Source organism: Oryctolagus cuniculus, chromosome 4 (genome assembly GCF_964237555.1).
Source record: "Oryctolagus cuniculus chromosome 4, mOryCun1.1, whole genome shotgun sequence".
NCBI lineage: Eukaryota > Metazoa > Chordata > Mammalia > Lagomorpha > Leporidae > Oryctolagus > Oryctolagus cuniculus.
In genome coordinates, this window is record NC_091435.1 from 158,516,546 (window position 1) to 158,660,724 (window position 144,179).

At 39.8% G+C, this 144,179-nt stretch overlaps 1 long non-coding RNA gene across 2 annotated transcripts; it reads right to left on the minus strand.

Annotated features, from left to right (window-relative positions):
- Positions 1–5,352: 5,352 nt before the first annotated feature.
- On the minus strand, positions 5,353–92,531 carry LOC103350359 (uncharacterized). 2 transcript variants are annotated; one of them, XR_011388398.1, is made up of 3 exons: positions 92,082–92,531; positions 12,961–13,067; positions 5,353–5,707 (listed from the first exon to the last, which is right to left on the minus strand). It is a non-coding gene; the product is annotated as an uncharacterized lncRNA (long non-coding RNA). The 2 variants fall into 2 exon arrangements; XR_518356.4 differs by lacking the exon at positions 92,082–92,531 and adding an exon at positions 34,175–34,274.
- Positions 92,532–144,179: the final 51,648 nt, after the last annotated feature.

Sequence of the window (144,179 nt, forward strand, 5' to 3'; positions counted from 1 at the left end):
TAACTATACCTCTCAAATAAATAAATAAATAAAATCATTAAATAAAAGTTAAAAAAATAAATAAAATAAATAAAATATTTGATAAAAAATACAACTGAAAGCTTTAAAAGCAGGACAGACCAAACAGAAGAAGAATCTCTTGAGAAAAAGAATTTTGAAATTACCCATACAAAAATAAACAGAAAAGAATTAAAAATTATGAAGCAAGTTTACTCAAAATAAGGGGCACGGTTAAATGACCAAATATTGTATTACAGGTTTTCCTGAAATGGAACCAAAGGAAAAAAGCCACTGAGAACCTGCTAAATGAAATAGTTGAAAGTTTCCTACCTCTTGAAAGAGATATGGATATCCAGATACAAGAAGCTCAAAGAACCCCAAGCAGTCTCAACAAACAAGGTCTTCTCCAAGGCATACTGTCATCAAATTGCCAAAAGTTAGAGACAAGGAGAGAATCCTAAAGACAGCAAGAGAAAAGTATCGAGTTACATATAAAGGAAAACCAATTAGATTAATATGAGACTTCTCAGCAAAAACCCTGTAAGCTAGAAGATAGAGTGATGGTATACACGAGGTCTTAAAAGGAAAAAAAAAAAAAAAAAAAAAAACTTCCATTCCTGAATATTATAACTAGCAAAGTTCCCTTTAAAAATGAAGGAGAAATAAAGCCGGCGCCGTGGCTCAATAGGCTAATCCTCCACCTTGCGGCGCCGGCACACCGGGTTCTAGTCCCGGTCGGGGCACCGGATTCTGTCCCGGTAGCCCCTCTTCCAGGCCAGCTCTCTGCTATGGCCAGGGAGTGCAGTGGAGGATGGCCCAGGTGCTTGGGCCCTGCACCCCATGGGAGACCAGGAAAAGCACCTGGCTCCTGGCTCCTGCCAGGATCAGCGCGGTGCGCCGGCTGCAGCGGCGGCCATTGGAGGGTGAACCAACGGCAAAGGAAGACCTTTCTCTCTCTGTCTCTCTCTCACTGTCCACTCTGCCTGTCAAAAAAAAAAAAAAAAAAAAAAAAAAAAAAAAAAAAAAAAAAAAAATGAAGGAGAAATAAGGTATTTTCCAGGTAAGCAAAAACTGACAGGCACAGTGGGTTAATGCCCTGGCCTGAAGCGCCCGCATCCCATATGGGTACTGGTTCAAGACCAGGCTGCTCCACTTCTGATCCAGCACAGTAGGTTAATCCTCTGCCTGCGGTGCTGGCATCCCATATGGGCACTGGTTCTAGTCCCAGCTGCTCCTCTTCCCATCCAGCTCTCTGCTATGGCCTGAGAAAGCAGCAGAAAATGGCCCAAGTCCTCTGGCCCCTGCACCCATGTGGGAGACCCGGAAGAAGCTCCTGGCTCCTGGCTACAGATTGGCTCAGCTCCAGCCGTTGTGGCCAGTTGGGGCGTGAACCAGCAGATGAAAGACCTTTCTCTCTGTCTCTCTCTCTCACTGTCTGTAACTCTACCTCTCAAATAAATAAATAAAGCCATTGTAATCCATAAACTGTACTTTGGAAATTTATATTTACTAAATAAAAGTTAAAAAAAAGTGTCTTATGCCTTTGTCAAACCCATGATTCAGAATGTTATATTACTATAGTTTTAATGTTCTGTGATTACTTTAAAATTTATTACATGTGGGTGAAATGGTCGTTTTTCTGTTTAATTATTATTTATAGCCATTTTCTATATTCCCACTAAACCTTTTTTTTTTTTTTTACTCTATACTTTTTAAACTTCTTATTCTGAGAAGGACTAAGCCTTTTTCCTGTAATGTAAATTTAAGATATGTTATCTCAAAAACTAAAACAAGATGGAAAGAAAGGGAGAAGGAAGGAGGATGGTAGGGAGATGGGGAGAGAAGGTGGGAGAGAGGAAGGGAATATTATGTTCTTAGGCTTGTACCTACAAGCCACATTGAATCTGTTAAAACTTAATTAAAAATTAAAATAATTTTTAAAATAACCTGGAAAATTTTTAAAAAATAAAATTCACTACATGAATGAATTGGACATACTCTAGCTACCAGCCCACAGTTTGGTCTTCAGACTACTCCAGGGTTTGCTGTTTGGTTTTGTTGTTACTTTGCTTTGATTCTTATGTATAGAAAATCCTTGAAAGATTTTTTTTTCTATCCTCTTCTATATTATTTCTTTTAGATTTAATCCTCAAATAGCATTACCAAGGCAAATGGTCATCTTTATGATTCTTACCCTACATTACTAAATTGCTGTCTACAACCACTGAAGCCAGGTATAACATCTCTAGCAACCCCTGAGTACACCTCTTTTCCTTCTTGGCAGTCAAAGGATATTTTCACTTTATTAATTCAATACACACACTGAGGTTATAGTTAACAAGCTTGGAAACATAATTTCTAAGCAGGTAGATTATTTTCCTTGCAACTGGTCTGGAACAATCAGCACATTTTCTTGGTACATTTAGTTGCCTTGTAGCCATTTGACACTTACCTTCCTTTAATTGCTAATAAAACAAGGCATTTATCAAGGATCCACAAATGTTCTCATAATGCATGTGGATATTGGGTTAGAAAGATGCACACTAAATGCTGAAGTGAGAGCATGAGGTACAAGTAGGCATTTCTGTCATGCGACTACTGTCGAAAATTACCACCAACTAGATGGCTTCCAGCCACAGAACTCATTCTCTCACAATTCTGGATGCCAAAACTCTGAAAGTAAGGTATCAGCAGAGTTACACATCTCCAAAGGCTCTAAGCAACAGTATTCTCTCTCTTTTTCCAGCCTCTGGTGGCTGAAACTTGGTTACTTGCCACTGAGTTTTGCACGTTCCTAGGTTCACCATATTCTCATGCAGGTCCATGCAGAATCTCTGTTTCATTCCATTTCTCTCCTTCAAGACCCACTTCTGTAGTAGCAGATTGAATGGAGGTCCCACATATATATATATACATACCTAGTCCTCATCTTGAGAATCTGTGTACACGTTTGGAAAAGAGTCTTAGTAGCTGTAAGTAAGAATCTCAAGACAATATCATCCTGGAGTTTTCAAGAGAGTTTCAATTCAATGACAAGTGTCTTTACAAGATAAGAAACATATAGAGAAGAGACACACATAAGAAGCTGAAAGAGTGACATAAAAATAAAAGTAGATGTTAAAGTTTGTAGCTACAAGCTAAGGAGAGAGACAGACAGCCCATCTGTTGGTTCACTTTTGAAATGCCTACAACAGCCAGGCTGAAGCCACAAGCTGGAAAGTCCATCTGGGTTTCCTACATGGGTGGCAGGGAGCCAAGTAATTGTGTCTCTATTGCTGTCTCAGAAGGCGCACACCAATAGGAACACAGCTGAATATTGAACTAGGCCCTCTGATGGACTCTGGCATCCCAAGCAGTGTCTTAACCACTGCACCAAATGCCCACTCTGTAAACTTTTAACTATATATTCAACAAATATTTTGAAATACTCTCCTAAAATCCACATAATAGGAAACAAAAAGACTCTAACTGGAAAATCTGAGAGCATACTAGAAGACTTAATGAAATGCTGCTTTCTCTCCCCTGGAAATAAAAATAAAATATTCGAGGCATTCTTCTGTATCACTCTAGTTATTTTCTTTCTTCTACTTCAAAATAGTCTTCAAAATTCTGTGTTTTTCAAAATACTAACATAACATGATTAATCACTATTAACTATTCAATAGATTGTGCTCTGATCTTTACCTGTGTTTTTTCAGTTGATGTATAAACCTTTTATTTTAATGCAAAAGCTCTATTTCTTATCTTACTCTTCATCTTTTTTTTTCTTACTAGATGAGAGAGCAGTTCTGTTAAGTGTCCACAGATACATTTGGGGAACTGAACCTGTGTGTCTCCACGCTGTAGTCAGATGCTTCCACAAATATCTAAATGGACACCTCAATCGATCTCTGTGTTGAAACCAGTGCCTTGGTATAAGCCCAGTGCTCATACAGCTTTCTCGCAGAGACTTGGACTCTTGCTGGAAGATAGATTAAGCTGGTGTCAATGATTTCCGTTTTTAACTTGGGCACATGTCAGAAATTCTCAGCGATTTAGGTTAATGCCAAGAGCTTATCACAGAAATAATTTTCACTCGCTTACTTAACAGGGACTAGAATAACTTCAAATTAATGACAGAATGAAACTAAAGAGAGGTAGGACTTCCAGAATGACAAAATAAGGAACTACATGGAGATTGCTCTGAGCAAACATTTAACTGATAAAAATTGTGTTTTAAAAGTACCTGAAGTCTCTGGAAGTTTTTCTAAGGGAATACATCAAACAGAGAAACATTCATTCATGAACATCTGCTAAACGTTGGTTTGATAAGAACTAAAGCATTTAAACCATGATGCACTCCTTTATACACCTTCCTCACCAAGTTCTGTTACAGACCCTGCCCTCAGGTACTCTTCCCTGGACAAGTGCAATCAAGAAGCAAGTTCATAAATTCAGCCAAGGCACTCAACAAATAAATAAAAAGAAAAGAAAACAGCAAATCCTTCAGGAATCAATATCCAAGGTTGGTACAATATACAAGTACTATCTAAATGTTCAGTTTTCAACCCAAAATTGTGAGGCACACAAAAGAAATACAAAAGTGTAATCCATATCTAAAAAAATAGCAAGCAATAAAAACTGCCTTTGGAGAGATCCAGATAATATATTTAGCAGACTAAGAATATAAAGAAGCTGTTATAAGGATGTTCAAAACTTAATGAAACACTGCTTGAAGCAGTAAAGAAAGGTATCATGACAACATCCTATCAAATAGAGAACATTAATACAAGGACAAAACCTACCTAAAACAACAGAATAAAAATGATGAAAAAGCACAAAATAGTCATAAAAACACAAGAGGGGGCTCCATATCACACACGAATTGGCAAAAGAAAGAAAGAGAGAGAGAGAGAGAGAAGGAGGGAGGGAGGGAGGGAGGAAGGGTGGGTAGAAGGAAGGGAGGAAGGGAGGGAGGAAGGAAGGAAGGAAGCAAGAAAACTTGAAGACAAATCAAAAGAGATTATGTGACCTGAAGAACAAAGAGAAAAAAGTATTAAGAAAAATAACACAGTCTAAAACAAATATGGGATGCCATATATACAAGCCAATGTATGTAGAATGAGTGGGACAGGAGAGATAAAGGAAAAATTTTTTGAAAATAATATCTGAAATTTTCTAAGACATATTAAAAACACTAATCTACATATCTAAGAATCCTAATAAACCCATGATACAAAAAATACAAAAAGAGTCAAAATCTTAAGTACAATGCACCTGAGTGTGAAAGTCAAAGATACAATATTGAAAGAAAAGGAAGCAATAAAGGAGGAACAAAAATATATGAAATGTATTATAGAAACAAAAGCAAAATGACAGATGTAAATCCTTTATTTATTTATTTGTTTATTTGAAAGGCAGAGTAACAGAGAGAGGAGGAGAGAGATAAGATCTTCCAGATCTTCCATCTGCTGGTTTACTCTCCAAATTCTTGCAAAATCCAGGTCTGGCCAGGCAGAATCCAGGAGCTGGGAACTCCATCCTGGTGTGATCTTCCACATGGATAGAAGGTGCCCAAGGACTTGGGCCATATTCTGCTGCTTTCCCCAACACATTAATGGGGAACTCTTTGGAAAGCAGAGTATCCAGGACCGTGATTGGCACTCCAGTCTGAGATGTAGCCTTGAAGCAGTAGCTTAATCCACTGTGTCACAGCGCCCACTCCCAGCTGTAAATTCGAAAACATGAGTAACAGCTTTAAATATGAAATAACCAGTGGAATCAATAGCAATAGATATTTGGTTTGAGTAAGAAAGTGAGATCTTACCACATGCTAATACAGGAGATACAATTTAGATTCAAAGATACAAACAAAAGCAAAGCAGCTATACCATGCAAATTATAATCTTGAAGACTGAAGTATCTGCCTGAAAACTTGATGAAAGAGTCAAAAGCAAAACATAAAAAATAGAGATAAGGAGATATTTCATAATGATGAGAAACCCAATCCACCTGAAATACATAATTATAAACATATAAGATCCTATAGAACAGATCCTCTTCCCCAGTAACAAGAAATAGAAGCAAAACAGAGAATTGAAGTCAGAAATGGATAACTGAACAATAACAGTTGGAGATGTCACTGCCCTATTTTCAATAAATACAGAGAACCATCAAGCAGAGTATCAACCCAAAGAACCGAAGAAGACTGTAAAGCAATTACACTCAGCAGATGTCTATAAAGAAAATACCCAACAACAGAATACACATCCTTCTCAAGCCCACACCAACAGGCAAGGCAAAGATTAGAGGAGATTTTTATCCATAAAATCCCACCCTGAAAAGGAGAAGTCCATAAACCACTAAACTAATCTACCTTACAAAGTCACTGGGATCACTAAATCCTAAGAAAAGAAATGGAAAAAAAATAATTAATTAAAGAGAGAACTGAAAACCAGAAAAATCAATGAAACCAGAATTTGATGCTTTTAAAATATCAATGAGATTGACAAACTTTTAGAGCTAGATTTACAAAGAGAAAGAGAGATGGGAGGTGGGGGAGAAGAGTACACAAATAACAAAATCGGAAATGAAAGAAAAGATATTAATTACTACCAAATTTAGTAAAGTAATAACTGTTATATACCATGAAAACTTTCTTTCCAGCAAATTAACCCATACCGAAAAGACAAATTGCTAGAAATACATGAATTATCAAAATTTACTCATGAATATATAGAATTTGATAAATCTGTACTAAGCACAGGATTGAATTAGTAAACACATCCCACAGATAACATGTCATCCCAGCTGTTATCACTGATGAATTCCACCAGATGTTTGAAAATGGTTGGTGGGGAGGTAGTTGCCTAGTGGTCAAGATGTTGCTTGGAATGCCTGCATCCCATATGGGAGTGCCTGTGTTTGAGTTCTAGCTTCGTTCCCACTTCCATCTCCCTGGTAATGTGCACCCTGGCTGGTAGCAGGTGATAGCTCAAGTGATTGTATCTGCCCATGCATGTGTATTGAGTTTCCTACTCCTGGCTTTGTTTGTTGCAGGCATTTGAGGAGTGAACCGGTAGATGGAAGTGTGCTTGCTCTCTCTCTTTCTCTCTCTCATATCTCTGTCTCATAAATAAATAAATAAGTAATTATCCCCCAAAAAATGTTGGAATGAATTCTCAACTATCTCTTCCAAATGTTAAAGCGAAGGAACACTCTCAACTCATTCTTTGAGCCCAGAATTACTCCAATACCAAACACCATTCTGATGTAGAAATATCACAATAAGAGTAAACAATAGATCATATCCTCTATGAATACAGATGCAAAATTCTATTGAAACAAACCCAGAGACATATCATGATGACCATATACCATAAGCAAGTGGGACTTATCTTAGGATTGCAAGGTTAGTGTACAGTACCAATTAATATAATACATTTAATTAATAGAATATAAGATGAGAGTCATAAGATCATCTCAACTCTGTAGAAAAAAACATGCTATTAAATTCAAAAATCTTTCATAACAATGACTGACAATCTAGAAATAGAAAGGAACAAATTCAAGTTAATAAGCAAAATTCACAAAAACCTCACAGCAAACATCACACTAAATAGCAAAAAATGCAATGCTTTGCCCCGAAAACCAGCAGCAGGACAAAATGTCTATTACCACTACTTTTATTTAACATTGTAATACTGTCCTGGAAGTTCTAGCCAAAACAGTTAAGGAAGAAAAAAAATGCAGGAGATTGGAAGGAAAAAGTAAAATTACCTCTATTTTCAGGTAGCATGATTTTGTACACAGGAAATCATAATCATATAGATATATAAAATCATTCATGAGAAAAACTAAAATAGTAAATGGGTTCAGCAAGATTTTCAGATACAAGAATATACAAAACTCAATTATTTACCTGTCCAATAGAAATTAAATGTTCACATTAAATTAGGAAAATAGTGATACAATAGCTTCAACAAGAATAAAATACTTAAGTATGCCACATGGACCAAAAGAACCATGACATTTGTATACTGAAAATTATAAAGAATTTTTTAAAAAGAATTATGTAAATGGAAAGATAATGTTCAACTATAAGAGTATTCAAGATTGTTAAGGTGGCAAATCTCTCCAAACTGATCTATAGATTCACCACATGCCTATCAAAATGCAAGCTGGACTTCTCTTTTGTGCAAGTTTATGAATTGATACTGAAATTTACATAAAAATACCTGAGACCCAGAGTCACCACAAATGTAGAAACAAAAAAGAAAAAAGGAATTTCTGGTTCCAAAACATACTAAAAAGTTACAGTAATTGAAATTATATTGTACTGGCATAAAGACAGACAAAAATAGATAAATGGAATAGTATTGAGAGCCCCAGATGTATGACCAATTGTTTTCTGATAAGGGTGCCAGGACAATTAAATGGGGAAAGAAGCTTTCTCAACAAATGTACTTGGACACTCAATATGCATATCAAAAAACGTATAAATTGGGACTTCCAATTTTACATTACCCATAAAAATTAACTCACAGTGAATTATAGTCCTAAATATGAGACAAATTTATAAAAGTTTTAGATAAAAGCATAAGCATAAATTTTCATGATCTTGGGTTAAATATTGTTTTATCAGATATAATACCATAACATAAGCAATAAAGTAAAAATAGACAAAATAGGTTTCATCAAAATTAGAAACTTTTGTCCCTCAGAGAATACTATCAAGAAAATGAAAAGGCAAAAACAATGCAAAAGACTGACTGAAAACTTGATGTCAAATCCTTGATCCCCAAGGTAATGGTATTTGGAGGTGGTACTTTGGGAAGGCAATTTTAGGCCATAAGAGTAGAGCTCTCGGGAATGGATTAGTGCCCTTATAGAAAGTGACATGAGAGAGATGGTATCTCTCCCTCCATCACATGAGGATATAGCAAGATAGCATCTGTCTGCATGCCAGGAAGATGGTGCTTACCAAGAAAGAAAACATCCAGCCCTCGACTTTGGACTTCTTAACCACCAGAACCGTAAGAAATTAATGATTGCTGTTTCAGTCACCCAATCTACAATATTTGTTAAAGTAGCCTCAATCAGCTAAGATACGTAGACTAGGATAAAATCATGTCTCACAATAAAGTTGCATCCAGAATAAAGAACTCTTGCAACTGGGAAGAGGATGTAAACAAATTTTTAAATGGGCCCATAATATGAATAGTCATGTCTCCAAAGAAGATATACAAATGGCCAACAGGCACATGGAAAGATGCTCAATATCATTAGCCATCAGTTAAGTGAAAATCAAAACCACAGCGAGATACCACTTCATACTCAGTAGAATGGATATAATCCAAAGGAAAACAACAAATGTTGGTATATACGTGGAAAAATTGGATCCCTCATATACTGCCTGTGAGAATGTAAAATACTGTTGACAATTTGGAAAATTGATCGGCAATTCACCAAATGTAAAAGAGATGTGACCAAGTAATCCACACCTAGGCTTCCCAAGAGCAATAAAAACAAACATCACAGGGCCAGCGCTGTGGCATAATGGGTAAAACTGACACCTGCAGTGCCAGCATCACATATGGGTGCCAGTTTAAGTCCTGGCTGCTCCACTTCTAATCCAGCTCTCTGTTATAGCCTGCGAAAGCAGTGGAAGATGGTTCAAGTAAGTGCTTGGGCCTGCACTCACATGGGAGACCTGGAAGAAGCCCTGGATCCTGGCTTCACGTTCAGCTCTGGACATTGCAGCCACTTGGAGAATGAACCAGCAGATGGAAGCCTCCTCTCTCTCTCTTTTTCTGTCTCTCTCTCTCTCTCTCTCTCCCTTCCTCCACCTCTCTGTAACTCTGCCTTTCAAATAAATAAATAAATCTTTTTAAAAAATCACACAAAAAATGGAGAAATAATTATGGTTTATCCACACAATAAAATTTTTAATGATGCCAACATAGCAGGCAGCAGCTTTACCCATCTTTTTCCAAATAAAATATTATTAAGAATTTTTAAAAGAATGGAATAGTGATATCTCTACAACAAGAATAGACCTTGAAAATATTATACTAGGGGCATGACTCCAGTCTGTCCCAGCACCAGCCATTACAGCCATTTAGGGGAGTGAGCCAGCAGATGGAAAAATCTCTTTCTCCCTCCCTCCTTCCCCTCCCCCTGTAACTCTTTCAAATAAATAAATAAAGCTCTGGAAAAAAAAGAGTTTGAAGAACAATGAGAAAAACATGCTGAAAACTACAGCAAAAGAGAATTTTTTCTATTTAAAAGAAATTATGCTACACAAAAGAAGACGGTTATAAAACATCACATACTGCATAAGTCTAGTTGCATTGAATGTCCAGAATAAGAAACACTATACAGTAACAGAATGTAGACAACATTTAGGGTGATACTGAGATAAATGAGGAACGACTGCTAATGGGCAAGGTGTTTCTTTCTGTGAGGACAAAACTGCTCTAAAACTACAATGTGATGGTACTTCTCTGTGAATATAGAAAATACTTTTCAACTCTGTGCTTTAAATTGATGATGTATGTGAATGATTTCTTCAGTATATGTTATAAAACAGAAGAACATATAACTGGAACTAATTTTAGCCTAGGTGAGCTTAATATGGTTCTTTAATTGTTAAGGAAACTAAGGTGACAGAAAACAAGTAACATCTTAAAGCAACTCAGTAACTAATAAACATGGTGACTAGATTTATTGAGATGCTTTTAGATGTCTGAGCTATCTAGGCCTCCACAGGGATGACTCCATATTACTGAAGACCTGCCACACTGTCCCTGTCTCTGGGACTAGCTCCAAGATCTGCAGTCCTGACCCAATCTCACTAAGCCAGGTTGCTAGTTCTTTGCGTTAAGCCAGTTACTGCCCCTCTGCCCAGTCCCTTTGGGTTCCATGTTACCCATAATCTTCCTGGTCTCATCATTACCTGGCATCTCACAAGAACTGGTTTTCTCAGTTGTTCTACTTTTCACAGTCTCCTTGCCCTGCAGTGGGTTCCAGTGCCGCCTCTGCAAAGCCGGCCTTGATCAGAGGTGACAAGACAGTAAACCAACACTGTGTTGCCTTTAATTTTCAGGGGAAGGGGGGACATTTAAAAGGTGGTTCCTGCCCAAGATGGAGATAAGAAAACTGAAGTTTAGAAAGACTACAATGCCGCAGGTCACTTTGCCAGTGGGTGGTAGAACAGGGAAATGACTTGATTCCTTTCTACCATACAGACCACCTCCAGGGCTTACCAGCTAAACTCCTTTATTATTTCTATCATATTCATGGCTTAGACAGCTCAGTAAGTTTCTGTTGCTACTATAACAAATTGTGCACAAGCTTACTGGTTTAACATGGCATAAATGCATTACTTTCCCATTGCCGTAGCTCAGAAGTCTGAAGCGGGTCCCATTGAGGTAAAGCAAGGTGTCAGAAGGTCTACATTCCTTCTCGAGGCTCTGTGGGAGAACCTGTTTCTTTGTCTTTCTGCCTTCTAGAGGTTGCAGGTGCTCCCTGGTTCACAGCCCCCTTTAACCTTCAAAGCCAGCAATGGCTGGTAGAGTCATTCTCTTATTTCATCCTTCAGATGAAATTCCTCCTCCACTCCTGAAGAGCCATTTGATTATATCAACCCAGGTTCCTCTTCTTAAATTAAGATAAGCCTGTTAGCAACCTGAACTTCCACCTGCCACCAAATTCCTCCTTGCTGTGTAAGGTAGTAACATACTCACAGGTTCAAGGGATTAGAATGTGGATATCTTTAGGGACCATTTTACTGCCTACCAAGAGGCAAGTATGACTATGCGCTGTAATAGTGTAACAATCCCACTACTTCCCTTTGGCCCTCCTTATTTTACCACTACATACTCTACCAACTCCCACACCTTGTTTCTCGACTAAGATCTGCCCTTCAACACATTTTATAGGTTTGGGGTGGCTCAATGAATAGGCTAAGTTGAATTAAAATGCTTATCACGGATAATAATGCAATGTATTACTCCTACTACAAAATGTGAATATTTTAATAATGTTCTCACCCCATGCCTTAATGCCAAAGAAAAAATAAAAGTGAATCTGATTATAGGCCCTTTCAGGAATTCTCTCTTTTGAACAAGAATTCACAAGTTTTAAACTTACAAATTCATGTTTTGTTTATGTCTTCCAGACTGGCCAGCAACTGAATCAGTTAAGGTTTTTTTGTTGTTGCAATTAAAGAAATAAGCTTGTTAGTCACTGTTTGCTGTGGCCAAGTAAAATTAAAATGTATAAAAACAGTACAATATCTAGGGTTGGAAATAGAATAAAAACAAGAGAAAAAGCAGCTATTAAATGATTTTACTGGGACACTTTTATTAGAATGAAAAAATATAAGGTTTTATTGTTTGTCTGGTTTAATCTTTATGTTTTCCCCCTTGAGTGATAGGCAGTCAGAGTCACCAGCTGGCTAAGCTGTTTTGTGTTTATTTTTGGCTCTAATATGGCAATGAAAGAGAAAATATGGTGATGAGGAAACTAAAGGCTAGTGGGGCATCCATTTCATTTCACTGTGAGAAAGCAGGGTGAAAAGATCTACCAGTCAACGTTCAGCCAGAGATGCAACCAATAAGAGACATGCATGACGAGCTGTATTGCAAGAAAGTGGCTTACACAAGCAAGGGGGCTGGCTGGCGGGCTGGGCACATCCAGACTCTAAGCGACGAGTTACCCCTGCTGCCTGCAAGCAGAATTTTCACTTCCCGGGCAACCTCGGTTCAGCTCCTTAGGTTCCACAGCTAATTGAATCGGTCTCACCCAGCTTATCAGGGATAATCTCTGTAAAGTGGACTCAATAGGGAGCTTAGTTATGTCTACAAAACACCTGGGTTAGTACTTGACTGATTAACTGGAAAATGTACCCAGCCACACTGACACATCAAAGACCATCACAGAAGAGGAACAAAGGAGGGCTTCTCGGTGTAGACTCACCAAAGGCACCCACAGCATGGCACAGATGATTCACCACGCAAAAATGATGAGATGTTGGGAAGAAGCAATGCATTCTGGGAAGGCACAAACAGATGCCCATCCAGCAGCTGGGAAGAGAGTGAATGGACAGAGTGAATAGTTTATAGTAGCAAGAGGATTATCCTGCCAGCCTGGCTCTTTCCACCAAACAGCCCTCTGCGACCAAACAAGACAACCTTATCTGTGCAGTACCTCAGACTTCCTTAATTCCTGAAATGAAGAGTAACTTTCATGTGGGAAGTAATTTAGGATTATCAGGTACAGGGTAAGTTTCGCTGTAAAAATATTTTTGAAGGCATAAATGCCTGTGAGAACCCTCAAATCACAACACATTGGGAAACACTATGCCAGTCCACAGTCAAGGGTGACCTTGGTTGGAGAATCAGAGAGATGTTTCAGTCTTTCTACTAATATCATGACCATATGGACTGAGAGGAGTTTACCACACTCGATGATGACTACTCAGTGTTATCAGCACAAAACAAGTGTGTGATGGAAAGCAAGATAAACATAAAGTCAAAACTTCAAGAGTTCTGTCAAGTAATAAATCCAGTTGATGTCTAAATTCCTCAGGATTTCTGAAAATGCAGAGGGTAAGGCTGAGCTGGAGCCTGTTCTAGCACTTGAACTGCTTGCTTTTTCCTCCCCTACCATTCATTTTGCAAATTTGGATAAGCTGTCCCTTTCTTGGTTACCTATCATCTTTCCCACTTTCATTCCCTCTATAAACACCATTTCTGCTGCATCTTCAAAAGCTTATCTCCTCTTCACAGCTGTCTGTTCAAAGTTGAGAGCCTGACACTGAATTGCTTGAATTGCTCTGAAATAAATTCCTCAGGGCAGAGACCAATTTCCTATGCATTGTCAATAGCTGAATATAGTGTTGGCGCTTCATAAACACAGAGTGAATATAAATAACAGAAAGTCCAAAAATCGGATCGTGAATTCTGTTTATGGCATCGTTAATATCTAATGCCATGCACTGAATTCTAAGTGCCCCCCCCCCAAAAAATTATCAAAAAGTTCATGGTCTCTTCTGTATGGAAGACAAAACTATAAATGAAAAAATGATGGTTTTCTCAGGAATGCCCAAGAAAACTGAATTCTTGTTCCACTTTGCCTATATACTCTGTGGTAGAAAATACTAGTTAGTCACAATTACTCTTTCCCTCATCATCTCTCTATGGGAAGAATAGACTTCCCAGGTATACTGACTTTGGACCTATGTGATTTGATTTTGCAAATGGAATATAAGTGGCTGTCACTTGATCAGAGGTCTTAAAGGTGTTAGCATGTTCAACATGGCGTTGACTCTTAGAGCTCCTGAATTTCAACATGAATTCAGGATGTAACTCTGTCCAGTTCTAGACATAAAATACATGGAACAGACCTGTACTCCTTCACAGCCTGAAGCATAAACCAACTGATCCCAACTAAGTTTACCTAGGACAAATAGAGTTGTGGCTGACCTATAGACATGGGTGCACAAAATATTTATTGTCTTAAGCCACTGATCTTAAGGGGTAGCTTTTTACATATTTGAGTATAACCAGAGCAATGATGAGTGGCAGATTCCAAAATTGAATTAGTTCCAAAATTGAACTCAAATTAGTTCAATTGAAAGACAAAATACCAGGAAATATTGAATCTAAAGAGGAATCTGATTCCTTGTTACACTTTCCTGGGATCACCCACAACAATTTCATTCCAGAAATAAGAACTAAGAAAATTTCAAACCACTCCATGTGATGAGTCTATAGCCTTGTTTAGAAGTATTTTTGCAATAAGACACTCTGAACATATGCTCAACCAGTACTTGACCACAAGACTGCACACAATTATAAATGAATACCCCTGAGGAAAAAACAATTACTCATTATGTTAGCTTGCTTCCAAGATCTCACTTCAATGAGTCATGATCCCGAGTGCCCATGCACTTCTATAGTCCCTTTTCACGTGAAATATAAACTCAACACTGTGAAACCAAAAGAATGCCACAAATATGGAACCTTGCGAAACCTGAAATTGTTATAAGATACTTTGTGGCTATTCCAGGAACCATGATCTGCTATACCAGTAGTGTGACTAACTTGCTGGACAGACCATGTGGTGAACACCTGGGACTACATGGAGATGGTGAGAGACCAACTTGAGATCAGTCTTCCAGCTGTCCCTTCCAAGCCACCACATTAATGGGATCCCAGACAAAGGTAGCTTTCTTGGACTATGCAAACTATACCAGCTTCCAAGCTGTACATGACAGAGACATCAGTCATACCACACCCAGGCCTGCACAAATTCTCTGTGTATCATGGCATAATAGAATGGTTTTTGTTTTAAGCCACTAGATTTGGGGTAATTTGTTAACCACAGCAATAAATAGCCAGAATATTTATTCACACGATTTACTAAAAGGACATATCTGATTACAATAGGCAATATTTGCTACATATTATTACGTATATGCTATACACCATGTATCATTTTATTTCTCCCTCACATTAAAAAATACTACCTCTGGGGGCCAGCGCTGTGGTGTAGCAGGTAAAGCCACTGTCTGCAGCACCAGCATCCGATATGCACACCAGTTCAAGTCCCAGCTGCTCCACTTCTGATCCAGCTCCCTGCTAATGCACCCAGGAAAGCAGCTGAAGATGGCCAAAGTACTTGGGCCCCTGCACCCATGTGGGAGACCTGTAAGAAGTTCCTGGCTCCTGGCTTTGGATCAGCCCAGCTCCAGCTGTTGCAACCATTTGGAGAGTGAACCAGCAGATGGACAGTCTCTCTCTCTCTCTCTCTGTCTCTCTAACTGTGCCTCTCAAATGAGTAAATTTTTAAAAATAAATAAATAAAAAGTAAAAAATAAAAACATTACCTAGGAATATATAACATCATCATTGTTGATGGATAACTAAGAACATTTAGACACAGAAACTACTTAAATTGCCCAAAGTCACACCAGTGGTAAAGTAGAAGAACCAAGGTCTAATCTAAGAAAAATTACTCCAAGCCCTGTTCTCCTGCTTCACTAAATCAAAGTTAGGAAAAATTAAGGTTCTGGCTTCCTAGGGCAGCAGCCTCATTTCCCCTCAGCCAGTCCGGTTTACAGGCCTTTTCATAAATGTTATAACATTGGCATTTATACAAAGAAACAAGCAGGAAATTAAATGACACCTATTAAAGTAAAGGCTAGTTTCAACCAGCTGAAAATCTAGCCCAAGGAGTTTTTGAGGTGTCAGAAGAGAGACAGAAGGCCAAAAAAATTTATGCAGAATAAAACACAGTTGCCAGCTGGCCAGAGAACATTAGCATTCACAACAAAGACAAGGACTACCTGCCAACTCAGGAAAAGTTGGTAGAACTAAATAGAATTATAAAGCAAACCACTTTTCCTCTCTAAGTGGACTTATCAATAAGGCCTGTTTTAGCTGGGTTTGAAATTTGATTATGCAGTTGACTAAGGTTTTCACAAGGGTATCCATCAGGTACAGTTACCTCTATGCCAATAAGTAGTCAAAAGCTTTTTCACAGTCATTTATAAACAATGTGAATCAAAGAGCATAAGGAAAGGCGTCCAGGTAATATGGAAATGGTAGATTTTCTTCTGCTGGTTACGGCTGATATTAGGAGTACTTCTGAATATTATTGGCAAATGGCTTTGAAAGAAAACCCTTGAACCAGGGGTCCCTCCTATTGTAGCCACAAGCAGCCAAAAATCAGTGGTAAAAACTTCTGTTTGAAGGTAACTATCAAATACAGAAAACAATACACTCATCAAAAGCATGGATAGGAACGTTTTCAGTTACACACACAAAAGTGAGGGACAGTCTAAAAAAAATCTAGCCAAGGTGATAAAAGTCAAAGAATGACTAAGTATCTATTCCAGATCAAAGACATGTCATACGAATGCAAGGTTACACTCTGAAATGAATCTTGGTCCACAAAATAAAAAAGTATTTTTTTCTCTTTTACTTAAAAGACACTAATGAAACAATTGATGAGATTTCAATTATCTAATGCAATCAACAATGTAACAACATTGTATTGATTCTAATTTCCTGATTTTGATTTTATTATGATTATTCCTGGAAAATATACACAGAAGTGCTCAGGGTAAAAGGATACTGTGTCTGCAACTTTCACATGATTCAGAAATAATCAATCCATCTGGAATGTATTTTTATAAATAATATTAGATCTAACATTATTTTCTTCCATATACATAGGAACGGCCAGCAGTTTATTAGATAGTTTAACCTTTTGCATTACATTGTAATATTATCTTTGTAATATACCAGGGTCTTTCCAAAAGTTCATGAAAATGTGTATTATGAAAAACTATATGTGGATTTCAAAAATTTTGTGATAAAATGAACCTTTCTTATTTCCATTTTCTATAACATTTTTGACATACCTTCATTTTATATGCCCATATAAAGCTAAAATCTAGGGCAACAGTTTGAGTCCTGGCTACTCCACATCTGATCCAGCTCCCTGCTGAGGATCCTGGAAAGACATCAGAAGATGGCCCAAGTGGTTGCACCCCTATACCCTTGTGGGAGACCTGAATGAACCTCTTGGCTTCTACCTGGCCCAGCCCCAGTCATGGCCATTTGGGGAGTGAACCAGCAGGCAGAGTATCTATCTCTATCTCTCTCCTTCTCTCCGTAACTTTGCCTTTCAAAGGAAAAAAAAAGGAAACTTGTAAAAAAAAAAAAAAAACCTAAAATCTAGTTTTGTAATCTTTATTTTGATACATGCATTTACTTCCCATTCTTGTGTCAATCAATGATGTGGTTGACTTTGTTGTGTGTTTCAATATCTTGGATGGCAGGATCCAGCAAAATTTTGTATTTGTGCATCTTCATTTATATAATACCAATGCATGCACAAAAATGTATATTTAAACATATATCACATATATATGAATGTTTTGTGTGGGTATTTATGTATTTTTGTGTATTGTGTGCATATTTATGAATTAAGTGTGTGGACATTCATGTGTATATATTATACATTAGTTATTATTCATTATACATATATTTTATTATGTATTATACATATAATACAAAATTAAGGCTGGCGCCACGACTCACTAGGCTAATCCTCCGCCTTGCAGCGCCAGCACACCGGGTTCTAGTCCCGGTCGGGGCACCGGATTCTGTCCCGGTTGCCCCTCTTCCAGGCCAGCTCTCTGCTGTGGCCAGGGAGTGCAGTGGAGGATGGCCCAAGTGCTTGGGCCCTGCACCCCATGGAAGACCAGGATAAGTACCTTGCTCCTGCCATCAGATCAGCACGGTGCGCTGGCCGCAGCGTGCCGGCCACGGCGGCCATTGGAGGGTGAACCAACGGCAAAAGGAAGACCTTTCTCTCTGTCTCTCTCTCTCACTGTCCACTCTGCCTGTCAAAAAAAATACAAAATTGAATATACATGTATATATTATACATTATATTATATAAACATGTATATACACATATTGCTTATGTATGTAATGAAAGTATATATGCATTGTATTGGTTTATTTGGGCATTTCCCCACCAAAAAAAAGACAAAAGCCTGTTGTGATTCTAATTTCAGTTGCATTTATTTATATATATTTTAGAGAAATAAAAATTGTATCTTCTATTTTTATCATCAAAAATTATAAATTTAGCCATTTAGCTCAGTTGATGTCCTTATAGTTTATAATTTTCTCATGTAAGTTTTGCATCTTCCCCATTAAATTCATTCCTCATATGCTATCACTCTATCAGTACCATAAGTAAAATAGGCCAAGTCCAGCTCTAAACGTTCATTTCTGTAATTCAGAAAATGTGTTTATTGCCACATTACCAAATTCACTTGTTCATTCTAGTAGTTTTTTACTTTTCCATTTTCTAGATATGCAATCAAACCTTCGCAGAAGACGGGAGCAGAAGTTCAGCTTACGAATTAAGACGAGAGGGTACCTGTGTCCACCTCTGAGGACCTGTGTTCAATCCCCAGCTCTGCTCAGCTCTCCAGTGTCCTGATAATGCAGACCCTGACAGGCAGTGAGGATGAATCACGAATTGGGTTCGTGCCGCTCACATGACAGCTCTGGGTTGTACTCCCCCAGCCCTAATCATCAGAGACGTTTGGAAGGTGGTCAAATGGGTGGGTGGGAGAGAGAATCAGCTTCCAAATGCTCACACTTGCAGGTGCCAGAGCCAGGAGGTGGGAACACAATCCAGGTCTCCTCCCAGGAGTAGCAGGAGCCCAGCGACGTGAGCCATCACCACTGCCTCTCAGGGTCTGCATTGTCAGGAAACTGTAGTCATGAGCAGAGCTAGGACTAAACCCAGGTCCTCTGACATGGGATGTGGTGTATTAACTGGTGTCTTATCCACTACAGTGGATGGCCACTCTGATGCCTTAAACATTTGATTAATCTTTTTACTTGACAGGTAGAGTTATAGACAGTGAGAGAGAGAGAAAGAAAGGTCTTCCTTCTGTTGGTTCACCCCCCAAATGGCTGCCACTGCCAGAGCTGCGCCGATCCGAAGCCAGGAGCCAGGTGCCCACTCCTGGTCTCCCATGTGGGTGCAGGGGCCCAACCACCTGGGCCATCCTCCACTGCCCTCTGGGGCCACAGCAGAGAGCTGGCCTGGAAGAGGAGCAACCTGGACTAGAACCCGGTGCCCATATGGGATGCTGGCGCTGCAGGCAGAGGATTAACCAAGTGAGCCACAGTGCCGGCCCCACATTTGATTAATTAATGGATTCTATACTGATGTTTTATTCAGAAATTTTGTCATTCTGTTTATGCATATGATATAAATTCTGTTATGCATATCATCTTAGTTTCCTTATTAACCTGATGTTACCTTGATAGATAAAATGGCGTCATTTCCTTTACATACTATATATTGGGTTAGCTTAAATAACATGAGAATGATTTATTTTTAAAGATACAATTTATCTTTGAAATGCAGTGACTGATACCCTTTTCAATGATAAATGTAGCCATTTCTATCACCTTTAACTATCTTTAATCATCTACTCAGTTCTCCACTTTTTCTTGGGATAATTTGGTAACTCATAAATTTTTCAAGAAAGTATCATTTTTATCTATTTCTTTGAAATTGCTATTAAAATCTTTTCTGTAGTCAGAGCACATGATTTTTCCAGCTGTCCTGTGCATGATTTTTCCTATTACATATTTTTGTCATTTTGCTGTCCCACATTTTTCCAGATTCCTGTTTTATCTAGCCTTATAAAATCAGTAATTTGACTTTTTTATCCTTTCAGATAGTTTGCTTTAACCCCCACTACTTTCATTTTTACCTTTATTAATTTCCTATTCCTGACCTCTGACTTATTTGATTGTTCAATATTTTAAATAGGTAATAAATCAAAATCCTTTAATTTTACTCTTTATTCCTTAATGTTAAAGACAGTCGGCCACACTGTGCTCTGAATGCACATTTGGCTGTGTCCATTGTTTCCAGTTTGCACTGTTTTCTACACAGTTTGCAGTGTTCCATGGATTCCAAGTTTCATTCAGTGGTTATCTACAAAGGCAGTCTGAGCTGCTACACACTTAGTATCTGGGAATTACCTTCATGCCATTTATTCTCAATTTCTAATTATTATTTCATTCACCTTCTAATATTCATTATAATATGATCAGAAAAGGCAGCCAGTAAAATCTATTAATTTTTATAGATATAGATAAAGGAAAATTTCTCTATGGTCAAATACACGCTCAATTTTTATAAATATTTTATGTGTACATATAGGAAAGTACATTTTTTGAAAATGTAGAAATGTCTATTAATTACATTATGTATATGTTATTACTTATTTTGTATACAGTGTACATATAATTCAAAGAGGTATATTGAAACAACCTATTACATTTGCATTTTTAACAGATTCCTCTCATAATTTTACAGTTTTGACTTACCTCTACTAACAGCTGTTGGGTTGTTCAATGCGTAGCATTTCCTGACTGGTACATGTCTTTCATACACCATGCCTTTTTCAATACTAACCCTCCAAGACGGGCTGACTGCTTTTAACCTTAAATTCTGTGTTGTCCAGTGTTCCCTTTGCCTCTCATGCTTTCTTTATCCTTTGTATTTTCTTCATATTGCTCTTTATTTTTTAAAATTATCTTAAGTGCTTTTCTTGTAAGCAGAAGTTAACTGTATTTTTAAAGTCGATTTTTAAATGTGTATTTATTTATTTGAAGGGCATAGAGAGCACAACAGAGACAGACAGAGATCACCTCTCCACTGGTTCACTTCCCAAATGCCTGCAACAGCCAGGGGTTGGAGACTCAATCTTCATCTTATTCTCCCACAGTCGCCATTAGAGGAAGCTGGAGTTAGGACCAGAGCTGGAACTCAAACCCAGACACAATGATATGGGATGGAGACACCCCGAGGGGCTTCTCAACTGCTATGCCAACCCGTCCCCCAATCTGACACTTGCATCCATAAATTCTGCTTTCATGTTTACGCAATCACTGATACTTCTTCGTTTTGTTTCTTCCTCTTTATATTCATCATTCATTTGACATCGCTGCTTTGTCTTTTTGTAGGTCTTATTTTTCTAGTTTGATTATTCTGGCTATTTGCTCTTTGCCATGTTTATTTGGAAAATCAAGTAGTTTTTCTTCTAGTTCTTTAATGATTGCTTTTTCTTTTCTTTGTTGACAACCTCAAATTTATCTCTCTACAATTGCTTGAAATAAAAACCATTTCTCCCAGTGAAACTATCTGTTTCTCTTTTTTCCATTTCTTCATAAGATTACATGTTTTAGGCTAAATACACTTCTCTCAATCCTCTCCTCAGAAGCTGAGGAAGAATGTAAAAGATTTTACTTCCTTTATCTTTTTCTCCAATATAAATCCCAGGACTTACTAAGGTCATTTAGTAATTCTAGCTCTAAACTCTTATCTGAAATTTCCATTGCAGTGTGTTTCTTCACTTTATTTAGCATTTTGATTGTATTTAGTAAATTTATTTAGCTTTTTTTAAGAATATTCATTTATTTATTTGAAAATCAGATTTACACAAAGAGAGGAGAGTCAGAGAGAGAAAGGTCTTCCATCTTATGGTTCACTCCCCAGTTGGCCACAACAGCCGGAGTTGCATCGATCTGAAGCCAGGAGCCAGGAGCCAGGAGCTTCTTCCAGGTCTCCCACACGGGTGCAGGGTCCCAAGGACTTGGGCCATCTTCTACTGCTTTCCCAGGCCACAGCAGAGAGCTGGATTGGAAGTGGAGCAGCCAGGTCTCAAACCAGCCACCCATATGGGATGCTGACACTTCAGGCCAGGACATTAACCCACTGCACCACAGCGCTGGCCCCTTTATGTAGCTTTTGTATCACATACTCTCTAACAGTCAATATCATGATCCATTTGTGTCTAAGTAAACACACAAACAAGCATGGATTTTCTGAATCATTGTTCACAATTCTCACTTGATGTCTCATTTCTCCTTAATTTATTCATTTGGAATTGCTTCTTTGTACTACTAGGTGTCCCTAAGATTTAGTAATTTTAAGATTTATCAATTTTTAACATTTTGCCATATGCACCTTATATTAGATATTATATACATCGACAGATATAGTATGTTTTCAACACAGGGGTATTAATATCACATAATGTGGGATTCAAGACAATGATCAGAAAGTAAGGAAAGAAGGGCATATTGCCATGTAGACGGTATAATTCAGCACCAAAGATTATGACACCCACACAATTTTTATACTCTGTATATCAACTTACACATAAGAAAGAAAAACTTTGGTATTTGTCTTTCTGTGTATCTGACTTTAATTTCACTTAGCATAATAATCTCCAGTTTCATTCATTTTGTTGTAAATGCACTTTCCAAATTCTTATAAAATCATAATTGAACTGTTTGGCTTTCCAGATGAGTTACAGTTTTTCTGCATAAGAAACTTCCAGATTAATCTCTAACAACTATACCACAGTTTTCTAGATTCCAGGATTGCAGATTAGAAATAGAAAAACAGTCTGAACCTTTTCCTTTATGTGGAACTTATTATTTCTAAGAGAAAGGTTGTAAGTTTCTTATTATGCTAAAAGTTCAGGAATTATTCAAGTATATTACACATATGTCTTTGCTCATCAATATTCCTGGCTTCACTATGCCCTTTCACGTTGTAAGGCCTTTCGTCCTGGAGAAACACCCTTTTTAAATTACATGTGCCTTTCATATCTACAGTCTGTATCTTCTTCATCACAATATCTCTACATTTTTGTTCCACGCTTTAAGACATTTATCCCAGTAGATTTCCTGTCCCAAAAATTCAGTCTCATCTGTGACCATCCTCTCCTTCAATTAAACAAAGACATCTTGGACAGAAATTTTTTCCAGGGCCAGAAGATTTAGTCTTGTATTGCCTTGAATGCTCCTTGTTTTTCAGGTTGTCATTTGGCCCCTCTGCTCTGACCTTGTATCCCTAGCTTCTGATCACCTTTCAGTTTATTTTTCTATGTTTGATTTTCCTAAGGTCTGATTGCTGAAGAGCCCTGTAAACAGTGGAGAGCTAAGTATTCCGTAACCCCTGAGTCTCTCAAAGGCACCAGAAGGAGTCTCTTGCCTGATGGCGGCTTGCTTTTACTCTCTCAATCTCAGAAGCACAGAGGACCCCACCCACCCATTTGTTGCCTTTCTGACCTACGGAGCACCATGAAAATCAGCCAGAAATCATCACCAGTGCAGACGTTCTATCGGGAATCCACACATACGTGGGGGTCCATTGATTTTCCATAGATGTTTCATTGCTGCGGCTCCCTCTGGTACCTGGTTCTTAGGTTCTCATCTACCTTTGAAGGCAGAAAGGCCTCTTTCTCCCTTGACATTATGAGGTAGAGGTTCAAATCCAAAATGACAGGCTCAAAGTTACTTCCACTTTTTCTGAAACTGTAGTAAACAGGGAGAAAAACTACACTGAACCTGGCTGATGCACGGCGACATTCTACCATAAACATGCCCAAGTTCTGAGGCCTGCAGTCATTATACTTTGCAATTTCTGAGAACAGAATCTCCAAAGCTAGAACAAGTTGAGATCTGGATAAACACAGGATGAATGGCTCTCATAGTCGGGTTCTGTGCATTTCATACCATTAATGTCTGCTCTCCTAGCAGGATCTTACCAATGCATGAGCACAGTTGGCTTTTCTGGGCTTCTCGCTAACATCCCGCACAGCTGGAAGCACAGATGCAGGCAGCACATGGGCCTCTCTGGTTAGAAGAGGCTCAAAGGCAGGTACCAAGAAAAGCTCAGTCCCCTGGATCTTAAAAGGAAATGCACATCCTTTTCCCAAACAGCAAACAGCATCCAACAACCTTCAGTCAACAAACTATACTGAAAAGCATCTCTTCGTTTTTCTATTCACTTACGCATCGGTCAGAACCTCCAGTCTATGATAAAATTCCAACATAAAAGTGACTTTTGTGTACTCTCCACTGAAAAACAATTAGCAGAAACTGCTTCCTCTTCCTCTGACACAATAACACATCAGACACGGTGTATCACGCTCCCGCAGTTAAACGAGTTTGGGAACTATGCTAGACGTCCCTTTCCTTTTGAGATACACCTCTCATGGGTGACGTGATTGGTGTAACGATTCTTAGTGGGCTTGCACGTTTCTTCTAGCCTTCTCTTTGCCTTCGCTCCTCCCTGCTCAGAGTTCTCATACTGGAAAATTGCTATTGCACGCCCATGATTAAAACCTGGATGCTGCTGACAGCTCAAAAGGGAGTATCTCTTAGCAATTTATATTCCAAAAGTCCTGCACTTTGTTCTCGCAGGAAGCCTCCTTAACTTGCATCTGGATCTGAACAAACCTGCAAAAAAGACAGCATCTTTCAGGTGTCCTGGCAGAATGCCGCCAGCTGCCACCATCACTCTATGTAGCTAGCTCTGATCACTTTGATCGCCTACTGTCTCATCAGAAAGCAAAACTTAAGATAAACCGCAACCTCAAATAGTCTTACAGCAAACCCAGTGTGCAAAACTGCTCCCTCTCTTCACAGGGAACTCCACTCAGCCTGAACACAGGCAATCAGCCATCCATCTTTTCTGACTTTGTTCTTTCCATTTCTTCTCTTGAGTAATTGATACAGTCACAGGCTTGGAAACAAGGAGACCCAAATCTTCCTGTTCTATGGAATATCTTTAAACTATAGTTTCTTACAGTTATATCTGCCCCGTGGGTGATCAGATATGCAAAGCCTCACCTGTCTGACACACAGTAGATATTCAATAAAAATTGGATTTGGGAAGTAAATGGCTGATTCCAATTTCTACCTGGAGTAAAGTAAGCATGTAGCTTTAAAGCAAGGAAGGAAATACAGGACAGAAGGAAGGAGGAAAGGGAAGAAATCTGGATTGGTTTAAATGAAGTCAGAAGGGGATGGCTCATTAGCCTAGCAGTTAAGATGCCTCTTAGACACCAAGGTCCCATACAGAGTGCTTGTGTTCAATGCCCAGCTCCTCATTCCAGCCTCTGTTAACACAAACCCTGAAACCAGCAGAGATGTCCCAAATTACTGGGCTCCAGCCCCCCACAAGGAAGACCGAGACTGAATTCCTGGCCCACCCCTGGGCAGGTGTGGGTATTTGGTGAACCAGCAGCTAGAAGTACTCTCTCTCTCTGCCTCTCACTCTGCAAAAATAATAATAATAATAATAATAATAATAAGTAAAAAAGTAAATTATTTTAATGAAGCCACAGATGAGTAAAGTTAGTTTGGCAGTGAGTTCACAGCAGACTTTCCCCAGCACTTAAGCCACCAGTCCAAATAACTTTAATAAATCAAACATTCAGGGTAAATGCCCTAGGTATACTTAAAAATATTTTCTGTCTATTTTTGGAGATTATTTCTGACAAATTGAGTTGGTTGACTTAACTGTGGCTTAGCACTATCAAGAACTTTCATGCTTGCAGCACACACTGTGGCACAGTGAGTTAAGCCACTAGCTGAGATGCCCACATTCCATTTTAGCATACCTTGGATTGAGCCCTGCCTCCACTTCCAATCCAGCCTCCTGCTAAAGTGCACCCCAAGAGGAGCAATGATTCAGGGACTTGTGTCACTGCCACTTATGTGGGAGAGCTGGTTGTTGCAGGCACCCGGGGAATGAACCAGCAGATGGAAGATTCTCTCTCTCATACCACCTTTAAAATAAAATTAATATATTTTTTAAAAATGTCTCCCTTACAGACACATGGCACAAAATATTTCTTCCTGCAATAGAGTTGATGTTACAGTTAGAGTCCTACATCACAAAGACTCTCTCCTATATCCCTGTTAGGGACCAAAAAGCAATGCAAAATGCTGGTTAGGACAACAAATATTCCTTAACATTCATCAATATTCTCTCTCTCTCTCTCTCTCTTTCTGTCTCTCCCTACGCCTCCCTCTTTCTCTCTGATGACTTTGGCACATAGAAGTCAGCCCATAATGATTTACTGGACAGATAATCATGAATGAATGGACAAAAGGACAGAAGGATTGGGGGGTAGACAGAAGACCTACAAGGACTTCAAATCATGTGTGATAGAGAGATCTTCCCTCACTGCTCTTTCCACAGTGGCCAAATTCTCCAAGATTGCCTTGTATCGTTCTCAGTGTCTTAACGACACACCTACCACACCTACGCTAAACTTCCATCAGAACAGCTCACAATTGCAAAGTATTATATACAATAAGCACCACTGCAACAATTTATCCTGGTAAAAGAAATGTAACACTACTAATAAGAAGTATAACACTGGGAACCCTTGGATCCTTGGGAAGAAACTCTTGGCTCTTGGCTTCAGCCTGGCCCAGCTCTGGTTGTTTGCAACCATTTGGGGACTCAAGCAGCAGATGGAAGATCTCTTTCTCTCTCTCTCTCTCTCTCTCTCTCTCTCTCTCTCAACTCTGCCTTTCAAACAAAATAAAATAAATCTTTTAAAAAAGAGGTATAATACTAACATTAATAATAAGATAGAGTACAACTGAAATATCTTGCATACTTAACATCTGACAGTCACTTCCCTAATTCCTTCATTTGGAAAAGGACTTTTACTTTATATTTGCTTACTCCTTTTTCAGGTTTGGTGAAATAGAAGCCCAAAATCAAGTAACTAGCCCAAGGTAATGAGCTGGAAAGTAGTGACTGGGATTTGAGCCTAAATCAGTCTGACAATGGAGTCCACACTTGTATTTATCACACTGTCATTTGGAGTCATCACAACTTATCACCCACAAATGCCTGTTGCTCTGACAACCTTCACTGAAAATAAACAGTGTGGCTATCTGATAGCTAACCTGAATTTTTCTGCTGCTTCTGCTATTGACCAATTAGCTCTAGGTTAATGCATAATTTTGCAGCTTGGGTAACCCCAATGTAAAATGTTAACATTGACACGTGATCTTTATCTCTTCCTTGACTTTAAGCATACAATGATGCCATGCTATCACACATCCATGCAGAGTCTACGTTAACTAATCATGATGTTAAAATGATATTTGACCTTAAACAATATGCAATAAAAATATAAAAAATATTTTAGGAAACAGCATGTAGCCTAGGGTTAAGATGTTTGCATCTCACATCAGAGAACCTGGGTTTAATTCCTCACTCCAGCTGCTTTCATTTTGTTTTGAAAAATGTTTTAAGGGGCTGGCACTGTATCGCAGCGGGTTAAAGCCCTGGCCTGAAGCACTGGTATCCCATATGGGTGCCAATTTTAGTCCCAGCAGCTCCTCTTCAGATCCAGCTCTCTGCTATGGCCTGGGAAAGCAGTGGAAGATGTCCCAAGCCCTTGGGTCCCTGCACCCACGTGGGAGACCCAGAAGAAGCTCCTGGCTCCTGACTTCGGATCGGCAGAGCTCTGGGGAGTGAACCAGCAAATGGAAGCCCTCTCTCTCTCTCTCTCTCTCTCTCTCTGTCTCTACCTCTCTCTGTAACTCTGCCTTTCAAATAAATAAAATAAATCTTTAAAAATATTTTAAATAATCATTTATCTAGTTATTTAAATGGCAAAACAACAGAGGGAGAGGGAAGGAAAGAGAGAGACAAAGAGATCTTCCATCTGCTGGTTCACTCCCCAAATGGCTGCAATGTTTAGGGCTGGACCAGGCTGATGTCAGGGGCCAGGAACTTCATTTGAAGTATTTGAGCCATCTTCCATTGCCTTCCCAGCTGCATTAGCAGGAAGCTGGATCCGGACTCAAACCAGCACTCTGGTATGGTAAGCCACATCACAAGCAGCAGCTTAGCCGGCTGCAACACAATGCCAGTGCTTTGGCTCCAGCTCATTATCCCATTTTTCTGTCAATGCAGACCCTGAGAAACAGCAGTGGGAGCTGTGGTGGTTGGGATCCCGGTGGTCCCAGGACAGACCTAGATTGAGTTCCCAGTTTCGTGCTCTGGCTTTGGCCAGGCCTCAGATGCTGGGGATGTTTGGGGAGTGAACCAACAGAGAGGTTCATTTTCTCTCGCCCTCTCTCTCTTTCTGCCTCTCAAATAAATATTGATTTTTTGTTAATTTTTAAAGGAAAATACATTAGGGGCCAGCATTGTAGTGTAGCAGGTAAAGCCATGGCCTGCAATGCCACCATTTTACACATTTTATATGGGTGCCAGTTCATGTCCCACTGTTCCACTTCTGATCCAGATTGTTACAAATTTACCTGGGAAAGCAGTGGAAGATGGCCCAAGTACTTGGGTCCCTGATACCCTAATGGCAGACCCAGATGAAGTTTCTGGCTCCTGGCTTCAGCCTGGCTCAGCCCTGGCCATTGAGGCCATTTGGGGAATAAACCAGTGAATGGAAGTGCGCTCTCTCCCTCTCTCTCTCTCCCTCCCTCCCTCCACCCCTCCCTCTCTCCCTGTCTTTCTTCCTCTCTCTCTAGCTCTGACTTTCAAATAAGTAATAAATCTACAAAAAGAAAATTAAGTTAATACAAATACCTTTCCAGGAGATAAGAACCCTGTATGTCATATGCTGTACATGCATTTCCTAGATTTTAACTATGTTTGCTGTGCTTTATTTATGAGCCATAAAACTGTAATCCACAAGTGAAGTGTGAACACTTGTAGTGAAGTTCAGCGTGATATTTACCTCTTAGAATCAAAAGCCATTTTGTCATCATAATGGGGCACACTGAGATCAAGAACGGAAGCAAAGACGGAAGATATTTCTGGGTGCAATTACCAAAATCTCTCAGCAAGAGGCTGAAAATCAGAATCTGATAAACTGTAATAATAATTGTGATTTCCAGAGACTGTTTACTCAGAAAGGAATCAATATGCTACATGATTTCTTTCTCAATAAGAACTCATCACAAAATTTGAAGAAAAGCTAAGAGCAGGGGCAGGGTAAACAGAGAAGCAGGAAAAAAGAGGAAAGTAAAGGTGGGAGAGGAGGGGGAAGAGGATGAAGAAAAAGAGGAGAAGGAAGCGTGTAGCAGAGGAAGAGGGGCAGGAAGGAAGAGGGGCAGGTGTTGTAGTGCAGCAGCTTAAGCTCCACTTGGTCATTCACATCCCATATCTGAGCGCCACATCCAATCCCATATCCCTGGTAATGCATCATGGGAGGGAATAGATGATGGCTCAAGTACTTGGGTCCCTGCACCCACCTGAGATACCCGGATGGAGTTCCTGGCTTCTGGCATCAGCCTCGCCCAGCACCAGCTGTTGTGGGCATTTGTGGAAAGATCAGCAGATAGAAAGTATGTGAGTGTGTGTGTGTGTGTGTGTGTGTGCGCGTGCGCCTGCCTTTAAAATAATATAAGTAAATAACTAAATAAACCTTTTAAAAAAAAACAAAGGAGAGGACAAAAGGAAAGATGGAAGAAGGAAGGAAGTGGCAGACAGGAAGAGAGTTTCTTTTTGGTCATAGATATGGGACTCACATTTGAAGCAATTTCTCAGCTACAGGAGCCCTCCACCTGGATGAGTTCTAAATGAAAGATAAATAAACCCTAACTTTTCCCTGCTGTCCTGCCTTCTTATTGCTGTTAAGACAATGTTGGAGAGAGTTACACTATTTAAAACTTATGCAAAAAGAAATGAAAAAACTATTTAAATACAAATTTATATACATGTTATTTATGCAATAGAAGCATTTGACCAGAAAAGGATTCCTATGACTATATCCCAGGCTGCCATCACTATGAAATTATCCATCATCTGTGGGATAATGGGAAAAGGCATACACTGTCACATTTCCCCATTTCAATTCATTTATTCAGTTGTCAACTTATAACCCGGAGCTCCCCCGCAACTGTAGAGTAAGACATGTGTCAGTAGGATCCAAGACAAATGTGAATATTTGCTTTTGAGATGTCTCTTCCCATTTTTAAGCAAAAGCATGGAACTCATCTTTCTTTCTAGTCTCAGTGCTCCAACCAGAAAAGTGAAGAGTTTTTTTCCTTGTGGGAAAAAAAAAAAAAAACTAGCAACAGTGTCATCATCTATTTAGGAATAAAGGCATTCATTTTCCTTTATGGTCCTAATGCCAGCAGAGGTCACCTCAGAGTACCTGAGAAATAAATTCTGAGGACAGAAATCAGAAAACACAGAGGTCAATTTGGGATGTTTAATATTTAAAGGCATGTTGTCGCTCCCCCTCTTCATGGAGGAACGACACTAAGCCCTGCCTAGGCTTCATATCCGAGTCACGGCACCATTATGTCGCTCCCCGTCTTCGTGGGGGAACGACACAGGACCCTGCACTGTTCTTTCATCTGCTCGGCCCTCCCCGGGTTTGCTGCTGGTTCTTCCCGGGTTGGCTACTATCCCTTCCACCTCCGTGGAAGGGCAGTTCCCCCTGGCCACATTCCCCACTTCCGCAGGGGAGTGGCACACCGCCGGCCGGCTTTCTGGGGGGCTGCACGGGTTCCCTTAGATGTTCCCCATAGATGTTCCTGGTGCATGCCGTCTCTCTCCTCCTTTATAGTCCTCCTCCGCCAATCCCAACTCGGCTGCCCACACGCCGAGTACGCTGCTCTCCAATCAGGAGCAAGTCCTACAGTTAATTGGTTGAACTGGAGGCAGCTGTGCGGAAGCTGTTTACTTCTCTCCCAGCGCCATATTGTGGGAGAGCAGATGCATAGAATAAGTCTTAATTCGAGTAACTTAGTCTAGTCCGGATTGCTCCCCACACATGTGGATTGGAAGCAAGTATATTCAAGCATGCTGTTCTGTGTCTTGTTTCTCTGGTGAATCATTTTTATGTGATCAACTAAGTACACTATTGTATTTATTTATTCAGCCAACACCATTTGGTAGCCTGCATCACAGATCAAGGCCATAAACCAATATAACAATGGATTTGGGGGAACTAGGCAGGGAGTTAGTTAAGGATAGATGAGCTGGAAGATTTTTCCACAACTTCTGTCTCTGCAGCCCGGTAACATAAGTCCGCCCCCTTGCATGTCATTCAGTACGCCCACTTTGCAATGATGCACCTGCTTCTCCTACAGAGGGAAGAAGATGCCATCATGGGCACACGGAAGTTAAACTCAACATGGAGGTGCCATGAAACTCCCAGAAAACCTCACACACACTAAACCCATACAAGCTCCACCCAATTTGTATATATTCAATTAGGCACCACCCCCTACCCCACAAAAGGGACTGCTCTCTTTATGCCTTTCTGTCCTCCTTCTCTGGCCTCCCACAGGCCCTCTCATGGAGGGTATGTCTCCGTGTGGGTTTTCCCAGACTCACACATGAATGTCCAGTCACTTTCTCACTTTAAATAAATTCTACTATCAGTTGTGAACCTTACTTATGCCTCTGCTTTGAATCTTTATCTCAAGCGGGCACAAGGACATGGAATGAACACCAGGAAGTGTATTCCCATAACACTTCTACAGAATTCTCACACATGGGGAGGATAAAACTTAACCAATTTCATACTAAGGATAATAACTGTTAATTAATTAAGAGTGTGTGTGACATGTTGACAAGTAGGCACTATTATAATTCCCATTTTTTAGGATGTGCAAATTGGAACCACAAAATAGTACCTGTTGTAAAAAAAAAAAGAAACACACACAAAGGCATATGAACCCTAACCTTTCATGCCTATACTTTTAACAGGTGTGGCTGTGCTACAGTTACATTAGCTTAAATGACTTTATTATTATCATATAATACATATATAATTGCATACTAAATACCATACTACAGATACTATATATGTGTGTGTGTTTGTGTATTCTGTATTTGTATTCAACCACAGATCAAAAATATCCAGAAAATAATTGCATCTGTAGAAAACAGCTATCTTTTCCTGTAATTATTCTCTAAAAAGTACAGTTTAATAACTAGTTATACAGCATTTACATTGTATTTGGTATTATAAGGGATCAGGTGATGAATTAAACTATGTAGGGAGCTGTGCATAGCTTATATGCAAATACTGAAACATTTTACATAACATGAGCTGTGCTGATTTTGGTATTCACTGGGTATCCTTGAACCAATCTCACACAAATGCTAAGGCAAGACTTCATATTGTAAAACCATTGTAGTTTCCATCCATTCATGAGTGAAATACTAAAACATTAACAATCTTAACAACAGGAAAAACACATACAGTCTTATAATTCCACTTCATAAATACACCTGTCACTAATGCTTTAGCACATATATTTTACTTTGTAACACTGGGTAACTATTATTTATATTGCTTATAACAGCTTAAATGATTTTATCACTAGAGAACAATCAAGCACTCTGGGAGTTTAGATAAAGGAGAGAACTGGGTAAGGACACATTTCATGCGAAATGGAGTGTGGAAGCCAGGCAGGGTTTGAGTCTCTGAAGAGGGTTCCATGCAGATCATTCCAGGTAAAGCAACTGCACCTGCCTTGATTCTTCACAAATGTTCCGTTAGCACAAAATTCCTATCCTTCCCTCTCAGGGGATCAAACCTGTGGACACTGCATATGTTCACTTGGAAATTAGGGGCTGGTACGTTGCCTTCCTTCTTCCTCCCCTGTCAACCTCCCTGTACAGGGAATCACTTCTCCTTGGGAGTCACTGTTGCTGGTAGGAATACGATGTTCAAGTGAGCTGGGCGCTACTACAGCAACATGAAAAGTGAAAAACGAGGAGACCACGCAGGGGCAGGTAACTGAGTGTGACAGGAAATCTCACAACTGCTAAACATCCACTGCAATGCCGAGCGTATTGTGGGACACTTAATCTGCTCGACACCCCTCCGTAGAAACTCTTTTCCTCACGATACATGAAGTAATGCAGCCTGAAACAGCGCTCGGTGACTCTTCCCCAGGTTTACAAAGAGGGTGAGAGAATCTGATTCAAGGTGGGTCTAACACCAACACCCAGGGTTTGTACCTCAACAGCCTGAGAGGCCTCACTCCAGCGAGAGCCTCAGTCAGGTCTTTGTAAGGAGGGAGGTGAAAATCACACTTATGTTGGCTGGTGTGCAAGTGTGTGTCTGTCCCACTTTCTGAATACTTTGGCAGAATTCTTTTATCAAAAATATCCTACCAGAGGCCGGTGCTGTGGCGTAGCAGGTAAAGCCACCGCCTGCAGTGCCAGCATCCCATATGGGCACCTGTTCGAGTCCCCGCTGCCCCATTTCCTATTCAGCTCTCTGCTATGACCTGGGAAAGCAGTAGAAGATGGCCCAATTGCTTGGGCCCCTGCACCCGCATGGGAGACCCAGAAGATGCTCCTGGCTCCTGACTTTGGATCAGCTTAGCTCCGGCCGTTGCGGCCATTTTAGGGTGAATGAGTGGATGGAAGACCTCTCTCTCTCTCTTCCCCCTGCCTTTCTGTGTTGACTCTTTCAAATAAATAAATAAATCTTTAAAAAAATATATCCTACCAGTCTCCAGCTTTAGAGCAACTATAAAATCATAATGAAAACAAAGGACATTCCAAGGGAAAATAAATTAATGAGGAGATGGAAAAGAACAGAAATGCAGTCATTGGGTGAAAGGCTTTGTTCAATTGATGAGGGCTATTCTGGGAAAACCTTGTACCTGGACTCCTGCCTTCAAGGACAGTCAGGATTCAGTTAGCACTGTAACTGCAATCAAATAAAAAGTTTATTATAGGAATTAGGGCTTAACCAAGTGTTGGAGAATCTCAACAGTGAAAATTGTAAGGACAGGAGACATGTACTCACCAGCCAAGGTGAAGATAAATGACTTCAGCTGTCAGAGATATCTGGAAGCTGGGCATGTCCACACACTAGAGTGAGACCGTGAGTGAGTGGAGCCAGTTCTAGGAGAGATTTGCTTGTGAGTTCACAGCAAATTTTACCACAGTGGGCTGGGGTCACACTCTGCCAGTCAACAGGAAGCAGAGCCGGTGAAGCAGGAAGAATCAGCACCCATCTGCACCTCTCCCAGGCCCCACCATCTCTAACCAGCAAAGCTCTTCTGAGAGTGACAGATACTACTTCACACCCATTGTAATCCAGCACCATCCTGAGGGAGGGGTTTGTGGGAAACGTAGCCCCCACCAAAGCCAAATCCACAACAGAAATGGGGGCTCAGCCAAGTACAGTCCTCCTGTTATATTTGTAATGGAAGTCACTCCGGTTGAGTATTGTGGTGCAGCATGTTGAGCCACTGCCGGGGACAACCTGAATCATCTATCAGAGTGCCAGTTTGAGACTGGCTCCTCTGCCTCCAGTCCAGCTTTCTACTCACACATCCTGAGAGGCAGATGATGGTTCAAGTAGTGGAAGCCTGCCACAAGTGAGAGACCCAGATGGAGTGCTAGTCTGCTGGCTTCTACCTGGTCCAGTCCTGGCATTTGGGTAGTGAACCAGCAAATGGAAGATATCTTTTTCCCCTTCTCTCTCTCTCTCTCTCTCTCTCTCTCTCTCTCTCTCCCTCTCTCTGTTTGTCTCTGTCTCTTTCTCCCTTCCAAGTAGATGAAAACAAATAAACTTAATAAAGAAAGTTACTGGAACACAGTCATTTATTTATAGTCTTTGATTCATCTGCCCTAGGATGATGGCAGAGTTGAGTAGTTACAATAACACCATAGACCTACAAAGGCTAAAATATTCACTGCCTGACACTTTTTTATCTTTTTAAATTTTATTTTATTTATTTGAAAGAGTTAGAGAGAGAGGTGAAGACTGGGGGGTGGGGGTCTTCTATTTGCTGGTTCACTCCCCAAATAGCCACAATAGCTGGAGCTGAGTTGATCCAGAGTCAGGAGCCAGGAGCTTCTTCCAGGTCTCCCACAGTACAGGGGTCCAAGGACTTGGGCCATCTTCCACTGCTTTCCCAGGCCATAGCAGAGAGCTGGATCGGATATGGAGCAGCTAGGACTCGAACCGGTGACCATATGGGACACCAGCACTGCAGGCTGGGCTTTAACTTGTTGTGCCACAGTGCCAGCCCCCAACTGCATGGCCCTTTAAAGAACAAATTTGTTGACCTGTACAACAGAACAATTCATAGGAAGCTTCACCATCTGGTAATCTTGACCCAGTGACAGATTTATCCTCTATGTGGTCAAAAAGAACTGTTCATTGTCCATCTATAAGTCTATACCTTGGATCAATGAAGCACCCAGTAAGTGTTCCTTAGACAACAAGTAAGATGAGCCCCTGTTTGACCTGAAGCCTGATTTAAATGGTAGGAATCTGAACAGGATCCCCCTTGGGTCTTGCAATCACTTGGATGTGGACTGGACCCACAGCTTCATTCTTTACTGCTTGAGTGAACTTCCTAATTGTAATCATTTGGTGGCTATTCTGACTTTTTCATTTGTTCTTTTGATTCCAGTTATTGAAGGTTGGGAAAGGGCTAGCACCTGGATGGAAAACTAGAAGAATAGGAGGAAAGGAATAAATTATTTTTGTTTATGAAATTAATATTTATTCATGGCAAAAATTTCAAATTACAAAAGAAGATAAAAACATAAAAATAAGGGGTGGGCATTTAGGGTAGAGGTTAAAACGACCTTGGAACATCTGCATCCCACATCAGAATGCCTGGGCTTGAGCCTCAGCTCTGATCCTGATTACAGCTTCTTGCTAATGTGTACCCTGCAAGATGCAGCAGAGGATGGCTCAAGTATTTGTGTCCCCGCCTCCCATGTGACAGACTCAGATGGAAGTCCCAGCTCCTGGCTTTGACTTGGATCAGCATTAGCTGTTGCAGGCATTTGGAGAGCAAACCAATGGATGGAGCACTCTCTCCATCTCTTCTCTCTCCTCTCTATTGTTCCATGATGGCAAAGTGCAAACAGAACAAGACAGAATAAGGTGGGATGTGTAGACAGAACTGTACAGCTTTGCTTTGGCACATTTAGGGCTTGTGCTTGAGAAAAGCAATAACTGAACTCCAATTAGCCATCTCCACCTTCTAAAACAATTTACATTCATTAACATGTGGTTCTCAAATTTCTATTGGATCCAGGCAGGCAACACAGCCTAGCAATGCTGTAGGGGTAACACAGAGCTGATGCAGGGAATTGTTCACCATTGTAAGGCTTGTCCCTGCTAAAAGGACAGCTGGTTGTGGTCCTGTGAAAATGCAATTCTGAAAATTTTCCAAATCTTAATGAAAATGGGGAATCTTGGATGTGTGATTGTGTGTGTGATTGTGTGCACGCACACATGTAACCATCAAATTTTAAAATATTGGCAAGGAGCTGGTGCTGTGGCATAGTGGTCAAGCCATGGCCTGCAGTGCCAGCATCTGAGTTGGGAGCCAGTTTGAGTCCTGGCTGCTCCATTTCTGATTCAGCTCCCTGGTAATGTGTCTGGAAAAGCAGCAGAAGATAGCCCAAATCCCTGGGCCCCTGCACCCATGTGGGAGACCCAGAAGAAGTTCCAGTCTCCTGGCTTCAAATCAGCTCAGCTCCAACTGTTGCAGCCATTTGGGGAGTGAACAGGTAGATAGAAGACCTCTCTCTTTCTGCTTCTTCCTCTCTGTAACTCTGCCTTTAAATAAATAAATCAACCTTTTTAAAAACAATATTGGCAACAGGGGCCAGTGTTGCAGCATAGAGGATAAAGCTGCCACCTGTGACACTGGTAACTCATATGGGCTCATATTCATGTTCCAGCTGCTCCACTTCCAATCGAGCTCCCTGCTAATGGCCTGAGATAGCAGCAGAGATGGTTCAAGTGTTTGGGCCCCTGCCACCCACATGGGAGACTTGGATGAAGCTCCTGGTCCTGGCTTCAGCCTGGCTCAGCCCTGGCCAGTGTGGCCACTTGGAAAGTAAAAGAGCAGATGGAAGATCTCTCTCTCTCTCTCTCTCTCTCTCTCTCTCTGTAATTCTGACTTTCAAATAAATAAATAAATCTTCAAAAATAAATACATAAATAAAATATTGGCAATGAATTTAATTTAAAAAATACTGTACCTGATACAGAAAATACCATTTTCAATTCAATTTTTTAGAATTCCATACTTCCTTAGTGATTTACCGGAATCTTAAAATAGCCAGGACAGTAGATTAGAAAGTCAGCTTTTTAAATCAGCACTCTAAGGAACAAGTGGTACAGATACTCATAAGTGCCACCATCTGTCTTCCTTCCAGGTGTTGATTATTGGGTGGCAGGTTAGACTGAATAAGAGGAGAAATGAACTCTAAAGAATCCCACTACACTCTGAGGGTTATGAATGATGCCACTTTGAGCCTGTCTAGTTACAGCTGAAACTTCCCAGGAAGAAACCCCTTGTTATCTATGACATGCCGCTGCTGGCTTACCCATGACAGTAACTGGAAACAGCCTGCACCATGATCTACTGTAATGGGGCCCTTGACCTACTTTTATATTCCAGCACTAAAAAGTTAAGCTGCTCACTCACCAAGCCTGGGCATGTTATTTTCCAATGAAATACATTTTTACAAGCATCTTTCTACCAAGTTGTCCTTTTTACGGGATAATTTCGAAAATACAGAGGTACTGAACTGATCTTCAGAAAACTGGGATGGAAAAAGCCTATAATGCATTGTCACCCAGAGGTGATCCTTAACTTTTGTCAGCTTGGAAATCACTTACATTGATGGTAACATGCATGCATGTTCTCTGATCTGAACCCTTTCCCTTTTGTGGGAATAGAGTAATGTGGGCTATAAAAACAAACACCACACTGAACAAAGCTGCTACCATTAGTGATTAGGAAAAAGTGAGCACACTGATTTCACTTCTTTGCCACAGGACTTGTTTCCTTATCTCCCTGCCAGATCATTATTGATTCCACCCACATCTCTACTACAGAAAGACTCTTTAGAAATTGAGTTGTCTAGCTCCCGGGAGATATAGGGCAGTAGACCCCTGTAGTAGACTCTTTCTGTCCCAATCACTACCCTGCCTTACCCACATGTATCTGGCTTGCCTAAAAGCTTCACAATCCTGATTTAAGTAAGAGTAAAATTGATCTGATGTAACGCCAAATTAGCTGATCAAAATAGAAAGCTGCTGAATTTAGTTCTCTGGCATTGGTTCCTCCTTCATAAAATGATTTAAGTCTTTGAAAAGGATAAGCTTTATATATATATATATATATATATATATATATATGTGTGTGTGTGTGTGTGTGTGTATATATACATATATATATACATGTGTTTATATATAAAATTTGCCTCTTTCAATGAAAATCAAAGAAATTAAGAAAAAAGCAAGCTTCTCTGAGGTGTTAAGCATACTTTGCTTTGTAGAAGTTCAGAATGTTTGCTATAGCCAGGCCTCTGCCAGCCCAGTGTCAAGAGAAAAGTCATAGGTGCTGGCAACAGGTAAGAGGGACCTTCCAGCAGAACTCTGGAGCAACAGAGGACTCATCAGTTTTATCCTGAAATGACAAAGCAGCCGCAAGGCCCCCAAGTGACCTGCAAAGCAAAGGAATGGGGAAGAAATACCCACCTCAGGCAGCCTCTTCCACTACATGTGAAATGTGTAACCTTGAAACCACTGTTCCCATTGCATCCATAAAGGGCAGGAGAGGCAACAGAACTATTATGTACCTCATGTTTCTTCTCCCACTGATGACAAATCATCCTCAGTGAAACAGGCAATTGTTAACAGTGGAGAAGAAACCAAGTTGCCCACCTGCAGGTCTTGTAAGATTCATACCCACACAGTAACTACAGCAGGGTCCATGCAAAAAAAAAAAAAAAAAAAGCCACTGACTGGGTCAACAGTATCCGTAGGTCCTCATTTGGAAATGACCCATTTCATTTGCTTGTGTTTGCTCCACAAACTGCCTCCATTTCTGCATTCATCTGATCCCCAGGAGTTGAGATCTTCATTAATCCACCCTAGCCCAAGCCACCAGCATCTCTTGCCTGTGTTAGTGCAGCAGTCTCCTAACTCTGTTCTCTTCACTCTTATCTCTGCAGTCTGTTCACAGAGAAGGCAGAAGGGTCTTTGTTTTTTTGTGGTTATTTTTTTCTAGTTGAGGTAAAAATCATGTAGCATAAAATTAACCATTTTAAAATAAAATTAACCATTTTATTTTTTTAATAATTAGAATCAGTAATTGGGACATTTTATTTATTTATTTTTATTTCACAGATAGAGTTAGGCAGGGAGAGAGAGAGACAGAGAGAAAGGTCTTTCTTCCATTGGTTCACCCCCCAAATGGCTGCTACGGCTTCAGCTACGCCGATCCAAAGCCAGGAGCCAGGTGCTTCTTCCTGGTCTCCCATGGGGTGCAGGGCCCAAGCACTTGGGCTATCCTCCACTGCCCTCCTGGGCCACAGCAGAGAGCTGGACTGGAAGAGGAGCAACTGGGACTAGAACCCAGCGCCCATATGGGATGTCGGTGCTGGCGCCACAGGCAGAGGCGCCGGCCCCAAATTAGCCATTTTAAAAATAAAAGTGCATTCTTTTTTCAATTTATTAGCAAGTCAGAGAGAAAGGGAGACAAGGACAGAAGAAGATCTTCTGCTGATTTAGTCCCCAAATGCCAGCAACAGCTGGGACAAGACCAGGCCAAAGAAAGGAGCCTGGAATTCAATCCAGGTCTCCCACATGGGTGGCAGTGAGCTAAGCATGTAAGCCATCACCTTCTGCTTCAGTAGTAGGAAACTGAGATCAAAAGCAGAGCAGGAACTCAAGCCCCTTGGAATAAAGGCTTCCCAGGTAGCATTTAAACTCCTCTGCCAAATATTAGCCCCAAATCAGCCATTTTAAGGTTTATGGCTCGGTGGCTTTTAGCATATTATTCCTATCTTGTACATCATCAGCTCCAAAACATTTTTCTCACTCCATAAGGAAACCCTGTACTCATTAGCAGACATTCTCATTTTCCTCTCTTCCTAATGCTGGCAACCCATGATCTGCTTTCTGTATCTAGAGATTTACCAAATCTGGATATTTCACGTAACTAGAATCATAAAATATGCTACCTTTCATTTCCTTCAGTTAGCATAATCAGAGTTCAACCATGGTGCAGTGAATATTAGAACTTCATTATTTAACATGACAAAAATGTTCCATTGTATGCATATAACACATTTTGTTAATCCATTCATCAGTTGAGGAACATTTGAGTTGTTTTTGCCTTTTGTAATAGTGCTATAAACATTTATGTAAAAGGATTACTTTAAATATCTGTGTTTAGTTCATTTGAATAAGAACCTAAGAGTAGAATTCGTGGGTCATATGGTTTAACTTTTTGAGGAATTACCACGTTCCTTGCCACAGCATCTGCACAATCCTACATTCCCTCCAGCACCACACAAGGAAACACGTTTCTCCATTTCATCACCAACACTTTTTTTATTACAGCCACAAAGACCATTTCATGGCTGTAGCTCGGATGATGTAACTACTCCCCACCACTGGCTCCTCTCATATGTGTAAAATAGAAAGCCCTGGAATGATCAGGGATATGAATACCCCTCTCATCCCTTATCCCTCTGCTTGCCTTCTTTCTCACTTCATACCAACTGTATTTATCCTGTCTGGCAGTCCTTTAAAGTGTCAAACTTGCTCTCACCTCTTGGTATTTGCACTTGCTGTTGCCTGTCTTTAGAATGTCTTCTAGTATCTCTACTGTGATTGCTCATTCAAGCTTCAGTTCGAATGGCATGTCTACTAAAATGCTTGTCTTTGGCATATCAGGAAGCATGAACTCACTGCCTACGGCCAGGTTTTCTAAGAAAACAGAATTTAATTCAAGAACCAAATGCTAAAAACCATTGTGGAAGAGGCAAAATGCTAGGGAAAGAAGAGAGAGCATACTGGGGAAGTGAGATAATTAATCAGAGAGAAGACAGTGGGAGTGGGAGGTGAATTATCAAGTAGTCTTCAGTTCCTCAAGAAAAAGAGCCACTTACTTGATCTTGAAGAAATGCCCAGAGGGCTAAATAAAGTCACTGGGTCTCCTAACAGCCTTTCAGTGTGAGGCAAGGAGAGAGTGGGTAATGTGTTTCCTAGCTCTTTTCATTCTCCTGTCATTGAAAGCTACTCTCAAAGGCTTTTGCTTTTAATTGCAGCAAAAACAAAGAAGATAAAATTTGCCATCTTAAGCATTTTTAAGTGTTCAGGCCAGTGTGTGAAACATATTCACATTGTTATGGAACCAATCCCTATAACATTTTCATCTTGCAAAGCTGATATTTTATACAGCAATTCCCCCTTTCTCCTCTCCCCAGCCACTGTCAACTACCATTCTACATTGTGTTTCTGTAAGTTTGACTATTGTAAGAATCTCACATAAGGGGAATCACACAGTATTTATCTTTGTGTGACTGGCTCATTTCACTTAGGATAATGTCTACAAGTTTCATCCACACTGTAGCATTTGACAGGATTTCTCTTTCTTGGTGGCTGAATAATGTTCCATTGTATGTGTATGCTACACCTTGCTTACCATTCATCCACCAACAGACACGTAGGTTGCTTCTACCTCTTGGCTGTTGTAAATAATGCTGCTATAAACACAGCTGTGCAAAAGTTTCTTTGAAATCCTACATTCAGTTCTTAATATACATACCCAGAAGCAGAATCTCTGGATCATATGGTAATGTTTTCCATGTAAGCTACACTATTTACATTAGCATCAACAATGCACAAGTTTCCAATTTCTCTACAACTTCACCAATACCTTCTTATTTTCTGGGGGTCTTTTTAGTAATCATTCCATGGGTGTGGGTTTTAGTTCCCCAGACTTCCAAGCTGTGTAACATGGCTGTTCCAGAGGCCTGCATTGTGTCATAGTGAGTAAAGCCACAGCCTGTGACACCAGCATCCCCTGTGGACACTGGTTTGTGTCCCAGCTGCTCCACTTCTGTTCCAACCCCCTACAGATGGCCTGGGGAAAGCACTGGAAGATTGCCCAAGTGTTTGGGCCCCTGCCAACCAGGTGGGAGATCCTGATGAAGTTCCTGGCTCCTAGCTTTGACTGGCCCAGTGCTGGCCATTGCAGCCAACTGGAGAGTAAACCAGAAGATGGAAGATTTCTCTTTCTCATTCTCTCTCTCTCTCTCTCTCTCTCTCTCTCTCTCTCTCTCATTCTCTGTGTGTGTGTGTCTCCCTTTCTCTGTAACCCTGACTTTTAAATAAATACATAAATCTTTACAGATAAGTTAAAATAAGGAGGCTATTCCAGGGAGCTTCTGAACAAGCCAGACTTCCAGCTAGTTCATGCATAGGGACTCTCCTTTTTATTTGGCACCATGTAGGGATCCCCTGGGACTCTGTAGGTGAGACTGATACCCACAGACAGTACAAACACTTCAGTCTAACCCAGTCAAAAAAGAAATGTAAGCAATCAACACTGGGGTGGGTAAGCAGGCAGGTAAGGCTAGACAGAGCCAACGTACTATCTAAACTAGACAGATTGCATCCACTTACTCTGCTTGATCCCTTCAATATATTTACCATTACCTAAAACTAAGTGTTTAAATATATTTAATTTCTTCTTGTCCATCTCCCCCAAAATATGTAAGCTTCACAAAGGCAGAGAATATACCTTGTTATAGTCGTATTTCCATTGCCTGGAACGGTCTCTGACACACACTAGAGAGATGAGAAATATTATACCATGAAAAATTAATCACTGGGCTAGCTTCACTTTGCTTCAAGTCCAAGTTTACCTGGTCTTTCCCATCAGTTATGTCTCAGGGATTCGGTTGCAAGACTTTTGCTTCCAATTAGCCCTGGAGAGACATGAAAGACTATCCTTTCTCATCCTACGACAATGAACCAGAAAGCTACAAAAGCACGATTTCAGAGAACTGCAGAGCCCAAGAGTGAAAATGGAGTTAAACTTAATGAAGTGAAATATCCTTTCTAAGGAAAGAAGTGAACCTCAGCTTCTTGGATCCCTAGAGAAGCAGTGGAAGACAAGAAATCCACCTGAGGCCATTGTTAGAAGAAGCCAGCAAACTTGTAATGACTGATGGTGAACAAGCAGGACAGAGCATATGCCGCCAGGCTCTGCAGCAGAGCCGTTCTCTGTCCCCTACCTGCCCCTCGCCTCGGTTCTTCACTAAGTGCATGGGGGCAGTCAGCCCAAGGTTGGGGCAGGACAGAACTGCTGAGGGAGCTCCTCTGAGGTATGCAGGGCCTCCATACCTCTTAGTGGTCCCACATGCAGGTTATTTTTCAGAGAGAGAGGGAGAAAGAGAACGAATCTTGCGCTTTACATGTATTATTTTCAGTATCCATTTTTTTCTTGACAATAGCAGTGTTCAATAAACATGGGAATTATTTATGATTAATATTTTATAGCATAGACAGAATATCATATTCTCTTAATTCTGATTTTCATTTTTATTTACCTAGAATATATCTTACAATGCATATGTGCACTTAGCATGGTCGTTAACTTTTCCAGTAATTTACTAGATTTTCTGTGCATTTTATATACTTCAAAACAGCAGAAAAAAACACTGGACTTTCACTTGAGAGAATGGCATTTGAATTCAAGACTCTCCTCAACTACTGAATAGTCTAAAACAACTTCACCTAGATATCAATGTTTTTAATTCTTCTCATATAAAACAAATCCAATCATCCTTCATCTCATAGTTAGACTAACTTAAGAATAAAATGAACCTGCAGGTCTTTGAAAGTCAACATTTCAGATCATAGTGCTCACAATTATTAAGAAAACTTACCACTTCAAATTGCTCATTAAGCCTTTTATTTTCTTTTGAAAGCAGGATTCTTAATTGTTGCACCTTCCAATGAATATAATATTAATGATTATGTGGAAATCTAAGGCTAAAAGCCATAGATTCTTGAGATTGGGTTTATAAGGATTTGTATGACCATGTAGTCACCCCTGTAACATGCTCCAATATTTAAAATATAACTATATATGCTACCATATAAAAATATTCCACAGTTCCTAAATTCAACAGCATAAAACATTTTTGGAAGACACAAATTGTCAAAGGCACATGAAAAACTGTCCAGTCTCCCGAAGATGGCAGAACAGTACAGAGCCACACTAATTTAAGCTGCTCAGGTTATGAAAAGAACAAAGGAAGGACCAAGTTTCCAGGAGTCTGATTGACGGAAATGTTTGGCAAAGAAGCAAAAGAAAAATTCTTTGATAAGACAGAGACACCGCTACAGCCAGATGTGCAGGGCAGTCAGCTGTCAGCCACTATCTTACCACATCCAAGTAGGAAGAAATTGCTGCACAACCCGCCGTTTGCAAGTTTAGCTGAGAAGAAATTCCACAGTCACGTACTGACTTTTACTTCAGTGTGGAGAGCTGACTGGGGTCTGAGCAACTGTCGGATTTGGAATAGGGAAGTGCATTGCTTTCCTTTCTTCCCCGCCCCTACCCACACAGAGGTCCATACTTGACAGCAAAAAGCCACCAAGCACTTTTCGTCTATTCCTACCAGCATCATAGTCAGAGTCAGGACAACACGCGAGGCAATGGACAGATCTTCGACATCATGCCACTGTTGAGGGCTTTTGGGCATTAGACCCAGAGTTGTGGTCACACACTCTATGTGAGCCCCAGGAATTCGTTTAAGTTGCTGGGTGCTAACACAAGAAGCAGCCCATAAAAAAAAATCCACTCCCTCCCTAGGAGATCTGGGAAATGACCCAACTGTACACTGCAATACCGGGATTGCAACGATTAATTCTAAATCTCTTGATGCCACTGCAATCTCCCTTCATCCCACCTCATACTGTGGAGGGATTCATACCATCAACTACCTTGTAGTCACCCTGTAGGACTGGAACAGGGTTCACTTCACATCCTGTAGTCCTAGGACTAGGGCTGTTGGTAGTATAAGCCACAGTACCAGTTGGACTCTGAGCAGGACCAGAAGAAGGATACATCCAAATCACACAGTCCTAGAGCCACACCAATTGATGCCACAAGCCCCAGCATCACTCAGCCTTACCAGTAGGACAATGGGGCAGCTACCCTTGTCCTCCTCAGCACCAAGAACAAGACGCTGGCTATCACATTCACCAGGGAAGCTGACACTAAGGTCTCTGTGGGCCACAGATACTCAAGGAAACCCTTATTCATCTGAAAGCCACACTTCTTCCTCTACAAATTGCAGCAGACTAGACCACTGTGTCATTTATAGACACAGCTGACATTGATTAGGACAAAATAAATCTCTCAGAGACTACAGTCCAAGGCTTACGTAGAATGAAGCCAAAGCAATAAGCCAAGTGATATCCTGCATTCCAGCTAAACCATAAACTCTTTTCTAACAAAATTTACTCCTTAAAGGAGGGACGAGTATACTAGATGAGCAGAGGTCAACATAGACAGATACATTAAGAATCAAAATAGCACAACACTTCTTCACAATAATTCTCCAAAACTAGAATCAGAAATGAAGGAAATATATGAAATGATTGACAGAGAATGCAAAATGATGATTGTAAGGGAAAAATGGGGAAATCAATGAGTGACATGAACAAAAATATTACTAAGGAGAAAGAACTCATTAGGAAGAGCCAAATAGAAATTTGGAGATGAAATCTTCAATCAGTGAAATAAAAAAATTGCAATTGTGAGCTTTAAAAGCAGATAGACAAAGTGGAAGAAAGAATTTCTGACCTTGAGGGCAAGATTTTTGAAATAATCCAATCAGACAAAAACAAAGAGAAAATAATTAAAAAGAATAAAGAAAGTCTACATGAAATATGGGATACCATTAAATGACCAAATATTTGTTTATACATATTCCTGAAGAAGAACAACAAAAGAAAAAGACATTGTGAACCTGCTAATTGAAATAATAGCTTAAAATTTACCTGGTGTTAAAAGAAACATGGACATTCAGATACAAGGAGCTCAAAGAACACCAAGCAGACTCAACCAAAAAATGTCTTCCCCAAGGCATAGTGTCATCATATTGTCAAAAGTTAAACACAAGGGGGGACTCCTAAAGACAGTAAGAGAGAAGCGTCAAGTTACATATAAAGGAAAACCAATTAGATTATAAGCAGACTTCTCAGCAGAAACTCTACAAGCCAGAAGAGAAGGGAATGATATGTTCCTTGAAGTATTAAGCCTTTTTACTGTAATGTAGATTTAAAAATATGTTATCTCAAAAACTAAAAAAAAAAAAAAAGTCAGAAAGGAAGGAAGGAGGGTGGGCAGGAGAGAGGGGAGGGAGGAAGAAAATATCCTGTTGTTCTTAGAATTGTATCTAAAGATCATACTGAATCTATTAAAAACTGATTAAAATTATACAAATTTTAAGTTAATTCAGAAAATAATAAATAGATGAGAGAATTTTAAAAAAAGAAAAGAGTGTTCATATCACTAGTCATCAGGGAAATGCAAATTAAAGCCAAAATGAGATATCATATCACTCTTGTTAGAATGGACAAAAATAACATATACTGGTAAGGATACAGAGATAAAGGAATCTACCTACACTGTTGGTCGAGTCAACAGTATGTATGTTCCCCAACAAACTGAAAATAGATCTACTATATGACCCAGCTATCCCACTTCTGGGCATATAACTAAAGGAAATGAGATCAGTCTTTCAAGGAGATCCTGCAGCACTCTTCACAACAGCCAATATATGGAACCAACCTAGGTATCCATCAGTAGATGAACAGATACACAGTGGAATATTATCCAGCCACAAGAAGAACGAAATACTGAGATTTACAGCAAGGCAGACGGAACTAGAGATCATCATGTTAAGCGAAATAAGCCAGACCCAGAAAGACAAATAACATATGTTCTCTTACATGCGTAAGTTAAAAGAGTTTAATTGAACTTAGAACAGTGATGACTATAGGCTGGGAGGGGTTGGGGGAAGGGAGAGTAGAAGGTTGAATAAATGATACTAAAATACAGTCTGATAGAAGTAACCAAAACTAGTGTTCCACAGCACAGTACGGTGGCTATAATTCACAATAATTACTATACTCTTTTTTTAAAAGAAGTTTATTTAGTTATTTGAAAGTCAGAGTTACTCAGAGAGAGAGAAAAAAAGAGTTTTATTGGTTTATGCTGTGTATATGTGCTGAAATATTGCACTGTATTTTACCCCATAAAATATACAAGTTATAAATGTAATTAAAAACTTAAACCATAATTTTAAAATGACTTTTAAAACATACATATCAATTTTAAATACGTAAAAATTGAATGCATTGTATGGTCAAGGAAATCCATTAAAATGCATCTTGTGGAGACTAGAGAGGCTATGTTCTTTATTTAAACCTAAGCTTCACTGGTTTCAAACAGTAAGTTGAAAAACATATGCCCGTGGGTGGGTGCTCATAGCTGTTCTTCATTAGTCTGTCTAAACCTGCTGACGAATAGTTCACCCCTTCCTTCTCCCAGAGGAGATAAATCCTAAACCTCCTGAGCATTATCTTAGCTGACTTACATGACCTGAGCATTATCTTAACTCAGTAACAAAAGAGTTGCATATGATAATCCAGACCTGCAAGCTGTACATCTCACATGCCTCACCCAGCCCTTGCCAGGGGCTAACTGCCTGCCACAGTGCTGTCATTGCTATTTCTGAAAGCACCAGAGTCAAATGCATGGGAAAGGGAAGAGAAGTCAAGCGCTTATTTGACTGGCCATGTTCTCTGAAAGCCTGGCAGATGCTTAACTGTGCTTTCTTCACTCTTAAGTGAGTCTGTGCCTTCAGCGATTTCCCGACTGGGTACTTCCTCAAGACCCAAGAGACCAGTCCTCCTGCTGCTCCCTTTTGGGCAACTGTTTTGCAGCCATTTGCCATGCACAGACTGAAGCATCTGTAGAATTTCCAAGAGATCTTTCTGACTGGATTTCAAATGGCCCCAAACTGGTTCTTCCATGAGTGCCTCCTCTGACCAACAGAAAAAAACTCATTCACCCACTGCCTGGAGAAAACTCAAAAGTGCAGGCCAATCCAAACACAGCCATGGCAACTCCACTGGCAAAGCTGTGAGTGATCAGATACCATCCTCTGTGCATGCAGCAATCGCTACTCAAAATCTCCATATTCTGGATGAAGGAACCTTTCACCTGGCATACTCACGGACCACTGCCCCTCGTTCAATAGCAGGCATTATTGCACAGTTCACACCAAAGAAATCCTTTTCACCAAATCCTGCAAACCCTCCAACAACTTAGAATTGTGTATCACTTTTTTTTTTTTTTGGATGAAGGAACCTTAAGAGCTATAAAACATCTCCCCATCTTTTTACTTCGAAAATTTGCATCTTGCTTTTTCAACTCACATTAGAAATTCCTATTGAAATTCCTCAATTGAAACCTCCAGTTGCAGAAAGATGAAGTTGATGTTACACATTGCCCTAATTTCATCCTTCAACATTTCACTAAAGCAATTTTTATTTTGTTGTATCTTTGGTTAATAACAAACAGAAATTTGATTATTTCCTTGACTCCTGAAGCAAGAGAAGAAAATCTCTATGAACAAAACCATATAAATATTGTGTAGAAGTCAACAAAACCTTATGATCTCAACATTATAGAAGAGTTAGAGAACCTGTACAAGGTCCCATCTCTGCAGTGTTGTTTGTTTAAAATGCCGGGCTTTCTTTAATCCAAATCCAAGTTTGGAAGGATGCTTACTTTTTTCAGTGTTAAGATGCTGAGACCATATGGGGTGGCAGGGAGCATCATATCTGCTAGATAAATAAATAGTTCTTAGTTTTTAAAAAGGTACTCAGTGGAGCCACTAATAACTGTCTTAGAAGATACATAAAAATTGGTTATCAAGCCTTTGTGCATTCCTGATATGAAAATTATAGAACTGATTATGAGGGAAATAAACACACGGATATTGTGCTTATTGGCAGTACTTGCCTCAGTACCTAATCAATGGAGCAGTTGGGAATAATTGAATTAATGTGGTTAGATAATACTGGAAATCTGCAATCTTGGGATCAGTTACGATGGGTTACATGCTGGCACAGTGGCAAACAACTTGCAAATCTAGCTTACTTAAAATCATAAATACTCTTGTGTTACTTACCTCGTGAGTTTATTAGGATTCAACAAGGAAGCTCTGAGCACACTAATAATTAAGGAGTAATTCAGACTGATGAAACAAACATCATTTCAAGTATAGCCACATGCTGTGCCAAAGACAAGGGGCTCTGGAAGACCTCACACCAGTGGTGACATCCTCTGTCCAGAAGTGATACATCATTTCCTCCGAAGAGTTGTTGTATGGGATCAGTCAACATTTTGTCAAGCATCCATGACCTTGCATCAGACCTCAGTCACAGAGCCATTCCCGTGCAGGATGTTTCCTCAACCACTTGGTTCCAACTGACCAATCAGAGCTCCCTGTTACAGACCACAATCCAAGAGTGAAAGGAACCAAACCAGAACAATCAAAATCACCTTTGCCACTTTCCTGAAGCTATCTGAAAGAAGTCCTGATGCCTCTCCAGCATCACAAGCTGCAACGAGATGGTTATCTGCTAAGAAGCCCTGGCAGTTCTAGAATTTATGACACCAAGCAAGTCTTCATAACCAGTAATACCTAAAGTGGGCTCCACCCTTGGACTTCTCATTCAGGTGACCTGTTTACATTTCTCCTGATCTGCCTTAAACACAAAAAAATAAGAACCTCCCAACGTGCTGCTCATAAGAGGGCAGATATTTTTATGATGCATTTAAATCCAGAGGTAAATATACTCCCTGGAAACATTTTGAGACATTATGTTAACCATTTCTATGAAGTTCACTGACTATAAAAAATAAGAAAATGCTCCAAGTATTTATGAACAGATTATTTTGGGTCATTTTTAAAAACTTATTCCTGACAAAAGAATCCTTACTAATGGTAGTAATGACTTTATCATGCAGAGAAATTATGGTTTTTGTATAACCTCAGATCTAAACCAACAAAATGCATTCTCTCAGAAAGGTAAACTCCAATAGAATATAATCTATTCTCCAAACAACAGTATTTCTTCCAGAATTATCACTTCAGTTAAACGGTAATACTTTTTCTTTCAGTCCCATATTTCTTCAAATCTCAGAATAATTAGTGATCTGCATATTGCTATCAGAGATCAATCTGTCAATTATAAATAATGGGTATTGTTGACTGATTACCACTTATTTCTTTTTTTAAAGATTGATTTATTTATTCCAAAGTCAGAGTTACACAGAGAGAGGAGAGGCAGAGAGAGAGAGAGAGGTCTTCCATCCACTGGTTCACTCCCCCAATGGCTGAAGCTGTGCCAATCCGAAGCCAGGAGCCAGGAGCTTCTTCCAGGTCTCCCATGCAGGTGCAGGGGCCCAAGGACTTGGGACATCTTCTACTGCTTTCTCAGGCCACAGCAGAGAGCTGGATTGGAAGTGGAGCAGCAGAGTCTTGAAGAGGTGCCCATATGGGATGCCAGCGCTTCAGGCCAGAGCATTAACCTGCTGTGCCACAGCGCCGGCCCCACCACTTATTTCTTTATCTTTACCAAGAACTTCAAATAGATCACTGCTGATTGTTTTGCTAATAACATTTCTTATCATAATGCCTAGCAATGTGCACTCTGAAATCAAATTACCTGGGTCTAAATAATCTAGGGTCCACTACTTATAAATTGTGTGACTCTGAGTAAATTAATTTACTTTTATCTCCTATATCTATCTCTTCTATAAACTGGGATTAATAATAGTTGATAACTCATGATGGTTGTGGCAAATAAAAGAAATAATCTATGTATTTAGACACTGGAAATTAATACTTGTTAATTATTATTTATTCTTATAAATCTCACTATTATTATAGATTTTGCAAATCCATATCATTCCAATGTCTGGTTTCTACCCAAATAACTCCCAATGATTTTACAGATAGAAATGTAGGTGTACTAAGTCAGAATTCCTCTGAGAAGATGAACATATCTCTTAATTTTCATTGATAGATACATAGTATATATACAGTGTATATACATAATAATATGGACTCTTTGTACTGACTTCAATTAATTTGATTATAATATTATTTGTATATGTATAAAAACTTTAGTATAAACTAATTAAAACTCAAAAACTTATTGAACAATAGAAAACAAATGAATTAGCAACAGTAACTTAATGTGACTGATAATGTCATTTCGCTGAAACTTATCTAATAGTGCCAATCTAAATATGGCAATAACTGCTATAGCACAAATAAAATTTTTAATTCTACATACTTCACTACTTTGTATTTTGCTATTAACTTTTCTAACTCTCATTTCTACTGGGAGGACTAGGAAAGTTTGTTACAAAAACCTGCAGAGAGGAGATTTGGTCTTCATTGGTATATATTGTTAAGTTTGATTCCTACTAATAGAATCTTGTAACTAAAACAGTGCTATTTAATTTCAAGCAGCTGAAAATTAGAGCACTGATGTCTCTAAGCAATACCTCTATAAGACAGCCATGCATAGATTCAAAAAATACTTCACATTTAATGCTATAATTGAAATAAAATACAATATTTTTACCACGAATTATGAAAACATGAAACCAGAGTTCCCAGAAATTCTGGGTTGTGAGATGACCAAAGAATGCCAAGGATTACCAGCATCCTCTGGAAGCTAGCAGAGAGTCACCGTGATTTTCAAAGCCTCCAGAAGGAATCAGCTCTGCTGACAGCTTGATTCTGACTTCTGGCCTCCTGAACTTGGAGGGAATCTATTTTCATTATTTTAAGACAATCAGTTGTAGTAATTTGCTACAGCACCCCTAGAAAACTAGGGATACTAGAAAATACATTCAAATCATTGAATATGAAGGCACAACATATAAAATACATGGAATGCTGGTAAAACAGTGCTTTGATGACAAAAAATAGATGTGAAAATGTACATTTTTTTAAGAATTAAGAAAGATCTCAAATCAACAATCTTAGCTTCTACCTCAAGACACTAGAAAAAAGGAGAATGCTAACCAAAGCAAACAGAAGGAAGGAGATAATAAGGATTGAAATGGAAATTAGTTAAATATGTAACAGATGTATGTATAACACAGAAAATCATTTAAAGCAAAATAGGTTCTTTTAAAAGGATGATATTGGGCGGAATAGTGAGGGCGCGCACCGATAGTCCGGGAAAATTTAGTTTAATAAAAGGGGAGTTACGGTAGCCGCAGAAAATAGAACCAGGAAAAAATTGCACGGGAATCGTGAATCGGAGGACCTACTGGGAGAACAAGGTCGCCCACCGCGCGCACGGAAGCCAAGTCGCGGGACGGAGCCGCAGAAGCCCCAGTGCTCCAAAGGGAGTGCATGCCACACAGACAACAGCGGGGAGACTTGGGACGCTCCACACATCGGCGCTGGAAGGGGAGGTGAGCTCAATAACCCGAGACATTGGTGGGGAAACGGGGGTCAGAATCTAGAGGGGGGCCGGAAAGTGCAGCAAACTCACTACCTGAAAGAAGGAAAAAAAAAAGCTTCGGGGTTTCTCTTCCCCCTAACCTTGCAAAGGTTACAAGGCTGGAAGGCTAGAATTCCCAAGAGACAAAGAGCAGGCCTGCGCTCTGGATTTACATATCAATGGGGGAGAGCTAAGGAACTGAGTCACTACAATTCAGTAGCCTAGGCAACCCAGTGGGAGTCCAGAGGAGCCAAAGACTGGAAGCTAAATACCATCAATTCTGCACAGCCTTGCCCTGCGGTGTTACTTACCCCCTGAATAAATAAAATAAATAAATAAATAAAAAGAGAGAGATTTACCACGCATAACCTGAGGGTGTCACCTTTGCACACCCTTAACCTGGAAGAACCAGGCAGAGCTCTCAGGCCGCACCCATCTCAAGCCTCCAAGGCTCCTCCAACAGCAGGCAGTCCACTTAACACGGACACAGTATAAATAAAAAAAAAACGCACAGTGACGCAAGAAGAATTAACTATGCCGAGTAACAAACACAGAAATAGAGGGAGCAAGATCAACGATGACACTATGATGCCTCCAAATAAGCAAAACACCCCAAGCCAAGAGTATGAAGATGATGAGATAGAAGAAATGCAAGATACGGATTTCAAAAAATTTATGATAAGAACATTTAGAAGTTTTCAAAAGCAAATCCTTGAACTACAGAAATCCTTAATGGACAAGATTGAAAATCTCTCTCGTGAAAACGAAATTTTAAGGAAGAGTCAAAATGAAACTCAGAAACTAGTAGAACAGGAAAGTGTTATAGTGAAGAGAAATCAAAATGAAATGAAGAGCTCAATAGATCAAATGACAAACACATTAGAAAGCCTTAAAAACAGAATGGGTGAAGCAGAAGAGAGAATATCGGACTTAGAAGATAGAGCACAGGAAAACATACAGTCAAACCAAAGAAAAGAAGAGGAAATTAGAAACCTAAAAAATATTGTTGGGAATCTACAGGATACTATCAAAAAAACCAACATTCGAGTTCTAGGAGTTCCTGAAGGCATGGAGAGAGAGAAAGGATTGGAAGGCCTTTTTAGTGAGATACTAGCAGAGAACTTTCCAGGTTTGGAGAAGGACAGAGATATCCTAGTACAGGAAGCTCATAGAACCCCCAATAAACATGACCAAAAGAGATCCTCACCACGACACGTGGTAATTAAACTTACCACAGTGAAACATAAAGAAAAGATCCTAAAATGTGCAAGAGAGAAACGTCAGATTACTCTCAGAGGATCTCCAATCAGACTCACAGCTGACTTCTCATCAGAAACCCTACAAGCTAGGAGGGAATGGCGAGACATAGCACAGGTGCTAAGAGAGAAAAATTGCCAGCCCAGAATATTATATCCTGCCAAGCTCTCATTTGTGAATGAAGGTGAAATAAAGACCTTTCATAGCAAACAGAAATTGAAAGACTTTGTGGCCACTCGTCCGGCCCTGCAAAAGATACTTAAAGATGTGCTACACTCAGAAACACAGAAACACGGCCATCAATATGAAAGAAGGGAAGGGAAGAACACCTACCAGTAAAAGAGCATGGGAAGCTCAAAGCATATACTAGAAAATATTTCCGGGAAAATGGCAGGGCAAAGTCACTACGTATCAATAGTCACATTGAACATTAATGGTCTGAATTCTTCAGTTAAAAGACACCGTTTAGCTGACTGGCTCACAGAACACAACCCAACTATTTGTTGCCTACAAGAAACACATCTCTCTAACAAAGAGGCATGCAGACTGAAAGTGAAAGGTTGGAAAAAGATATTCCATGCCAACAGAAACCAAAAAAAAGCAGGTGTAGCCATATTAATATCAGACAAAATAAACTTTAATACAAAAACTGTTAAGAGAGACAAAGAGGGACACTATATAATGATTAAGGGTTCAATTCAACAGGAAGATGTAACTATTATAAATGTATATGCACCTAATTACAGGGCACCGGTCTATTTAAAAGATATGTTAAGGGACTTAAAGGGAGATTTAGATTCCAATACAATAGTACTGGGGGACTTCAATACTCCACTCTCAGAAATAGACAGATCATCCGGACAGAAGATCAACAAGGAAACAGCAGATTTAAATGACACTATAGCCCAAATGGATCTAACAGATATATACAGAACTTTCAACCCTACATCTACAGACTTCACATTCTTCTCAGCAGCGCATGGAACCTTCTCTAGGATTGACCACATACTAGGCCATAAAGCAAGTCTCAGCAAATTTAAAAGAATTAGAATCATACCATGCAGCTTCTCAGACCACAGCGGGATGAAGCTGGAAATTAGCAACTCAGGAATCCCTAGAGCATATGCAAACACATGGAGACTGAACAACATGCTCCTGAATGAACACTGGGTCATTCAAGAAATCAAAAGAGAAATCAAAAACTTTCTGGAAGTAAATGAAGACAACAACACAACATATCAAAACTTATGGGATACAGCAAAAGCAGTATTGAGAGGCAAATTTATAGCAATAGGTGCCTATACCAAGAAATTGGAAAGGTACCAAATAAATGAGCTTTCAGCGCACCTCAAGGACCTAGAAAAACTGCAGCAAACCAAACCCAAATCTAGTAGGAGAAGAGAAATAATTAAAACCAGAGAAGAAATTAATAGGATTGAATCCAAAAAAACATTACAAAAAATCAGCCAAGCGAGAAGCTGGTTTTTTGAAAAAATAAACAAAATTGACACCCCATTGGCCCAACTAACTAAAAAAAGAAGAGAAAAGACCCAAATCAATAAAATCAGAGATGAAAAAGGAAACGTAACAACAGACACCACAGAAATAAAAAGAATCATCAGAAATTACTACAAGGACCTGTACGCCAGCAAACAGGAAAACCTATCAGAAATGGATAGATTCCTGGACACATGCAACCTACCTAAATTGAACCATGAAGACATCGAAAACCTAAATAGACCCATAACTGAAACAGAAATTGAAACAGTAATAAAGGCCCTCCCAACAAAGAAAAGCCCAGGACCAGATGGATTCACCGCTGAATTCTACCAGACATTTAAAGAAGAACTAATCCCATTTCTTCTCAAACTATTCAGAACAATCGAAAAAGAGGGAATCCTCCCAAATTCTTTCTATGAAGCCAGCATCACCTTAATCCCTAAGCCAGAGAAAGATGCAGCACTGAAAGAAAATTACAGACCAATATCCCTGATGAACATAGACGCAAAAATCCTCAATAAAATTCTGGCCAATAGAATACAACAACACATCAGGAAAATCATCCACCCAGACCAAGTGGGATTCATCCCTGGTATGCAGGGATGGTTCAACATTCGCAAATCAATCAATGTGATTCACCACATTAACAGACTGCAGAAGAAAAACCATATGATTATCTCAATTGATGCAAAGAAAGCATTTGATAAAATTCAACACCCTTTCGTGATGAAAACTCTAAGCAAATTGGGTATAGAAGGAACATTCCTCAATATAATCAAAGCAATTTATAAAAAACCCACAGCCAGCATCCTATTGAATGGGGAAAAGTTGGAAGCATTTCCACTGAAATCTGGCACCAGGCAGGGATGCCCACTCTCACCACTGCTATTTAACATAGTTCTGGAAGTTTTAGCCAGAGCCATCAGACAAGAAAAAGAAATCAAAGGAATACAAATCAAGAAGGAAGAAGTCAAACTATCCCTCTTTGCAGACGATATGATTCTGTACTTAGAGGATCCAAAGAACTCTACTAAGAGACTATTGGAACTCATAGAGGAGTTTGGCAAAGTGGCAGGATATAAAATCAATGCACAAAAATCAACAGCCTTTGTATACACAAGCAATGCCATGACTGAGAAAGAGCTGCTAAGGTCAATCCCATTCACAATAGCTACAAAAACAATCAAATACCTTGGAATAAACTTAACCAAGGACGTTAAAGATCTCTACGATGAAAATTACAAAACCTTAAAGAAAGAAATAGAAGAGGATACCAAAAAATGGAAAAATCTTCCATGCTCATGGATTGGAAGAATCAACATCATCAAAATGTCCATTCTCCCAAAAGCAATTTATAGATTCAATGCAATCCCAATCAAGATACCAAAGACATTCTTCGCAGATCTAGAAAAAATGATGCTGAAATTCATATGGAGGCACAAGAGACCTCGAATAGCTAAAGCAATCTTGTACAACAAAAACAAAGCCGGAGGCATCACAATACCAGACTTCAGGACATACTACAGGGCAGTTGTAATCAAAACAGCATGGTACTGGTACAGAAACAGATGGATAGACCAATGGAACAGAATTGAAACACCAGAAATCAACCCAAACATCTACAGCCAACTTATATTTGATCAAGGATCTAAAACTAATTCCTGGAGCAAGGACAGTCTATTCAATAAATGGTGCTGGGAAAACTGGATTTCCACGTGCAGAATCATGAAGCAAGACCCCTACCTTACACCTTACACAAAAATCCACTCAACGTGGATTAAAGACCTAAATCTTCGTCCTGACACCATTAAGTTATTAGAGAACATTGGAGAAACCCTTCAAGATATTGGCACAGGCAAAGAATTTCTGGAAAAGACCCGGGAGGCACAGACAGTCAAAGCCAAAATCAACTATTGGGATTGCATCAAATTGAGAAGTTTCTGTACTGCAAAAGAAACAGTCAGGAGAGTGAAGAGACAACCGACAGAATGGGAAAAAATATTTGCAAACTATGCAACAGATAAAGGGTTAATAACCAGAATCTACAAAGAGATCAAGAAACTCCACAAAAACAAAACCAACAACCCACTTAAGAGATGGGCCAAGGACTTCAATAGACATTTTTCAAAAGAGGAAATCCAAATGGCCAACAGGCACATGAAAAAATGTTCAAGGTCACTAGCAATCAGGGAAATGCAAATCAAAACCACAATGAGGTTTCACCTCACCCCGGTTAGAATGGCTCACATACAGAAATCTACCAACAACAGATGCTGGCGAGGATGTGGGGAAAAAGGGACACTAACCCACTGTTGGTGGGAATGCAAACTGGTCAAGCCACTATGGAAATCAGTCTGGAGATTCCTCAGAAACCTGAATATAACCCTACCATTCGACCCAGCCATCCCACTCCTTGGAATTTACCCAAAGGAGTTTAAATTGATAAACAAAAAAGCGGTCTGCACCCTAATGTTTATTGCAGCACAATTCACAATAGCCAAGACCTGGAACCAACCTAAATGCCCATCAACGGTAGACTGGATAAAGAAATTATGGGATATGTATTCTTTGGAGTACTATACCGCAGTAAGAAACAACGAAATCCAGTCATTTGCAACAAAATGGAGGAATCTGGAACACATCATGCTGAGTGAAGTAAGCCAGTCCCAAAGGGACAAATACCATATGTTCTCCCTGATCGGTGACAACTGACTCAACACCAAAAAGGAAACCTCCTGAAGTGAAATGGACACTATGAGAAATGGTGACTTGATCAGCATAGCTCTGACTGCTAATGGACAACTTAATACATTATCCCTCATAGTATTTTTTTTTGTCTGTTCTACTTAATATGACTGGTTTAATTCTGTAATTATCACACAGTTATTCTTAAGTGTTGAAAATTAACTGAAATGTGATCCCTGTTAAACATAAGAGTGGGAATAAGAGAGGGAAGAGATGTATAATTTGGGACATGCTCGGGCTGACTTGCCCCAATTGGTAGAGTTGGAAACATACCAGGGGATTCCAATTCAATCCCATCAAGGTGGCATGTGCCAATGCCATCTCACTACTCCAAGTGATCAATTTCAGTTCACAATTGATCATAATGAAAGGACTAAGAGTCAAAGGGAGCACATAAACAAGTCTAGTATCTGCTAACACCAACCGATAGAATAAATAAAGGGGAGAGTGATCCAACATGGGAAGTGAGATACTCAGCAGACTCATAGAATGGCGGATGTCCTAAATAGCACTCTGGCCTCAGAATCAGCCCTAAAGGCACTCGGATCTGGCTGAAAAGCCCATGAGAGTATTTCAGGCATGGAAAGCCAAGACACTCTGGCAAAAAGATCTCTGTGAGTGAGATCCCAGTGGAAAGAACAGGTCTTCAAAGAGGGAGGTGCCTTTCTCTGAAGGGAGGAGAGAACCTCCACTTTGACTATGACCGTGTCTAAACAAGATAAGAGTCGGAGAACTCAAGGGGCTTCCATAGCCTTGGAAACTCATAACTGGTGCATAGGGAGATTACTGATGCCATAAACAGGAGTGTCAATTGGTAAAGTCAACAACAGGAGTCACTGTGCACTTACTCCTCATGTAGGATCTCGGTCCTTAACGTGCTGTACACTGAGGCTTAATGCTATAACGAGTACTCAAACAGTATATTTCACTTTGTGTTTCTATGGGGGTGCAAACGACTGAAATCTTTACTTAATGTACACTAAACTGATCTTCTGTAAAAAAAAAAAAAAAAAAAAAAAAAAAGAAAGAAAGAAATTTTCAATTCCCAACTTGACTCTCACTGGGATTAAACATGACAATAGGTCTGATCTGATTTCATCATCATTTTAAAAAAATCATCTATTATTTTTCACTTTATGTTTCTGTGTGGGAGCAAACTGTTGAAATACTTACTTAAGGTATACTAAGCTGATCTTCTGTATATTAAGATAATCGAAAATGAATCTTGATGTGAATGGAAGGGGAGAGGGAGTGGGAAAGGGGAGGGTTGTTGGTGGGAGGGACGGTATGGGGGGGGAAGCCATTGTAACCCATGAGTCGTACTTTGGAAATTTATATTCATTAAATAAAAGATAAAAAAAAAATAAAATAAAAGGATGATATTGACAAACCTTTAGCTATGCCGACCAAGAAAAAAAAGATTCAAATGACTAGAATCATAACTAAAGAGGTAATATTAGCACCAACCTTACAGAAACATAGAGAAATATTAAAAACAACTGCATGCCACTGAATTGTACAACTGAGATAAAATGGACAAATTTCTAGAAAGACACAAACTACCAAAGTTGAAGTACAAAGAAACAATCTGAATAGACTTGTAACAAATAAAAAGACTGAATTATTAACCAAAAAATTTTTGAAAAGCAAAGTCCAAAGATGACTTCATTAATGAATTCCATCAACTATTCAAAGAATTAACATCAATTCCTCACAAATTCTTCCCAAAAACACATAAGAGGAGGAAACTCATTCCAACTCATTCTGAGGCCATAATTATCTGACAACCAAGTCAGACAATGACATCATAAGAAAATTGCAGATTAATCTCTCTTATGAATAGAGATGTAAAAATCCTCAACAAAATACAGAATTCAAATCTAGAAATATATCCAAAGATGACATACTATGATGGAGAGGAATTTATCCCAGGAATGTGAATTTAATTTCCATCTAAGATTAGGAACAAAACAAAGGACATCTGTTCCTTGGGGGCTCTATACAGTGCAATTAGACATGAAAAAAGATGAAACCTACTGATATTTGAAAGGGAGAACTATGATCATCTCCTTTTGCATATGACATGCATTTTTTGAGAGAGAGACTAAAAGAAAGACAGTTCCCACTTGCTGGTTTACTCCCCAGAAGCCTTGCAATGGCCATGGATGAGACAGGCAGAAGCCAGCAGCCAAGAATTCAACACTGGCCTCCCACATGCTCCACTATGTGAGCAGGCATCTGCTACTTCCTGGGTGTGCATTATCATTAGGCTGGAAGCAGGAGCAGAACCGGGACTGGAAGTCAGCCATGCCAATGTGGGATGCAGGGATCACAACTCTTGACTGAACCACTAGGCCAAACACCCAAAGCAGTCTGTTTTTGATATGGATAATCTAGACATAAAAATACAGGTATAGACAATGAATGGAATCCAACAAACTGTTAGAATAAAGGAATTGAGCAAGTTTGATGGATATAAGATGAACATTCAAAAATCAATTGTTCTCTATATAATACTAATACAAGTGAAATAGAAATTAAGAAAATAATTCTATTTACAATAACCTGAAAAGTAATAAAAAATACTATGAATACATTTAATTAATAATTACCATTTCTACTCCAAAAACTACAAATCAATGTTAAAAAATTAAAGAAGACAAAAGTAAATGGAAAGACATCCCAGGGTCAAGGATCAGAAGACTTCCTATTAAAAATCTCCAAACTGGTCTGCCAAGTCTGTGTGATCCTTATCAGGAACTGTCAAATTGATCTTACAATACATAGAGAAAAATTCAAGAAGTCTAGAATAGTTTAAACAATATCAGAAAAGACAGAGCTCTTCATCCCCAGTTTGTCTCACTGCATTTTCCATTCTTTGTGTAAACATTGCAGTTTAAAGCAAGAGACAATTTTACAGATTTAAGTAGCTAAGCAAAGTCCAAATAAGGAAACACAAAGAAAACCATGCCCAAACACATCACAATCAAAAATAGCCAGAAAAAAAACAGCCAGAGGAAACAACACATTACACTGAAAGGGACAATTCAAATGACTGAAGATTGCCCAGCAGATACCAGATGATAGCTGAATTGCTTTTCTGTCACTGGTACACATAGAGTATTGCTTATCCAAAATGCTGGGGACCATTACTGTTCCAGATTTCAGATTTTGAAATAGCTGCAAGTCCCAACACATAATTCATTCATAGATCATGTGTAACTTATGTACACTTATGTTGAGGGTAATTTTATCCAATATTTGATTGCATCTGTCATAGGGTCATGGGTAGAATTTTTCACTGTGGCATCATGTATGTATTCAAAAAGTTTTGGCTTCTGGAGTGTATGAGATCTTGAGTTTTCAGATTACGGATGCTAAACCTGAGTACCAATCACCATAATTTCAGTAACTTAAAGCACCACAAATTTCTAATTTTATAGTTGTGAAGTTAGAAGTTCAACACAGGTCTCAGTAGACTAAAATCATTGCTTTCTGGACTGCATTTCTCCCCAAATCCCTAGGAGAGAATCATTTTCTTACCTGCTACACCATAGCACCAGCCCTGTTATTTTTTTAATGTCAGTATTTCATTGTCCTCTTACAAATAATTTAAGACCTCAAAGAATTTTATGTGAGTTATACCTATCACTATTTAATGAGAAATTTAAATTAATCATTTAATGACATATTTATTCATTCTAAAATAAAAGTAACATTGTATATGTTGATGTAAATAATATTTTCATTTAAAAATACATAGTAACAAGATTGGCATTGCTTTAAATTTTTGCAAATGCCTTTAACTTGTGGCTTGACAAAACATAACTGGGAGTTTAGATGCCACTTGGGACATTCACATCCCAAATCATACTGCCTAGGCTCAAACTCCAGCTCCACCTCTGCATCCTGGTAATGCATATCCTGAGAAGCAGCAGGTGATGGCTCGAGGAGTTTGGGTCCCTGCCACCCAAGCAGGAAACCCAGATTGAGTTCTCCACTCCAGCTTCAGCCTGTTGAGGCAGCTGGGGAGTGAATCAGTAAATAAATAAATTTAATTATTTTAAAAAAGCAGCTTAGTGACCAGCTTTGTGGCACAGTGGGTTAAGCCACAGTCTGCAACACTGTCATCCAATATTGGAGCACTGTTTAAAGTCCTGGCTACTCTGCTTCCAAACCAGCTCCCTACTAATGCACCTGAGAAAGCAAAAGATGATGGACCAAGTATCTGGGCTTTTACCATCCATGTCAGCAACTCAGATTAAGTTTTAGAGTCTTGGCTTCAGCCTTGCCCAGTCCTACTCATTTCGGCCATTTGGGTAGTCAAACTGCAGATGGAATAACTCTCTCTCTCTCTCTCTCTCTCTCTCTCTCTGTGTGTGTGTACCTATCTCTCTATCACTCTCCCTTTCAGATAAATAAAATAAGTCTTTTTAACAAAGACAATTAGATTATCCACTTTTTTTTTGATGATCTATTTGATTTTATTCCTTCCATTATGTGTTTTTTTCTTAACTTTTATTTAATGAATATAAATATCCAAAGTACAGCTTATGGATTACAATGGCTTCCCCCCCATACCGTCCAACCCACCTGCAACCCTCCCCTTTCCCACTCCCTCTCCCCTTCCATTCACATCAAGATTCATTTTCAATTCTCTTTATATACAGAAGATCAGTTTAGCATACATTAAGTAAAGATTTCAACAGTTTGCTCCCACACAGAAACATAAAGTGAAAAATACTGTTTGAGTATTAGTTATAGCATTAAATCTCAATGTACAGCACACTACGGACAAAGATTCTACATGAGGAGTAAGTGCACAGTGACTCCTGTTGTTGACTTAACAAATTGACACTCTTGTTTATGGCCTCAGTAATCACGCTAGGCTCTTGTCATGAGCTGCCAAGGCTATGGAAGCCCCCTGAGTTCACCAACTCTGATTGTATTTAGACAAGGCCATGGTCAAAGTGGAAGTTCTCTCCTCCCTTCAGAGAAAGGTACCTCCTTCTTTGATGACCCGTTCTTTCCACTGGGATCTCACTCACAGAGATCTTTCATTTAGGTCTTTTTTTTTTTTTTTCCAGAGTGTCTTGGCTTTCCATGCCTAAAATACTCTCATGGGCTTTTCAGCCGGATCCGCATGCCTTAAGGGCTGATTCTGAGGCCAGAGTGCTGTTTAGGACATCTGCCATTCTATGGGTCTGCTGTGTATCTCACTTCCCATGTTGGATCATTCTCTCCCTTTTTTATTCTATCAGTTAGTATTTGCAGACACTATTCTTGTTTATGTGATTTACAAAACCTTAAAGAAAGAAATAGAAGAGGATACCAAAAAATGGAAAAATCTTCCATGCTCATGGATTGGAAGAATCAATATCATCAAAATGTCCATTCTCCCAACAGCAATTTATAGATTCAATGCAATACCAATCAAGATACCAAAGACATTCTTCTCAGATCTGGAAAAAATGATGCTGAAATTCATATGGAGACACAGGAGACCTCGAATAGCTAAAGCAATCTTGTACAACAAAAACAAAGCCGGAGGCATCACAATACCAGATTTCAGGACATACTACGGGGCAGTTGTAATCAAAACAGCATGGTATTGGTACAGAAACAGATGGATAGACCAATGGAACAGAATTGAAACACCAGAAATCAACCCAAACATCTACAGCCAACTTATATTTGATCAAGGATCCAAAACCAATCCCTGGAGTAAGGACAGTCTATTCAATAAATGGTGCTTGGAAAATTGGATTTCCACATGCAGAAGCATGAAGCAAGACCCCTACCTTTCACCTTACACAAAAATTCACTCAACATGGATTAAAGACTTAAATCTATGACCTGATACCATCAAATTATTAGAGAGCATTGGAAAAACCCTGCAAGATATAGGTACCGGCAATGACTTCTTGGAAAACACCCCAGAAGCACAGGCAGTCAAAGCCAAAATTAACATTTGGGATTGCATCAAATTGAGAAGTTTCTGTACTGCAAAAAAAAAAAAAAAAACAGTCAGGAAAGTGAAGAGACAACCGACAGAATGGGAAAATATATTTGCAAACTATGCAACTGATAAAGGGTTGATAACCAGAATCTACTTTTTTTTTTTTTTTTTTTTTTTTTTTTTTTTTTTTTGACAGGCAGAGTGGATAGTGAGAGAGAGACAGAGAGAGAAAGGTCTTCCTTTGCCGTTGGTTCACCCTCCAATGGCCGCCGCTGCAGCCGGCGCACCGCGCTGATCCTGGCAGGAGCCAGGAGCCAGGTGCTTTTTCCTGGTCTCCCATGGGGTGCAGGGCCCAAGCACCTGGGCCATCCTCCACTGCACTCCCTGGCCATAGCAGAGAGCTGGCCTGGAAGAGGGGCAACCGGGACAGAATCCGGCGCCCCAACCGGGACTAGAACCCGGTGTGCCGGCGCCGCAAGGTGGAGGATTAGCCTATTGAGCCACGGCGCCGGCTCAGAATCTACTTTTAACAGTACATTGTACACACAGATGAATTAGAATGAAAAAAGCAAATACTATCTTAGAAACATAAAAATAATTTTGACCCAAAGATATCTCTGAAAGCATCTCTAAACCATATTTTGAAAATCACTGATTTAACAAACTTGAGATGTGATTTATCTAGAAATATATATGTTATAATGGAAGTGTCACTATATCTATTGATTAAAGACTTATTTATATTTTTATTTATATTTATATTCAAATAACAGTTTGAAATGAAGTAATAGTTGAAGTTAACCTCATTACATTAAATTACTTTTCCTTTTTTCTTAGGAGGCAAAAGCTATGTGACAATTTGTAGATGTCTAAATCACCAACAGTTTCCAACTCTGAAGGAAAGGTAGTGGTTCAAAAACTGATCACAAATTAGAATCACCTGGAAAGATGTTACAACTACACTGATCCCAGGACAGACCAACCACATCAGAAGAGCAGAATGAGGTGCTAAGAGCTTGGTATTTTGTAATGCTTCCCAGGACTTCTAGGAGCTTCCGGACAAGGAAAACCACTGTCTTGATGACTCCCAATTCCTAGCTGATTTCATCCTCCCCTAACTCCTCTGTCTTCTTTTAAATAAGTACCCGAGGGAAGCAACAAAACCTACTCTACTCCTCTTCAGGAGTTTTGGCAGATGCACAACTTTACAGAAACCTTATTTGTATATCAGTAACTTACAGCCACATTTCTCCTGAATTTCCTGGATTTCTGGCTAGGTCAATTTCACAGGCATCTGAACTATGCAGGTGCACAAGTCCTCACATTCAGAAGGACTCTGCTTCACCTGCTTTTCTGCTCCACTGTTGCTGTCCTACAGTTATTAAAAACTTCTTGCTGAGTGGATGAAGAAAATGTGATCACACACACACACACACACACACACGAAGGAATATCACTTTGTCATGAAAAAGAAAGATGTCTTAACAGTTGCAAACAGTTGTGGAAGTTTATGTAGTAAAATAAAAGTGTGGATGGCATGTTGTTTGGTTTACAGATATTTACAAATGTTGTCTTCACTGAATGGTACCCCTTACATAATAATATGCTCTTCTTGCCTAATTTTATGATCATCATGGACCCCACATTATGTGATATTAATATATTCACTTCTGCTTTCAAAAAATAGTACATGTGTGTCCATATAAAACGCTTACCTATGAAGCAAATACAGAAAAATGTTACAAATAACATTTAAAAATATATTAAATAATTGTTTAACAAAGGTTCTTGCATTTTCTTGTTTTTTACTGAGCCCCACAAATTATGTAGCCAGTAAAATATTGAATTAAAAAACTTTGAAAAGGATGAGCTGATGTTATTTTTCTGAGAAGACAGATCTATAGAATGGGCCTGCTATCCAAGAAGAGGTTCACAATGACTTCTCACATTCTAAGCCTGAACTTTTAGAAAGAATCCTCCCTAAAAGTCCCAAGCCACAGTTCATAATCTATTATTCACAACATATTTATGTTTCACTCTTACTGATGAAAGATATAAAATGGATTATGACAATGAGTTTCCCAGCAAGAAGCAAATGATGTATTCAAGTTCGGCTAACTGAACAGGGGCTGACCAGGGGCTGACAAACACATGCACAGGGACTGGGAAAACCAGGAGGTCAAAGTGAATTAACCCAGAGAAGCACCAGTGACTCCTAGACTGGGAAGGAGACAGTAGCACAGAGGAGAGTACTTTGAGTAAAGCAGTGAACTTTTTTCCCCATATACACCGTTTCAGTGACATGATGACACTTCCCACCCTCCCCTGCTCACTCTCATCTTTCCTCATCCTTCTTTTCTTATTGTTCTTTGAATTTTAGTGGTGCCATACTTCTAAGTATGTCAAAGAATTGGGCTTTTGTCAAGGACTAGAATACAGTCAGCCTGCAGCAACTGCAGCCTGAAAGACTAAGAATTCAGATCTTGTTCTTCTTCCTGCTGGCCAAACCCAACCAGAAGGTGGAATGCAGAGAACACCAGATGTTTAATCCATGCAAGTTGGCCGCCTGGAGCAGGGGCAGATTGGAAAGTGGATCTTGAGTTGCAGACTGATATTATCCATCACATTTTTCATCTAACCACTCATTTTTGCCTTTTGTTCAGGTAAAAAAAAAAAATCCTGTCCTCAACACAGGGTTTAAGTTCTGTTGGCACTATCACATAGGAGAAGTCAATTCAATAATATTCTCATCTCAGATTTTTCTATGCCAGTCAACACTGGGGTTCTGTACATAAAGAAAACAAGAACATGTGACAAATAAATCATTAGGTATTCAGTTATCTCTTTATCTGGTTCATAAGTCTCAGGTTTGTGGTTATAGCTTCCTTCCTTTACTGCACAAACCTCATTCCAGCAAAACAGTCAGTGGTCTTGTCTCTATTCGGATGCCGCAGTTTTGTATTAGCCAGGACTACTGAGAAAGGGGTATCAAAGTGAATTTCATGGATCCCAGAGCTGGTCTTCCGTGATCCACCAAGGAGGAGCAATACAAATTCTCTCTCATGACTGGAATCAACTTCCTGTATCAGCACAGTGACACTATCCTCTGCCTGTTGGTTTAGTGGCATAACAAGCTCCATATGGACAGGGGCAGCCCTAGCTTCTAATCCATGGGGTCTGTAGCAATAGTTCTGATGGGAACATTCCTTCATTGAACACTAGGATCTCCTTAGTCACTGGGTCCGGGTCCAGACAAAATGAGGTTAAAAAAATGCTTACACCAAGGTTTCAGAGCTGATAAAGAAAGGCAGTACTCCCATCTCCTCCCCTTGGTTACCATGTATTCTGAGTACAGGAGAAAGGTTGATGATAGATAGATAGATAGATAGATAGATAGATAGATAAACAGACAGACAGACAGACAAGAAATAGGCGCCATGGCTCACTAGGCTAATCCTCCGCTTGCGGCACCGACACCCGGGTTCTAGTCCTGGCTGGGGCACTGGATTCTGTCGCAGTTTCCCCTCTTCCAGGCCAGCTCTCTGCTGTGGGCGGGAAGGCAGTAGAGGATGGCCCAAGTCCTTGGGCCCTGCACCCGCATGGGAGACCAGGAGAAGCACCTGGCTCCTGGCTTCGGATCAGCGCGGCGACCCAGCCGCAGCAGCCATTGAGGGGTGAACCAACGGAAAAGGAAGACCTTTCTCTCTGTCTCTCTCTCTCTCACTGTCCACTCTGGCTGTCAAGAAAGAATGAAAAGAAAGAAAGAAAGAAAGAAAGAAAGAAAGAAAGAAAGAAAGAAAGAAAGAAAGAAAGAAAGAAAGATAGATCTGTGTGTGTGTGTGTGTGTAAGGGTGTTTCCAAAAGTTTGTGGAAGATGGAATTAAAACATGGGTTTATTGCTAAAAATTTGAAATCTATGCACAGCTTTTCAAAAATATACATTTTCTACATTTGAAGGTATCTTGTATGCTTGGATTCAAGAAATTTCACACCAAAATAAACTTATCTTTAAGCTCTATTTTTCAGAGCAGGTATTTAGACTGGTGGTTAAGACATTTGCTGCTTTTTTTTTTTTTTTTTTTTTCAGCCAGAGTGGACAGTGAGAGAGACAGAGAGAAAGGTCTTCCTTTGCTGTTGGTTCACCCTCCAATGGCCGCTGCAGCTGGCGCGCTGTGGCCGGCGCACCATGCTGATCTGATGGCAGGAGCCAGGTGCTTATCCTGGTCTCCCATGCTGGTGCAGGGCCCAAGCACTTGGGCCATCCTCCACTGCACTCCCAGGCCACAGCAGAGAGCTGGCCTGGAAGAGGGGCAACCGGGACAGAATCCGGCGCCCTGACCAGGACAAGAACCCGGTGTGCTGGCGCTGCATTTGTAACTCATATAAGAGTAACTGGGTTTGAATTCTGGCTCTAGCTCCTAACTCCAGCTTCCTGATACTGCAGACTTGGGAGGCAGCAGGTGATGACTCAAGTCACTGAGTTCAGCCACTCATGTGGGAGACCTACACTGACTTCACAGTTCCCAGATTCAGCCTGAACCAGCACAGGCTATCGTAATCATTTGAGGAGTGAACTAGCAGATTGGAGCATTCTCTGTGTAAGTATGTGTATGTGTGTGTCTGCCTCTCAACTAAATACATTTTATATAATTATTAAAAAGTAAATGGATTCCATTTTTCCATAAATTTTTGAAGTACTGTCATATGTATAGTATATGTTTATGTATGAAATTTCTAATTCTTTTCCTTCTTACTTTTTGTAAGTAATCTTGTTCAAAGGACCTTATAAAGGAAATTTAATAACTCTTATATTTCCTGATTATGTATTTGTATATGTTTGTGAGAGAGATGAGCCCACTAAAGATTAATGGAATTACTTAAAGATTTTAAATATTATAATTAAGCCACAGATTTTAATGTCCAAAACATTACATAGTCCACAATAGGTCTTATAAAATCTATTACACAGAGAGAAATCAGTAAATTGAGCAAGGAAAATGAAAATATAACAGAGAATGCACAGACCCCATTAAATCATTATAAGTTTATTAGAATTTTAAGTGGAGGAAATGGAGGAAATTTATCAACTCAGTAAGATAGTAAGACTATGTGAAATATCAGCTTTTGACTTGAATGTCCACAAAGCCAAAACCAATGTACAATTTTTTCTTTTAAAATTAAGCATTCCACTACTTCAAAAATTGCATGATGTTTAAAGTGTCCTTAAGCTTCTTTTCTCCATTTTCTGACTAAGTTTGGCTATACTTGCTTTTTTGGCCTTTAGCCTTATGTCCTACTTTGCATATCAGTGTATTTTAGTGAATATGTCTGCTTTTAAAAGGAACACTAAGAAATATGTTAAAAGTTATATTCCAAAAATAGAATTTCTTATGGTAGATGAATAGAATATGTTGGAGCTCAAACTGTAATTTCATTTCTATTCGATGAATGAAATACCAGAGTCAGAGATGCAAGTATCTAAGATGGTCATTTATCACGTATTTAACCAATATATTTTGAATGCCTACTATGTACATCCACTGTGACAGATAATATGTGCTCTGGAGGATTTTTAAATAAAGCAAATGAAACATGGTCTGAGCCCTCAAGAGGCATAAAATCTCATAGGAAGGACCCAACCCATACACACAACAAATGACCATTTTCAAGTATTTGACAATCATAATTTCAGAGGAACAACATGCTATGAGAGCTGAAAACAGGCGAGATCAGTTTGGTTTGTGGGGAAATACTCTGAAGACAAAGAGCTGAAGACGGGCCAGGAATGAAGAGATGGATGAGCCAGGAATATTGACACAGCCATTAAAAAGCCATTTGCTTTGAATATCAGTCAAAACTAAAAACCTATGAAATCATGATGGAAAGTGTCTAAGAATTAAAAAGAAGAGGACTAAAAACTGCCCACACCTTAATTTGAGATATTCAGACATTTGCTGTCAGTGGGGCAGGGTGGGTAAGGTGGGGTAGATCACCCAAAACTAAATGATTAACTGAAGGGAACTGAAAGTGAATGCCTAAAGACAGTTAAGATAATATCCTATCACAAAAGTCAGTCAAAGGAAAATCAACTGGCCAAGCCCAGCATGATGCCTCTAACAAAAAGCAGCGGTCTGAACAGCATGTCCTTGCTCATGGAAACATTGAGTGTCCTCCAGACTCCTGCCACATCGCTGTTTATCTCACAGTCTTGTTCTGATTATTTCCAGGAGTCTGGCTCAACTTCCCTTTTGTCCCTACAGCCAGCTGTTACATCTGATTTGTTTTTTGGTTTAATGCTTTTGAGGATGTCAGCATCTGAACACCACGTATGAGGTGCTTAGCATACACACAGGAATCCAGGTTAGGTCATTTTAAAAATCTCTTTAAAAACAGTAAGGTGATATAATGAGCTAGTACTACTCTCAAACAAATTGTTTAACAGTGACGAGTAGAGTGCTCTTTCAGGAAATTCTGCACAGCACTTATGCATGATATAATACTGAATAGCTTGGAATACAGGTCAGATTTTACATGCAGACTGGCCCACTTTCCTTTCTTACTCTTTATTTCTGCTAAATGTGAAACATCAACTTTATATAAATTATTTTCAATGGCCACAATGGTCCAAATATAGGCCTAGAATCTACAGAAGGGTCTCTTTAAAGCATGCACTAACAGCACCAAAAGATGCTAAGTCGGTGTAAAAGGTACACCTAAAAGTAGAAAAAATTGTCCATTTGTACTTGTAAAATAATGGAAACTGTTTTCCTAGCTTGTGTTTTGCTTCAGAATTTTTTTTTCTTTTTTGAGTTGTAATGTATGGCAAGCTTTAGATATTATTTGTAAAGACGCCAGGTATTGTTACTACTTCGTTTCTCTAGTAAAAACTGCAACTAGGCAGCCTGTGTTGTGGCATAGTGAGTAAAGCCACCACCTAAAGTGCTGGCATCCCACATGGGTGCCTATGCAGGTCCTGGCTGCTCTACTTCTAATCCAGCTCTCTGCTATGGCCTGGGAAAGCAATAAAAGATGGTCTAAGTCCTTGGGCTTCTGCACAGTACAGAACAGACCTAGAAAAAGCTCCTGGCCCCTGGCTTCAGATCGACACAGCTCCAGCCATTGCATCCATTTAGGGAGTGAACTAGCAGATGGAAGATGGAAGACTTTCTCTCCCTCTCTGCCTCTTTCTCTCTGTAACTCTTTCAAATAAATAAATCTTTAAAAATGCATATTACTAAGTGAAATAAGCCAATCTGAAAGGCCAGACACTACACAATTCCAAATACACAACAATCTGGAAAAACCAAAACTGTGGAGACAGTATCAAGGATCCCCAGGGCTTTAAGGGAAGGGAACATTGAACAGGCCAAGTGCAGAAAATTTTAGAGCGGAACTACTCTGTATGATCCTAAGATGGTAGACACATGACAGGACTCATTTGCTCACAGCCACGGAACTAAAACACCAATAATCAAACTGTGGACTTGGGGTGATCCTGAATGGTCAATGTGGTATCATTGATTGTAACAAGAATATCATCATGGTGTGGGATGTTGATAGTAGAAGAGATTGCAGAAGGTGTTACAAAGAAATTTATTCTCGCCCTCAATTTTGCTGTAAACCTGAAAATGAAGCCTATTTTAAACAAAGAGATCCTGTTCACTCTTTTTCATATTCTAGCCAGAAGCACACATTGAATACAAAATGAGCTCATTAAAATTACCCATTTCCTTTGAGGCTGACTCAAGACTGGAATAAGGATTTTGGTTTTATAGATGGACACCCTAATCATCTATACATGTTGGTGGATTGTCTGTCCACCGTTCTCTGCATACAACTTATGCTCCTACAACAAACTTGTGAAACACAGCAGAGCTAAACATAAATCAGTACCTCCAAGGGCCAGAAGATTTGTCTGAAAGCATAACAAAAAGTCATCACTATGGCCCACACACTGAGCTATGCTGCCCACAGCTGGGGTCTGATGCACCAGTAAATATCTGCTCAAACTCACATGAGATAATTGAACTTCAACACTGCCTGCATTTGATAATGTGTAATGTCTAGCAATTACATTGGAAGAAGAATTTTTCCAATTTCCTCCTACTTTTACCCTAAACACAACACTTTATCATTTACCTCCTGTCTGGCTTTATGATCCTTTCCAAAATTGATGTACTTTTAAAAGATTTGCTATGAAGAACAATACTTTGCTTTATGCTACTCTAGTGTGGCGTTTCTGCTTAAGTGAACAGGTTCACTAATTTCGTATTAAAATATAATTTTGTCCATGTTTTGAGAGAAAATATCGATTGTTTTACCAAGACCTTTAGTGGATGTTTCATTTATAAATGATGTTAAATATTCTGATAAATGGTTTTGTGTTGATAATTGACAAAGTTTCATCTAAAGTTAAAAAAAAGGTATTACCAGTAAAATAAAACACAACAATCCCGTGTTCCTGATCACATTGCTTATTCATAGCGCATAGCTGTGGGGAAAAATAAAGAAATTCATCTTCAACAACTCATCTTTGTCCATCCACTTCTTGGACAGGTTCACTTGTCTATTTTCATTCCATAACTTTTCTTTATCCTCCCAAACTTACTCTGTATTTCCCTAATGCTTACCTTTGGTTCCTAACTCAGCCTTGAAACTTCCTAAAGCTAACTCTGGCTTTTCTGAATATGAAGTTCTGCACATACTGTGCTGCAATTTCTCAGTCCGCCCCTATACCCAGAGAGGCAGAGACGAAGGTGAGAAGTCTAGCACCCGTCGCCAGCAGGTGATAGGACCAGGCCAGCCTGTGTGTCTGCCTCACTAAGGAAGGCAGATCCGGTAGCCTCTTTTAGTGTTTCTGCTCATCTATATCCACAGCTTTCCTGTGCGACTCCAGGAGGTCCTGTTACATTTACTAAGCACAGGCAGGATGTAATTCCAACTAGTAAGGTAACTACCACTTGCTAAGTCTTTTGAGATACATTTTTTGCATATGTTAGATGATTTGAATGTTGTCTACGAAAAATCCTTCCTCCATGTCTGGTCCGTTCTCCAACTCTTCTCAGTTTGTAGGATTTTTGAAGTTATAATGCAATAAATTCTCATCACAAAAGAAATTTACAAAGCACATGCTGGCATACAGCATGAACTAAATTCTTTTTCTCTTAGAAAAGATATTTGAATGATAGCTCTTTGTGTCTTCTTTCATATTGATATATTAATATCACATTAAAAAGAATCATAAAAATTACCATACTATATAGTCTTTTTAGACATTTTTCTTATTTTCTAAGAGTGAGGGTGATACATAAGCTCTTTTGCCAATATCTTTTCTCCAGACATTGAAAATAATTTATTTAAAGGCCCAAGGAAGGGCAGTATAATCAATGAAAGGTTCAATTGAAAATGTTGTTAATAACATGATTCAGACAATATTTCCATATAAGTCTACTTAATCACCCATCCTGATTGAGTGCACCAATTAGCTGGTCAAACCATTAATCAAGTCACTGAGTTAAATTATTTTATCACATGGATGGACCAGGCAAGTAGTTGAAATGAGTGAAATGGCTCAGAGTTATGACAGGGTAAGGGGAAAACTATGGCAAATCAAAGAAAGAAGGATCCACATGAAGGCTTCAGTCACCATGTCATGTCTCCTGTGAAATTTAGAAACTAGCTTCATCATTACTTTATATTTATCAAAAGCCAGAAATCAGATGTTTTTAAGCAAAATCTCCAAACTTTTTAAAATTGTCAATGAAACTGAAATTTCTGAAATAATAATACTGTTCGATGAAGAAATGACTTATAGATCAGATACACCGATCAAGCCACCAGTTTCTAACCAGCAGATACGATGCAATGTTGTGGGTTCAATGGGTTAAGTCACCACCTGTGATGCCAGCATCCCATATTGAAGCACAGTAACCGTAAGTGCCTTAGTCAATGTACAATATGGGCACACATCTTCTCACTGCATTCCCAGGAAATATTACTGTAAAGAGTACAATTCATAGGACACACAATAATATTTACATATATGCACACATACATTTGTGTGTATATGTAATACTTCAGCCCCATTCAAAACTGAGAAAATGCAGTGGTGCTCCTGCTATAAAAGTAAAACTTGTTGCTACTGCATGATGGCTAATCCTTTCAAAACTGCTTCAGGTTCTAGAGGTCTCATGGGGTGTATCACATTCCAAAATTTCTAATCACAGTCTTTTATTATTGAGGTGCATCTATTGAGTCTTCCTTCTTGTCCACTTCTTATTAAATGGCTGCAAGATCCTTATCATGCAGTCAACACAGGAGTACAGGGCCTTGTGCCATTCATGCTGACCCAATAAACTGAGGTGGGCAGAATACCGTGCATTTTTAATACTTGTGTGATTCTGAAGCAAGTGGTCTACCTGTACGTTTTGAGAAACACGGATGTATATTCCTTCATTTCCAGCCCTCTGGTACTTCCCACCTGTCTTGTTTCCTTATTCATTATTTATCTCACTCAGAATTCTGTATGCTTTTTCAATCTAAAGATTTCATCTGTTTTCAATTCGGCACTCACCTACGAGCTCTGTGTCTCTCCTGCACTTCTCTACTGCTGCAGAACTACAGTCCTGCTCCTGACCCTCCGCCCTATAGCTGGACCTCACCTGCAGCAGGGCATCCAAGATTGGAGCACGGGTATGAGTCCTGGCTGCTCCCCTTCTGATTCAGCTCCTCGTGTGTCTGGGAAAGCTGCAGAAGATGACCCAAGTTCTTGGGCCCCTACTACCTATGTGGGAGACCAGGATGGAATTCCAGGCTCATGAATTGGACCTGGCCTAGCCTTGGCTGTAGCAGCCATTTGGGGAGTGAACCAGTAAATGGGCCCTGCACCCGCATGGGAGACCAGGAGAAGTACCCGGCTCCTTGCTTTGGATCAGCACGGTGTGCCAGCCGCGGCGGCCACTGGAGGGTGAACCAACGGCAAAGGAAGACCTTTCTCTCTGTCTCTCTCTCTCTCACTGTCCACTCTGCCTGTCCAAAAAAAAAAAAAAAAAAAAAAAAGGAAAGTCTATCAGACAGATGATAGAGAAAATGCAAAGGTCTCTAGTATTCCGAAACAGCAAAGGAGACCAATGTGACTAGAGTGATGTAAGCAAGGGAATGACCAGGAGGAGGAAGTCAGAGAGACAGCAGGTACCCAGATTATACAGAACCCTACCAAACATTGTAAGGATTTCAAATTTTATTTTGAGTCTGTGGGAGATCACTGGAAGGCTTTAGCCTGTTTTAATGGGTACTCTGTTAAATGTGGGCAAAAACAGAAGCAAAGACTTAAGGATGATATGGCAAGCTATAGTTTGAATATGACTCAGCCCTCAGATCTACCACAGAATTTAAACCCCAAAGTCTTGCATTAATGGTACCAGGAGAGTGGAAACTTAATCCACTCTTACAATGTTGAGAACTAGGGACTCGGAGGTGATAAGATTAGTTTGGGTCATTGGGGTGGAGCCCTCATGAATGAATCTGGCAGCTTTATAACAGAGCACAGAGAAATAGACATGCACTTCCTGTCTCTTGCAACAGGAGGCTCTGCACCATCTCAGGACTCTGCCAGTTAGATGGTCATCCCCAGAGGCTGAATCAGTGAGGTCTGCCCAACCTTGAACTGTGAATCTCCAGAACTTTGTGCCAAAATCAATTTCTTTCCTTCACAACTAGCCAGGACCAGGTATTTCGTTGTAATGATGAACAGCTGACTAATAATAAGTGTATAACAATTCCAGGACAGAGATAATGGAGGCTTGATTCAGAGTGGTAGTAATTCTAAAATTCTAAATCTGTTTTCAAAGCAGAGTCAGCTAGACTTGATAATGCATTAAAAGTGTGGCAGAAAAAAAAAAAAAGAAGATAAAAGTCACATTGACTTCAGAATCGGTTATGTAATTAGCAAGCTTGAGTTGAGAAGCCTGGAAAGATGCAGAATTGAGCAGGAAGAAATAATTCAATTTGAATATCTTAAACAGGTGGAAAATTTTAGGAGCAAACATGCTTATAACCTAGATCTCAGTTGGACAATACAATCAGATAAATCATATTAAAAGACAAAAGGGTAAGATGAGATTACCTGGGTTGACTGAGAAGAAAGCTCCAAAGGATGAGCCCTTATGCAATCCAACATTAAGAAGACAAGGAAATGAAGGGAGAATGTAGGGAAGAGAACCAGCCAAACAGGCTAGGAATGGGCAGCCAATGAGATAGAAGGAAAACTAGAAAGATTTGGTAACGTGATGACTCAGAAATCAAATATAGAAAGGCTGCGAGGAAAAGGATGTAACCAACTGCATCAAATGGTGTTGAAAAATCAAGTAAGATAAGGATGGAGAAATGACAGTCTTATCAATATCACAGCCATTAGGAATTTTGATGACATCTAGTTGGGAAGGGTGACAGGAACTAACACTTCTTTGGCTCACAAAATAATAATTTAGTTAACTTTCGAGGATCAATTACAACTTTATTGTAACTCCAGCTTTGTTACCAATGTTCTTTATTTGTCCTAAACTGTGTCTGAGAAAACCCAGCATTGGCACCCACTGTCTCCTGGAACAGCGTGCGCTTGTGGAACTTAACATGAGGTGAAAAGCAAAGCGGCAGAACAACTGCGGCCATTAAGGCCATGAGTATTGTGCAGGCTTGAATTAAATTTAGTACCTCCTGTGACTGCATTAGCTGCAATGAGAGAGGACAGTCCATAACTACCACTTACTTTAATGAAATTAACCATAACCTGATTTTTTTTTTTTTTTGCTAAAAGTAGCAACAAATTACTCTATAATCCAAATGTATCTTAGGTAACAGTAGGAGAAAATTACTGCATGATGTTCTTTGGTAACTTGAAGCCAATGAGTGCTTATTATCCTCATAAAGTATATAGACTCAGTGTGGTATATGAAGCAATGATGCATTGACATACAGCTATTTTTTTTGTTTAAAAGTCTCTAAATGTCAAACTTCACTTATCAACTGTTAAAGTGCTATAAAGAATAAAACAGGAATACCTACAGATATAAAATGTGTCCTTTCATTAAGAACACAAAAGAAGTCATTACTGCTTCGCATTAAATAACCATATTCTTTGTGGCTTACAGAAAAGAACAGTAGGCTTCTTATAAGGTCCCTGAAAGTTTTAGCTCCTTCAAAGAGTCATTCCCTTGGGGAGAAAATCATCCATTAAACTCCTGAGAGAATGTTGCACAAATCAGTGAGTTTGTTGTATCTTACTTTCTTTCCTCTGATTGGTCCATAAAACTGAGTTTGAGAACAAACTCTTTAATAATAAGGATACTTAAACCCCATCCTACTAACATCTGCCCAAAAATGATAAAGGAAGAAAGGAATTTTGGGCAACTCTAGATATAATTACTAAATATGAACCTACCTAAAGGTATGAGAATATGAATGTTTGCAACTGCATTACATTCTTCTTCACAATTTATATTGACTAAATGTAATAGACCCCACTTTCAGACCCTATCTAAAAATAAGGAAGTTAAATCTAAGGAAGATTAAATGCATGCTCAGTAAAATATAGCCACTACGAAGAGTGGCACTATTAATATATAAATAAGAAAACTGTGCAAGACTACATCTATGGGTGTGGGGGAAGTGTTTTTTTGTTTTGTTTTTTTTTTTTTTGTTTTTGTTTTTTTGTTATTATTGTTTGAGAGGCAGAGAGATGGAGGGACACAAAGAATGAAATCATTCTTACTCACTGGTTCACTCCCTAAATGCCTAAAATAGAAAAGACTGGACAAGGCTGAAGCTGAGATTGAGGAATTCAACTCAGGCCTCCTAAGTGGGTAGCAGGTAGCAGGAACCCAATCACTTGAGCATCATGGCTGCCTCCAAGAGTATGCATTAACAGGAAGCTGGAAGCAGGAACCAGAGCTAGGACTCAAAACCAAACATTCGAATACAGAATGCAAGTGTCTTAACCAGCGTCTTAGCAGCTAGGCTAAATGTCCATTTTATTTTAATTTGAGAGACACAGAGAGAAAGATAAGCAGACAGAGAAGAAAAACTTTTAATTATTAATTACACATAGCACTGTGGAATTATGTTACCATGAGTATTTACTTTCAAATGTACTTCCTTTCATTTAAGGAGCATGATTTTCTTTAAGGAAAAGGTCATTACCAAAGTACGAAGTCATTCTATTCTGTTGGGCCTTGACTATGTATCCTTTCTCTCAATTTGGGTAAGTAAAGGTTAGAATTGTGAACTAAGGAAGAGATAACCAGAATCTCTCAACTGGTTAAGCTATTGCCTGTGACACTGTCATGCCATATGAGTCCTGGCTGCCTGCGATGCTAGCAACCCATCCCAGCCATTGTAGCCATTTGAGGAGTGAACCAGTGGATGGAAGATATCTGTCTGTCTCTCCTTCTCTGTGTCACTCTGCCTTTCAAATAATAAATACATAAATTTTTAAGAGGAGAGATCAAATGTATCAAGGCAGCCAATTTTATTTTCATTAATCAAATCCCAAGATGAAACTCCGATGTTATCTTATCCCCCAGAAAGTTGCTTCTTTTTTTAAGATTTATTATTTATTTACTTGAAAGTCAGAGTTACACAGAGAGAGAAGGAGAGGCAGAGAGAAAGAGAGGTCTTCCATCCATTGGTTCACTCCCCAGATGGCCGCAATGGCTGGAGTTGTCCCGATCCAAAGCCGGGAGCCAGGAACCAGGAACCTCCTCTGGGTTTACCATGTGGGGACAGGGGCTCAGGGACTTGGGCCATCTTCACTGCTTTTCCAGGCCATAGCAGAGAGCTGGATCGGAAGTGGAGCAGCTGGGACTCGAACCAGCAGACCTATGGAATGCCGGCTTTACCTACTAAGCCATAGCGCTGGCCCCACTTTTTATCTTTAAATTTATTTATCTGAGAGGTAGAGTTACAAACAGAGAGAGACAGAGAGAAAGGTCTTCCATTGCAGGTTCTCTCTCCAAACAGCTGCAAAGGTCAGAGCTGAGCTGATCCGAAGCCAGGAGCCAGGAGCTTCCTCCAGGTTTCCCATATGGATGCAGGGGCCCAAGCACTTGGGCCATCTTCTACTGCTTTTCCGGGCCATAGCAGAGAGCTGGATCAGAAAAGCAGCTGCTGTGACACAAACCAGTACACATACGGGATGCCAGCACCGCAGGCAGAGGCTTAGCCCACTATGCCACAGCACCAGCTCCCAGAAAGTTGACCTTGAGCACACCATCCAGCTTGTGCTGTGCATGATCATGCCCAACCCAGTGTGCTGCCTCCTGCCACTTGCAGGACTTCCCCTCTTCTCTTGAGGACACCTCCTATATGCTCAGTATCTTCCCTGATCCACTGCTTTCGTGTCTATCTGAAACTCTCTCCCAATCATGTAGCTTTGCTGGAGTCCAGCTCCAGCAGGTCCAGGGGTTCCCGAAGGTGTGGGAGCCGTTGGTGCAGGAAGAAATGAGAGACACACTCACAGCAAGGCTCTGGCTCTCAAGCACCAGACTTTTATTTTTATATCATAAATCACATAATGATTCTTTCTTCTTTTTTTTTTATTTTTTTATTTTTGACAGGCAGAGTGGACAGTGAGAGAGAGAGAGAGAGAGACAGACAGAGAGAAAGGTCTTCCTTTACCGTTGGTTCACCCTCCAATGGCCGCTGTGGCCGGCGCACTGCGCTGATCCGAAGCCAGGAGCCAGGTGCTTCTCCTGGTCTCCCATGCGGGTGCAGGACCCAAGGACTTGGGCCATCCTCCACTGCCTTCCCGGGCCACAGCAGAGAGCTAGCCTGGAAGAGGAGCAACCGGGATAGACTCCGACGCCCCGACCAGGACTAGAACCCGGTGTGCCGGCGCCGCAGGTAGAGGATTAGCCTATTGAGCCACAGCACTGGCCAATTCTTTCTTCTTACAATAACAAGTCTGTTGTCCATTTTCATCTAGTTACAATTTCTTGGATTTTCAAGGGCATATTCAGAGCATGGGTCCCAATCACAGACAGGTGCAAGATAACGGGCTGCCACACAAGCCAAGGCCTGGAGTGCTGTCAAACTATGCAGAAATTGTCTACACAAGCTAGAATATTACCTTCTTAATCTAATCTTTACTAGAAGCCCCAGTGTTCAAAGCAGGCCCTTTTGAAAATATATCCCCTCTTTTACAGTTCTTTCTGTAATTTTTTAATTTCTTTATTGTACTTATTTAAAGGTTCACTTAGATCTATTCCATAGTTTTGACATCCTAACCATTGTATTTATTGCACATATTGAATTAAAGCTTTAATGACATTTGTCTTTGTTCTAGTGGGAAGTATATACCAAGGAGCCTTGCCTTTTAATTCTTATTCACAAACAGCTCAACATTGCATAAAGCATCAACCCCTTCTCCTACACTAACATTCTGCTTGATTAAAATTCTACAAAGCAATGGACATTTTGGGGATTATGAGACTAAGCATTCTTCCCTAAAATTAGAAATACAGCAGTCATTAGCAGGACCACCAGGAAGCTCTGGCTTTCTTATGCAGAGTGTAGCTCCCAACAATCCTAAGACCACCAAGAAGATGGCAGCTGTCATTCTCAGCCTTGCTGAGACAGACCTTCTGCTGTGACCTTGTCAGCCAGCCGAAGTTGCTTTGGCCTTGCCATAGCTTCCCCTAAGTTTCTCAAGAGTGATGGATGTTCCTCCTGTATACTGCATGTGCATCAGTCTCCAATAGGGGAATCACCCACCTTCCTCCAAATTGCTTCTCCAGGGCACTGTTTACACACTGGTGGAAAATTCTGTCCCTCTGAAACCCAAGCCTTCATTCAATTCAACAAATACAGAGATCCCGCTGTATGCTAAGACTCTACAAAGCACACTGTGTGACTTGATGAAAGAAGGAAGGAGGAAAGGAGAGAAGGAGGGAAGGAAGGGGAAGAAGGAAGGGAGGGAGGATAGGGAAGAAAGGGAAGAAAAGAAGGGAGGAGGGAGGAAAAGAGGGAGGGAGGGAGGGAAGGGAAGGAGGGAGAAAAGTAGGAAGGGGTACTTACTAAATTTATTTACCAGTTATCACTTTGTTGCCAAATCCACTGGGCATTTGCCTCAGCTGACATGACCCATGACCCATCAGTTTATTCAACACTGATGATCACTCCCTGTGTCTAAAGTCTGTCTCCCCTTGGCCTCGCTGCCACATGTTAAAGGCTCATTGACTGCCTCCTGCACGTCACTGGGGCCTGCATTCACACTTTAGCCACAGCCTTAACACCAGCAGAGTGTCTTCCTACACCCCTAGATTTTGCCTGAGACAAAGAGTTGGAGGCGTTGCTGTACCAGTTTCACATCTAGCAACTTAGACTCCTCTCTAGGAAAACATACTCCAGCCAGCTCTGGTGTTGGACGGAGAAGAGAAACAAAACAGAACATCACCGGCCAACTCAAAGATACGCATTCAGCATTTTTTCATATATTTGTTGGAGATCCGTATTTCTTCTTTTGAGAACTCTCTGTTGAAGTCTTTTGCCCATTTCTTAATTGGATTGGTTGTTTCTTTGCTGTTGAGATTTTTAATTGCTGATCTACTCTGGATATTAATCATGTGTTGGATAAGTAGCTTACAAATATTTTTCCCATTCTGTTAGTTGTTTCTTCACTCTCCTAGTTGTTGCTTTGATGTGCAGAAGCTTCTGGGTTTGATATAATCCCATTTGTATAGTTTTCTTTTGTTACTTGTGCTTTGGGGGTCTTATCCAAGAAGTCATCTCCTACACCAATGTTTGGAAGTGCTCTTCATCAAACCACATCAAACCAAGGGTTAAAAATGATATATTATTATAGTTTTAATGAACTGTATTTTAAAATTTACTCTATGTGAGTAAAATGGACATCTTTTCATTTGCTCATTGTTTATAGCCCTTGACAATATTCCTGCTGAATTACAGTCTTTTCACTTTTTATTAGTTGAACTCTTAATTTAGTGAGGCACTAAGCCTTTGACTGTAAGTTAAGAATATATCTAAATTTGTTTAAAAGACTGAAAAAAAATTGCCTTCAAGATGACTGCCTCTTGTCCCCAAAGCCTGAAGGAGAGCTATGCACCCAACTAAACACAATCTAGATGAGCAATATGCCCCAGCCATTTCGTGAATATAAACCAAGCCATTTAATTTGGGGATGGAATGAGTCTTATTAGCTTGCATTTTCTCACAGTTCTGAAGGCTAGAAGCCTGAGGTCCAAGTGTTGACAAAGTTGGCTTCTATGGAAACTTGAAAATGGTCCCCTTCTTGCTATGTCTTCTCATGGTCTTTTTTCTGTGCACATCCATCCCTGGTGCCTTTCTGTATCCAAATTCCTTTTTTTTTTTTTTTATAAAAAGACCACTCAATGGCTTCGTTTTTAATTTAATTGCCTCTTCAAAGAATGTACCTTCAAAAACAGTCACCATACACGGTACTGGGAGTTACGACTTCAATACGAGAATTTTGGGGTCACAAAATTCAATCTATAGCAGTACATTATATGAAATCATTATGGCAATAGCTGATTAATATACTGAAATTGTCTAACTTCTTCCTACAGCATTAAATTTTTCCTTCATTTTTTTCTACTTAGCCGACAGATAAAATAGACCTTAAGAATCAATCCTCTATGCTCTTTTATACTCTCTATATTAATTCCAGATCAAATTTTTAACTGGGAGAAGTTTAACATCCTGACTCCTCAAGAGATGTTTGACAATGTCTAGTGGCATTTTTAGTTACCACAAGTGTGAAGAGTGTGCTACTGGCATCTAACATGTGCAGACTGGGATCCTGACATATGTCTTACAGTGCATAGAGAGCAGTCTCCCACAACAAAGAACTAGCCAACACAAAATATCAGTAGCATTGAGGTTGAGATTGTCTGTTCCAAGTAATTACATCCATATTCTAGGCTCCATTACATTGACAGCATCACATCGATAGCCTTGATATTTGAGTGTCAGACAGTTCAAACTCAGATTATCTTGAAACACACTTGTTGTTTTCACTCCAAACATGTTTCTCTCACTTGGTATCTTACTTTAGCAAGTGATATTCATCCAGGAATACAGGAATAATTCTCAGCATTTTCCTCTCTTCCTACCTATGCAATCCATGACCATGAGCTATCATTTACTCTCTGAATATACCTCTATTTCATCCATATTTTTGATTTCCACCAATACTATCTTTCTATCCCAAACTGTCATCTGTATCTCCCTTGGAATGATACCATCCACTTTGTCAATTAGCAATCAATTAATTACCCTAAAAATTACTAAGTATTTTAGCTGAATAAGGAGTAGTCACACTAACTTCAGCTGCTCTGTGGTATGAACAAAATACAAATATACTACTTCACTTATTCAAAACAAACAAGGAAGCACTCTCTATTATTCTTAAGGACTTCCTTAGCATAGCCTATAAAATGTCCATAAAATAAATTGTCAAAGCCAAGGCACTTTTAAGAGCATGTGTGCATACGTGTGCATGTGTGTGTGTGTGTGTTGATCAGAATGATACTAAAAATTATTTCATGGAAAATATAAACAGAGACCATCCCGGACCAGTTGGGTATCCTGTCAGTAAATCTGCCACTCTGGTCTTTGCCTGCCTCTCAAAATTCATTTTATAATATTTTCCTTTCTCTTTTCCAGAAATACTGGACTTTGTGTCATGCTGCTTTCTTTGTTCCCCCTTTGTACCATGTCACCATCTGCCACAGTAGTTTTCTATGTGCTTTTCACTCTACATAAAAATTTTACATCCCCATCCCCAAGAACTAAATCTCTATCCTTCTTTACCATTTCCTCAGAAAAGTTTCCTCGAAGACCACAGGCTGTCATACACTCTCACATCACCATATACACGTCTTTCAAAGCATCTGAAACCCAAAGTAATTTGGAGGACACATACAGTCCAAATTGTGTTGCATCTGGGGTTTCATAATTACTCCAGATTTTTTGTTTCTTTTGTTTTTTTTTAGGTATACATAGACTGTTGGATACAGAAGTTTTATCACACTGTGCTTCACATACTTGGTGATGAATTAGTTTGATTAATTCATTCATTATTTTGGCCAACATTACATAATAAGTAAAAATAAATCAAGATCAAATATTTCAGGGGGATATGGCCAATACAGTGACCCCACTACATCTGCAGGGTTTGTGGGCATAGACTCAACTGAACTTCGGTCAATAATATTTTTTAAATTTGCATCTTCACTAAACATATACAGACCTTCTTTTTCTTGTCCTAACTCCCTGAGCAATACAGTAGAGCAATTAGCTCTGTAGCACTTACTTTGTATTAAATGTTATTATAAGAACCTTAGAGCTGACTTACATATGTGAGAGGGTGCACATAGGTTGTATGCAAATACTGCACTATTTTATATAAGGAACATGAGCTTCTGTTAATTTTGGTGTCTGTAGGTGATCCTGAACCCAATCCTCCATGGATGCTGAAGGACAACAATATATTGCTGCTTCTTACCTTTACCGAAATGTAATTATACACTATTCAATAGTGTATTCACCCCTTACATGAATATATCAGGAAAACAGTATTCTAGCAGTGCCTAATTTTTTGTACACATTTCAACATTAAAAAAGAAAGGAAAAATGTGCTTTATTTACAGAATACAAACAGTTATACTTATGAGGAAGCTTGAAGCCAGGGAGAACTGTTTCAAGGTGTTGAAAGCTTCCCAAACTAATTACAAAGATGTATTACGGTTCATCCATAAAGCAAAATGAACAGAAGATTTACAGATGATAGATGATGATGATGAAGATAGGGAGGTAAGTACATAGATGGCAGACTGACCTCCTATTGGTTATATTTTAAAGTACATTTATTCCTATTATAAGAAACTGGCTTATGTTATTGGGGAGACTAGAAGTCCCACGAGCTGGAGTCTCAGGACAGTTGGCAGTGTGCCTCCCATCTATGTGGAAAGGCCTGAAAACTACATGTACCGATGCTGTAAGTCATAGCCAAAGCCCAAAGGTCTGGGAGCGAGCCGTGCACATGATGTAAGTCCCAGCTCAGGGCAGGCAAGAACTAAACAAGGGCATGATGAAATCCAATTATGAATATCAAAATACTGAAAAAACTGATATGTAATATATAAACACAGAGGCCTTCACATCAATGAAATTGTTTACAATTTGTCTATCGATGTTTCTGATACTTCTGTGGGTTTTATATATCAGTTAACCAAGTCCTTACCCTTCTCCAGTTAAATCCATTCAAATACCACACATACATGTCTCTCCTGGGATACTGCAATTACTTTAACATTCACAATGATTCTTCTGCACAAAGAGCTCCCACAGGAGAAGTTCCCTTTTATCTTTAATAATGAGTAGCAGATTGTTGATTAAGCAAGGCAATTAAAGTTATTATTAAGACAGCCTGATACAAATCATTTTTTCTTTCAAGACACAGAATTTTATTCCATTTAAAAAGTATTATTTTCATATTCATCTCCTGACTTCTTGTATTGCTCATATTTTCAAGTACCAAGTAGACATTTGCTGTTTCTAAAGATATGAAAATTTTTTGATTTTTGAAAATCCGTTCAATCTTATCTTCACTAAGTAGATCCATTTCAATGTGGAAACAGGTGTTAGTCCACAGTTATGTCTAAATAATTCTGTTCCAGTCACTCAGTATCAGTGGATTGCCTGTTTGGTATTAGTAGTTTATTTTATAGCTGTCTAAAACTGTGAGGTAGTGACTTAAAAATACAAAGGAAACCAGCAGTGGAAGAAGACATTCTCAGTGAGTACTGAGAGCTTTCTCACTCCGTACTGTCCACATGACTACCATTTATTTCTCATAAGATTTTTTGTTCAACTTGGAAAATGCAAAAAGCAGCCTTTCAATTTAGAGTAATTTAATTTCTAACATTTTAACACAAGTAGTTTTAAAAAATAAAAAAGAACAAAGTAACTACATTTAATTTCCTGGTTTCAGATTCCTAAAAGCCATTACATCTTTCCGTATAATTGAAGACCTCCATTAAAGCTGAAAAGAAAAAAATGACAAACTTTTGCCCTTTTGGGGAAGAAAAACAAAGAATTTATGGTACAATTTCAATGAATATTTACTGGATAAGAGGTCTGTGGTGATTCTGTGTTGCTTAGAAAGGTAGAAATCAATCAAGTTAGAAATGGGTCCTGGATCTGTTGGAAGAATGCTTAATAACTTTTTCCTTAATACCAGTTGAGGTGGGAAAAAAACCTCAGAAAGAAGCACAATTTATTTTGCAGGTATCCTGATGTATCGTGGAAGTTAGCACCATGTTATTTAATTTTTGAGACTGAAGCCATAGGTAGACTATATTTCATTGACTAAAGACTCTCAACGTTTATCTAATAACATTTTCCTACTTTCCCCCTTCCTGTACAGAAGCCCAAGTAGATTCTAAGAGTCAACACAGCTTTCAAAGACAACTCATTTAACAGTACCACCAAGCAGATGGCCTCCACAGCCTGGAATTCACTTTCCTCTAAGGATTCTCTCTCTTCTTTTTATCTGTGGAAGCCTTTCTGATCATTTTTCAAGGCTTAACTGAAACTCATAAACCCTGGGGACCTTCTACCATCATTCCTTTTGGAATGAATCACCATTTGGCATGTTTCCATAGGAATTTTTAGATCTCATTTGGGCTATTTACCTTATATTTTCATAAAGTCATAAATACATGCCTTTTTATACATATTTGGGCATTTTATTATTTTCTGTGGATAAATTTGACCTTCAGTTAACTTTACAAGTCTGTTTCCTTTGAAATCTAAAGATAGATTTAATATTGGTTTAGGCAGAAATGAACCCTGGCTGGTAAAATATTTTATTATTTAGAAAAATTATATATAAAGTCTCAAAATCTAGTTGGAAACCATGGTTTTGGACTTGTTTGAATGCAGTGACTTATAATTGGATATATTTTTTGCACAAAGTCATATCAAGTGTATTCAACAATCATGGTATATACTTTTTAAAGATCCCCTTCTTTTAAATAACAGTTATTTTAATTAATTACCATGAAGTTATCAGCACATATTATTTTATGTGTTTCACAGTTTACAAAGAACATTTTTAAATAGTATACTTTTGATATAATAGTCAAAATAAGTAAAATATTTCATATAAGAACTAAACTCCACCCCTATTAAAATATATTATTCCCATTACAATTCATACTATGTTTCACTCTTTTAAATTTTAAATATAAAAACTCTAAGCATATAAGATGGTAGAATTGAAGTAACTCAAGTTCTATTTCTTTATTTTTACAATCTCTTTGTTATCATTGTTTATTTTTAGCCTATTGTTGAAATGTAGAGTTAGTATTAACACAAGATGTGGACACACAAGCAGCTCCTAAGGCAGTTTGAATGACTCCAATCCATTGTGAACTTATTCTTGCAGAGAAAAAAGCAACACATTGAGCTCAATCTATGAGTATCAGGGACTGACTGCATAACTTGCAGTTTCTCAAATTAACTTCCACATAGAAAACAAAGTTTACTAAAGCATAAGTAATTTTTTAAAACATGCTAATCTGAATCTTATGCAGTCTGAAAGAAAAGTCCACTTCTCCCCAAAATGAATTAGCAAGTATGCAATGTGCAATCCTATCTGAAACAGCTTTAAAAATATTTTTGAATAAATAGAAAGATTTCCATGATGCTAAGACATCAGGCAACAAAAAGCACTGAGGTGGAAAATAAACAATAATGGCCTTCAAGATGTCCCAGTGTACTTCCTGGAGAAAAATGCTCCACTCTAGTGAAAAAGAACTCAGGCAGGCTCCCTAGAGACTTTCTGAATTGAAGAGACTTAGCTTTCTAGTCTAGAGAGACTGGGTTGGCCAGAGTTTACAGGACATAGTACCAGAAAAAAGACAGCATCACACAGAGTGAACTATAGAGATCTTCAGAAAATTTGCCACAAATATTACACAGAGCATTATCAGCACCTGAATTTGAAACTGCCCAAGGCTGGAAAAAGAGTCATTAAAGAGGATTAAAGGGAACAGTGCCCAGCATTTACATGGTGCCAGAAACAATGTGTGCTCACATTTGGTGTGCCACTGGGTAGACTATACAGAAGAGTCTAATTCAGTAGCGGACAATATTTATTCCTATACTGATCACCGCTTCAGTTACTTAACTAATAATAAATGTCAGATCCAGAAGGATCAGAACATTTTTCAAATGTATTCATAAACAGAGCTCAAGAGGATTTAGAAGAATATACAAGGACATAGTACCCAGCAAGCTGAAATGCACAAAATTTGTCACTCAATCAAGATTAATTAATAGGAAAGGAAACAGAAAAATAAAATCCACAATAAGACAAGCAGCCAATCAAACAAAATTGAGTCGGAACTCACACAAATGTTAGATCAAAGAAGCAATGATATAAAAAATTTTTTAAAATAAAAAAATTATTATTATTACTATTATTTTAATCTACTATGAATGGATTCTATATTTTCTTTTCTTTTTTTTTATTATTTGACAGATAGACGTGAGAGAGAGACAAAGAGAAAGATCTTCATTCGATGGTTCACCCCACAGTTGGCTGCAATGGCCGGAACTGTGCCGATCCGAAACCAGGAGCCAGGTGCTTCTTCCTGGTCTCCCATGCAGGTGCCACAAGCACTTGGGCCATCCTCCACTGCCCTCCCGGGCCACAGCAGAGAGCTGGACTGGAAGAGGAGCAACCAGGACTAAAACTGGAGCCCATATGGGATGCTGGCACCACAGGTGGAGGATTAACCAAGTGAGCCATGGCGCCAGTCCTTCTATATTTTCAAAAACATTCAAATAGAGACATGGAAAACATAAAAACATGAAATTTAAATATCCAGGAATGAAAACTATAATGTGTGACATGAAAAATTCACTGGATGTGATTTAGAAAAGACTATCTAGACATTGCAGAAGAAAACATCACTGAATTTGAAAACATAGCTGACATTATTCAAAATGAAACATACAAGGGGCTGGCGCTGTGGCATAGCTGGTAAAGCCACTGCCTGCTGTGCCGGCATCCCATATGGGCTCCAGTTTGAGTCCCAGCTGCTCCACTTCCAATCCAGCTCTCTGCTAAGGCCTGGGAAAGCAGTAGAAGATGGCCCAAATCCTCGGGCTCCTGCGCCCGCATGGGAGACCCAGAGGAGGCTCCTGGCTCCTGGCTTCAGTTGGATGCAACTCCATCTGTTTCAGCCAAATGGGGAGTGAACCAGGGGATGGCAGACCTCTCTCTCTCTCTCTCTCTCTCTCTCTCTCTTTCTTCCTCTCCTTCTCTCTGCGTGTAACTCTGACTTTCAAATAAATAAATAAATATTAAAAAAAAAGAAAAAGAAACATACAAGGCAAAAAAGAATTCAAAAAAGCATTATTTAGGCCAGCGCTGTGGCTCACTTGGTTAATCCTCCACCTGCAGTGCAAGCACCCCGGGTTCTAGTCCTGGTCGGGGCGCCGGATTCTGTCCCGGTTGCCCCTCTTCCAGGCCAGCTCTCTGCTGTGGCCCGGGGGTGCAGTGGAGGATGGCCCAAGTGCTTGGGCCCTGCACCCCATGGGAGACCAGGAGAAGCACCTGGCTCCTGGCTTCGGATCAGCGCAGTGCGCCGGCTGCAGCGCACCGGCCATAGCGGCCATTTTGGGGGTGAGCCAAAGGAAAAGCAAGACCTTTCTCTCTCTCTCTCTCTCTTTCTCTCCCTCTCTGTCTAACTCTGCCTGTCCAAAAAAAAAAAAAAAAAAGGCATTAATTAAGCTATTAAGCTATGGAGCTATGGAAAAATTTGAAAAGGCCTAATCCTAATCTACACATGATTGAGACTTCCAAAGAGCACAGTGAGCAAAGGATATTTGAAGAATGGCTAAAATTTGACAAAAAATACAAATCTTAAGATACAAAAGGCTCAATAAAAAGTAACCATGAGAAATTAAGAAAATCACACTATCACATCATAAACTTTCCAAACCACCAATAAAAAAACTTACATCTTTTTTTAAATTTTTATTTATTTTTATGTTGTTTTTTCACAGGCAGAGTGGACATTGAGAGAGAGAGACAGAGAGGAAGCTCTTCATTTTTCTGTTGGTTCACCCCACAATGGCCACGCACCGCGCTGATCCGAAGCCAGGAGCCAGGTGCTTCTCCTGGTCTCCCATGAGGTGCAGGGCCCAAGCACTTGGGCCATCCTCCACTGCACTCCCGGGCCACAGTAGAGAGCTGGACTGGAAAAGGAGCAACCAGGACAGAATCCGGCACCCCGACCGGGACTAGAACCTGGTGTGCCGGCGCCACTGGCAGAGGATTAGCCTAGTGAGCTGCAGTGCCGGCCTTATCTTACATCTTACACATGGCCGAAGAAAAAAAGATATGCTATATTTAAAGAAAAATAAATATACTGTATTTCTCTATTTTTTGGACTAAGTATCCATAAGGTCCCCTTTCAAGTCTTGGGTAAGCTTAAGTAAAGTGTGTGTATTAAGTTAGACATTGCTAACACGTACAAAAGTATTTTCTATGTTTTTTGAACAATACCAGCAATTTGATCTGCTGTAAACTGGACATCACAAAAAGAGTCCAATATGCATTTTCTCTTAAGTACAATATAGTACATAATTCAATTTTGTGATGTATTTCTCACAGGACACAGGGTATATGAAACAAAATAGTGGAGAAATATCTTTACAGTTCTAATAGGAAAATGATTTTAGCCTAAAATGTTACCCACGGGGGAAAATTGTTGTGCGAAGCAAAAAAAAATTTTCAAATACACAAAAGCGGAAAACATTAATAACCAGCATAAAATCAATAAAAATATGTTAAAGGAAAAAATGCAGAGAGAGAAATGGTAGCAAATGAAAATATCCATCCAGCCAACACCGTAAGTGACACTGACCAGTGAACTTAAGCTTTGCAACACCAACGATGATAACCTGCCTGCCTGCTGGAGCAAAGAACTCACACTCCTACACACACAGAGTTCCTGGGGAAGTTTCCAGACATTTAAAGAAAGTTCTGCCCTACAATCATATGAGCAATGAACTAATCAATCAGAGACTTTGGTGAATGCAGAGAACCAAGAACCAACAGAGTTTGTAGAATTACTTCAGAAATTTCACTAAATAAACAGCAGGAACACACCTGTAAATTGAAAGGATATCTAATTTCAAGAGTTTCTATAGAAGAGAAGGGGATTCCAAGATGGCTGAATAGAAAAAAGGAAAAAAAAAAAATGTGCTGCAGCTTCAGCACTTTACTTTACTTAATGTATGCTAAACTGATCTTCTGTATATAAAGAGAAACGAAAATGAATCTTGATGTGAATGGAAGGGGAGAGGGAGTGGGAAAGGGGAGGGTTGCGGGTGGGAGGGACGTTATGGGGGGGAAGCCATTGTAATCCATAAGCTGTACTTTGGAAATTTATATTCATTAAATAAAAGTTTGAAAGAAAAAAAAAAGTGCTGCTGTTGGCCAGGGGCAAATAGCAGAAGAAAAGCGGAGGAAGTACATCCCCAGGGGAGTGCTAGAGAGACGTCTGCAGTGGAAAGTCTACAGAAGGAGGAGGGATGCTATGGAGCAGCGGGGAAGGTGCAGACACTGCACACAACCCCGCAGCTGAGAACTGGAGGAGACACCAGCTTTGGAGAGCGAGCTGAGGGCAGTATGCAGCAGCCTGTGCCGCTGGTGGTGATGCCTGAGGGAGAGCCTTGCAGAGCTCCCTGTCCCTGAGTCCTGCCTGGAGCCCTCGTGACAGGCAGGGTACTCACCTAATCCAGCGAAAGAAAAGCACATTTTCTCTCCATCACCCTACAATGGCTCCCTGCAGCTGGTGGGGAGAAGGCACCACTCCGACACCAGTGGCGGCTGCAGCGGCTCTTGTGCAAGCCTGCAACCAGGGGACTACATCAGAGGGAAACAGCTGTGCTCCCCACTGGCCTTGAGTCTGGCTAGGAGTGTAGGCAAGATGCTGGGCACCAAGTAGGACTGCTAGTAGCCCGTATTCCTCTCAAAATTTCAAAGCCTCTAGGGGCTCAAAGCACAAAGGCGGAGCAACAATAGACAGCTGGTTCTGGGAACCTCTCTGCTCTCTGTGTGGACAGAGGAAAAAAACTGTCAACACAGAAAATTGTACCCTGCAAAGCTCTCACTTATGAGTGAAGGTGAAATAAAGATCTTTCATAACAGAAATGGAAAGAATTTGTCACCACTTGGCCAGCCTTACAAATGAAACACAGAAAGATAGTTATCATTATGAAAGAACGTGAAGGCAGAAAACCTAGTAAAAGTACAAAGGATATCAAAGCAAACAATAGGAATATTTATGGAAAAATGGCAGGGCCAAGTCATTACTTATCTACAGTAACCTGAATGCAAATGACCTACACCCTCCAGTTAAAAGAAAGAGACTGGCTGAATGGATTAAAAAGCAGGCCCATCTATTTGCTGCCTGCAAGAAACATCCTCACCAACATAATGCACACAGATTGAACTTGAGTATTAGCTCAATTAACCAAAAAGAGGGGGAAGACCCAAAGCAATAAAATCAGAGATGAAAAAGAGATGTAACAGATACCAGAGAGATAAAAGGAATCATCAGGAGTTACTACAAACAGCCACATGCCAACAAACTGGAAAATCTAGAAGAAATAGATTCCTGGACACATACAACCTACCCAAATTGAGTCATAAAGATCTAGAAAACCTAAATAGACCAATAACCAACACAGAGAGTGAATCAGTAATAAATATCCTCCCAACAAAGAAAAGCTCAAGTGTGGGGAGCAACCCGGACTGGACTAAGTTACTGGAATTAAGACTTATTCTATGCATCTGCTCTCCCACAATATGGCGCTGGGAGAGAAGTAAACAGCTTCTGCACAGCTGCCTCCAGTTCAACCAATAAACTGTAGGACTTGCTCCTGATTGGAGGAGAGCAGCGTACTCGGCGTGTGGGCAGCCGAGTTGGGATTGGCAGAGGAGGACTATAAAGGAGGAGAGAGACGGCATGCACCAGGAACATCTAAGGGGAACATCTAAGGGGAACACCTGTGCAGCCCCCGAGAGAGCCGGCCGGCGGTGTGCCGCTCCCCTGCGGAAGTGGGGAATGTGGCCAGGGGGAACTGCCCTTCCACGGAGGTGGAAGGGATAGTAGCCAACCCGGGAAGAACCAGCAGCAAACCCGGGGAAGGCCGAGCAGACGAAAGAACAGCGCAGGGCTTAGTGTCGTTCCTCCACGAAGAGGGGGAGCGACGTAATGGTGCCGTGACTCGGATATGAAGCCTAGGCAGAGTTCAGTGTCGTTCCTCCACGAAGAGGGGGAGCGACACTCAAGACCCGATGGCTTTGCTGCTGAATTCTATCAGACTTCTAAAGAAGGAACACAATCAATTCTTCTCAAGTGATTCCAAACAATTCAAAGGGAGGGAAAGCTCCCAAACTCTTTCTATGAGGCCAGCATTACCTTGAATCTTAAACCAGAAAATGACACAACACAGAAAGAGAACTATAGACCAATATCACTGAGCAACATGGATACAAAAATCTTCAATGAAATGCTAGCTGATCAAATTCAAAGACTTATCAAAAAGATTATTCACCTGGACCAAGTGGGGTTTATCCCTGATACGCAAGCATGGTTCAACATAAATCAATAAAAGTGATATATCACATTAACAAACTGAAAAATAAAAACCAGCTCCCTGCTAATGCACCTGGGAAAGCAGTGGAAGGCAGCCCAAGTACTTGGACCCCTGCACCCATGTGGGAGCTACAGAAGAAGCTCCTGGCTCCTGGCTTCAGATGGGTCCAACTCTGGCTGTTGGGGCCATTTTGTGAGTGAACCACTAAATAGAAGACATCTCTCTCTCTCTCTCTCTCTCTCTCTCTCTCTTTCTCTCTCCCTCCCTCCCTCTCCCTCACCCTCTCCCTCTCTCTCTCTCCCTCTCTCTCTGTCTTTCTCTTTCTCTTTCTTCCTTTTAAATAAATAAATAAATCTTTAAAATAAATAAAAAAGAGAATAAGAGAGGAAGGAGAAAGAGCATGGGCAGGAACGAGGGTAGGGTGGGAAGTATCACTATGCTCCTAAATCTATATATATGAAATACATAAAATTTGTTTGCCTTGAAAAAATTACAAAATAAATGCCAATAAAGAGTTTCTATAGTATTTAAATGTATATAAAGTTTTCAACCAAAAAAAAGCAACACACAAATAAGAATGAATGACTCACCCATGGTGATGGGAGCAGAGGGAGGGATAATTATTAGAAATTATTCCCCAGGAAATGTCAGTACTAGATTTGCTAGATAAAGACTTGAAATTTTAAATATTTTTGTACATTTTAAATATGTACAAAGAACTAAAAGATCATGTCCTGAGAAGTAAAGGAAAAATGAGAATGATGTGTTCACCAAATAGAGAACACAAATAAAGGGACAGAAAATAGAAAAAATGCAATTTGATAGTCTGGATTTGGGAATCACAATACTTGAAATGAACTATTCACTAGAGAGGATCATTAAAGATTGAGAAGGCAGAGAATGAGCAAGTGATTTTAAAGATAAATCAATTTTGATTATGCATTCTGAGAAATAGGAAAAAATTAGGGAAAAGAGGCATAGCCTCAGAGACCTGGGAGACACCACCAGAAGTACCACCATAAGCAAAATGGGGGTTCAAGAAAGAGAAAAGAGAAATAAAGGGAACAAAGGAATATTTAAGGAATATGGCAGACAACTCTCCAGCATGTGGAAAACATTAGTATAGTTATAAAAAACACAATGAGCTCCAAGTAGAATAAATGCAAAGAAATCCTCACTTAGACATACCGTTTTTTCTAAAATGTTTTTAATTTTTAATTAGTTTTTAACAGACTCAATGTGACTTGTAGATGTAATTCTAAGAACATGATATTCCCTACCTTTCTTCCTCTTTCCCTTCCCCCTCTCTCCCTCTCATCCTCCTTCCTGATCCCCCTTTTTTTAATTTTTGGGATAACATTTTTAAATTATATTATGGCAATATTACTATAATTTTAATGATCTGTGATTACTTTAAAATTTACTGTATAGAGGTGAAATGGTCATTCTCCATTCAGTTCTTATTTAATGTCATATTCTATATTCCCATTAAACTATGGCCTTTTACTTGCTTAACTTCTTATTCAGTGAAGTATTAGACACACCATTTTCATACAGCAAAGGACAGAGAGAATCTTGAAAGCAGAAACAGAAAAGAAACACACCCCAAATAAATACAAATATGGACAACTTATAAAAGGCTCAATTCATTAGGAAAATCTAAAAATCATAAACATATATGTATGTACCAACAATATGCCAAAAAAAATCAGGCAAAAAAACAAAAAAAAAATGAAGAGCAAAACAATTCAACAAAAATCATTGAAATCTTGCTAGTTCAATAGAAGCTCTCCAGTGTGAAATTCAAAGAGAAAAGAAGAATTAAAGTAATGAAGCAAAACATTCAAGATACGTGGGACAATGTAAAAAAGTGCAACATGTACATAATTGAGTACCAGAAAGAGAGAATAGAAGAGGAGAACTTTAGAAGTGATAATGGCCAAGAATGTTCCAGAATTAAGGATAGACTTAAAGCTAAGATCCAGGAAGTCCAGGGAACACTAAGCAGGATAAATATCAAAAAACTTAAATGTAGGCACATCATACTTGGAGTACAGAAAACCAAAGATGAAGAGAAAATCTTGAAAGAAGGGACATACAATAGACTCTCATCAGAAACCATGAAAGAATAGCACACAATTAAATATTTAAAATGTAGGGGTAAAAATCATCAATCTAAAATGTCTATATCCACTTAAACTATTATTCAAAAAGTGAAGAAAAATAAGACTTTTTCTGATAAACAAGAAATAAGGGAATTCGTTTTCAGCCGAGCTGCTGCCCTGCCAGAGATTACAGATGAAAGAGCTGCAAGACACAGACTTGAAATGTTAAAAAGTTCTTCTCAGAGAAGAGAACGGATCTAGGTCAGAAACTTGGATATACATAAAGGAAGAGCAGCAGAGAGAATAAATGGGGTTAAAATGATTATTTTTATTTTAGTAGATGTTAAAAATAGCTGTTTGAAGCAGTAATAACAATATACTAGGTGACTAGTACATGGATAAGAGAAAATAGTGATAGCAATGTCATGAAGGGACAGCAGGCACTAATTCAGGTCACTGTCATATGCTGCCTGTACTGCATGTGAAACAATATAGTATAAATTGAAAGAAATGTGTATCAGTGAAAAATGAGTACTGGAAACCCTATGGCAAAAACAAAAAGTTTTAAGTATTCATAAACTGATATGCTAAGAGACAAGATGAAATCATATAGAAGTTCAGTTAGGTCTAAAGCAAAAAGATAATAAACAACATACATGACAGCAGAAATAAATATTTGACACAAGAAAATAATAATGAAAAATAAACAAAATCCAAAGCAGTTTCTTGACAAAGGTACCTTAAATTAAGAAATTCTAGCCAGACTAAATAGAGAAGACATCAAGAAAGTGGGGTCACTAGTACCAATCCACACACATTCGAAAAATTAAAGAATGCTGTGGGGGCCAGTGCTATGGCGCACTGGGTTAATGCCCTGGCCTGAAGCACCAGCATCCCATATGGGCACCGGTTCTTGTCCCGGCTGCTCCTCTTCCAGTCCAGCTCTCTCCTATGCCTGGGAAAGCAGTAAGAAGATAGCCCAAGTCCTTGGGCCCCTGCACCCACATTGGAGACCTGGAAGAAGCTCCTGGCTCCTTGCTTCAGTTCAGCGCAGCTCCGGCTGTTGCAGCCAATTGGGGAGTGAACAATTGGATGGAAGTCCTCTCCTTCTCTCTGTCTCTCCTCTCCCTGTGTAACTCTGACTTTCAAATAAATAGATTAATAATAATAATAATAATAAAAGAATGCTGTGAACAACTCAAAGTTATCAAATTTGTGGGCTTAGAGATTTGTGCGCAACACAACGATTGGCTTAAGGCAATAATTCCATTTGCAGCAACATTAAATTAAAATATCTCGGGGCAGGTATTTGGTGCAGGGGTGGTTAAGATGCTTCTTGTGACTTTCACATCCCATGTCAGAGTGCCCAAGTTCAAGGCCTGGCTCCAGTTTGAATTCCAGCTATCTTCAAATGTGCACCCTGGAAGCCGGGTCAAGTACTCAGTTCCCTGTCACCCTTATGGGAAACATGATTTGAGGTCCCAGCGCTGGCTTCAGCCTGGCCCAGCCTCAGTGTTGTGGAAATTTGGGGCCTGAACCAGCTTACAGAATATCTCTCTTTGTGTGTACCTATGTGTGTGTGTGGGTGGATGGGTGGATGGGTGGGTGGGTGTCTGTCTTTCAAGTAAAATGAAATAAAAATAAATTTTAATAGAATATTTAAGAATGAATTTAACACAAAAGTGAATAAGTCCTACACCAAAAATTATAAAACACCTTTGAATAGAATTGAGGAAGCTATAAATAACTGGAAAGGTACTCACATTCATGGAACTAAAGCTGTTGTTAAGATGACAATACTCCAGGCCGGTGCTGGGATGCAATGGTTAAGCAGCCGCCTGCCATGCTGGCTTCCCATACCATAGTGCTGATTCAAGGCCCAGATGCTGTTCTTCCAAGCCAGCCCCGTGAGAGTGTGCCTGGGAAAGCAGTGGCTGATGGCCCAAGTGCTTGGGCCCCTGCACCCACATGGGAAACCCCAATGTGCTTGGTCTTGCCCAGCTCTGGCCATTGCAGCCATTTGGGGGACTGAATCAGTGGTTGGAAGCTACCTGTCTCTCTCTGTCTCTTTCTTTGTGTGTGTGTCTCTCTCCCCACTGTGTGTATGTGTGTCTGCCTCTCAAGTAAATAGATAAATATTTTAAAAATAAAGTCAGGTTCTTTAGTATAATTCTCTCCTGCTTAATGATATCTGAAATCTGCCATCATTAGTCTTCACTCTCAATCAGATTTTTGTGAGGGTCCCAGTTGTTTCTTCAGGGTGGCTTCAAAACACATGGATAAAAAATCTAAGCTAAATTCTAACAACTGTATCTATAAAGAAAGGATTTATCATGATCAATTGGGCTTATTCAAGGAACTCACACTTGGTCCAGCATCAGACAAATACATTAATGTAATTTATTGCCTTACTCAAAAAGTGAAGAAAACCAAATGATTTAAATGGCTACTGAAAAAATCTTTTAAAAAAATTAATAAACATTCTCTCATTGATTTATAAGTAGAAGGGAATTTTCTTAATGTACTAAAAATATGTGCGAAACAATCCTTAAAATGCATCCATGAAGGAAAATATTTAAAGCATTTCCTTTAAAATCATGAACAAACCAGCATGCACACTGTCCTCACTTCTAGTAAACAGTATATTGGAATGTTTATCTCATACAGAAGAATAAGAAAGAAAGAAAAGATATAGGAATTGAAAAGAAAAACTGATTGTATTCTCATATAATATTTGCTTCTATTTTTAGAACTTTCTACAGATATATTATGAGGATTAATAAGCCCATCAAGGGAATAAATATAAAATCAATAGTCAGATTTATTTCTAATTACTAGTAGTAAATTAAAAGAATATGATGATAAATATAATCAATTATAGTATCTTAAAACATATAAGTAATACAATAACAAATCAAACATAAAAGATTTTTAAGGGGAAAATTATAAAGCTAATTAATGATTTTACAGAATACCTAAATAATTAAGAGATATCACATTAATAAATAATATGATGACATTATAAAGTTGTCAGTTCTTTCCAGCTGTATTTGGAGATCTAAATTTATTCCTGCTAAATCCCAACAGAATTTTCAATGGAACTTGACAAGCTTATTGTAAATTTTATCTGGAAGTGCAAAGATTTAGAATAGTCAAGGGACCACTAAAGAAGAAGAAAAAAAATAGCCAATATATCTAGGCTTGCTAGAAAGCTACAGTAATTAAAGCATTGTGGTATTGAAATGGAGATAGAAATTACAGGCCGATGGGAAAAAGAAACACTAATCCCCAAAACACAACGCATACATGCATGCACACATGTAATAGAAATAGAGTTAACTTCCATTTCAGTGAGGCAGTGAACAGGGTGACACAACAGATATCCATACAGGAGACCAAGGAAAATTAATCTGTATTGCATAATATATAAAATCATTTCCAGATGGATTAAAAATAAAAGTAATAAAATTTTTAAATATTCTCAAAAAATAAGTTGTATATCTTTATAATCTTAGAAGCAGGAGTGTTTATTAGCAAGGAGTAACCACCAAAACCTTTCCATATTGGGGCAGGCATTGTGGCACAGCAGTTAAAAATTAAATAAAACCTGAGGCTTGGGACACTCACATCCCACATGGATGTACCTGGGCTCATGCCCTGCCTCCATTTCTGATTCTACTTCTTGATAATGTGCACCCAGGGAGGCAGCAGATGATAGCTCTATACTTTGGGTCTGTGCCACCCATGTGGGAGATCTAGATGGAGTTCTGGACTCTTGGCTTTGGCCCTGCCCAACCCCAGCTGTTGCAGTCCTTCAGATAGTAACCCAGCTGTTGGAAGACCTCTTTCTCTTTCTCTCTCTGTTGCTCTGCCTTGCATATAAATAAATAAAATTTTTATATCCCTACTCTCACCAGCCTCAGTAGATAAACTAAGCTGAACATGGGTCATGAACCTGGATAAGAAAATCTCTTCTGAATGTGAATTTGGTAGCTCCAACATCACTTCCAGTAACCAATGTAACTTCCGGTTGCACTCACATGCGCTCTCTACCTCTACCCTTAGGATTCACTTAATGCCACTCTCTGGATTCATAGTTTATCTTACTTCTTCCCTTCTGCTCTCACTCCTTACAGGTTGGGGAGGAAGTTGAAACAATGGACTAAAACCAAACCACAATAGTTAAACAAGGATTTATTTTTCAAGGGATAAACTGAATTCTCTGGGAAGCATGTGTTCTTATCTAAGGAAGCAGCATCCTAAGTATGATTTACAAAAGGCACTTTAATCCTAAGAAGGTGTATTAAATTACAGACAAAAAGCTCAGGTCCTAGATGCATTTAAATTTTTAATACTCCTAATACATGAATTGAGTAAACAGGAATCAGGCTTGGAGGGGCAAGGGGAATAAGTGACTCTCTCAAGACATTTCACAATAAGCCTGTGACAAATCCAAAAACAAGAGACTAGTTTTGTTTTTGCTTCCGATCCAAGGAGTCAAATGTGTCAGCATTAATTTCAAAAAAATCCCCTGACTCTCAAATACTAGGCAGCCTCAGTGAGTGCATTGTTTGCATTTGCACCAGGGACTCTGCCTGCCCGAAAACCAATTCAGCCTAGGAAAACAGTGAAGACTGAGAAGGGAAAGGAAAAAGATGAAAAGTTTCCACTCTACTTTAACTGCAAACCATCTTTGGTGATTAGAACGCAAGTTAATACAGTTTCTCCTTCAGCCTAACGCATTGGGAGAAGCACATAAGTTCTTACAATTAGTAAAACCAATCAACAAGACAATGTTTGGTCACTGGGCTGAGCAGACTTTGCTATCAGCCAGGGATGGGGGAAATGTGCTGCTATCCATTAACAACCAGAGAGCCACCTTGTTCTCCACAAAAAGGATTAATTTAGTGAAACAAAGAAGTGGGAGCTGTGTATTCTGCTTCCTCTGCAATATACCTTCTCAATTGTTCTCCCCTAGAGAATAGATGAGGGATGCTAGTTCTGAATCAGCAGGGAAATCACGCTCTGTTCTCTTACTCTTTGTCAGCATTAATCCCATAGGAATATGCTGGCATTGTTTCAAATATGGTCCAAAGAAGTTAACACTGCTATTGTACTTGCCACCAGATTTTAAAGGTTTGAATGGCACTTGCTTTCTGATCTGGCTGTACATAAAAACAGAACTTTTTTTTTTTTTTTTTTTTTGAGAAAAGTGTTTCTCTTCTATTAATGGCTTGAACTAGCATTTGTTAATGCAAACTCTGCTCATGGAGTTTACATTTTTCCAACATGATGCTTTTTCATCTCCTTTTCTAAACTATGCACCAGGTCCTACACCTTTTCAACAATAAACCAGCCCTCAGAGATTGTTCCCCTGTGGCTACATGGAGCTCCACATTCCTAAGAATTCACATTACATGCACCAAACATTTTTCCAGATACACAACATGGGCTTCTCCAACTTTTATATCTTCCATGTTGTTTGGTAAAATTTTGTGTATTCAGTAGCCAATCAATGTTGTGTGTCAGAGAATAAAATTTCTTTCTGTATTTAATTATGATTTTTTTTAAAAAAATAACACTAGTTCAAATTACTTAACAATTATGCTTCCTATGGTACTTCATGTTTATATCCACAAGAGTGACTAGAACTAAACTCTTATTTTGAAGATTTGGACACAAGTCAATGAGCCCAGTGGTTAAATAACCAAAATTAAGGGCATCTAGTTTCATAGTTTAGTTACCCACAAAACAAGAAGACTCTGAGAAAACAATTTGAAAGCAAATTGTTAACTGGAGGGTTGAGTCCAGAAGAAACCAGGAGGAAAGTGTGAAAGCAAGAAAAAGGAGCCAGTGAAGTAACCATGATGAACAGATGATCACAGAACCTAACTCTACTGGGAAACTAGGAGCTAACGTAAAACACAGCACAGTGGAATTATGCTACGCTCACAGCAGGGGAGCCTGGGCCTTCTACCTCAGCTCCCATTGGTCATTTGGTGAGACCTGCTAGGGCAGGAGGTGCCGGTTTCACAGAACTTCCATTTTGCTGTGTGCATGTAGAAAGCAGGATCCAGGGAACAGAGGAAGACCTCAAAAAAAAAAAAAAATGCAGATGTTACTCCTTGGACATTGGCTCTGCACGCAGATAAGGGATATTGATGAGACAACAAGAGAGTCTGCAATGCAAATGGCCAACCTATGCTATATGGACTCTAAAAGTGATTGGCCCAACACTTGTATTGTGTGTTCCACTGGAAATAAGTGTAGGATTGCTATGAAGGAACAGTTGGCCTTAATGTGTCACCCAAGAAAACATAACGCAAAATGATGTCATGAAAGAGTTGGTGGAAACTAGAAAGCAGGGTGAGACATGTTTGCCAAAAATAACACAACAATAACCTAAAGAATGCTAGGAAAAGAAACAAAATAAGTATTTTTAGCAAATCCACGAATTATTCCAAGACAAAGTACAAAAAGATGCCTTTTTTTCTCTAAACCTTATCAAACCTAGATCTAAGTCCCTACTTAAAAAAAAAAATCAGTGTTAAATTAAAATCAGTTCCTTCTCATGGTTCATCCTTTCATTCCCTGCATTGTCCCAGACCCTCAGACACAAACAGTACAAGAAAAATAGGGAAGAGACCTGGTCACGACATCATCTTGTCCATCTTATCTTATCCTGGCTGCTCCACTTCTGATCCAGCTCTCTGCTATGGCCTGGGAAAGCAGTTGAAGATGGCCCAAGTGCTTAGGCCCCTGCACCACCATGGGAGACCTGGAAGAAGCTCCTGGCTCCTGGCTTCAGATTAGCTCAGCTCCAGCCATTGCAGCCATCTGGGGAGCGAACCAGAGGATGGAAGACCTCTCTATCTCTCCCTCTCTCTATAACTCTACCTCTTGAATAAATAAATAAAATCTTTAAATAAAACAAAATAAAATAAAAACATTTGCCTTAAGTCATTCACTCTCTTTGTGCCAAATTTTGCCACAGACACCTCAATCAAAAGCCCTCAATTCTAGACACAATTGTTATAATTAAAGTCATTCATGCAGTTACCCTGAGTAAACGTTTGGGGTGCTGAGAACTTTGTGGTTTCAATAGGATTTGGCTCCCCAAATTCATGCAGATGCTGAAACCCTGAAGTCTTATGTTAATGGTTAGTGGAGTAATGTTTGATGGGTTGGGGTTGAGGTTTGATCCAATTATGGTGTCTGAAGGTGGGACCTTCTAGAAGTGATAGGATTGGTTAGGTTGCTCAGCTGGGTCCCGTGTTTGAATCATGGTGGAAGATAAGTGTGTTTCCCTTACCTCTCCTCTTCTTGGCTCACCACATGATCACCACTCTGCCATCCTCCAACCCACAAGTTGCTTAAACAAACAGGGCCCCCTGATGTTGAAGCATGAGCCTCCAAATCCTAAGTCAAAATAAACTTTCCTCCTTCCCAAGTGGCTACTGCCAGATATTTCAGTTTAATAAAAAACTGACTACAACAGTACTGAAAGTTGGCAAGACCGCATCCACCATGAAAACTGCTCATCCCTCAATCCCCTGAAGTCTCACATTCTACAATCAGGCCAATCCCTATACACTGCAAAGTGTCAATCTCATCTCCACATTGTTTACATTATCCCATCTTTTTTGGTTCAAATTGTTGTCAAACCTCAAAGTCATTTTAAGATGCAAGTTTTTCCAGTACTTGGGAAGTAGGTGCCCCATAAATCACACTCTAAGAACATTATGCAAAACTATGGTTTGTTTGGGAATGACAACTCTTTTCACTCTGTCAAACATCAAAAATTGTTTACTATGCATGTGTGAAGTCCAGAAATCAAAAGCACAACATCTAGGTTGTTTTCTCTGTGAGAAAGGAATCATAAACTTTCATTACAAAATATGGTATGAGGGCAGGCGTTGTGGTGCAGTGGGTTAAGCTGCCACCTGCAACATTGGATCCTATAAAGAAGCATTAGTTTGGGTTCAAGTCCTGGCTGTGCCACTTCCAATCCAGCTCACTGCTAATGCACCTGGGAAGGCAGCAGAAGATTGCCCAATACTTAGGCTCTGGAGACCCAGATGTAGTTCTTGGCTCCTGGCTTTGGTCTGGTCCAGCTTCTGTTGCTGCCACCATTTGGAAAGTGAACTCAGTGAATGGAAGATCTCCTCTCTCTGTCTCATCTTCTCTCTGTGTAATTCTGCCTTTCAAATAAAATAAAATAAATCTTTAAAAAAATAAGGTGATAATTTTTTTCTTAAGAATTCACTCTGTTATACAATTACTGTTTTTGCTAACTGTATATAGGTGAAGGGGAAGGTAGAAAAAGCTTGCAAGCAAAGCCAGTTCTGCTCAGTTTATTGTCTTTTCATAGATAATAGTTTAACATGAACAATTTTTCCAAGTTTGCAAAATTTAGACGAGATTTTATCTGCTCTTACAGAACTTATAATCTAAACATTTGATTTTTAGGCAACATTTAATTATTTGTCCTAACATGGGAAAGCATTATGAAAGATAATAATAAAATAAATAATGGATGATTCAGAATTCGTTGTATTTTATTGAGAATGCATTAATTACATTCATGGTCTGCGGATTTATTTTCCTAAACCTGTTAAATTCCACTAAGTGTTAAACCTGATTTACATTCCACCATTACGGAAATCATGCTTGGGACGTACTGAGGGGAGGAGACTGAGCAAACTGTGACAATCTGTCAAGTCCTGCGAAGAGGGTGACACAGCCGTGGCTGGTAGAGTGGACACAGGAAGAGGTCAAAAGGGGTTCACAATAACTTCCTCACCGGACAGTGCTTTTCAAACTCGGTTGACGCAGAACACCTGGAGGGTGTGCTGTAACACAGGCTCCCGGGCCCCTGTACCGGAGCTGCTGACTGAGCAGGTCCATCTGGGCCACAGCCCCAGCGTTTGCCTTCCTGACGAGATCCCCAGAGCTGCTGCTGGTCCAGAACCTGCACTTCATGATGCACTATTTCAGAGTAAGCTTGACCTCACAAACCTGATTTCCTGAACTCCTAGATATAAAACTATCTCCTTTATTCGTCTTTATTTTCACAGTGAAACAACACAGGATGCAGCTGAAATCATGGGCAAATATAATACATGGCTCATGAACTTACCCTTGACCTGGACTGGAGTAAGCTGGACTGCCTGGCTCCACACCTGGGTTCCCTGGGAAATGAGTCAAAATCGTACTTCCTTCCCTGACCATTGCACATGGACGCCTCAAAGGGGCCCATTTCAACAAATGACATCCACTCAAATGCACAAGCCAGCAGTCTGACAGCCTCCCTCAATCCTTTCTCCTTACAACTCACCCACCTTCACTTGGTCCATGGGGAGGGCAAAGGAGCCTGAATGACTTAGTGGAGCAGAGCATGCCACCAGTATTCTGAGACTGCACTGTGAGTGAAGACAAGCATTATTTTGTCAAGACCCTATGTTTTGGGGTTTGTGTTTTTGAAACAACTAGCCTGACTAACTTATATAATCCATAACATACAGAGGTGACAACCACACTGCCTGACACTCATTGGTAAATAAAAATTTTGGGGGTTATTCTAAATTATTCAAGATTCCAGCTTCCTTTTGCAGCTTAAAGACATATACATTGATACACAGATATACAGTTATGCACATCTATTAATGAAAGATGCTGCTACTGCTGATGACAGGTGGTAGCACAGAGAGGTAGACAGTAGATGACAGCAAAGTCTTCTCTGCCTAAGACAGAGGCATTCCCAAAGTTTAGTGAGAAACGTAGACATACATTTATAAAGCAATCTCCTCCAGCTCATATTTACTCTATCCTCACAGTTAATATAGCTGAAGCCATTACAATAGAAATTATTAGAAATTCAGCATAGACCTGAATTTCTATTTTAAAAATAAAAGAAAAATTATTTTAGAATTAATTAAAATCTGTGCACCTGGGAATATTCAGATTTCCAAGCTGTAGGGAAACATTTTATATATGAAGTAAATGAGCCACAGCATGGCTTTTGTTCTCCAAACTGAGATGGCAATACTAGAAAACTGTTTTTAGATCAATGATGGTAATTTAGGCCTACAATAAGAATTAGATGAGTGCCTGCAATTAATATCAATTAAGATAAGAAAGTTCTTTTTCTCCTAAATGTCTTATCCTTGATAAACTGCAGTAATAAATTTAGAGAAGCAAATGGATTTACAAAAACGTTAAAAGTCAGGCCCCGCACTGTGACACAGCAGGTTGGAGGTTGGGCATCCTATGTGGATACTGGTGCGAGTCCCGACTGCTTCACTGCCACTCAAGCTCCTGGGAAAACATCAGAGGACTGCCCAACTCCTTGCGCCCCTGAGCCCATGTGGATGGCCTGGAAGAGGCTCCTGGTTCCTGGCTTCAGCCTGGCCCCCACTCTCCCACCCCCGGCCATTGTGGGAAGTGAAACAGTGGATGGAGGCTCGCTCGCGCTCTCTCTCTCTCTCTCTCTTTCTCCTCTTTCTGTAACTCCAACTCTCAAATACATAAAATCTTTTAAACAAGGATAAAAATCAGCTGTGCCTCGGCCAGCATTGTGGTGTAGCAGCTAAAGCCATAGCCTGTGATGATAGCATCCCATACTGGTGCCAGTTCATGGCCACGTTCACACTGCTCCGCTTCCAATTCAGCTCCCTGCCAATGTGCTGGGAAAAGCAACAGAACACGGCACAAGTGCTTGGACCCTGCTAACCACATGGGAGACACAGATGAAGCTCCTGGTTCCTGGCTTTGGCCTGGCCCAGTGCTGGCTGTTGTAACCATCTACAGAATGAAACAGCAGGTGGAAGATCTCTTTCTCTCTCTGTGTAACACTGACTTTAAAAATAAATGAATAAGTCTTTAAAAGAAAATCTGTTATACTCTTTAATAGGAGCCAGCTTGCAAGAGAAAGAGGGTGGATATAAATGAGATCTTAGTCTCAATAAGGCTTCAGTAGCCTGTAATCATTTTACTCTGTGAGGTTGATGATATTCTTTAAAGGAACCATCTAACTTACTCATCCCTGTCAGGCAGCTAATAACAGAAAACAGGGGAAAAAGAAAAACTCTTTAGAGAAAGTAGAGCCTTTGTTTTTATGTAAACATTTCTATATATATTTATTATTTGTAATTATATAAGGAATAAATATTCCCTGAAGAATTTTTTAAAATATTGGAAGATGGGGCTAGCATGATGGAGCAGTGAGTTAAGCCACTGCCTGTGACATTGGCATCCTATATGAGTGCTGGTTTGAGTGTCAGTTGTTCCACTTCCCATCTGGCTCTCTGCTAATGTGTCTGGGAAAGCAGCAGAAGATGGCCCAAGTAGGTGAGCGCCTGCCACCCATGTGGGAGTTCTGGGTAGAGCTCCAGGCTCCTAGTTTTGGACTGGCCTAGGCCTGGCTTTAGGAGCCATTTGGAAAGTGAAGCAGCAGGTGGAAAATATCCCCCCCCCCAACTCTGCTTTTCAAGTTGAATCAATGAATATTTTTAAAATAAATAAATATTTAAAATAAAACAAAACATTGGGGAATGCAAGTCTGAACGAGTGTTAAGAGGGCAGAGGTAAGATGGGAAAGAGGAAAGAGAGTGCCAGCTGGGGCCAGTGCTGTGGTGTAGCAAGTTAAGCTGCCATTTGCAATGCTGGTATCCCATAGGGGCACCAGGTAGCATCCCAGCAGCTCTACTTAGGATCCAGCTCCCTGCTAATGTGCCTGGGAAAGCAGCAGAAGATGGCCCAAGTCCTTGGGTCCCTAGAGGCACGTGGGAAACTCAGAGGAAACTCCTGGCTCCAGGTTTTGGCCTGGCCCACCCCTGACCATTGTGGTCATTTGGGGAGTGAACCAGCAGATGGAAGATCTCTCTCCCTCACCCTAATCTGTCCCTCTCTGCAATTCTGACTTTCAAATAAATAAGGTAAATCTTTTAAAGAGAGAGAGAGAGAGAGAGAGAGGGAGAGAGAGAAAGAATGTGCCAACTAAACGGAGATTCCTCCCAGCTCTGGAACCAAGTAGTAGAAATGCATGTCATTCTCTCTGACAGCATTCATCCATGCATAAAGACAAAGCAATTTGATAGCATATGCCATGTGCGATTTCATGTGTTAATTCATTAGTATATGCCATGTACAAATGTATATGATAATTTATTAGGATGTACCTTGTACCAGACATTGGTCTGGGTGCTGAGGAAGTGCCAATGAACAGAACACACGGCCATCTACATCTTCACTAAGTTTGCAATTGTAGGTATTTGGTAGAATCTTAGAAGCATATGGGGATTATTTTATGGGCTCACAGCCCTTACCAAGATTCCCATCTCTGAGTTTAGAAGGAATCCCAAGTTTAACAAAACTAAATGCGCTTGGACAATAATGAATCACAAGTGAATCAAGTGCATTCAAACCAGAAGAGCATCTCGCCGAGCACCTTGCAGTCTTCCAGCACACTTGTGTTCTGGATACAAAATCATAAGAGAATTGCTGAGACTGAACACTCCAGACAAAACAGCTCTTGTGGTCACAGTGAATCACCTAAGAAAAGCCTCCTTGCTTAACAATCATGTGAATGCCTTCCCAAGATCCCTGGTCATTTGCAGGATTATTGAGCACCTACGCCAATGTGGAGATTCTATTTTTAAGCATTTTATTGAGGTAGGGTTGACAAAAACTATGAATATATGTAAAAAAATACAACATGGTGACTTTATAGATATACATATACATGTGAAGTATCATCATATTCTTTTTTTCTTTTTTTTAACTTTTATTTAATGAATATAAATTTCCAAAGTACAGCTTATGGATTACAATGGCTTCCCCCCAATACCGTCCCTCCCACCCACAACCCTCCCCTTTCCCACTCCCTCTCCCCTTCCATTCACATCAAGATTCATTTTCGATTATCTTAATATACAGAAGATCAGCTTAGTATACATTAAGTAAGGATTTCAACAGTTTGCTCCCACACAGAAACACAAAGTGAAAAATAATAGATGATTTTTTTTAAATGATGATGAAATCAGATCAGACCTATTGTCATGTTTAATCCCAGTGAGAGTCAAGTTGGGAATTGATAATTTCTTTTTTTTTTTTTTTTTTTACAGAAGATCAGTTTAGTATGCATTAAGTAAAGATTTCAACAGTTTGCACCCCCATAGAAACACAAAGTGAAATATATTGTTTGAGTACTCGTTACAGCATTAAATCTCAATGTACAGCACGTTAAGGACAGAGATCCTACATGAGGAGTAAGTGCACAGTGACTCCTGTTGTTGACTTTACCAATTGACACTCCTGTCTATGGCATCAGTAATCTCCCTATGCTCCAGTCATGAGTTTCCAAGGCTATGGAAGCACTCTGAGTTCTCCGACTCTTATCTTGTTTAGACAAGCTCATAGTCAAAGTGGAGGTTCTCTCCTCCCTTCAGAGGAAGGTATCTCCTTCTTTGAAGACCTGTTCTTTCCACTGGGATCTCACTCACAGAGATCTTTTGCCAGAGTGTCTTGGCTTTCCATGCCTGAAATACTCTCATGGGCTTTTCAGCCAGATCCGAATGCCTTTAGGGCTGATTCTGAGGCCAGAGTGCTATTTAGGACATCTGCCATTCTATGAGTCTGCTGAGTATCTCACTTCCCATGTTGGATCACTCTCCCCTTTATTTATTCTATCGGTTAGTGTTAGCAGGTACTAGACTTGTTTATGTGCTCCCTTTGACTCTTAGTCCTTTCATTATGATCAATTGTGAACTGAAATTGATCACTTGGACTAGTGAGATGGCATTGGTACATGCCACTTTGATGGGATTGAATTGGAATCCCCTGGTATGTTTCTAACTCTACCATTTGGGGCAAGTCAGCTTGAGCATGTCCCAAATTATACATCTCTTCCCTCTCTTATTCCCACTCTTATGTTTAACAGGGATCACATTTCAGTTAATTTTCAACACTTAAGAATAACTGTGTATTAATTACAGAATTAAACCAGTCATATTAAGTAGAACAGACAAAAAAACTACTAAGAGGGATAATGTATTAAGTTGTTCATTAACAGTCAGGGCTATGCTGATCAAGTCACCATTTCCCATAGTGTCCATTTCACGTCAGGAGGTTTCCTTTTTGGTGTTCAGTCAGTTGTTACCGATCAGGGAGAACATATGGTATTTGTCCCTTTGGGACTGGCTTATTTCACTCAGCATGATGTGTTCCAGATTCCTCCATTTTGTTGCAAATGACTGGATTTCGTTGTTTCTTACTGCGGTATAGTATTCTAAAGAGTACATATCCCATAATTTCTTTATCCAGTCTACCGTTGATGGGCAACCCAAACATCTACAGCCAACTTATATTTGATCAAGGATCTAAAACTAATTCCTGGAGCAAGGACAGTCTATTCAATAAATGGTGCTGGGAAAATTGGATTTCCACGTGCAGAAGCATGAAGCAAGACCCCTACCTTACGCCTTACACAAAAATCCACTCAACATGGATTAAAGACCTAAATCTATGACCTGACACCATCAAGTTACTAGAGAACATTGGAGAAACCCTTCAAGATATTGGCACAGGCAAAGAATTTCTGGAAAAGACCCGGGAGGCACAGGCAGTCAAAGCCAAAATCAACTATTGGGATTGCATCAAATTGAGAAGTTTCTGTACTGCAAAAGAAACAGTCAGGAGAGTGAAGAGACAACCGACAGAATGGGAAAAAATATTTGCAAACTATGCAACAGATAAAGGGTTAATAACCAGAATCTACAAAGAGATCAAGAAACTCCACAAAAACAAAACCAACAACCCACATATGAGATGGGCCAAGGACCTCAATAGACATTTTTCAAAAGAGGAAATCCAAATGGCCAACAGGCACATGAAAAAATGTTCAAGGTCACTAGCAATCAGGGAAATGCAAATCAAAACCACAATGAGGTTTCACTTCACCTTGGTTAGAATGGCTTAGATACAGAAATCTACCAACAACAGATGCTGGTGAGGATGTGGGGAAAAAGGGACACTAACCCACTGTTGGTGGGAATGCAAACTGGTCAAGCCACTATGGAAGTCAGTCTGGAGATTCCTCAGAAACCTGAATATAACCCTACCGTTCGACCCAGCCATCCCACTCCTTGGAATTTACCCAAAGGAATTTAAATTGGCAAACAAAAAAGCGGTCTGCACCCTAATGTTTATTGCAGCTCAATTCACAATAGTATCATCATATTCTATACCATAAACCTGATCATCACCTCCAGAGGTTTCCACCTACATTTATTAACATCATTATTATCATAAACTGAATGTTGATAACCATCTTAGTAGATAATCCAGACACAGAAAGTACAGATTTTTTTTTTTTTGACAGACAGAGAGGACAGTGAGAGAGAGAGAGAGACAGAGAGAAAGGTCTTCCTTTGCTGTTGGTTCACCCTCCAATGGCCGCTGCAGCCGGCGCACCACGCTGATCCGAAGGCAGGAGCCAGGTGCTTCTCCTGGTCTCCCATGGGGTGCAGGACCCAAGCACTTGGGCCATCCTACACTGCACTCCCGGGCCACAGCAGAGAGCTGGCCTGGAAGAGGGGCAACCGGGAAAAACTCCGGCGCCCCGACCGGGACTAGAACCCGGTGTGCCGGTGCCGCTAGGCGGAGGATTAGCCTATTGAGCCGCGGCGCCGGCCAGAAAGTATAGATTTTTTAAAAATTTATTTAAAGGCTATGTAGATGATGTCATTGTTTCAATGTGGAGTGAAGTTAAAAAAATTGTCTTAATTATTTAAAATTGGGATTTATCTTTTAAACTACCATCTTATAACGTAGTAATTCTGTATTGATTCCTCAAATTCACACACTGTGGATCTAAGAAATCAATCAGGAAACTTTCTAGTCTGAAAGATCTGAATCTTTGTTATTCCAGCAAATAAATAACTTTTATTGTATTCATTTTTAAAAGAAGAGAGGTTACCACTGGTCTTTGTTATTTTTTCCTTTATGTCTACAGTCTCTTTATGAATTGCTTGATGGATTGAAATAGTGATTTATTTCCAGCTTTTTCCAGGAATTCCATTTATAGATGATCTTCTAGGCTTGGGACAATGCTTTTTAAAAATCCATAAAGAAGATACAACTCTTTTTCCTCAGTGAACAATTCTTCATGTGTATTAATCATTGTCTGGAAAAAGTACACATATTGTCAGTGTGGTAAGTACTGCATAGTGACCTCAAATTTGGCTTTTCAAATTTTCTGGCCAAATTCTCAAGGGACAAAAAAGACTATAATAAAGAGGTAGCAGGCATTACAACAGTCATTGTATTGAACTGTTCTGCAGAAGAGACCATTAAATTCATTGCCATTGCCGCAAGCATGGAAGGTCACATCACCTGACGTCAGTACCAGCCCCACTTTGCCCAGCGGATTCATCACCCTTCTTACGACCATATTTTGTGGTGTCTCTAGGCAGAAGAGCTTCTCTTGTGCCTCCTAGATAGAAATAATGCTGAATTTTCTTTGGTACTTTTTTTTTAAGATTTATTTATTTATTTGAAAGTCAGAGTCACACAGAGAGAGGAGAGGCAGAGAGAGAGAGGTCTTCCATCTGATGGTTCACGCCCCAACTGGCCGCCAACAGCCAGAGCTGCACTGATCCAAAGCCAGGAGCCAGGAGACTCCTCAGGGTCTCCCAGGTCGGTGCAGGGGCCCAACGGCTTGGGCCATCTTCTGCTGCTTTCCCAGGCCATAGCAGAGAGCTGGATAGGAAGTGGAGCAGCTGGATCTCGAACCAGTGCCCATATGGGATGCTGGCACCTCAGGCCAGGGTGTTAAACCACTGTGCCACAGTACTGGCCCCTCTTTGGAACATTTAAAAATAGCTGCTTTCTACTGAATTAATTAGTGGTACTCACTAAATATTAACTTACTATTTAGGAGATGGCAAATATGCTCGTCCCAGGTAAGCACATGCCAAACACAGAGTTTGTAGATGGTTTGGGTTCAAGTGTACAAAACTGATTCAAAGACAGTGACTTAAGAAAAAAAAAATGGTACTCTTCAGGAACATTGATCCATGGAACTTCAAACTCCTGTGTGAAGATTTCTGAAAGCTAGGAAAACAGGTTTGACACATAGAACTCTGACCCTTTAAAAAAAAATCCAAGAAAATCCCTGATCTACCCATGAAACCTTGATGTAGGAATTCCCAAGGCTTCCCTCTCCCACACAATGTCTCAGTCAGGGAAACAAACTCAAGTAGAAAGGGGTTCAATAAGATTGTTTATACAACTTTTGGAAGGGCTGCTTGAGTGGAGTATAGTTACTTACACTGCAGGAATTTCAAGCCAAAAGACTAGAACAGCAGAACTAGTGCCCTTCCATGAGCTAAGATAGAGAGCATTAATTACATCTGCTCTTAGTAAAAAAACAATGAAATCCAGTCATTTGCAACAAAATGGAGGAATCTGGAACACATCATGCTGAGTGAAATAAGCCAGTCCCAAAGGGACAAATATCATATGTTCTCCCCGATCGGTGACAACTGACTGAACACCAAAAAGGAAACCTGTTGAAGTGAAATGGACACTATGAGATACGGTGACTTGATCAGCATAGCCCTGACTGTTAATGAACAACTTAATACATTATCCCTCTTAGTAGTTTTTTTTTTTTGTCTGTTCTACTTAATACTACTGGTTTAATTCTGTAATTAATACACAGTTATTCTTAAGTGTTGAAATTTAACTGAAATGTGATCCCTGTTAAATATAAGAGTGGGAATAAGAGAGGGAAGAGATGTACAATTTGGGACATGCTCAAGCTGACTTGCCCCCAAAGGGTAGAGTTAGAAACATACCAGGGGATTCCAATTCAATCCCATCAAGGTGGCATGTACCAATGCCATCTCACTAGTCCAAGTGATCAATTTCAGTTCACAATTGATCATAATGAAAGGACTAAGAGTCAAAGGGATCACACAAACAAGTCTAGTGCCTGCTAATACTAACTGATAGAATAAATAAAGGGGAGAGCGATCCAACATGGGAAGTGAGATACACAGCAGACTCATAGAATGGCAGATGTCCTAAACAGCACTCTGGCCTCAGAATCAGCCATAAAGGCATTTGGATCTGGCTGAAAAGTCCATGAGAATATTTCAGGCATGGAAAGCCAAGACACTCTGGAAAAACAAACAAACAAACAAACAAACAAAACAAAACCTAAATGAAAGATCTCTCTGAGTGAGATCCTAGTGGAAAAAACAGGTCTTCAAAGAAGGAGGTATCTTTCTCTGAAGGGAGGAGAGAACTTCCACTTTGACTATGACCTTGTCTAAATAAGATAGGAGTCCGAGAACTCAAAAGGCTTCCATTCCATAGCCTTGGAAACTCATGACTGGAGCATAGGGAGATTACTGATGCCGTAAACAGGAGTGTCAATTTGTAAAGTCAACAACAGGAGTCACTGTGCACTTACTCCTCATGTAGGATCTCTGTCCTTAACGTGCTGTACATTGAGATTTAATGCTGTAACGAGTACTCAAACAGTATATTTCACTTTGTGTTTCTATGGGGGTACAAACTGTTGAAATTTTTACTTAATATGTACTAAACTGATCTGTGTATATAGAAAATTGAAAATGAATCTTGATATGAATGGAAGGGGAGAGAGAGCGGGAAAGGGGAGGGTTGCGGGTGGGAGGGAAGTCATCAGGGTGGGGGGGGAGCCAATGTAGTCCATAAGCTGTACTTTGGAAATTTATATTCATTAAATAAAAGTTAAAAAAAAAAACTTGCACCTTAAAAAAAATTACATCTGCTCTTTAAATATATTTTGATAGAAATTACCATTTAGGAGCCTTCTATTTCATAATCTCTCATTGTTTTCTGAGGCTCTTCTATTGGAGGTAACCTCTTTCTTGTTACCAAATACCCATCAATCATAGCTGACCTGTTGTAGTGAAGTTGTTTCTGTTTTTATGTCCTTTCTTCTATTAAATAAGATCCTTGAAGAGAGGATCTGTAATAGTGCATATTTATTGACAATGTTATTTGTAATAATAATTACTGTTTATTAAATCTCTTCAAATAATCAAATCAGCTTCTTCTGTATTTTTTTTTACTCAATTTCATTTAATACCCCTAACAATCCTATGAAAAAAATCACTCACTTTTTCAACTAGGACAGTGAGCCATCATTCAGTAACACACTTGAGCCAAGAATTTAACTCTGATTTGTTAAACCTAAAGCTCATTTGTTTCCACAGTTGCCCCATTGCTATGATATCAGAGAATTATGGAGTGAAACAGGAACCTAAATGTTGTCATAGACATTTCTAATGATGGACAAGGATCTTTCAAACAGCCCGTTTGATTATAGGAAACTCTACTGTTAGAAACTCCTTATAATGAACTCACAGGGCATGACACTTTCTCCACTTAGATGTGCTCCAATGTGACCAGAGTTTAGAAACTATACAAAGAAAAACTGTCTTTCCTTCAGCTAAACCTTGAGAAACTGCATTTCATCCAGCGCACTCCCAGAAGGTATCATTCACATGATGCATAATGTGATGGCCCTGCTTTCAGCCAGAAGTTAGAATTTATTAGGCACTCAACAAACATTGACTGCTGATGTTGACACTCTGGTACAAATAGAAGTTTAAAATAATCATCTGGCCATCTGTGAGCATACTTCACAAAGTAAAGATAACAAATATATGACTTCTAGGGTGACTTATTATATGTCACCACTAGACCAATGCTTGGCTCATGATACGCACTGGTCATTTCATTAATAACAGCTGTTGTCAGACATAAGAGTATTTGCGTAAGATACAATTGGAGGTAAGGTATGGTAAGATTCTGCCCTCAAAGAATTTTTACCTTTACATTCTCCTGAATTTTGTTGTCTCAATAAGAAATGCAATTTTCCATACCCACACTTTCTGAACTCTGAAACTACACAATTATAAAGAATTCCACTTACTCACTCAGAAATGAGCACGGGGTATCCCACTCCATTCTGCCGTGTTTGAAAGACTAGGGAGAAAAGATAAAATTTTCTGACTAGACCGCTATATTTATGAGGTACAAAACCAGAAACCTGGTGACAGTTTTATGGCCATTTCCTCAAAAACTATGCCTCCCAAAATGATAGGAACCAGACACGCATGGTCATTGTAATGAAAACTTTCATGAATTAGAACTTTAAAATTAGCTCTCAGTTATTCTAGAACAGCCACACTGAAAGTGCTCTATTGCCACATTAGCTGGATACTCCCTCTATGAATAGTGTAGATATAAGAAAATTTCTATCATCACAGGAAGTTCTATTAGGCTGCACTACCCTACTGTTAGGGTCTTTTTTTTTTTTTACTAGATTATTTGTTTTTATTGACACACAATAATTGTACATATTTATGGGGTACAATGTAATATTTCAATAGGGTAAATCTTATCAAAACTTTGATGCTCCTGTGGGGGGCAATTGCAAATCTCAATCTCTAAGCACCTTAAAGGACCCAGCATAAGAAATGGGCCTCTTGGATTTAGATAGTTATGGGGACTTTTTCAGAAAGACAGCTGCCCATAAACATTTCTAATGAATGGACCCTGTTTAATAGACCCTGTTGTCCTTGCTGAGTCTACCATTATCAACCAGAGTACGTGGAATGTAAGGAATGCTAGAGAGAAAACTCAGTTAATTCACAAATGATATTAGCAATGGAAGCTGGGGCAGAGAAGCATTGACCTACCCAGAATTCCAAGGCTTTGCCTGACATTAGATAACGTATGTACCTCTTCACAAAGCCCCAGTTTTGTGGTATTTAAATGGGTGTGTGATCCATTGTGAAAGGATAGAAGTAGCATATAAAGCACTATCCTTGCCAGGAAATTGGCAGGTGCTCTTTAGATGTCTTCTAGGACATGTGGAAAGTGCTCATGTGAAATGGTGAGCAAAATCATTTATTTAACCTGCACCTTGGTTTTTATCAGATATCCTCTTCCCTGAGATTTATTGCAAGGGTAATATGTGGTTATATATATTAAAGTACTTCACAAATTGTCAGAGAACATAAAAACACTTTTACTAATCTTATCTCTTCAATGAGGCTGATTATTTTCCAAACATATCTCACATGGATTACTGGTATACAAGTGGATAATGCATGTGAAAGATTTATGAGGAAAAATGAAAAAGAACTACTCTAGTGCACAGCTAAGCTATTTATTATGCTCTATTTCATGCAGAAAATTTTCAGGTTAATCTAAGCACTTAACCTGCCCCTGTGACAAGGATGAACAGAAGTCAAATTGAACCAGCATGTTCCCAGGGGCCCAGACTGTCCTCCCCTTTTCCCCTCCCCACCTCTCAAGAGGTTAAGGGCTTTCCAGAAACAAAGGAAGTAATTAATCCTTGGTCAGCAGAACTCTGCATTTATAAAGATAGCAAATTCGGTCTGACATTTTCTATTTACCTTTCAAGCAGAGGTAGAGAGCTCATGAACGATTTGGAAAATTGTTCTACAGTGGCATCTGACCCATTTACAGCTGCAAGTGTGAGGCTCTCGATGAAGCCAGCAAATTGCCCCAAGTTCAAGGAGGCATCATCCTAAAGTTCCAATCTTCATCTTTTAAAGAAAAGAAAAAGTGAATAAATCTTGAATCTAGAATTTAAATGCCATTACTGCAAGTCAAACATCAGTGTTAATCCTCTGGCATTTTGGGAGTCGGCTAGCTGACTTTACTCATACTCTTGTTCTCACAGAAGGAAGAGGAACCAGAGGAAAATGAAAGTCTTTTCCTTTTCAATAAAGCATGGGCTTTATTGACAGCTCAGAAACTTCATTCCAGTGGAAGGAAATTGCAAGAACTGAAAGTCACACAGAAATGATCATCTGAATCAAACGTGGACACAATGACTGTCCTCCTTAGAAGCTAAAACATTTACAATCAACTGCAAAATCAGCCATGATTTGCAATTCACTCTTTTGAGAGAAGATTCTGAATTACATTGAACTTTGAAATGAAGGTAGGCTGTCAAGAATGCCAACATCTTTGAAGACAGTGTCTAGGGAATTGTTATTGTAACTACTTCCTCTATCTCCATGAGGAACTCATCCCTTAACACTTCCTAACTGACTGGTCCCATGAGTGTCTCTGCCTGAAGTGAGCTGTCTCAATTGATTCATTAATTCATTGATTTATTCATCTATCTATATCTCCATTAATCATTTTCTGCTAATATATTTCACTAGGTGGCAGTAATAAAATAAAACTGCATGCTAGGGGCCAGCATTGTGGTATAGTAGGTAAAGCCACTGCCCACAGTGCTGGCATCCCATATGGGCACGGTTCGAGTCCCAGCTGCTCCACTCCTGATCCAACTCTCTGCTGTGGCCTGGGAAAGCAGTAGAAGATGACACAAGTTCCTGGACCCCTACACCTGTGTGGGAGACCCAGAAGAAGCTCCTGGCTCCTGGTTTTGGACTGGCGCAGCTCTAGTCATTGCGGCCATCTAGGGAGTGAACCAGTGGATGGTAGACCTCTTTCTCTCTCTCTGCCTCTGCCTCTATGTAACTCTGCTTATCAAATAAATAAATAAATCTTTTTTAAAAACCACATGCTAATGTAAGTCCTCTTTTAATGCCCTTCCTATCCTTCATCCCAGAGACTATTTATTTAGTTAATGTCTATTTTTTTATTTTCATCTACTTTAAAGGCAGAGTGATGGAGAGGGAGTGAGATGTCCAATCTACTGGTTCACTCACCAAATGCCCACAACAGCCAGGGCTGGGCCATGCTTAAGCCAAGAGACCAGAACTTCATCTACATCTCCCAAGTAGGTAGCAGGGACCCAAGCACTTGAGTCATCATCCACTGCTTCCTAGGCGCTTAGCAGGAAGCAGAATAGTTGAGATTTGACCCGGCACTCCACTATGTAATGTGGACATCCAAAGCAGCTGTTTAACTCACTCCACCACAGCACCCATCCACCCTGGGATTCATTAGAGACTATCTAAATAGTTCACCATCACAGCTGATTTTTGGTTGGAAAAGCTGGATTGCTTCCTGATAAAGCAAATCCTATTAATTTCCTACACATAGCATAGTCAGTGGTCTAAATACTATTTTCCCCACAAGCCTTCAATTTTATTCATGAAAAATGATTGTGTTTTAAGAAGAGATGGGGATTCCACATGGACCTCTGTGTCTCCTTTTCTTAAATTACGCCCCAGATCAGTAGATCCCCCCACGAGATAGATGGGTGCTTGCAATTTTCAGTGAGAGAAGCCAACTAGACTGAGTTTCTACAGCAGAGCCCCACACAGGGCTGTGAATGGCTCATAGGATCAAAGACAGAGAAGCTGTGAGCCAGATTCCTGGATGTGAGGGAGAAATTTTTCAGACCTAGAGTTTCTGGGCTTTAAAATTGACTTCTCTCACTGTTGCAAATCCCAAACCAGATGCATGGTATTCTTGGTGGTGGCATTAACATGGATTTGGTTATAAAAGCCAGGTTTTTTGGGAGTTGTCCCCTCCTCCTCACCATCCCACCCACTCATCTACTCTATCCCCTAGACCAAACACCTCCACCTCTTAGATTTGTCTCCAGTGTATCATCACAGCACCGCTCAAACTGCCAGCACCCCAGTTCAAGCTGTCAGCATCCTCTGCTCAGATCACTAAAAAATCTCCTATCTCGTCTCCCCTCATCCACTTTTGCTCCCTCCAACCTATTTTCCCTCAACATTCACAGTGAATTTGGAGATATGACAATAGCTACGCCATACTTAATGCAGTTTGTCAGTTTCCTCTTGCTATCTTTAGAAAATGCCAATTCTTAATTTGTGGGAGAAGCTCCAGATGAGCCCAGCCCTCTCTTACCTTTGTCTCCAAATGCTACCTTACCTTCCCCTACTGCTTTCCTTCAGTTCCTTAGATATGCAAGCCTTCTCTCCACACCAGAATCTTCACACTGCCAGGCTAGAGATTAGACTAGGTGACTGCTTACCTTATCTATCTCTGTGTGAATGAGTGGGTTGGAATGGACTAGCCAAAACTAGGCGGCTTTAGCTACTTTTGGTCTAAAGAAGAAAACACTACCAAGAGGTATAGGATCAGCTGTGCCATGATCTTCACAGAGCTTAAAATTCATTCTCTGTTTTTTGTTTGGGTCCCACTGCCTCCCTCTTTTTCTTTTCCCAGTTTTATCCCAGTGAAAACAAAGGGTTGGACTCCATGTATGCAAAGAAACCATTTGATAAGATTCAACATCCCTTTCTGATAAAAAACTTCTCAACAAATTAGGTAGGGAAGGAACATATCTCAAGATGATAACAGCTATGTATGACAAATGCACAGCCAATATCATTCAGAAAGGGAAAAAGCATGAGCATTTCCCCTGAAATCTGTAATAAGACAAGGCTGTCCACTTTCACTCCTCTTCTACAACATAGTTTTGAAAGTCTTAGGATAAAAAGGTAGGTATTAACCTATTTGTGAGAAGTGCAGAAGAACAAAAACAAGATGTTCCTGTGGTTGATTGGGAGTTGAATGAGGGAAGAAACATAGAAGCATACCTCGGAAGCAACTCTGCATTTACATATCAAAAATCTTGCTCATGTCCAATAACCTTGTAGGTGGGTTCCAGACCTCCCTAGGGATATCCTAGAAGAATTTTTCCCACCTACTGCCAGGGAGGATATTTGGTTCAGTAACTCTGTGTGGATTGATACAGGTTTAGGGGGAATTTCATGAGTTCCACTTCCAAAAGCCCTTCTTCCAGCAGTATCCCTGAAGCAGGGGAGTTATGTGTCCACACCCATAACAACTTCAATCTGAGTGCAGACTGCACTCTCATTTCTTTGTTGAGATGCTTACCTGGACTGCCAAGTGTATTTTCTCATTAATCTTCACTAGCACGCTTATTGTCCATCTCTGTCTCACATCTGAAATTGTTTTCTTACAGGAAAAAAAGAATCTGTGCTGCAGCCATTTCTGGTAACAGAAGTACTAGCAAAAGCAATTACAGAAGAGAAAAAGGGCATCAAGATTGTAAAGGAGGAAATCAAAATATCCATGTTTGCAGATGACATGATTTTGTACATGGAAAAGGTTGTTAGAAGTGATGAACCAGTTCAGCAAAGCCACAGGCTACAAAATCAACAATCAAAAACAGTGACATTTTTATACACCAATAACAATCTCACTGAAAAGAAAGAAGAAATACAAATATTCAACTGACATATAGGGGAATATGTTCCATATGATTAGCTATCAGGGAAATGCAAATCCAAACCAAAATGAAGCATCACCTCACCCCTGTTAGACAGAAAGCAACAAATGCTGGTGAGCATGTGGAACTCTTACACACTGTTGGTGGGAAAATTACTACAGTCGCTTTGGAGAACAGTACAGAAATTTCTTTAAAGATTAGAAATAGAATTGACATATGATTCAGCAATCCTACTACTGAGTATAAATATTTAAAAGGAAAAGAAATCATTGTATCAAATAAACACCTGCTCCACCATGTTTACTGCACACTGTTCACAAAAGCCAAGATATGGAATCAACCAAGGGATCCATCAGATGAATGGAAAAGACAATGTGATATAAACACACACACACACACAATTAAGTACTATTCACCTATAAAAAAGAATGAAATCCTGACACTTACAGCAAAATGCATGGAACTGGAGGACTCTGTGTTAAGTGAAATAAGTCAGACAGAGAAAAATACAAGTATCAAATATTCTCACATGTGGGAGCTAAAAGAACAACCTAATTTTAACACAGATTGGTGATTATTAAGACGGAAGGGTGAGAGTAATGGAAAGAGTATGGATTTTAAAAAGGCGGTGAGGGAGAGTAGACCTGGGCATGGTTCATTATCTATGACAAGTGTATCCTAACCATGTAAGAAGTTAATAATAGGGGAAGCAGGGTATGGAGTACTTGGGAACTCATTACTTTAAAATTTTTGTTTTGTAAATTCAAAACTGTTCTGAAATAAAAAGTTTATTAAGAAAAAAAAAAAAGAAGGTGGGGCCAGCACTGTGGTATAGTAAGCAAGGCCTCTGCCTGCAGCGTCAGCATCTCATATGGGCACTGGTTCATGTCATGATTGCTCCTCTTCTGATCCAGCTCTCCGCTTATGGCCTGGAAAAACAGTAGAGTATGGCCCAAGTGCATGGGCCCCTGCATTCATGTGGGAGACTCAGAAGGGGCTCCTGGCTCCTGGCTTTGGATCAGCCCAGCTCCAGCCATTGTGGCCAACTGGGGAGTGAACCAGCAGACGGAAGATCGAGCTCTCTCTCTCTCTCCTTGTCTCTCTCTCTCTCTCTCTCCCTTTCTGCATCTAACTCTGCCTCTCAAATAAATAAATAAAAATCTTTAAAAAAAAGAAAATAAAAAGAAAGGATTATGACACCTATACCTGTCTTCAAGAAGCTCATAGAAAAATCTGTGTATATATATATAGAGAGAGAGAGAGAAGAAGTTATATATAACTTCTTATATATATGTTATATATATATATATAACTTATAACTTAAGTTATATATAACTTCTTCTGTATATATATATATAAAGCTATACATGGATTTTGAGTTATTTTACACAAAAATAACCTTGTTTTTCAATTCTAGTTTTCCGTGAACCATTTGCAGCACCCTCATTCAAATTCTGGAATTATCTCTATCCTTTCTTTCCTGTTATTCATCCCAAAGCTGCCTTTCTGATCCCACTGTCAGAGCTCTGATGTCTGCTTTCCGAAGGAAATTGACAGCTGGAAAGCCTGTGAGAAAGGAGCACGGTGATGAAGCCTCGCATATGGCGCGGACACTCCGGCTCTTGCGCACACAGGCGCTCCTAGCCTGCATTTGCCTACAGAGGGTATCCCTTTCAGCTACCCTGCAGCTCCCCAGGGCTCCCCATGTTGTTAACATCCCATCACTTTTCCCATTGCTCCTTTTACCTGCCTCATTCTTACTGTGATGGTCTAACTTGAGTGATCACTCCCCAAGGAATTCTCTGTGTCTCTAAGGCTGTGTTAGCTGCCCTTGTATGCCCTGGGCAGTCTGCACCTCTCTTATCAGGGCACTTACCACATGGTAATTACCTTCTTTAGAATTCACTTTCCCTCCCTAGCTCTCCACTCCAAAGGGCCAGGAGAGATGAATATCTTATTCACAGTTGTAGTCCCCAGGGCTTGGCCACATGCCAGGAGGAGCAGTCAATATATGTAGAGTGCATAAAAAAACGCCAGAGGGGAAATCCATTTATTCACTGATAAACTCTACAGAGTTGTTGTGGGAATTAATTAATTATATATTTAAATAGGCCAAGTGCTGTGCCTGGTACGAAATACCTATTTAGTTCTGTCTAACAAATTGCAGTAGCTCAATAAATATCATCTATTCAGTCACCCACATGTATTTATGACTGCCACTGCCTAAATTTGTTATTCCCTCTACAGTAATGTATTCTAAGCTGACATGTTTCTTTTTTGAAATACAAAGTCTTAGTATTTCAGGGGGAAAAAACTTAGATATCATGGCAGGCCATCATTTTAACATCTAACCCTTGTATCCCAACACTGTGGACATGCCTTGCACACTTCCTGCCTTGAAGGGGATGGACCTTTGCCAGAAGGATCTTCTGAGGATTCTAAAGTAGTAATAGACCTTCCAGATGCTGAGTACCTAACCTACCTGAAGCACCCATTAGAATGCCACCAATATGCTACCTGGGGAGAGGGTAAAATCAAGCAATGAAAAGTCAGTGGCAGTGCACACACAGTTCAGTGGGCAGCAGAAATGCATCCGGTGAAATGGTCACTACTCGTCACCACTAAGTTCTCCCGACCTGTGTGTTTCACTCACTCTGTTCCTTCATAATCTACCCTGTCATCATCAGGCTCCCTCCTCTGCTACAGTAGGGTCTGTATGCTGACTGCATGTGCCTACGAAGCCACGGTGATCTTCCCCAGAAGCAATGGCAGTGAAGGTGAGAAGGCAATTGAGTCCGTGCACTTCAGCTCTCAACCAGAAGCTGCTGCTTCCCTTTTGGTCCATTACTGCTCTGGCTTCTCTCCTGCTTGCTTCTCCTCTTTGTGGGCAAGTCTCCCACTAACTGCCTTCACCCTTTCTCTTCTGCTCATCTTCCGTTGCTGCCTGCCTGCCACTGCTTTCCTTAAGTCTTTTCCTTGTCCTGACACCCATTTTCACTCCAAATGCTATATGGTGAACATATAGAACAAAAAGAGAAAAAAGATAAATCTACCAAAGAGTATAAAACTGTATCTTTTCCCCTCTAAACATATCTTTATTTCTGGAAATAGATCACCTGAGTTGTTTACACTAAAAATTAGCATAGTGAGTGGTGCACTTGGTATAGCTGTTCAGTTGCTGCTTGGGACAATCACATCCCCTATCTGAGTGCATGCCTCAGAGTCCTGGCTCTATCCTTGATTCCAGCTTCCTACTAATTAATATGCACCCTGGGAGGCAGTAGGTGATGGCTCAAGTACTTGGATCCTTGCCACCCACATGGGAGACCTGGACTGGGTTCCCAGCTCCTGGTTTCCTGGTCCAGCCCTGGCTGCCACAAGCATTTGAGGAGTAAGGGAGTGACCCAGCAGACAGAAAAGACAGAAGATCCCTCGCTCTCTCTCTCTCTATGTCCCTCTCTCTCTCTCTCTCTTTGCCTCCAGAGTAATAAAAATAAGTAAATAACAATGTAACTGAACAGATAATCACATTTTAAAAGCTGTAAGAATGAAATTCATGCAAATGAACAATAATGTTTGCCCTAACTTTTGTATCCAAATCTTTTTTTCTTTTCAACTTTTATTTAATAAATATAAATTTCCAAAGTACAACTTTTGAATTATAGCAGCTTTCCCCCCATAACCTCCCCGCCACAAGCAACTATCCTATCTCCCACTCTCTCTCCTATCCCATTCTTCATCAAGATTCATTTTCAACTATCTTTATATACAGAAGATCAACTTAGTATATATTAAATGAAGATTTCAACAGACTGCACCCACACAGACACACAAAGTATAGAGCACTGTTTGAGTAGTAGTTTTACCATTAATTCTCATAGTACAACACATCAAGGGCAGAGGTCCTACATGGGGAGCAAGTGCACAGTGATTCCCGTTGTTGATCCAACAATTGACACTCTTATTTATGATGTCAGTAATCACATGAGGCTCTTGTCATGAGCTGATAAGGCTATGGAAGCCTCTTGAATTCACAAACTCCGATCTTATTTAGACAAGGCCATATTCAAAGAGGAAATTCTCTCCTCCCTTAAGAGAAAGGAACCTCCTTCTTTGATGGCCTGTTCTTTCCACTGGGATCTCACTCGCAGAGATCTTTCATTTAGGTCATTTTTTTTGCCACAGTTTTTTGGCTTTCCATGCCTGTGAAACTCTCATGGGCTTTTTAGCCAGATCTGAATGCCTTAAGGGCTGATTCTGAGGCCAGAGTACTGTTTAGGGCTTTTGCCATTCTATGAGTCTGCTGTGTATCCTGCTTCCCATGTAGGATCATTCTCTCCTTTTTAATTATATCAATTATTATTTGCAGACACTGGTCTTATTTATGTAATCCCTTTGACACTTAATACAGCTTTTTGATCAATTATTATCTTGAACTGATCATTTTCGCAAGTAAGATGGCATTGGTACATGCCACCTTGATGGGATTAAATTGGAATCCCCTGGAATGTTTCTAGCTCTACCATTAGGAGTAAGTCTTAGTGAACATGTGTCAAACTGTACATCTCTGCCCTCTCTTATTACCACTCTTATATTTAACAGGGATCACTTTTCAGTTAAATTTAAATGCCTAAGAATAATTGGGTGTTAATTAAAGAGTTCAACCAATGGTATTAAGTAGAACAAAAAAATACTAAAAGGAATAAAATAGTAAGTTGTTCCTCGACATTCATGACAAGGGCTGATCAAGTCACTGTTTCACATAGTGTCCGTTTCACTTCAACAGGTTTCCTTTTATGTGCTCCCGATCAGGGAGAACATACGATATTTGTCCCTTTGGAACTGGCTTATTTCACTCAGCATGATGTTTTCCAAATTCCTCTCTTTTGTTGCAAATGACCAGATTTCATTTTTTTACTGCTGAATAGTACTCTATAGAGCACATATCCCATAATTTCTTTATCCAGTCTTCTGTTGATGGGCATTTAGGTTGATTGCACATCTTAGCTATTGTGAATTGAGCTGCAATAAACTTTGAAGTGCAGACAGTTTTTTTATTTGCCAATTTAATTTCCTTTGGGTAAATTCCAAGGAGTTGGATGGCTGGGTTGTAAGGTAGGTCTATATTCAGGTTTCTGAGGAATCTCCAAGCTTATTTCCCTAGTGGCTTAACCAGTTTGCATTCCCACCAACAGTGGGTTAGTGTCCCTTTTTCCCCACATCTTCACCAGCATCTGTTGTTGGTAGATTTCTGTATCTAAGCCATTCTAACCAAGGTGAAGTGAAACCTCATTGTGGTTTTGATTTGCATTTCCCTAATGGCTAGTGATCTTGAACATTTTTTCATGTGCCTGTTGGCCATTTGGATTTCCTCTTTTGAAAAATGTCTATTGAGGTTCTTGGCCCATCTCATATGTGGGTTGTTTCTTTTGTTTTTGTGGAGTTCCTTGACCTCTTTGTAGATTCTGGTTATTAATCCTTTATCTGTTGCATAGTTTGCAAATATTTTTTCCCATTCTGTCGGTTGTCTCTTCACTTTCCTGACTGTTTCTTTTGCAGTACAGAAACTTCTCAATTTGATGCAATCCCAATTGTTAATTTTGGTTTTGACTGCCTGTGCTTCTGGGGTCTTTTCCAAGAAGTCTTTGCCGGTGCCAATTCTTGTAGAGTTTCTCCGATGTTCTCTAATAATTTGATGGTGTCAGGTCGTAGATTTAGGTCTTTAATGCATGTTGAGTGGATTTTTGTAAAGGTATAAGGTAGGGGTCTTGCTTCATGCTTCTGCACGTGGAAATCCAGTTTTCCCAGCACCATTTGTTTAATAGACTGTCCTTGCTCCAGAAATTGGTTTTAGATCCTTGCTCAAATATAAGTTGGCTGTAGATGTTTGGATTGATTTCTGGTGTTTCTATTCGGTTCCATTAGTCTATCCATCCGTTTCTGTACCAGTACCATGCTGTTTTGATAACTGCCCTGTAGTATGTCCTGAAATCTGGTATTGTGATGCCTCTGGCCTTGTTTTTGTTGTACAAGATTGCTTTAGTTATTTGAAGTCTCCTGTGTCTCCATATTAATTTCAGCATCATTTTTTCTAGATCTAAGAAGAATGTCTTTGGTATTTTGATTGGTATCACATTGAATCTAAATCGCTTTTGGGAGAATGGACATTTTGATGATATTGATTCTTCCAATCCATGAGCATGGAAGATTTTTCCATTTTTTGGTATCCTCTTCTATTTCTTTCTTTAGGATTTTGTTATTCTCATCATAGAGATTTTTAATGTCCTTGGTTAAGTTTATTCCAAGATATTTGATTGTTTTTGTCGCTATTGTGAATGGGATTGATCCTAGCAGTTCTTTCTCAGTCATGGCATTGCTTGTGTATACAAAGGCTGTTGTTTTTTGTGCATTGATTTTATATCCTGCTACTTTGCCAAACTCTTCTGAGTTCTAATAGTCTCTTAGTAGAGTTCTTTGGATCACCTAAGTAAAGAATCATATCGTCTGCAAAGAGGGATAGTTTGACTTCTTCCTTCCCTATTTGTATCCCTTTAATTTTTTTTCTTGCCTAATGGCTCTGGCTAAAACTTCCAGTACTGTACTGAATAGCAGTGGTGAGAGTGGGAATCCCTATCTGGTACCAGATCTCAGTGGAAATGCTTCCAACTTTTCCCCATTCAATAGGATGCTGGCAGTGGGTTTTTCATAAATTGCTTTTATTGTATTGAGGAATGTTTCTTTTATACCCAACTTGCTTAGAGTTTTCATCACGAAAGGGTGTTGAATTTTATCGAATGCTTTCTCTGCATCTATTGAGATAATCATATGGTTTTTCTTCTGCAGTTTGTTAATGTGGTGTATCACCTTGATTGATTTGCAAATGTTGAACCATCCCTGAATACCAAGGATAAATCCTACTTGGTCTGGGTGGATGATCTTTCTGATGTGTTGTTGTATTCTATTGGCGAGAATTTCGTTGAGGATTTTTGTGTCTATGTTCATCAGGGATATTGGTCTGTAATTCTCCTTCTCTGCTGCATCTATTTCAGGTTTAGGAATTAAGGTGATGCTGGCTTCAGAGAAAGAATTTGGGAGGATTCCGTCTTTTTCGATTGTTCTGAATAGTTTAAGAAGAATTGGAGTTAGTTTTTCTTTAAATGTCTGGTAGAATTCAGCAGTGAATCCATCTGGTCCTGGGCTTTTTTTGTTGGGAGGATCTTTATTACTGAATCAATTTCTGACTTGGTTATGGGTCTGTTAAGGTTTTTTATGTCTTCATGGTTCTAAATTAGTTAGGTTGCATGTGTCCAGGAATCTACCCATTTCTGATAGGTTTCCCTGTTTGATGGCATACAACTGTTTGTAGTAATTTCTGATGATTCTTTTTATTTCTGTGGTGTCTGTTGTTACATTTCCTTTTTCATCTCTGATTTTATTGATTTGGATCTTTTCTCTTTTTTCAGTTAGTTTGGCAAATGGGGTGTCAATTTTGTTTATTTAAAAACCAGCTCTTCATTTTGCTGATCTTTTGTAATTTTTTTTGATTCAATTCTGTTGATTTCTTCTCTGATTTTAATTATTTCTCTTGTCGTAGGCCAGCGCTGTGGCTCACTAGGCTAATCCTCCGCCTTGCAGTGCCGGCACACCAGGTTGCGGTGCCGGCACACCGGGTTCTAGTCCCGGTCAGGGTGCCAGATTCTGTCCCGGTTGCCCCTCTTCCAGGCCAGCTCTCTGCTGTGGCCAGGGAGTGCAGTGGAGGATGGCCCAAGTCCTTGGGCCCTGCACCCCATGGGAGACCAGGATAAATACCTGGCTCCTGCCATCGGATCAGCACAGTGCGCTGCCTGCAGCACGCCGGCCACTGCAGCCATTGGAGGGTGAACCAACGGCAAAGGAAGACCTTTCTCTCTATCTCTCTCTCTCAGTGTCCACTCTGCCTGTCAAAAAAAATTATTTCTCTTTTCCTACTAGTTTGGGTCTGGTTTGCTGCAGTTTTTCTAGATCCTTGAGATGCATTGATAGCTCCTTTGTTTTGTGCCTTTCCAATTTCTTGATGTAGGCACCTCTTGCTATAAACTTCCCTTTAACACTGCTTTTTCTGTGTCCCATAAGTTTTGATATGTTGTGTTGTTATCCTCATTTACTCCCAGAAAGTTTTTGATTTTTCCTTTGATTTCTTCTATGGTCCAGTGTTCATTCAGGAGCATGTTGTTCAGTCCCCATGTGTTTGCATATGCTCTACGGATTCCTGATTTGCTAACTTCCAGCTTCATTCCACTGTGGTCTGAGAAGATGCATGGTATGATTTCAATTCTTTTGAATTTGCTGAGACTAGCTTTATGGTCTAGAGTGTGGTCAATCTTAGCGTTGGTTCCACATATTGTAAGAAGAATGTGTATTCTTCAAGTGTAGGATGAAAAGTTCTGTATATATCTGTTAGATCCATTTGGTCTATAGGGTCGATTAAATCTGCTGTTTCCTTGTTGATCTTCTGTCTGGTTGAGCTGTCTATTGCTGAAAGTGGAGTATTGAAGTCCCCCAATACTATTGTATTGGAGTCTAAATCTCCCTTTAAGTTCCTTAACATATCTTTTAAATAAACTGGTGCCTTGTAATTAGGTGCATATACATTTATAATAGTTACATCTTCCTGTTGAATTGAACCCTTAATCATTATATAGTGCCCCTTTTTATCTCTCTTAACAGCTTTATTGTTAAAGTTTATTTTGTCTGATATTAAGATGGCTACGCCAGCTCTTTTTTGGTTTCTGTTGGCGTGAAATATCTTTTTCCAACCTTTAACTTTCAGTCTGCATGTATCATTGTTGTAAAGATGTGTTTCTTGTAAGCAGAAAATAGATGGCTTTTGTTTTTTAATCCCTTCAGCCAGTCCCTGTCTTTTATTTGGAGAGTTGAGGCCATTTACATTCAATGTGACTATTGATAAGTAGTGAGTTTGCCCTGTCATTTTTCCAAAGATATTTGGATACACCCAGGTTTGGCATGGTAAATCTTCTCTCCCTCTTTTTTTTATTCAGAAAGGAAGTAATTCTGCTCAGCTGAACTCTTTTCCTTGATGGCAATCAGTGCCTGAGCACTAGCCCTAGTGGGTAAAATATTCATCTGCTCTGTCCCAGGGACCACACAAATGATATGTTCAGTCCTCAGTGTAATCTCAGATTCCCCTGCAATGTCTCTCATGGGTAGCCAAGGTTGCCTGAATTTGCAGTGTCTCCCACCAAGACCACTCACATCTCAGCCACACCGTGAGTTCTCCCACACACCCTCAGTTGTTTTTTTTTTTTTTTTCCCACAATCCCAGTTCATAAGATCCACACATTCACCAGGTTTTAGTCTCCTGTTATTTATCCCCATCAGAGTCAGGCTTTTCTGCTGGGCTGAGGGCAGGCACAGCCCCAAGCTGGCGCAGCTGTTATATATATCCAAAGTTGTGCCTGCTCTATTGTCTCGCTCGCATTTGTAAGGTGAGTGGAGAGAGAGAATCGTGTCTGTACCAGTCCCTTTTAATTTTTTTTCTCTCCTCTAGTTAGGCTGCTGTACTTTTCCCCATAGGGCTTCAAGCCTCGTTCCCTCTAAGCTCTTCATGCCACCTTTCCGCCAGTGTCTTGGGTTACTGCAGTTCGCCTCACCTCCCTTTCCAGCACTAGAGCAGAGACTCTCTTGGCAGCTGGGCTCCCGAGCCATGGGCGCCCATGCCCTCCACGTAGGTCCACCCTGTCCCTCTAATTCCAGAAGAGTTTCCTCTGCAGTTTTTCCCCTAACTCTTTCCTGAGACTACAGCATCTCCACTTTTACTAAACTATCTTTTCCTGGACTATCAGTGAGCTCCCTCCCTATTCTGCCATCTTGAAGCCCTCCTGTAACTTTTAAAAAATATTTATTTGCATGAAAGTCAAGGGAGGGAAGGTGGGAGGGCAGAGAGAGAGAGAGAGAGAGAGAGAGAGAGAGAGAGAGAATCTTCCATCTGTAGGTTTACTTCCCATACAACCAGGGCTGAACCAAGCCAAAGCCAGGAGGAGCCAGGAACTTTAACCAGGTCTCCCATATGTGTGGCAGGAAATCAAGTACTTGACCACCTGCTGCCTCTCATGTGCATTAGCAAGAAGCAGGAAGCAGGATCAGAAGCAGAGGAGCTAATATTTGAACTGGCACTCATATATGAGATGTGCTTGTCCCAAATAGAAGCATAACCTGCTGTGCCACAACACTCATTTTTAAATTCTTGGTCACAGTTCACCTTGGGGCAACAATTTTCTGGTCAGAAATCTTGTTCTCTCCTTTCTTTTCTTCCTTTTGTCTTGCAATGTCATTGCATATATTCTGTGCAAATCCTTTTTGTTATTAACCACTTTGATAAAGTGAAATGCTTCTGAAACATTGAGTAGAGGTTCTTATCAGAGAGAAGTCAGTATTCCATCTTAGCTAGAAGTGAGTGTGAATGCCTTTAAGAGTTCTTTCTAACAGCAATAGAGATGAACAGTGCAGATGAGATGACCATAAAATACTCTCTCCTCTCCTCTCAACCTTACTCATGGTTTGCTGCAAATAAGACTGCTGGTGCACCCTCCCTTACCCTCTGCCTTCCCTGCCTCTTGCAGCTTCAAGTAAAATTGAATCCAGGGAAAGTCACATAATATCCATCCCATCTACTTCCCATTTAATAAAAGGAGTATTATCAGTTCCAATCCTTATGCCATTACTTAGATAACATGCCAATATTGTCTGAGATATATAGACAGCCATCCTCTCTAGTACATTCTGGTGTGGGTTTTTTTTTTGTCCTTTAATTTTATACCATTTAGCAGTCGTTGTTTATAATATTACAGTTCAGGATTCACAAAACTTCTATTTTCATCAAATATGCTTATATTTTCTTACGGTTCTTTGCATTTCTTTTCAATTATTCCTGGAAGGAAAGAGAGAAATCCAGAATGTCTGACCCACAAACCTATGGATTCTATGTCCTCTTTATGTTATCACCTGTTTGTTTCCACAGCCTTGATCTGAACTCTTACTGCTTCTCATGTGGTAGCCTCTTAATTAGTGTACCTGTCTACAGTTAGACTTATATCGAATGCTTTCTCAAGTATGTCAAAGTAGTATCCTTAAAGCACTGAATTATCAACTGACCTTCCTGTTTACACATCCTCCAAAGACTCCTCTCAGATTGCAGGAAAAAATTCAAATTCCTCTAATCAGCACCAAAGGCCATTCATGATTAGTGAATTGCTTAACACTCTGCATGCATTCATTCATTCATTGTTAAATACCTACCATGTGTCAAAACAAACAGTGAAAATACAATGGCAAATGCTAATGCAGTTTCTGATCTAGTAGATTAGATAGATATTAAATTAAATAGATCCAACCACATTTATTTCATTACAAGTTGTGATAAAAGCACTAAATGGTGAGGACAGATTGTCAAGGAAGAAAATAACATGTTTGGAGGAAAACATGCAATCAGAGATCACAGTTGGTCAAATCTTTTTTTTTTTTTAAAGGAAAGAAAATACCACTTCCTAAGGTTATTTATTCCCACTCAGCATCTCACCATCCTTAGAATTCCTTAGTTTAGAAGTATTTTATTTCAGGTGTCATTGTCATTATTTGTACTAGTACCTCTACTTGGAGCATTCATGAAATTCCTTTTATCTTTCAAATCTTGCTCCACTGTTACCTGCTATAGATTGATGATGTCAGCCCCAATTCTTCATACTTCTCATCATGAACAGTATGTTCAACCCACACTGAATCTGATTCTTGATTTCCTTTAACCATTAAAATGTTAGTAAATATGATGTAAGCAAAGGTATGAAAAGGTCTTGCATACTGGATACTGTACTCTTGCTTATTCTTGCACCTCTTCTGCCTCTATGAGATCATGCCCAGGCAACCTAATGGAGGAGTGTCAGAGAGACAAGGCAAAGAATCAAAGCCAATCCAGAGTTGGTGAACTCAAGAGGCTTCCATAGCCTAGACAGCTCATAGCAAGAGTCTCGGGTGATTGCTGACATCATAAATAAGAGTGCCAATTGTTAAATCAACAATGGGAGTCACTGGGTACATGCTCCCCACGTAGGATCTCTGTCCTTAATGTGTTTAACTATGAAACTCAAAAACAACACTACTAGTCAAACAATACCCTATACCTGGTTCGGTTGTGTGAGTGCAGCTTGTTGAAATCCCTGCTTAGTATATACTAAGTTGATCTTCAGTATATGAAGGTAATTGAAAATGAAACGTGATGAAGGGCGGGATGGGAGAGGGAGTGGGAGAGGGGAGGGCCACGGGAGGGAGGGGGGTTGGGGGAGAAGCCACAACAATACAAAAGTTGCATTTTATGTTCTACTTGAAACTATTGGTTGAACTCTGTAATTAATACACAATTACTCTTAGGTGTTTAATTAATGCTATAACTAGTACTCAAATAGTATTTTACACTTTGTGTTTCTGTGTGGGTGCAAAATGTGGAAATCTTTACTTAATATATGCTAAATTGATCCTCTGTATATAAAGATAATTGAAAATTAATCTTGGTGTGAAGGGAAGAGGAGAGGGAGTGGGAGAGGGGAGCGTTATGGGTGGGAGGGAAGTTATGAGGGGGGAGGAAGCTATTGTAATCCATAAGCTGTACTTTGGAAATTTATGTTCATTAAAAAAAAAAAAAGCCAATCCAGAACATCTAATAGCCAGCTGACCCAAATATGTGAAAGCCCACATCCAAGACCGTCTGAGCCACCCACATGACCCTCATTTATAAGAGAAACATGAGTAAAGAATTAAGCCAACCCTCACATTTGTGAACAGTAACACAAGGTGGTTGGTTGGTTGAGCACTGCATTTGTGAGTAGTTTCTTATGGAGCATCAGCTGTGATGATACTGAACTGATATCCCTTCTCCAAAAATATTTTGTATCTACTTACCCAGAATTAGTTCTTCTAATATCCAGACCAATAGCCCTTTGAATTTCTGTCATTTTACATCTCTCATTGTACCAAAATAACCAGTTTATTTGTTCAGCTTTTCCGTGAGAGTACAGTCAGTACCTAAATAGGGCTTTGCTTCATCAAGAGTCTGCAAAAACCTCGATTCTGGCATCTAATATGCATTTGTTTAAAATATCAACCAATAAATAAATAATTATGAAATAATTGAACAAAAATGGAAATTATCAGGAAGATTTCCTAGCAGAATCTAGGAGAAGGTAAGTTCATTGATGACAGAGATGGTGTCTCTCTTGATCACTTCCATAAACTTACCACCTAAAGATCCAGGCGCATGGCTGGCACTCAAACACTTGTTGAAATGCACCAGCAGGTAGAAGATGGAATTAAAGAGGTGAATTTCTCCACTCCACTCCAACTCTTCAACAAGATTCTCCAGGACTTAGTGAAAGATCTGTAAAGCTGTGATGAGCAGCTCCTCTTTTATTTCCTGACATTCAACCTCTTACCTTAGGGAGGCTACAGAGTCAGCTCCTTATGATATGGGCATTGAGACTACCTTCCTGGGCTCATGACATAAATGAGATTTTTTTAAATGAAGTCTAGTTAGCTTATATTAACATAGTACCTTAAGATATCTTTATGAAAAATAGAAGAGAAGAGAATAAATCATGAAGAGCTAAGTTTGGCTTATTGTCTTTTTATGATAAAGGTGATATTTCAGGGAGGAGATATCAGAGCAGGCTTTCTATAAAAAAAAAAATTAATTCCCCTAGATTCTGGACTTATATTCAATCCCAGTATACATATTCATTTTTATTTATAATCATGGATGAATGAAAATCTCTAGCTACTTATGAATATACAAATCCCTCATTATCTTCATTTATGAGCAAAATCTAAAATTAGTTCCAACCTCCTGATTTTTCAAATTTATCAAGTTCCTATATTTCTTACCTAAGAGAAAACACTAACTGCCTTTTTCAAAGACTGTATTTACTCTCATCATTTCACATTCAAAAGGAAATTCACTAACTACTCACTGTGCCTTAAAGAAAGCTGCAAGTGATCTCTGAAAGGAGGGAACAGCCTTTGATTGGAAACATCCAATTAGTTCTTTTTTTCTTCTTTTACCTCCAAAGAAGACATCGAGATTAAACACAGTATAGCAGGAAAAGTAATTGCTCTGGCCAAATCCTACTTCTCATTATAGCCACAACCATAAATAAAGTTTAGTGCAATAAAACATTTAAATGTATCACCACCATTAAGAGGCCCACCAACAGCAAGAGGCACTTTAAGAGTTCCCAGGGAAGGTCATAAAAATAGAGTTTCTTTTACATTTGCTGTTTCTTTAAGCCTGGACTATTCAGGTAAACAAATCTACATTCACATCTATTTAGCTAAGTATATTTTTCCCTATTTCTGAAAAGGTACCTATTTGGAAAACAATTCATCTGCAAAATTTTATTCTGTTTATCATGAAGAGTTCATAATCTTGCAATTTGGGGTTATAGGCTCCCAAATATAGGTTTTAAGTAGTCATATCCAGAGAGGCTTTTTATTATAAGAAATAAAAAAAAAAAAAAAAACAGTGACACTGGGGCTGGCGCTATGGCGCAGTAGGTTAACGCCCTGGCCCGAAGTGTCGGCATCCCATATGGGCGCCAGTTCTAGTCCCAGCTGTTCCTTTTCCCTTCCAGCTCTCTGCTGTGGCCTGGGACATCAGTAGAAGACAGCCCAAGTCCTTGGGCCCCTGCTCCCACGTGGGAGACCTGGAGGAAGCTCCTGGCTCCTGGCTTCGGATCGGTGCAGCTCCGGCCGTTGCGGCCATCTGGGGAGTGAACCAGCGAATGGAAGCCCTCTCTCTCTACCTTTCTCTGTAACTCTGTCTTTCAAATAAATAAAATCTTAAAAAAAAAAAAAAATGACAACAGCCACCACTATCACTATAGATTGATCTCTCAGTGTCAGGCACTGTGCCAAGTAGTTCACATGCATGGGCTTTTTTAACGCTTATAACAATCCAATGATTTAGTGTTACTGTCCACAATTCATGCAGCTAGATTTGCTAGAATTCAATTTAAACTGACTCCTGATAAGGAGTCTAACATATAGTAAGATTTCCATAAAGCATTTTTAGGATTTTTGAAGGCACAGCTAGGTGAGGCTGGTCCTGAGAACAGCTGAGATGATGTCTTCCAAATAATAAGGTTTCTGGAGTCCACACTGGCTTAGGAATAGAATTCAGCCTATTGAGAGTAGCTCTTCCCTATCTCCTGCATCTAAGTAGCAACATCATTCCACACCTTAAGTGTATCTCCACGTTGACATGGAGTCTCGAGGGGGAGACAGTAATAGGTTGCCTGCATGATGACAGGCTGCATGGTCCCAATCATAGAGTATCCCAGAATAGAAGAGGAAATCCTGATTTCATTGCAACTCTCAGCAGTCAGCAAGGCTTACTTAGTGGCTATTTGATGAGCTGTGCCCAGAGACCTAATAGCTACCTTGTAACTTGGACTTGCTGAATCATCCATTCTTAATGGTTTCCCCCTCTTCCCTGTCTCACTGTCCTCTAGCCTTTCCTGGAATGGCCTTCCAAATAAATAACTTCCTCTGGGATCCTGTCTTGAGACTTACTTTTGATTGTTCTTATGGCAACTAACTATACAACAAGGTCAAAGTTTCACTCCCACTGAACTCAGATTGCCCAAAACAAAACGAAACAAACTATGTATCTGCTTTATATTCTATAACTATTCTAATCTCCAAGCCAGCAAATTGTTAGAAAAATTGTAGAAAAAGTTAGAAGCCCCCAAAACCAAAGATCCACTTAGTAACTGGTCTTTGCTGGTTGATACAAGAAAAATTTCTTCTCTGAAGTCAAACTGTATCCATTCTCCCAGGCTGCTTTTTTGCATATTATTTGAAAGGCAGAGAGACAAAGAAGAGAAATCTTCCATCTATTGACTCACTCTCCAGATGCTCACAAGAGCCACAGTTCATCCAGGGACCTAGAAGTCATTTGGGGTCACCCACATGAGTCATCATCTGTTTTCTCCCAGGATGCACATTAGCAGGAAGCAGGAATCAAGAGCAGAGCTGAGATGGAGCCCAAGTACTCTGATATGGGATGCAGATATTCCAAGCAGCATCTTAATCACTGCACCAAACGCTGACTGCTGGTCTTCACTTTTCTAATCCTTTTGTTTCAGCTCACAAAGAGCATCAGCAAGTAGTGCACAGGATGCACCCACTAGGTCTCTGCAGCAGCTGTGGGGAAGGGAATTCTGAAACTGCATTGGTTTTTGTGATGTGGCTGAATGGATCTGCTCCCTGCATTGATGCCTCTGGGGCACACTGCCCCTTTGTGCATTTGTAGTTCATGACGCTACTTTTGGCTAGAATTCTTGCTCTAGCCATTTTCTGCTACTTAGGAGGTTTCTAATCATGAGGGTGCTGTTCATGGCAGCCTCTCCACACCTTGTGCATTTCCTGAGTTCCCTCCCCAGGTCACAGGAAAGCTGAGGGGTTTCCTGTGACTCACCTGTGAATCCTTTGCCAATGTCATGTCATCCAATCTGTGCCAGGCTGGACATGCTAACTCTGGAGCTTCCCCTGGAGGCTTATTGAGGACAAATAGAATAGGCTCTTTCCCAGATATTTTCCAGCTCCTTAAAAGCTGTCTGGTTAGTTCTGCCATTTGACAACCCATCTGGGTTCTACTGTGAAAGGGACAGAAAAACAAACCCCTTATATCTTGCTTCTGCTCTATGTCTCTCCCTTTCACTTTTATCTCCATGCTCCTGCTAGACAAGATAGGATTTTTATCTCCTTCTATATCACATCAAGAATTTCCTCAAACCTTATTGCATAAAATTGTTCCAAGATTTTGTTCAATATGGCTCTTGATTAGATAGAGGAGGACACTTGGAATTAAGAAACTCCACAAAGCTTGGATTTAAGAGGTTAAAACATTATCTTCAGGGCTCAAAGTTGACCAAACCTCTGTTTTTCCTCTCCAGGACCATGAGCCTTATGGCTTACCCTTGAAATAGTAAGCCCAACATGACTGACAAGAACATAAAAATGTGACAGTCTAATATATTTTAAATGTTATCTATATGTGTCAGATTTAATAATATTTATAATACATATTTACATATTTAAAAGTGTCATATATGTCAGTGCTTAGAACACAATGCAGCTCATGGCAAGTGGATGCTAGGGGCCAGTGCTAAGGTTGCCATGATTGTAGGTCTTGTTTTTGAATTGAGCTGTGAAGGTATAGATAAAATTTGGACATACACATATGGGTAAAAGCACTGCAAGCAGAAGAATTAATCTGAGCAGAAAATAGCATGAATCAGGAATTTTAAAAAGTTAAAGGATTTTGAAAGACAAGGAAAGGATTTTGAGGGACACTGAAAGCAGGTCTTTGAGCAAGGAAAGAACAAAGTCTTAATAGAAAGACCAATATAGTGACAACTGTGAAATGAAATTACTATAGGGTTAGTAGATAAAATATTTTTAAAAAAAAAAGAAATGGAAAAAGGATTTCAAACAAGAACCCAGAAGACAATGATGCTTATGTCAGGGATTCTTCCCCCTTCCGAAATATTGTTTTATTCCAAAACACAAGCAGGTCAGAATGCCAGCCCAACAATGATAGTCATTATAAAAAGAGTAACATAACTAGATAATAGATAATCTATTAAAGGAGAATATATTATTCTCCATCAATTAATGAACTTTCAAAAATGAACTGTGTTTTCATTACTAAGAACTATTTTGCAATGACTTGAAATTCTAATAATTTTATAAAGAAAACACTTTTGAAGTAATCTAACAACTTCCTGATCCACCTGTCTAAAACCCTTCCAGTGAGTTCATCTAAAGCCTATTAATTATAATAAAAGCACAGAATCTTATGCTGGTTGTCACCAAACTTAATTATGACCAACTAAAAAGAGATTTCTCAGTACAGAAATGTCCTAACAAATATACCATGAGATGCCCACCAGTGCAACGTTAGGTAAATATTTTACACATAAGCATCATTTGTTAAAAGTAAAGGTCACTGGTGCCCTAGATTATCTGAGACAGCTTTGCATAATTTCTGGTCCACAACTCTGATTGCCAGAGTGGTTCCCACTCAGTAGAACAGAGCAGCCGACGGCCCATAAAAACTCATTCCAATGCAGCTTCCAAATGCAGCAGCAAGAAGGGTCAGCGGTTTCTGTTTTTGTCTCATTCTGAGCATCAGAGAAAAGAGTTTAACTTTTTGAGTTTGGATCTACTACAAAAGAAATGCTAGCAATAACAAAAAAGTCCTCAGGGTACTAAATACCTACATCATGCACAGTAGAATAAAGGAAGGTTTTTAAAGTTTTTGTTTTTTTAAGGAGGGACCTGAGATGGAGCAAACCAAGGAAATTGTATCATGAAAAACGAATGCTTCAAACTAGAAACAAAATTATATCATATTGATAATACAGAAATAGGTTTAAAAAGACTACACTATAGCATGGAGATTTCGGCCTCATTAGACTCTGGTCTTCACACAAACAAAATCTGAGTTATATCAATCAGCCACAATTAGTGTCCACTGCAGGTGCCTAACAAAAGAGTTATTCATTCCTGCTTTCAAAAATGATTCCTATGTAATTTTAACTCAAATAATTATATATTTATTTGAAATATTTCTGCACCATTAAGGCATACATTTATGAATAGGCACTCCATATTAAAATAGATTTCAATATTCTCACTAATGACACTGGAATGATGTTGGCAATATATGTAATTTTTGCTGGCTCATTATAACATTGTACAGGAGGACTAACAACATACAATACTTAATATATCAATATTATTAGTTATTCTCCCTTTATAAATTTATCTCAAACTATGTGCAATATTCTTTAACTATAACACTACAAATGTGTATGCAATGATGAAATGCTGCAGCATTGCCAGAGTGATGAATATTTCAGAGATATTATTGTTATTTTTCCTGGAAAATGTTTTTGAGAGGGGGGAAAAATAGGCATTCTTCAAGATCAAAGGAAGCACTGGTCAAAGAAGTGTCTTAGGAGCCCCAAGCTGCATTTCTAAGATACAAGCATGCTGTACGCCTCCAGAAAGGAAATCAAGTGGAAGTCCTGTGAAAAATACCACTTCAGCACTACAGAGACGATCCTGAGAAAATAGGGCATTGCTTACAAAGGAAATGGACTTTCGTAACATAAAAGACATAAAACTTTGGCAACGAAGGATACCACAGTGATTCAGGTCACACAACAGAAGCACCAAACCAAACTACCACCAGTGGAAATGAGATATGGCCCAGAATCTGGGGATGAACACAAGAGACCATCTCTGTCTCTCCCCCTCTTCCTCCTCTCCCCGCCCAGCAGTCTAAAAGAGTATTCAGGAAGAAAATTGTTAATTGACACACTTTTCTCAATTCTGGATGAGCTGACTAGGAAAGAACCAAACATCATAGGAAGCCAACTCTCGATAAAGGATTATTTTTACAATATGTAAAAATATTACGTTCAAGTTTAGACTCATTGAGCTCTAAATATTTGAGAAAATGTATTTCAAGAAATTATACAGGTTTGGCCCCAAATCTCATTGGCTTAACTTGAAATAAGGCGTTAATAGTCATGTGAAATCCGTGAATAGATGAACCCACTACTGTCAAATATTTAATATAAGCTAGCCATGTAAGTTCTGTCACTGACATTAAGGGAAATTCTAAGGAAAATTTAGATAGGAATACACATTTTGGGAACTACTGATAAGAATGGAATCATTGGATGTTGGACTTGAAACGAAAACTAGGAAGTATCAAATCTGACACTGATAATCCTCAGACAAGGAAACCAAGGCCCTGTGAGAAGATCTAAAGTCAGATACAAGGCGAAGCAGATCCCTCCAGCCACTGCCCCCCTAATTCCTCCCCATCCTTCTAGCCCACTTCAAGACAGAGTCCCTCCCAGCCTCCCTCTCTGCTGGCTCTGGTATTGTCTGAACCCTTGGCTGATTAACTGCCCTGCCCAGTCTCATTTCTTCTTTTTGCCATATTTGACCTATGGGAATTTCAGTTCTTGTTTGCCCTTTTTCTTGTTGCGACTAAAATGGAAGACTTCCAGAAAAGCTAAAGCAGGGTCCTTGGTTCTCAGGATATTTAGGAAGTACAGAAAGCACTTTATACCCGCCAACAGCAGCTCTGACATCCCACCCTAATGCAACTCACAAGGGAGGTGATGCCCTCTACTGACCTGGAGGTGCATCCTATGATTGATGATGATACCCACCTCCACCCCACCCCCTGTTGCTCCTTCAGAGGTTACTTTGCTGGGGGCATGGTCCTCAGTGTGGTGGTGTGCAGCCAGTGGGAATTTTAAAAGGTGAAGCACAGTAGAGGGTAATCAGGTCACAGAGGCTCCACTCTCATGAAAAGAACATGACCCACTCCCAGGAGTGGGTCGGATCTGGTAAGAGCACATTGGTTCCCATGGCAGAGGGGATTGCTATTAAAAGAGAGAGCCTGACCCTGCTCTGTTCTCCTGTTTCCGTGAAATCACAAGGGCCCCTCATGCACACAGCATCTTTCTTTCCTGCTTCTCCACCATGTTGTCATGTTGCCAGGGGGCCCTTACCAGACGCCAGCACAGTGCTCTCTGCACCTGCCAGCCACCAGATTCATGAGTCAAATAAACCTCTATCCTTACAAAGTGCCCAGTCTTGGGTATTTTGTTACAGCATCACAAAATGGCCTTGGATTTTCCTTTATTCTTCTGTATCTGTGTGTCCACTTCATGTCCACCCACGTCTATTCTGGAGGCATGCTGTTGAGATGCACTGGCAGATCTGAGCATAGAGAAACTTCCCAGTAACACTTTCAGGGATCTTACAGCCTTCCCTCACTGGTAATTGTGAATTATGATGGGTGTAGGAAACAACTAAGTTTGTTCTCTGAATCTCTGTTCAGTATACAGAGATTTAGAAACATTTAAAGCTTTGCAGTCCAATCTCTAACTGGGACTGCAGCGCACAAATCTAAACCAGTGCCTTTTCTCCTACAACAAAATACAGCACTCCAGCAGGTTCTTCCTTCTGCATTCCACGTGCATACCCCATTGTGGGGAGCAGGGCCTGTCTCCTGCAACATGGCGAAATAAATACTGAGACTACCGAGACTAGACTAGACCACTGAGACTATTAAGACTAACTCTATGCATCTGATCTCCCACCATATGGCACTGAGAGAGAGTAAACAAATCTTACGCCGCTGCTTCATTAATTAGCTGATTCCTGACCCAAACCCTGTTTGGAAGAAACCGACATGCTCAGCACGTGGGCAGCAGAGCACGGATTGGTGGGCGAGGACTATAAAAGGGGGAGAGAGCCAACATGCAGTGCCGGTCCCCTGAGAGAGTCGGAGAGCTTGCCGGTGCCGCTCCTCCACGGAGGCAGGGGAGCGGCAGCAAATCCGGGAAGGGCCGGGGAAAGAAAACAGCATCCGGTCCGGTGTTGTTCCTCTGCTCGTGGAGGAGTGACACCCCATTCCTAGAAACTGGCCAGGGATGCTGGCTACACAGGCTTGCCAGAACCCTTTTCAGGACTGAAGGATTGTTTTCACATCTGCTGAAAGTGACATAGGCTAGAAGCTCTCACCTTACAGCCCTTGGCAAAACAGAACCACCTTGTCCAAGGTCATGCTCCCTTCCTTGGAAGAGCTTACACTCAGAATCGAGAATATAAAGGCCAGGCTGGCATTATAGCACACCAGGTTTAAGCTGCAGCTTATAACACCAGCATCCAATTGTGGTCCCAGCTGCTCTGCTTCTGATTCAGCTTCCTGGTAATGTGCCTGAGAGCCTGAGAAACAGTAGATGATGGCCTAAGTTCCTAGGCTCCTGTCTACTTGTGGGAGACCCAGATGGAGTTCCTGACTCCTGGCCATTTGGGGAGTGACTCAGTGGAAAAAAAGATATCTCCGTGTTACTGCCTTTGAAATAACTACATAGATTTTTAAAAGAATATAAAAGTCTACTCCTCTCATATAAATGCAGAGTAATGCTACAGGGTCAGCCTAGTTTCAAAGCTTTCCCATGGAAATACTTGGTGCTTTGTTGTAAATATACTGCTGCCTTCCAACATCTTCCTCTTCTCAGTCCTAATTTCTTCCCTTCCCCACAAGGAATATCACCTAGCACTTTTCATTTTTCTATTTGCCATATTAGCAACATATCTTTCATTCTCATGTCATTCTCTCACTGAATATTGTCTGGGTGCCTACTACATATCATTCATTATTTTAGGTGCTGGTTATTCATCAACAAACAAAACTGGGAAGACTTAACCATAATAGAGCTGTCATTTCTAGAAGAGTAAAAGAAAATAAACAAATAAACATATAATTTGATGTCATATTGGTGAATGCTTGAAGGAAAATTAAATGGGCTGAAGTTTCTGGGAGGAGATATATTATTTAAACAGGGAGGATCTGAAAGCCCCATGAAGGAGTCAAGTGAAAAAGAAAGACAAATAAATCACATAAAGATATGGGAAAGAATATTGTAAGCAGAATATTCAAGTTCAAAGTTTCCAAGGAAAGAATAATCTGTAATGTAAGGAGAGAAAAGTGTGGCTAGAATACAGTGAAAAGGGGAGAAACTGACGAGAGGCAAACTCGAAAAGAATGCGAGATGCTTCCTGCAATGCCACGATAAGGGGGGAGGAGTTTATTTTGAATGTGGGGAGCATGCAGGGAGCAGGGCACTTATAATCGCGATTGAGAAACCCATGTCCCACATCAGAGTACCCAGGTTCAATTCCCCGCTCCAGCTCCTGACCCCAACTTCCTACCAATTCAATGGTAATGGTATAGCT